General features: G+C 36.9%; 1 protein-coding gene and 1 long non-coding RNA gene across 2 annotated transcripts; one reads left to right on the forward strand and one right to left on the reverse strand.

The window, feature by feature from the left end:
- Positions 1-19,352: 19,352 nt before the first annotated feature.
- LOC149792861 (uncharacterized) lies at positions 19,353-30,177 on the forward strand. The gene is made up of 3 exons (XR_016422529.1): positions 19,353-19,483; positions 27,926-28,155; positions 29,633-30,177. It is a non-coding gene; the product is annotated as an uncharacterized LOC149792861 (long non-coding RNA).
- A 2,685-nt stretch (positions 30,178-32,862) lies between these two features.
- Positions 32,863-72,324, reverse strand: LOC149792862 (uncharacterized). Its single transcript, XM_089966243.1, has 14 exons — positions 72,196-72,324; positions 71,767-71,907; positions 65,570-65,866; positions 63,219-63,353; positions 61,000-61,296; positions 58,674-58,823; positions 57,828-57,977; positions 53,919-54,215; positions 51,022-51,432; positions 49,326-49,622; positions 44,250-44,390; positions 37,908-38,039; positions 34,610-34,927; positions 32,863-33,595 (listed from the first exon to the last, which is right to left on the reverse strand). The coding sequence occupies exons 1-14, from the start codon at positions 72,263-72,265 to the stop codon at positions 33,231-33,233; spliced, it is 3,201 nt and encodes a 1,066-aa protein (XP_089822369.1). The 5' UTR covers positions 72,266-72,324; the 3' UTR covers positions 32,863-33,230.
- Positions 72,325-144,179: the final 71,855 nt, after the last annotated feature.

The raw sequence follows: 144,179 nt of genomic DNA on the forward strand, positions 1-144,179 counted from the left end.
ACTGACTACGGGCAAATATGTATTGACCGAGTTAATAAACTCACATTCCTGCCGAGTGTGTCCGCTACAAAATTTTGTTATGTTCTTTTGTACCTATTCACAGCAGTCAACGTTGCATATTGATAAGCTGATTGTTTTCATTTTTGAGTTTCTTTATATATATATATATATATATATATATATATATATGAAGAAAATATTTCACTACAAACAGATTTTTGAATACTGAACTCTTATCAATGCACTGACGTACAAGCGCATTGAAATTAGAGTGGATTAGAATCGAAGCGAAATGACGAGCCAGCAATAGGTAATTAAACTATTTTAACTTATTTACAGTTGATCTAAGTCATCATTCTGCTTTGATTAACGGATCATACAATTATTTTTCTCCCTCTCTCTCTCTCATTTTGCCTACACACCATTACTATGACTGCATTTATTATTTACGAATTCATTTAATATTAAACAAAGTTATATTCTTAAGTTTTAAAACATATCAAAACTCGTGATTCTTTATGGGAATAAATCTATGGATCATAAATTGAACCTGGGCTATAATTCTAACTACGAAACATTCAGTCGATACAATTCATGAGGCGTTAAGCATAAAAATTCATCTCACTTGCTCGTGAGGTATAATATTCATGCAATATTCAGCTCGACAAATCTCGATGCATTAGGCATGATACATTCAGTTCAATTGATCGGTAGGGATGAGGCGTGTACAGTTCAGTTCAATTAGTCGCGAGTATTTGACATGATACATTCAGTTCAATTCCTTGCGAGGCATTAGACACACAATTCAGTTCGCTTGAACACGAGGCAATGGACACGTAAAATGCTGTTCATTTGATCGCAAGGCATTTTGCATGCCAAATATTGTTTGCTTGACTGCGATGCAATAGACATGTAAAGTTAAGTTCAACTGATCGCGATGCAATAGACATGTAAAGTTAAGTTCAACTGATCGCGAGGCATCAGACATGTAAAAGTTAAATTGATATTTGGACACTGAACATGTTAAATTAAGCTCGATTGATCGCGAGTCATTATGTACATAAAATTCAGACATTAGCTAAGTACACTTCAGTTCATTTTGAGGCACTAGGCATTTGTAGTTTAGTTCAATTGATCTGTAACATTTAGTTTAATTAATTGCAATGAATATTGAATGTAAAATTCAGTCAATTGATTGTGTAGCATTTATCAGGTAAAATTCACTTCGACTAATTGCGATGATCTCGATGCAATTGCCATTTAAGATTCAGTTCAATGCATCGCGATACCTAAGGCATATCAAATTAGGTTCAACTGATCGCGAGGCATCATAGATGTAATATTTTGTTCAGTTGATCTTGAGGCATTGGATATGTAATGCTAAGTTCAACTGACGCGAACTGTTAGATATTAAAATTTTGTTCAATTGATCGTGAAGCATTATGCATGTACAACTGATCCGTTCAGTTGATCTTCGGACATCAGACATGTGCAATTTAGTTCAGTTGATCGTGAGGTATTAGATATATGAAAGTCAGTTCAATTGACGACTATTGATACAGGATGCAAAATTCAGTCCAATTGGTAGGGAATCATTAAGGATGTAAAAATCAGTTCCTTTAGTCGCGACCCATTAAAAATGTCAACTTCAGTTCAGTTAAACCCGAGGCATTACACATGTACAACTGAGTTTAATCTCGAGGAATTGCAGTGGCGTCGCTAGGGGGGTGCGGGGGGTGCGGACCGCACCGGGTGACACCATCTCAGAGGGGTGACACCAAAATGACACCAAAATGAAAAATTGCAAATTTTACAGAGCACACACTGCTCGGTCTAGTCGGATTTCATAAGCGGATAACCGATCATAGTTAAATACATGACTAGCAGACACAGCAGTGGCGTCGCTAGGGGGATGCGGGGGGTGCGGACTGCACCGGGTGACACCATCAGAGGGGGTAACACCAAAATGACATTACTAAGGATTCTGTATGGTCTGTTACGGAAGGAGGACCATGGGGGTGACACCATGAACTACCGCACTGGGTGACACCAACACGAGTGACGCCACTGAGGAATTGGCATGCAAAATTTAATTCAATTGATCGCAATGCACAAGGCATGTAAAATTCAGTTCAATTAATTTCGAAGCATTAGATATATGTAGAATTCTGTCTATTGATGGCAAGGCACCAGATATCTAAGATTCATTTCGATTGAAAACGAGGCATTTGACTTGTAAAACTCAGGTCAATCGATAGCTAGGAATTATGTACGTAATATTCAGTTTAAATGTTCTCGAAGCAATACATGTAGACAAGGAAATTCAAGTCGAATGATCGTGAGGTACAAGACATGTAAAATACAGTTCAACTGTACAATTTAATTCAATTGATCTCGAGGCATTGGTCATGTAAAATTCAGTTCAATTCATCTCGAGGCATTGGCCAAGTAAAGTTCAGTTCAGTTGATCTCGAGGCATCTGGCATGTACAATTCAGTTTAATTGATCTCGAGACAGTGGGTATGTAAAAGTAGACTCAATTGATCGCGAGTATTTAATTATCTAAAATTCAGTTCGTTTGGATATATATGTGAAATGGACATTTAATTTAAGACAGCAGTAACATGTCCAGCCGGTACATATGTCTGTGTCCGCAGCATATACCAATGATCTCGATCGAGTGAAACGCGGCAAGGTCACTCTCTGTATCACTTTTAGTAGTCTTTTTAAGTTTTCTTCCGAAAGTAAAAAGCACATACCTACCCAACAGTTACAAATAATATTTCTGCTATAAATACATCACTCGATCTATTTCTACACACTGCCACTTACATTTTACAAAGGTTTCTCTCTTCAAAAAGCAAAGGATGAATTAGATATGTCTTCTGGATAGTTGATACGTGTGATATACATTACCATATATGACTGAATGAGAGAATATTAGTGTCAACGTTTAGCATGCATTCTTGTCTTGCACATCTTAATATTTTAAACCATGCTTGAACTTGGTTTTATTCCAGTTTAATTTATAACGGCAAAATAACAAATAAATTAGTGGGACTGTCGACATAATTGTAGAAAGACCGTTTAAAAACTTGTATGTCATGATTCCTTTAACATAAAGAATACGTTTTTGTATAGGTAGCCATTTCAAACGTGAAAACAAAACATTTGAGGGAGTCATAACAGGAAGTTTCAGTATTATTCGGGCTGCCCTTTTCAGGAGTCTATCAATTCTGGACAGATTATATTTTGATGTGTTTCCCCATATTGTACAGCCGTAATCTATCAGTGGTAGCATATAACCCGAAAAATAAATTTCAAGTGATTGTGGAGGTAGAAATTTTGAAAGCAATGTTAACAGAGTTATTCTTTTGACTACCATTGCACATAAGTGATCGATATGCGTTTTCCAGCTGAGGTGTTGATCAATGTAGATACCAAGAAGTTTTTGATTTTTGACAATAGATACGTCTAAGCCATTTTGAGTTAGAAGTAAATCCATGTTAATAGATAGACGCTGCCTTGTTCCAATTGTCATACATTTCGTTTTAGAGATGTTAATATGCATGTTGTTTTGATGACACCAAACTGATATATTGTTGAGGTCGATTTGAAGTTTATTTTTAATGGAGTCTAGAGATTTATCAGATAAATGCAATATCGAATCGTCAGCGAAAAGATCTGTGTTACAAGGCTAAGTCATTGATAAATAGTAGCAAAAGAAGAGGCCCTAATATAGATCCTTGAGGAACACCACTTAAGATATGACTTGGTCCGGATATATGTTTACCCGTGCAAACAACCTGGTGTCTGTTTGTGAGATACGACGTGAACCAGGCAACTGAGTTTGGAGAAAACTTGTTGGCTGAAAGTTTTTTAATGAGCACCGAATGGTCAACCAAATCGAATGCTTTTTTAAAATCAATGAAGATTGCACCAGTAAGTTCACCTGATTCTACTGCCAGTAGCCATTGGTCTATAAGTTTTGTCATTTCAGTCTGACATGAATGATTCTTTCGAAAACCTGATTGTGATCTTTGGGGGAGTTGGTACTTGTCAAGATATCTGAAAATATGCTTGCTGACATGTTTTTCCATAATTTTTGAAAGTACGGATAGAACAGATATGGGTCGATAGTTGGATGGGTCATTCTTTTCATTTCCGTTATAAATTGCGAATACTTTTGCTAACTTCAATGACTCCGGGAATTTATTGGAAGTGATACTACAGTTAATTATTTCTTTCAACGACTCTGAGATTGATAAAGCCGACATTTTCAGAGTTTTGGGGTGAATTCCATCTAGACCAGCTGATTTGTTTGTGTCAAGTTTATTTATAATATCAAAAGTGTCATTTATTGTTATTAAGGGAATGTTGAAACTAACATGATCGGGTACCCTTTCATTCACGAATTTAGTAAGATTGTCTAAATTAGGCTCTGTATTCTTAGACCTGTCAAGCGTTTGGGAGATATTAGTAAAAAAAAATGGTTCAGCTGGTTTGCAATGTCGAGCTCATCAATATATTTAGTGCCATCAACTATAATTTCACATGGAGCTAGAGGCCCAGGTTTCGTTGAAGTTAGATTTCGTAAGTGATTCCAGATGGATCTGTTGTCGGAGTTTGATGTGATGGCTTCTTTGAAAAAGGAGCGTTTGTGTTTTACAATGATTGATTTGACTTTGTTTCGCCATAAACGATAGTTTGTGATGTCTTTATGTTTATGGTAGTAGTTTCGTTTGCATTGTGCCTCTGCGACTTCATTAGTATACAATTCCGGTTTTTTTGATCGTCTGGGGGCATGTTTATTTAGCATAGTAAGAAAACAGTGATTCCAGTTAGACAAGTCATAATCTGGGTCTATGTTAGGGAAATATATTGCGTTAATGTTTTGTGATAGTTCGGAGAGAAATTCATTTTCAGAAAAGTTTTTGACACAAATGTATTGCATGTAGGAATGTAAGTTGTTTTTCTTTGCGCTCTGTTGCTTACGAGTTGCACATATAGGATAGTGATCACTAATAGCGAAACATGGTACGTTTATCTTGTAGAGATTGGTTTGATGGGTAGTATAGATGTGGTCCATCAGATTAGAAGTACAGGCTGTTACTCTTGTTGGAGCATATATTACCTGTGTAAGGTCGTGCAGTTGTATCATATGTAGCCATTTAGTGTTAGTATCAGAGATGAGGTCAATATTAAAGTCTCCCATGATAATTACTTCATTGTTGGAAGATAAAGCAGCCTCTAACTCGTGTTCAAATTGGTCAGTCCATGAGGAGAGGGAGCTTGGGGGCCGGTATGCTGAGCAGATATAGAGTGATTTACTGTTGAGGAAACTTAACCCGATCCATATTGATTCGATAGTAGAATTTTCAAAATCTGTTTTTCTTTTGTATGTTAAGTTATTTGAAACGTACATGACTATCCCTCCTCCTATGCCTTGTGGTCGATCTCGTCTTTCCAAAGAAAAGTTGCTAATAGAGATAGCACTGTCAGGTACATTACAATCTAGAAACGTTTCGCATAGTCCAATTATTGCAAGGTTGGGTTCATTTTGTATCGTTAGTCTTAGTTCATCTATCTTTGGTAAGATGTGTCTTACATTGATATTGATAAGTTGCAAACATTTCTTTTTCAGACCAAAGGATGTACAGTTTAAATTTTTCTCAGTCGTTATAGGAATGAAGACAGATTTATTAGTTATTCCCAAGTCCGTGGGAGAGACCTCATAACCTTGGCATGTACAATTAGAATTTGTACTTTGGACAGAGATGCAGTCGGAACAAATATCTCAGAAAACATGATATTTATTATTGGTTGAGGTGTATGTATAATAACCATTGTATCTAGATGGACATACCTAATGGTTATAATTATAGTTTGGTACGCCACGTCTGTCATGTGCGTACTGTTGTATGATCGAAGTGTCACTTTTCCAAGGCCTTGTATAACGTTCGAGTCTGCCTCGATAACCATGCCATGTATTCTGTGTATTATGTTGATAATCTGCGTAGTTAAGCATCAACGACGTCTGATTGGTAGATGCAATAAATTGATGAATGTTTCGATGGAGCTAAAGACACTGGCATGTACAGATGATGAGAGAGTTCCTTGAGGGTCTAATACGTAGTTCAAAAGTTATATAAATAAATTGATGAATGTTTCGATGGAGCTAAAGACACTGGCATGTACAGATGATGAGAGAGTTCCTTGAGGGTCTAATACGTAGTTCAAAAGTTATATAAATAAATTGATGAATGTTTCGATGGAGCTAAAGACACTGGCATGTACAGATGATGAGAGAGTTCCTTGAGGGTCTAATACGTAGTTCAAAAGTTATACAAATAAATTGATGAATGTTTCGATGGAGCTAAAGACACTGGCATGTACAGATGATGAGAGAGTTCCTTGAGGGTCTAATACGTTTGAGTTATTTACCATTGCTCGTGGATACAGTGTGCTTTCGAGATTGGACTGATGTTAGTTATTTCAGTGCCTGAAGCAGTGACGTTCGTTTGTAGATAGGAAGGTTTCCTGCATGTCAAGTTAAGTGAGTCAGACTGCAAAAATAGAAACCATATTTGGTGTCTTTACCCCGATAATCCGTATACTTGAAACCTTTGAGAGACGAAATGGAGAAAAGAGAATGAAATATGGCCCTAAACTTTACAGTTAAATCCATTATCTAAAAACTCTAAGCTTAAACAAAAAATAATAAATATAACTATATATATAACTATATATATAACTATATATATATATATATATATATTCAAATGTTCCGTGCTAGGCGTTATTTCGCCTAAATTATCCCATATATGCCACTTTATATATATATATATATATATATATATATATATATATATATATATATATATATATATATATATATATATGATCAAATATAATGATAGAAAAATGTGGGTGACACATTGATTCATAGGAAACGAGAATAGATATGCAGGAAGAGGTAGAATTACAGGGATCATAAAACAGCTGTCTGATGAATCGCTTGATCAATTCAGTTATATTTTTTGAAGAACAAAAGTTGGATTTATATAATTGATCTAGATTATCTTCAATATTTACTAAATATACGCAATAAATAATCGTGTCAGATATGTAAATATTTTCATTTCATGTTATATAAAATATTATATTTTGACTGGGTATTAATAAAGAATTGTTCTTGTGTCTCATCTCGTCATTTGGCATGTGCAGCCAAAAGGCAGTTATGTAATTCTCTACTTAGGGGTGGGTCAGTTGGATCTCACTCAGTGCTAGGGTGGGACAGGTAAATCTCACTTTGTGTAAGGGTGGGGCAGTTGGATCTCACTCTGTGTTAGGGTGTGCAGTTGGATCTCACTTTGTGTAACGGTGGGGCAGTTGGATCTCACTTTGTGTAATGGTGGGGCAGTTGGATTTCACTCTGTGTTAGGGTGGGTCAGTTGGATTTCACTATGTGTAAGGGTGGGGCAGATGGATTTCACTCTGTGTAAGGGTGGGGCAGTTGGATCTCAATCTGTGTTGGGCAGAAGCAGTAGAATCTCACTCTGCGTAGGGGCATGGGAAGCTTAATCTCACTCTAAATAAGGGCATGGGCAGCTGAATCTCACTTTGTGTAAGGGCAGGGGCAGTTGAATCGCACTCTGTCTAATGACATGGGGTGCTAACTATCACTCTACTTAAGGACAGGGGCAGTCGAATCTCATTCTTCTTAAGGGCATGGCCAGTTGAACCTCGCACTGCGTAAGGGCATGGGCAGTCGACTCGCACTCTGTAAGGTCATGAGCAGTTTTGATCTCACTCTCAATAGGAGCATGGGCAGATGAATCTCACTTTGTGTAACGGCAGAGGCAGCTGAATCTCACTCTAAATAAAGGCATGGGCAGCTGAATCTCACTCTTTGTAATTAAATGGCCAGTTGGATCTCACTCTGCGTAGGGCGGGGGCAGCTGAATCTTACTTCGTGTAAGGGCAGGGGCAGCTAAACCTCACTCTGCTTAAGGGCAGGGGCAGTTTAATATCACTCTACTTAAGGGCACGGGCAGTTAAATCTCACATTGCGTAAGATCATGGGCAGTTGAATCTCACTCTGCTTAAAGCGAGGGGTAGCAGAATCTCACTTTGTGTAAGGGCATGGACAGTTTATTCTCACTCTGCTTAAGGCAGGAGTAGCTGAATCTCAGTCGAAGGGACCTCTAATTTAGCAATACTCGCCCTAAAATTTAAAATAAGACTTTGTGGTTGCGAACTCAGAAGGGTCTCATGAAGCGTTGGTATGAACAAAATGGAGGACATAAGTGTAAAAATTTGCCTTTTCTGTGCTCGATTATATTCCCTTCACCCTTCTGTCTTTCTATATAGAAATTGTCCGTGTTTTTTCGCAGTCTCTCTCATGTCATTTGAGTGCATTCGGAAACCGGTTTTTCATTCTGGATGAAAAATACTGTGCACGTGCATATCTAACAAAGCTCAATAAATGGAATTTTTCTCAAAGTCTTTGTTTAGCACCGGCATAAGCAAAGAGAAAAAACGTTGTAGCTTTCAAAGTCTGAATCATTCTTTTTTGTTTCGTTTAGTACATAAAATATATAACTAATGCCAGGTCCATACTTTTGTAAATGAACAGCTAATAATTTATTGCTTTACCTAATAAACAGACTGCGTGTAAATAAATGATGCACATAGTTATATATATATATATATATATATATATATATATATATATATATATATATATATATATATATATATATATATATATATAATTTATTTTGTGTGTTTGATCTTTGTCCGTGACTGAGAGTGGAATACTCTAGGGCCTACTTGACTTTTATAAATTTGTTTAAAAAGGTTTTGTTTTCCTGGTAGCTGAGTTTACAAAATTTAGAATGTTCTGGAAGCGAATTACTGACTCACAATCTAGTCATATAATTATGTCTGAATTTTTTTATACAATTTTCCGATAAACATCATTATTCATTCGTATCTTAACATCAGTCTCTGAAATCTTTTTGGAATTACCTAGTGTGCATTGATGTTTTAAATTAAATCACTATTTTGTAATTATTGTTAAAAATTCAAGGACATTCTGGATTATATCGTTGGGATACATCGATACTACTTACACTTTAGTTTATTCAAGACTATAGGTAAATCAGCACACTTAATATTTTGATTGATTAGGGACACTATACTTTTAGACTTGAGATAAAACTTTCAGGATTATTTGGGATTTAATTCACAAGAAACGACATAAGTTAAAAAAGGATGAAACGTTGTCAATCGAGGGAAAAAGAAAATAGGAAGGACACACACAGTGAATGAATGAATGAATGAATGAATGAATGAATGAATGAATCAAACAATATATCTATCTATCTATCTATATATCTATTTATCTATCTACCTACATACCTACCTACCAACCTATCTATCTATCTATCTATCTATCTATCTATCTATCTATATATCTATCCATCTATCTATCTATCTAAAATTTGATTAGTACACTCCAGTTGCTAGTTAAAACGGAAACGGAGAGATATAGAGCACTTGCCACAGACAATATTTTATTATTATTTATTATAAGAGTGATACTATAACTGGTATCATCCGGGTATCATCCGGGTATCATCCAGGTATCATCCAGGTAAAGTCAATCAAATATTATACATGTAGGTATACAGATAATCACCATATAACAAACTGAACTTGAAATCATACGAAGTACATTGTCTCAAAAGACTAAACGAGAGAACAATCTCTAATCAAGACCTTAAGGAGGCAGGGGCCAGTTTTTATGTACAAATTTAATGCCGCAATCAGCGACCTTGTATAAACAAAATCATAAAAAAATCAAATACACAATTGAGATAAAAAAAAACTATATTTTTGGATACCTATATTACAACAAAGCATAAGAATATTATCCACTTGACCAGAGAAGTCAATGTCAGTTCATCGCAGAAGAAGTTTATGCACCCCAACCCCAAATTTATACCTGCAATTGTCATGTCCGAAGGTCATTTTTAACTCAATGTGATGTTCACAGTGCAAACACAAGCCCTTTTCCTAGATGAAAATTCTGCAAAACAGTGTGTACTAAATAGGCTGACGCGATTGAAAATAGTTGTCATCCAAGCCATTTTTGAGATAATCTACATGCCCCAGACCCATGTGTTTACAGTTATGGGAGGCTAGCTCTTCTTTCTAGCCGACCATTGGTATTTCACTATCAACGTACTGCAGAGTCACTATGGAATGTGTACATGCCTGACATCAATTTCAAGAACAGCACAACCCCGAAACATCTAATTCACAAATACATCCATATCTTAAACTAGTAAACAATAATAGCTGAAACAATCACACCATAGCCTTAAGTTAAGAAATTATCCAGGGGCCAATTTACGAAACTGGACCACGCCAGATAAGTTGTCTCGCGGGTCCATTTCTTTTCGCTTCGTAATACAATGCATGTTATCATCAGGCCTCCAGAATATCTATCGAATGCATTAGTAAAACAAGTATGTTATCTGCACCAGACAACACCTGCCTCAAGGATATTAGTCAATATACACTGAATCGTATTCATTATTAAAGATATGGGAATATATATGTATAATTACACTATAATAAAAGCCCTGGGTGACCGAGCGGCCATAACGGACTCGACTTTACCGATCACTGCCATCTCATTTCTGTCTTCATGGGTTCGAGCCTAGGGCTCAGCCAATGTAAGAGTTTGTTTAGGTGTTTTTGGATTTTTAACGTAGCTTTACCAGTTGGAGTAATATCGCTACGATGGGTGATGTGTGACAGTTTATAGTGATGTCTACCACATGGGGCAACATGCCGCAAACATGTAGCATCACGTCCTACCCAGTCACATTATCCTGACACCAGGTCGACCAGTCCTAACATTGACTTCTTAATGCTGAACCCGAGCGAGGCAGCTGATAGTGTTTATTTTGTTGTTTTATTTTGGGAATTCCATTTTAATGATTATTCGAATTATTTGGATTGAAAAAGATTGGTTCTTTTTCCTGGAAATGTATGAGCGCACATACAGAATTCTTGGACAAAGACATGTCATTAATTCAAAAATTGGATTTATTGTTTGTGAATAGCAAATAACTGTAGACCTTACAACACCACAAAGGATACAATATACGTTATCGCCTTCCATCTTGGATTCTTCGTCGGCACTCGAACTTGAATTCATTAGAACAGTTCATTAGGACTTCTAAAATTTAATTCATGGATTATTATTGAATGATAATTCTTAAAACCGTAAGTTCTTATTTTTTTCCGTTTAACGGTATTTTTCAGTGAAATAAATAATTTTTTAATTTATTTTCAAAACTTGTTGTTTTCAGTCTTTCTTTCGTTACTGTTTATTCGAGCCTTAACACGTAACATAATACATCATTACAATACAATCATTTGGAATAACTCTTGGAACTTATTCTGATGCTCGATACTTTTGGAATTGATAGAACATTAAAGATTTCAGGAATTCATCCATCATACTGTAAGTTATTTTTATTCTTTTACTTTGTATTTTAGAGAAATAAATTATATTTTCAATTGTGCAAAACCTGTTGGTTATAGCTCTTTATTGTTACTGTTGAGACCTTAGAGCAGTAACACACTAGCAGTAACACACTAGCAGTAACACAATAGCAGTAACACACTAGCAGTAACACACTAAAAGCAAATGCACTGACAATGTCACCTTTTAGTCGTATTATCGTTTCTAGGAGGAGTACAAATGCTAGACAGGCTTCCTGAATGAATACAGTCTGGTTCGTGAAAGCTTTAAAGCAGTTTTTTTTTATTCAGCAAATAAAAAAGAAACAGAATGGGATTGATACTTCTACTTTGTCAATCTAACATATGTATCCCCTCCTTATAGCTTGACCAATAACCAGTAGGAATTCCACAAACATTTGTCCAGCGTATCTTATTTCACATTATTACGTAACATTGCTTAACATGTGGAAGTAATTAATAGAATGTCTCACACAGAAGACGAAATTATGGAAACATATGTATCACTGAGATATGACGACTCGAGAAGGCATTGATTGGATTCACGTCTAATTTAGTAAATAGATTGTCGGTAAATGAGAGAAATAAATCAATGAAATTTGTAAGGGATTTACATAATTAGAAAGAGATTACCGAAATGCAATGGATGGTCGACTTATCTTACATGAAACAATGGAACTATGATTATCCTATTCTACTTTTGATGCAGGAGTGTACTTTCAAAACGCAATATTGACGCAGGAGTGTAATTTCAAAACGCAATATTGACGTAGGATTGTAATTTCAAAACTCAGTATTGACGCAGGAGTGTAATTTCAAAACGCAACATTGACGCAGAAGTGTAATTTCAAACACAATATTTACCCAGGATTGTAATTTCAAAAAGCAATATTGACGCAGGATTGTAATTTCAAAATGCAATATTGACGCAGGATTGTAATTTCAAAACGTAATATTGGCGCAGGAGTGTAATTTCTAAACGCATAATTGACGCTGGAGTGTAATTTCAAACGTAATATTGATGCAGGAGTGTAATTTCAAGAAACATTATTGACGCAGGAGTGTAACTTCACACGCATTCGTGATGTAGATGTGTAATTTCGAAGCGCTTTTGCTAAAGGTGTTATTTTCTTAATGCAGTGCGTGCGGAAATTTAGAACTCAGATACCGTTTGTGTTAGGACAAATGGACTCTCAAATGCCATCTGCCTCTGTCATTGTCTCTCTATGGGAGTAAAGGTGCTGGAGTCTTGTGATGAATACATTTAGTTCTCAAATGTACGCTTGACACGTGCATGTGCCTTTATGACTCCATCTCAGACATAAAAACTAGATCGGTCTTTATCCGTCGTACCATTCATCCAAGGAACACCTTGGATGCAGTACACAATGTTACATTTGCATTCACTTTTTGGGTCATTTAATGGTTCGTCATTTATTGATTAACTTGTTTTCAGTCCGCAAGTCGGGGTGGGTGGGTGGGCAGGGACCAGTTTTTATGTACAAATTTAACTGCAAAACAGTGTGTACTAAACAGGCTGATGCAATTGAAAATAGTTGTCATCCAAGCCGTTTTTGAGATATTCTACTTGCCCCAAGCCCATGTGTTTACTGTTATGTGAGGCTAGTTCGTCTTCCTAGCCGCCTACTGGTATTTCACTATCAACATACTGCAGAGTAGCTATGGACGGTGTACATCAATTTCAAGAACAACATAAGCCCTATACACTAGTTAACAAATATATCCATATCTTTAAATAGTAAACAATACTAGCTGACAAAGTCACGCTATAGCCTTAAGTTGAGAAATTTGCCAGGGGCCAATTTACGAAACTGGACCCTGCCACCCTGAGAGTTCATCAATCAAACCAGTCTATTTGGGATAACAAAACGAGTGGCCATTTTGCCACATGATATCGTATCCTGTCATGTGTTTGTTAATGTGTTCCTATTTAAGATCTGGACTTTTATGAAGACAATATTTGTATGTGACTAGATTTGCTAAGCTTACAAACATCACACGTTACCTCTGACGCAAACAACTTTCTCCTGAGAGTAAAAAGCCCTAAAAACAATTTACTCGTATCTTCACAATAGCACTGTACTGGACAAAGCAAAAGTGCTCTGACATTTTGGAGTGATGTGCACAATATGAGCGAACAACGCAATGCTTTTTGTACTAGTACTTTACAAGTTGTGAAAGATAGCGAAAGGTCAACATGCGTACATATGTGTGAATTATTCCCTCCATTAACTGATACACGAAAAACCAGAAAGGATCCTTTTATTAGATGGTTTGCTTCTGTTAACGATGCAATACTCTGCCCTAACCATTATGAACACGAGCTGTCATGCAACAATTATGATATAACCAGATTGCCGTTTGGGTTTGATATTTGGAAACAAAAGGTATCAGAGACGTTAAGAAACATAAATGCCTTGTGATATGTCATGAAAGTCAATAATAATGTAAAGCATATCATATCAATCATGATCTGAAAGATATGGTGGTGGGAGGTTGTGGGTTTTTTGTTTGTTTGTTTGTTTTTCCTTTTTTGCATGTAATAACGTCAGCGATTATGCTGATGTCAAGCATTCATAAGAGCCCTTCTACTTTATAAAGTCTCAACGTTTAAATAAATGTGTTGTATTCTGTTTCCATATATTTGCTGCAATTGTGAGTGTACTGGCATATTTATAAAAAGATCGGAATATATGAGAGATATTTAAAACGAAATAAACTCCATGTTGTAGTAATGCATTTTATCACCGGAATGAATATGATATTTCTGTTGGAATTATCTGTGAGTTAAGTAGTTACAGACAATCGAAACATTTACTACCATAATAAAAACAAATAAGTCTTCAAGTGTTGCGTCCATATGATGACAGTCTCAGTGTTAAACAAAACATTACGAAACAGGAACATAAACTATCTAAATTAGTATAAAAATAAAACCTATTATTTACTGCAATCAGATGCGAGGAAAACGGATTAAGAATACAGAAAGCCACGAGGGACAAGGGGTTTTTCTTTTTGATTTATCGACTTTAAAAAATATAAAGTCATCACATTTAAAACTTCCAAACATTATGAATAAATTGATTTTGCAAAGTGGTATACACAACTGTCCTAGCCATCTCCAACCAGTCTGCATGTATTTACAACTGTTGTTCTGCCGTATGTTAGACAAATATCAAAGGTGCAGACTCTGTGTAGCACCTGCGGTCACGTTCAGAGCGCATACTCGGCTGAAAGTTGTAGCAAAAACGCAGTCCACTATCCACAAAAATCTTTGGCGAAGTAAATTTGAGATGGAGATCAACATCAACCCTACATAACAAGAAGAAGCGTTACTTTTGACAAACCTGGGACTGTGAACTCAAATCCCAGTATATACATGTAAAAGTTAAGCGTTACACGCGCCAAGGTGAATCTCACCCTTGATTGGCACTATGGTTACTAGTAGGAGTACAACCACACAGGGCCGCTCTGGTGTCTTAAGTGGTTACAGCGCCCACCTCGAGTGAGACAGGTCGCGGGTTGGACCCCTTACGAATAATGCCAAAGACTTATAAAAAGTGGTACTAACAGCAGTCTCACTTGCCGCTCAGCATTAAGAAGTTAGTGTTAGGACTGGTCGGCCTGGTGTCAGGATAATGCGACTGGGTGGGACATCATGCTGCATGTCAGCGGCATGATGTTCCAGTGCTAGACATCACTATAAACTGACACATTGCTGACATCGTAGCCATATGACTGGACAATTGTTAAAGCTACTTTAAAAATCCAAATCTCAGACACACATACACATACACAGTACATTAGCTCTTCGTAAATTTATACAATCTGAATTCTAAATGCTCGCCACTACATTTGATCAATCAAAATAAACATATTAGTAGATCCACCACGTCAATCAATCTTATTTGACGCCTCCTTATTCTTAATACTGACACATCTTTACCAGTAACCAGTAGCATGGCCATATGCTGTTTTCCAGCGTGAGTGATCTCCGTAGACTTTCAACACTTATGATCAAGTGGAAGCAATTCAGACATTGGTCTCAAACTCAAGCCACCCTAAGGTCCGCATAATGGCATTTTCGATGGCCCAAGGGCCGCACAACATTTGTTATCTCACATGACACCTTGCAACGTCAATCATGTTGCGGGCCACAATATACGGCTAGGCTGGCCGCATGCGGCCCGAGTGCCGCGCGTTCGCGACCCTGATCTACGAGAATGTCCCACATAATGGACGTCATTACAGAGAATGATTAGTAACGTTCAGCTGTGATAACTCGAGAAGGAATTGATTGCATTCAGATATAATTTAGAAATGAGTCTGTCTGTACAAGAGAGAAACGTGAAATTGTAAAATATTAGGATAATCCTTAAAGAGCATCCTATGCAAATGATGATAGTGGTTTGTCAAATAGTGAAAATATACAACGCCCCTTTCCGTGTTTGACACTTTCATATAATTTCGGGGCCCCGAGTGGCCGAGTGGTCTAAAGCGCTCACCGTTCCGGATCACTGCCATCTCACCTCTGTCTGCGTATGTTCGAGTCCAAGGCTCGGCTAGCGTGGGTACGTGGGAGAGCCTGCCAGTAGCTTCTCGTGGGTCGGTGGTTCTTTCCTGGGTTTTCCAGGGTTCTTCCTCCACCAGTTATACTGGCCGCCATATATGGCCTATCTTGTGCTGAAAATGGCGTTAAACCCCAGAACAACAACAACAACAACAACATATAATTTCAAAACACAACACAACGTCGTCATCGTGCTAATGTAATATTTTCATACGTGCGTCCATATACCGTCAATATATATATATATATATATATATATATATATATATATATATATATATATATATATATATATATATAAAACTAATATGCCGTTTGTTTTGTAAAAAACTGACTCTCTCTCTCTCTCTCTCTCTCTGCCAGTAAAGGTGATATAAAGGAGAGGTACGGTGACAGGCACAGAATGCACACAGTTCTGAAATATGCACTTGTAAAGATACTAACATTTCATCTCAAACTTTAAAAAAAAAAGAAACAAAAAACAAAACAAAAAAAAAAACTAAATAGCCCATTATTTATGAACCATACAATTCATATAAAGGACACTGATTTCTGCACTCAAGTCCACTATATGAGCTAAATAGTTAAATTGTTTGTACACTGCTAATTCCTTCTTTGTATAAGACGTATTTATTCGATTTCCTTACTCCATTAATCACACATTTGAAAACCAGACTGTATTCGTTGTGTACACAATTCGCCTGTACGAAGTATTTTGTCCCCCACCTCCGAAGCTTCTTCAGTTGTAATACAGTTAATATGCCGAGGACAGAGTATCCATGGCATTTGACTTTTGAACAAACTAACAACCTTTCGGAAATTAAGCCAGTTGTACTATGTCCTGAAAATTAATGAGCGAAAGATTGAGATATAAAAAATAAACAGTGTCCCAAATGGATATTTTGCTGGAACATCTAAGAAACTGGACGCCTAGATAAGTATTGATAACGTTTGTTTTTCTACTTCATATGGACTTACGCTTTATTTATAAGAACTTACACTTGATTACGCTTTCAAGAACAACTAGTATACTTCGTCTGTACACGAAGTGCAAATGACAGTAAAAGTTCAGTGGATAAGAGAAATTCAGCTCGATATAGCAGATGACATGTGGGATTGTCTTGTTTTGTTTGTTGTTTTTGTTTTAATAACGTGTTCTAGCAACAGAATACATAAAACAAGAGCTACTGGTATTAGGTGGTTGTTAGACTTTCGACTTTTAAAATGTTTACCACCAATAGGCACGAGCAGATCTGGAAGGACTGATCAAGTTTCATAACGCGTTTAGAGTAAACAAACTAATTAAACAAGCACGTACTATTTATCAAGCACGTGCTATTTATGAAGCATGTGTAACGCGTTTAAAGAGAGAACCTTGCATTCGAATATGAAAATACAGGGGAAGGGAAATTATTGATGAATATTACTAACTGCAGCCTCATACGTGATAAAGCAAAGTTCAAAAGATAAATGTTAAAAAGAAATCAGATAATACTTGTCGACCATTTAACTTCGATCAGGAAAGGCAATAAGTAGTTTCCTTAACATTCACAAAGTTTGTTATTTACTACTGATACGTTATTGCTTCGTATATAAATATTAAAGGTGGAGACTGTTTAGCACCAGGAACCATTTTCAGAGGGAATACCCCCGCTGAAATAAGTGTTAAAAAGGAGTTCCGATCGCCAACAATTTCACACGGGTAAAGTTAGGATCACAATCCACAACAAAACTATAAAATACGAACAAACCTTGTTTCTAATAAATATGTAGCTATGTAGTTCTAATTGTAATGTCTAGACCTACAAAGGTTGTGCCTTGCATTGCATGCATGGTTTCATAATTTCCACTGTAAGTGATATCATGTTCCCGTGATGGGTAAAACTTCGCAGCACAGTAACAAAAGCTTGAAGGCACTCAATCTGATTGGTTCAAACGTAACATTATGTTTCACCGTTGATCATCAAAGAAAAACAAGCATGGGCAAAAATATTTACCATGTGAAACAACATTGTTTGTTTATCAATACCCATTAAGACGATCACCAGATGTTTTCTAGCATGGGTGTTAAAATAACATATATGAACATATGGGGGTGGGGTGGGATTTTACTATAATGCATCTCGTATTATAAACAAATCAGCTTTGACAGAAACAAGTCTAGAATTTTAGTAAAGGCTTTTTAAATGAAAATTATGGTTGATGGCACATACGGAAAATGGCTGATATGTTAATCGTGGCGTTCTGTTGTTTGACGCAGGAGTGTCATTTGAAAACGTAGAAATGAATGTCGTTATCGCATTAATGTAAGTAATATGGGTGTAGCTGTAAAACATAGATCCGGCTTGTAACATAATATCAACTTTACAAATACTACAATATCGGTCATCAATAATGTACCTTGGATGGAAAACACTACAATATGGGTCATCAACAATGTACCTTAACACTACAATTTCGGTCATCAATAATGTACCTTGGATGGAAAACACGACAATATCGGTCATCAATAATGTACCTTGGATGAAAAACACGTTAAAGTTGTATTTACTCATTTAACTCACTAGTTGATTGGACATTGACTTATTTTCCGCTATTCAGTCAGCCAGTTTGTCAGTCAATACGTCAGTCAGTGCGTGGATGACGATAGGTCTTTTGTTGTTGTTGAGTTTAATTATAGTGCCGTGCTCATAACTGTGCATGTGCCACTTTTTCTGACTGCACCGCAGCCTGCTAATTGTTCCTGGGGAAGGGAATGGTGCCACCTCCCCCAAACGTTTATGGGTTCAAGGAACCCTGATAGTTTGGCCTCAGTCTGTGGGTCCATAAAGGTCCCTTACAGTTGAAAGGTTGGCTGTCATTAGTGGGAAGGAGAGCTCGGGAACGGTCCTGGTTGCTTTACATCGCTGGTTTCTTGCTGCATTTGCCTGGTGTTTCTTGCGATTTTTTAAAATATTTTTTTCTTCAAAATATTCTAAAAAGGGGGGTGGGGAATTTTATCCTGTTTATAGAGGTTGTTAGTACAAATCATGTATGAAGAGAGATTTTCAAGGTTATTACGGTATTACTAGTCGACATGTTTATGGTGTGCTTCCAACGTTATGTTATTTATAGGTTTTTAGATTTGACCTCTTCAAGTTATTTATTTATTAATGTTTTTAGAGATTGAATATTATTTATACTTTATTTAGCAAGAGACCAGAGTCCTAGTCGTTTACACGGTTCGTTAAGGACATCTAGAACTGGAGTCCTAGCTGATTACTCGGTTCGCTAAGGACATGTAGGACATCCGATTTTGCGGTTTCCTTAGTTTTTGATAGGTGCTTCGTAAGTGAATTATTTATTAATAATTTTATAAAATTGAATGATATGTTATGGGTTTATATGGGGTGGTTTCTAAATTGATTTAGCTAGTTACTGGGTCTTTTGGTTTTGTTGGGGATAGTAATTATATTTTGTTCCTGAGTCCTGCTGAGTCTATGAATTTATTTATATTTTTATATGCTGATTGTTTATTTTTATTAGAGTCCATAAGTAACTCTGGGTATGTGTGTGGTGATCCAATCTCTTTTTGGTTTTTGATAAATATTTTCCGAGCGGATTGACATTTTGGGCATATATTGAATACATGGTGTAGATCTTCGGTGGTGTGGCAGTTAAAGCAGTTAATTGTTGCTGGTTTGGGTCCTATAAACCTTCCAAAACTGCTTGCTAGTTTAAGTTTTCCAGTTATTATCCTGTTTATGGTTTTCTGTTCTAAATAGGTACCCTTAGGTAGCTGTAAGTTCCTATCTACGTTTTTTTTTTTTTTGGGGGGGGGTTCATGATGCTTTTTCCTTTTTGTGGAGGAGTTCCAAAAATCTTGCCTTGTTTGGTCTATATATGTTTGTGCGAAGCTTAGTGCTTCTGTAGAGCTGTAGTTAAGCTTGATAGAGTTTTGATCTCCTAGTTTGGTTTGTGCAACTTTGTCTGCTGTTTCGTTGCCAGAAATTCAAATGTGCGACGGTATCCACATGAGCTCGACTAATTGATGTGCTGTGGTGATATCGTCGATTAATTTGCATGCTCTGTCGAGGAATTGTTCCATAGAGTGTGTATTGCGATTTTGGATCGATTTGATAACACTTAGGGAATCGCTTATAATGACTGCTTTAGGTATTTGGTTGTCTTTGATCCATTGTAGTGATTCAAGTATAGCCCAGAATTCAGGGGTATAAATGGAGCAATAGTCAGGTAATCTGGATCCCGTTTGTATACTGAATTCAGGGATGACTATTGCTGCTGCTGTTCTTGGTGGGTTGTTTGTTTTTGATCCATCGGTATATATTTTAACATAATACGGGTATATTTGGTTGATTTCGTTTACCAGTGTAGGTTTTAGCAAGTTTTCTTGTCCTTCTTTATTGCCTAATTTGGTAGCTTCAGTGTTAATCCTTGGTGGTTTTTATAACCATGGTGATTTGTTCTGGTCTGTATTGTTTGTTATCTGTTTTTTAAGTAGAGGTATCTTTTCTCTTAGTTCAAGGATTACTTTGCCACTTGGTGTGGTGGGTATGATTTTGTGTTTGAAGACAACTTTACACTTATTTATATCTATTTTGGTGGGATGGTTGTCTGGTGGGTATCTAATCGAATGGAGTATCGGAGGAGCAGTTCTTGCCTACGTAATTTTAAGGGTAGTTCTCCTGTTAGTGTTTGTAGTTCTTCTAATGATGTTGACGGGAGTGTTCCTGCGCATAATAGTAAGGCTTTTCTCTGGATAGTGTCAAGTTTTTGTAGTACAGGTTGCTTAGCCGAGTTATAAGCTTGGCAACCGTAATCCAGTTTTGATCTAATTTGGGTTTCATATATCGTGAGGAGGGTTTCCTGATTGGATCCCCAGTCAGTCACTGTGATGTTCAAGAGTAAATTTAGATCTTTGTTACAATTCTGGGTGAGTTGTTCAATGTGCTGTTTCCATGTGAGGTGGTTGTCAAAGAACATTCCAAGGAATTTTACTACTGTTACATATTTGATTAATTGATTTTGTATATAGATGTTTGGATAGATTAGGTTGTTACTTCGTTTGGGGGTGAATATGACTGCCACCGTTTTTTCATGAGATATACGTCTGATGATTTTCTGAAATAATGAAATGATTATACGTAAAATACATAAAAGCCGCCGTTAGTTGAATTAGGGATTAGTTTATTAAAGTACAATTGATTTTAGCAAACATGTTTAATGTCACTGCAATGAGATAACAGAATGAAATATAGAATTTATAAAACAAGCACGAAATAGTGTTAAAAATATTACAAACAGCGAAATAAAACGCATCAAGTATAAACTGCGCTCGAGATGTAAAAACAAAAACACGCAGAGAAAGTGCTGCGATCTTATTTTTATAAACGGTCTACTAAAAGTCAAAAGTTTTTAAAATAAAGTCAAAAATGTTGTAATTATGCAAATATTGTTAAAGTATTTGCATATTAATTTACTTTACAATTTTCTTCCAATCTGTAAATCAGCCCAATAATCATTGGATTATATTACATAACTGAGAAATGCAGATTTATGACAATTATTATGGAAAATATGGGAAAAGGAAATGTTAATCGAGAAGCATGCTATGATTATAAGAATAGAATTAATCGATAAGTTGTAAACAGTTAATGTGTGTCAAAATAGGGTTCCAAATGAGCTTCCAACAAATGTTCGACTATTACATTATTTAATTATATTTTAATACATTTGTATATGATATTTTAAGCAGTGGTATATTCCTAAAACCTTGTCAAGTGGGGTACGTCAGACCCAACAATACTAGTTTGATTAATGGTGTTGAGAATGATTGTTGAAGCATCGTTTGAAGTTTGGAAAGAAAACGTTTAGCTCATAATCTTAAATGAACGAGCAGAGCCAAATTTATTTTAAAAAAACGAGTCGCATATTCTCTCTCTCTCTCTCTCTCTAACAAAATACAAAATTAATGAAGTTATTAATATCAAATATGCCTTATATTTCTGCAATCGTACGTCAATGTAATCAAAACTAACTTTATTGCAAGTTCATAAAATATCACATGATATACTAACAATGAATTTAATGAAAACAACATTGCCAGAATAACGGTTGAAAATTTGTTCAAAGCTGTAACTATGATTTTATGTAACTTTGTAAGTACTCTGGTATGCCTACGTTCCAAATGGGCAATTAGGTCTGCATCAAACACCTCTTTCAGCAATGGGTATGGACGTATTATCAGGTTTACATTTGGTTGCGATTGACCCCGACTCCTTATTGGCGTTAGTGTCAGTTAGGATTGTTGTTATAGGAGAATGTAACCTTATGTGCAGTTATGATCAGACACTTGTAAATTGTACACGTTCACTATGAATGATAGATTTGCATATGTTTAGCAAGTAAAGACAGATATAGCATACTATTCTGTAAAGTCAGGGGTAGTCGTAAGTAACAAAATATTCTCTAAGTTCAGGGGTAGTCGTAAGTAAGAAAATATACTGTAAAGTCAGGGGTAGTCGTAAGTAACAATATTTTTTAAAGTCAGCGGTAGTCGTAAGTAACATAATACTCTGTAAAGTCACAGGTAGTCGTAAATAACATAATACTCTGTAAAGTCAGAGGTAGTCGTAAGTAACATAATACTCTGTAATGTCAGGGGCAGTCGTAAGTAACATAATACTCTGTAAAGTCAGGGGCAGTCGTAAGTAACATAATACTCTGTAAAGTCAGAGGTAGTCGTAAGTAACATAATACTCTGTAATGTCAGGGGCAGTCGTAAGTAACATAATACTCTGTAAAGTCAGGGGCAGTCGTAAGTAACATAATACTCTGTAAAGTCAGAGGTAGTCGTAAGTAACATAATACTCTGTAAAGTCAGGGGCAGTCGTAAGTAACATAATACTCTATAAAGTCAGCGGTAGTCGTAACATAATACTCTGTAAAGTCCGAGGTAGTCGTAAGTAACATAATACTCTATAAAGTCAGCGGTAGTCGTAACATAATACTCTGTAAAGTCCGAGGTAGTCGTAAGTAACATAATACTCTGTAAAGTCCGAGGTAGTCGTAAGTAACATAATACTCTGTAAAGTCAGCGGTAGTCGTAAGTAACATAATACTCTGTAAAGTCAGCGGTAGTCGTAAAATAATACTCTGTAAAGTCAGGGGCAGTCGTAAGTAACATAATACTCTGTAAAGTCAGAGGTAGTCGTAAGTAACATAATACTCTGTAAAGTCAGCGGTAGTCGTAACATAATACTCTGTAAAGTCAGAGGTAGTCGTAAGTAACATAATACTCTGTAAAGTCAGCGGTAGTCGTAAGTAACATAATACTCTATAAAGTCAGCGGTAGTCGCAAGTAACATAATACTCTATAAAGTCAGCGGTAGTCGTAACATAATACTCTGTAAAGTCAGAGGTAGTCGTAAGTAACATAATACTCTATAAAGTCAGCGGTAGTCGTAACATAATACTCTGTAAAGTCAGAGGTAGTCGTAAGTAACATAATACTCTGTAAAGTCAGCGGTAGTGGTAAGTAACATAATACTCTGTAAAGTCAGCGGTAGTCGTAACATAATACTCTGTAAAGTCAGAGGTAGTCGTAAGTAACATAATACTCTATAAAGTCAGCGGTAGTCGTAACATAATACTCTGTAAAGTCAGAGGTAGTCGTAAGTAACATAATACTCTGTAAAGTCAGCGGTAGTCGTAAGTAACATAATACTCTATAAAGTCAGCGGTAGTCGTAACATAATACTCTGTAAAGTCAGGGGCAGTCGTAAGTAACATAATACTCTGTAAAGTCAGGGGCAGTCGTAAGTAACATAATACTCTGTAAAGTCAGCGGTAGTCGTAAGTAACATAATACTCTATAAAGTCAGCGGTAGTCGTAACATAATACTCTATAAAGTCAGCGGTAGTCGCAAGTAACATAATACTCTGTAAAGTCAGGGATAGTCGTAATTAACATAATACTCTGTAAAGTCAGGGATAGTCGTAAGTAACATAATACTCTGTAAAGTCAGCGGCAGTCGTAAGTAACATAATACTCTGTAATGTCAGGGGCAGTCGTAAGTAACATAATACTCTGTAGAGTCAGGATGCTCGAAAGAAAATATCACGGTGTTCAGATGGGCATTGATATCCCACGTTATTTAGTTTTATCGGCGTTGTGGTAATGAGATATTGGTATATTGCGTTTGATATCCCACGTTATTTAGTTTTATCGGCGTTGTGGGGATGAGACATTGGTATATTGCGTTTGATATCCCACGTTATGTAGTTTCATCGGCGTTATGGGAATGCGATATTGGTATATTGCGTTTCAGCATATGTCCAGTACAGATCCCGCCCTAAATATGATTGGTAGTAATTTCCGGACCGATCTCGTGGCTTAAGTTGTTAGTGCGTCTGTCTCCAGTGCCGGAAGTCGCGGGTTCGAACCCCGGCCAAATTATTTCAAAGACATACAAAATGGTACTAACAGCTGCGTCATTAGAAGCTCAGCTTTATGAAATTAGCGTTAGAACTGTTCGGCCTGGTGTTGGGATAATGTGACTCGGTGGGACATTATGCTACATTGTAGTGACGTAACTGCAAAATTGTTAAAGCTTAAAATCCAAATCACACACACACACACACACATTTCCGATTTTAATGTATTGAACATAGGCGGAACTGGTGACATTGCATTTGCGTTTAACTTCTATACTGTAAAGGAAGAAAGGAATGGTTCAATTATCAGCCTTCTATTTATTGTACAAATAGATGGCATAGCCGAACATAGATCTTCAATAATCCAAAATTACATGTAAGAACTCTAAAACGAAAATAATCGAGTATATTTTAAATTCAGTAAACTCGAAAATTTGTAATAATGATGTATAGGCCAAAACGCCAGATTTTTCAATTTGTCTCTTCGTCCAGAGTTGTTAATCTTTTCATTTAACAAACCTAAGAAGACAAGGAAATGTATTTGAAAAGATATGTAAATTTTATTAGCTTTGATTTACTTTCCTCTGTTTATATTGGTTTATTTAAATTTATATCAAAGCGTTCGTAAGGTTTATATTTTTTTCTGTATATCTAAACAAGAAAAAGGAGAGAAATGTATTATTCTAGATTGAAAACATCCTCTAAGGCTAAATATTATACTGATATAAATACATTTTCTCCTATAAAGGTTGGCGTATTTGTGTTATGTTCAAATTTAAAATCCGAAATAATTCTAATGGAATTAATATGTATCTGGATATACTGCGCGAAAGGAGATCAGACTTGGAATAATAATTCCACGATAAGTCGACTATTAATTCCACGATAAGTCGACTGTTAATTCCACGATAAGACGACTATTAATTCCACGATAAGTCGACTATTAATTCCACGATAAGTCGACTATTAATTCCACGATAAGTCGACTATTAATTCCACGATAAGTCGACTATTAATTCCACGAAAAGGGGAATATTAATTCCATGATAAGTCGAATATTAATTCCACGAAAAGTCGAAATTGAAGTGTCTGATCTCTACAATGGGTTGGAAATATCTGGACATCAAATTTTGGATTTTAAAAGATACTGATAGTGAAGATGCTGGTGTCAAATATACAAGTATTAGAGAATGGTTTTCAAAGATACCCATTTGCAATAGGTGCCAATAATACCAAAGAAAAGTCCAAAACAGTCGTTAAATACATTCCCATCAGCTGATTTATAGCAAGTTTTGTATTTCTCTTGCGTTTGCTATGTCGTTTCACTGAATGTTTTCGTGTCAATATTATCTTAAAGATATAAAGACCCAATCGGCAATTTGAGATCCCTCTCTCGCTCTTCCCCCTCACCCCCTCACCCCCTCCAACCTCTCTACATTCTATTGTAACCCTGCTCAGGAGGGTGCTGAAGTTCTTATTAATGCGTTTCCATTGGCATGGCAACGTTTCTCATGAAATGAAATCATTGATAAAGCTATAAGCGCGGGGATGATTTCATTTATCCAGGGATTTATAAACGATAAATGTATTAAGCGAAACATTCATATAGAATGGTTCGCCTAACACCAAAATCAGACTATTTATATTATGTGATAATCGTGAATCATTTGATGTTACCGTTTTAAGTTTAATTCCCCTTCTCAGTGACGTTTAGACAGACTTTGGTCGCTTAGAGAAAAACAGGCTACATCCTCCTTTTGCTTTTGTATCATCACTCTGGGTTTGTTGGACTTTGTTCAATAATTAATATGCAATCATTTCCAAGTACTTATTTTGCCACACCTAGTATATCAATTAAAAACTCTGGTCTAGTATATATTTCGGTCTTTTTGGCCTTAATATCAGATAGTTTATCCGGTCCCAAAAATGTCGCGATTTTTCTTATCAGTTTGAATTCATACTTCCTCTATGATATTAACAAACACATGCAAATATTTTCTTCGGCAAATCTTGTAAAACATTTTGTTTTCTGGCTTTTTACATGTTGCATTCTGAAAGGACCAGGCTGGTGCAAAATCCTTTCTACATGTCCCACCAATCCACCTGGAATGTCATGAAAACCATTTTAGGATGTACATGACCGTTCCATGATCAAACATGGAAACGGCTTGCTTACTAACCAGTAAGACTATTCCGATTGATGGTTGTATCTTTAATGATGTAAATGGCATCCACTGTAGAAACGGGTATAGTCATCCGTGACTTATATATGGTTCTTTTTCGCTTGCAATCTTCGAAAAAGCACTCTGATTATTTTAAAATGTTATAAATTTCATCATCACATTTATTCAAATCTATATCATCATCATTTTTCAAGACATATTCTTTTTCCGTCAACATAGATCTTTTATTGCAAACCTTGGTGCACTTACCATGCTGCCTATAAGTTCCTTGATATTAGTTTGGCATTCTTCTCCAGACTTTTCATTCATCCAAGACATATTGCCATTCTGGCATGATTCACCTTACTTAACGTTATGCTCAGTTTATAATTTGGTTTTATCGTCTACCAGGCCCTATACGGTAGGGTTTGGGTTATGGTTATGGTTAGGTAAATATGTGTTGATATGTGTGATATTTCCAAAGTGACATGCACATGTTTGTTGTACATACAAGGGCGAATAACTCATGTGTATGATATCTATTGTTTTATTGATATGTGAGGTATATAGAATCTATGTTGGGGTTTGGACCGAGACAAGGAAATCTCAGTCAAGGGTTTATATTATTTGTCTCCCCACGAGGCTTGCCTGAGTGGGGAGACATATAATATAAACCCGTGACTGGGATCTCCTTGTCTCGGTCCAAACCCCAACGTATATTACTTTTCTCTCCCAATATTTTCCTTTAAAGTAAAAAGAATTCTGTACTAGTGTTCACGTCCAATGTTTACATGCGGCGCATTAATATAAATATGTTAATGAGGGCTGTGGTGTGACCGTTGCGTCCGAAGTACACAGTTTATACGCGTGAGCAAAGAAAAATAACAACATAAAACGTCGAATAATAATGAGGTATTATCGCATTTAATATATGGATGTTATATGAAATTGACAATAAATATTTAATATTTACTACAAGAAACTGTTTTATTTTCGTCAGTTCCAATTTTGAAAAGTTATATTGTAAATAATAAAACGATATTGGCTACTCAGCTCTACTGTAGTTGTACTTAGTACAATCTGTAACGAAGAGTAACATCTTTCTTTAGATTATTCGTGGGTAATTAGAGATCTGTGTCACTATTGTATATAGCTATTCTTTTCTTTGAAGGAGGTGAAACTGTGTTGACATACTTGTGTTGTCCTTAATATTGATTGTAAAATTACCCCTGTGTATAATAGACCCTCCAAAAACGGACTCTAGCGGATAACCATGTGCTAAACTTTCAAGTTCACGGATTCTTTGAACATTTATTTTTCTATCCTGGAAATTTGCCAAGTGATACATTGAAATCTGCTTATGGATTATGACATTGACGGATAAATGATTCCTTCTGGCTGGTAAGTGCATTATTTGTCTTTAAATATTGTAGTTATATTTTTTATTCAACCGGGGCACAATGGAGATGATTAACAAAATTAGAATAACGCATGTTTTATATAACACATTTCTAGCTGTTACTAAGTGTTCCGTGGTTGTTAAGAGAGTTGGGAGGCTATGAAATGTATAGGTCTTTAGAATTTTATCCTATCTGTAGCACAGACATTTTTCAGGTCAGCGTCATTAAATGTAGCTAACAGTATATAATTTGTTTCACACAAAGTATTTAAAACTAGGCAGGTAGCTTTAGCTACATTTAATGACGCTGACCTGAGAAATGTACTGAGCTAGGCGTGTATATAGGATAAAATTGACTATGCTGTGTGGAACGAAATAGCATAATACCAAAAAGTTCAACATCGTGTGCGTTTGCATCTTTGTCTCATGAAATATAAAATTAAGAAACCCATCAAGCGTATCGCCTTTGTGTTAACTTTAGACCCGATGCCCAAAACCCACACCAGATCATAAGCAACCATTTACATCATACTGAATCGTCCAAACCTCTCAAGGGAATATTTGAAAAAGTTCCTATCGTTTCATATCGTGCACCTAAAAGCCAAGGACCATCTGGTACGTGCCGTGGTAACTCAGAACACTGGTACGTGCCATGGTAACTCAAAACAAGACCTCAGATTCACGTACATACCGTTGCGAAGAAAATCGTTGTCTAATTTGCAAACTTATGCCCGAGACCAAATCTTTTTAGAAGTTCGACAACAGGGGTTAACTACACTATCAGTCAGAAGTTAGTATGCCGCTTAATAATATATTCTACAATCTGACATGCTAGATCTGTGCTATTCAATATGTTGGCAAAATCCATTAAATTTAGAAAGAGAATGAATGATTACAAAAGCCACATTCGCCGCAAAATCAACGCGAATGTCGCTAACCACTACCAACTGAAGCTATCTTGTGGTGGACAGACATAGAACACACACGCAAAGGCACGATACTGGCTGCAACAACTGAAAAATATTGGAGAGTTTGGCCTGAATGAAAAAATCTAACCTACCTGTTGCAGTCTTATCAAAATTACAATGATCTGTTTTGACCCGACGCAAAATGTGGGGTAATATCTACGGAATTAATTAATTTTGTATCATTTAATTATTATTATTATTATTATTATTATTATTATTATTATTATTATTATTATTTACATTCTCACAGATGGTAATATTCTAGTCTTTACGATAATTGACGACAGTTCGTGAAACGCTATAATCCACGACGTATAAATCACCACAATCTTTTGCTAAAGAAATCGCGTAATCATTAGCTGAGAATAATTCTGTCCTTATAAAACACTGATTCAATTCTATAAATACGACCATTTGATGCATTTATGTATTTTTAAATATCACTTTCTTGAACTGAATCTCTCAATCTCAACTGCTGTTCATTAATCGGGCGAACATAATTTTCTTGCAGATACCAGACCAAACTTCAGGTACGAGTCAAGACGCCGATCAAGGGGCACAACTCTTTTAATATTGGAAACAGTTACAGGCCAAGTTGTCTTTCTTGAGTTGATGAGCTCCTAGTAACTACAGTTATCAGGATCTGCAAAAATAACAATAAAGCCGTCTTTTGCCCAAGATTGTATTTAACACGAATCAAGAGAATCTTCTCAATAGTCCCCCACACTTTCATCAAAGATAAACTGAGTAGGACTCAAGTCAGAAATATACAGAAAGTTGGTGGTATTTCGCATGTACACCAATGACGTTAAGAAGTTTTTACAACGACCGTGGAATAAAATAACCGATGTCAGACCCAAACTCAAAGTTCACATCTCTAACACCGTGAAGTATTTCCGCGATTGTTGATTTTTAAAATTATTGCTGTATATTTTATTTAAATTTTTGCATCTTGAACAAACGTGTATAGCATGGATTACAAAGGTCTGACTCTGCCATCTTTTGATCCCGTTTATTTCGTAAGGTGTCTTTAATGAATAAAGTGTCCGTATCGTCTGAGGTTGTTGCATTAAAAGTTTTTTTTTTGACTCGATAACTCCAACTCCCTATATAGTTGTCTGTAGAATATGTATTTTTTGCTAAACAGATTGTGTTGTGGTGTATTGGTCTGTTGTTATCAACTGACAATTCAAGTTTATGCTTGCTCTCGATGCAAGTGCGTGTAGCTAATGTGTTTTAAATTGTGACGTAGAACAACTTTACGCCAATGATTGCAGACGGGACTGTCTTGACATGACCGTATCCATCCAACCATTTCATTGTCTCTATTTCCGTTCTTCCATAGTACTGCTCTATATGATGGTTGTTTTCATATTTTAATCGAAGCTGCTCAATCCGAAGCGATGCACAAATCATCCGGACCAAACCGATTAGCATACGACCCTGTCTTACTCCGGTTTCCACAGATTTGTTTCGTTTAATGAGCACAGTATGATCTGAACACAATACGTAAGGAACATTTGTATATGCAGGCAACACAAAGTATGCACACACTAATAAGAATCTGTTATTCGTGCTGTAATTGGAACATCTATAAATTTAACGTTTTTTATGCATACGTGCATGTCGTAGCAGGATTTTAAGGTCATTAGCACAATTTAGTGATTAAGAACTTGCTAACATCGGGAATGAGATTCGTTGTATAGCATTTTATTCGGTCAAAATTTCTATTGGAAATACGCCTAATATTTTACGTTCTCCTCTGCCGAGGTGGGTAGGTGTGTATGAGCAGCGGTAGTTTAGTAAAATACATACAATGACTCATCCAATCCATGCTGACTTCTGCATATATTTTATGACAATAATGTATAATACTATCATTGTAAAGAATATACACTGAGTTATTAGTATCTTGAAAACTGAGTGAGTAAGTTTCTTGAAAATCAAAAGAGTGATAAAACAATGAATAATATACATTCAAACTTGAGTTGATGATTTAAGCACGCATTCGTTGACAGAGTACTTTAGGAAAGTCTGACATTATACGAAATTTAACTTGGCTGGAATTGTAAGAAACGAATGCATTTCAGTCAAAGATCTTGACCTTAAAATAGCTACAAAAACTACATAAGATTGGGAGAAGGGTTGATATTATAAGACTGGTGCATCGTAGTCTTGTGCTGTGTGTGTGTGTGTGTGTGTGTGTGTGTGTGAGAGAGAGAGAGAGAGAGAGAGAGAGAGAGAGAGAGAGAGAGTGAAGTATATATAGATAGATAATGTGCTGCCAGCAACATTGCCTATACGGCCGGTACGGATATATGCCCCTACAACAAATCAACATCGTTCATCTTGTGCTGTATAGCTCAATTACCACGGACTCCTGATGTCCTAATGGTCTAAGAAGTTCACTTCTACAGATCACTCATGCATCTCACCTCTATCTGCGCGTGTTCGAATCTCGGTTCGACCGACGTCGGTACGTGAGAAAGACTGCAGGTAATTTCCTATGGGACGTTTGTTCTTCCCGGGTTCTACCTCAGCCAAAATACTTGTGCTTAAGTAAAAATGGCATTCATTCACACAAAACTGAAGTATAAACGGTCATAACGCACTCTCTTGCTTTGTGGAACCTTGTCTGAAAGTAATTGAATGAACACCATTCAACCAGCGATATTTAGAGCTCTTGCTGCGACATTTTGGTATCAGTGAGCATAAAACTGCATTAGATGGCTTTTAAAAATACTGCTGGCTACATGTATTAGGATCACATGAAACATTTGTCAAAACATTAGTTTTGTATTTAATTATGAATCATCAGACATAGATAGGAAGTCTACATTATTCTTTCATCATAAGTGAACCAGAATTGTGGAGCAAGTGTGTACCAAATTATGACTGAGATGACACTGAAGACTGTTTCATTCTCCATAAACTGGGTAAAGATGAACAGACAAAAAGAATCATAGCTAATGCAAGTATCCATGACTTGACACTAAATTGGCCAAATATTAACTGCGATCTCAAGCTCACACCTCCGGAAATTAGATGCACTGATCCAATATCTTTCTTGTGAAGAGACCGCTACGGTGGCCAAGTGGTTAGAACGTCCGCCTCAGATGCGGGCTGTCGTGGGTTTGATCCATGGCCGAGTCATACCAAAGACTTACAAAAATGGTACTAACAGCTGCCTCGCTTGGCGCTCAGCATTACGAGGTTAGTGTTAGGACTGGTTTGCCTGGTGTCAGGATAATGTGACTGGGTGGGACATCACGCTACATGTCTGCGACATGATGCTCCAGTGCTAGACATCACTAAAAACTGTCACACTGCAGACATCTTAGCGACATGACTGAAAAACTGTTAAAGCTACGTTAAAAATCCAAATCACTCACTCACTCACTCACTATTGCGAAGGTAAACAATGGAGGGAGAAGAAAAACTTAATAATAAAATCCTATAAAGGGAAAAAAGATATAATTAAAAACAAAAAGAAAGAAGATGTAATTCAAATACAATCAACGAGATCAGGAAGAAACGCTGTAGTCGATGCATATCTAATATGGTGAAACCTCACGTGCTGATGAAAGCCACTCCAAACCCCCAAACAAACACACAGAAAAGCAAGAAAGGAATTAGAATGAATAGAAGAAAGAACTATTCTCGAAATTTCTCATATGAACGACTACTTATATAGGACGAAACAAAACATAATAATAACAAACGTAAAGTGAATCTCAGAAGTATTAAGAACAGCTTTTTATATAGATATGGCAAATTAATGTCAAGGCATGTGTTACAATCAACAATATGCACGATAATTGAATTTGCCGCAAGCAGTCTAACGGCTTTAAATGCTACGCAATTATCAATATAAAAGTAACGCAAATCAGTTTGTGCGAGGAGTAAAATGTAATGCAAAGCAGTTTGTGCGAGAAGTAAATGTAATGCTAAGCAGTTTGTACGAGGGATAAAATGTAATGGCAGCAGTTTGTGCTAAAGGTAAAATGTACTGCAAGGACATTGTGCTAAAGGTAAAATCATTCAAGCCATTATTATTAAAACTCATTTCCATTAGTGTTCCTCGTTAGTCTGCTAGTGATTCCGGTCTTTTACGTTTTCCATGGGCAGGCCCAACTTACGACAACGCCGCAAACACCGCTTCCGTCCCCTAAATAGGAGCTGCGAATAATGCGATTCAGACCAATGTATATGTCTTCGTTCACGGTACCCTGTGAATCAGATTGTCCATTCAGTGCAAACAAACAATCTGAACACAGCTCATAAGCGTCCCCGAGGGGGGTGGAAACCCTGATAAATTCGTTGCCTATGTAGACGGTGACCCAATGCGCACTGGTGTTGGGAAGACTGAAAAGAAGCTGGGACATATTCAAGCATTTGTCAGTGCCGTATAGCCGTTGTTCATAGTTGTAAAAGTGAAACTCGGCATCGTTCTCCTGTGTATTGTTGTCACCACCTAAAATAGATTTGATGTGAGATGGTTAATAAATATTGATTTAATAAATGTGTATACACCACAGTCCAAATACGTCACTAATGATATGCAACAAACCGAATGTAATAACTTGACCGCATATCATAAGTTGGTGTGTACGGTGGCCGTATTGCTTTTGGCTTGCAACAATGTTACCGCATGCACATTTTTGTCTCGATGTCCGTAATATGCAAAGAAGTAGAACTGCTTTTATTTTCCTTCCGCTTTTAAAGAAAACGATCATCGAGAGATGATGTAGCGCAGATTTCGTAATGAATTTTAACTTATTCGTACGGATGATGTGTTTTGTAAAATAAAATATGTGCATGGTGTAAACTTAAATGATATGTGTATCTTATAATGACATCAGTTGTTACTCACGTGCATCAGATAAAATTTACGACGTAAGCTTGACTAGGAGGGTCAAAGATCTTCAATATACACAAATATAATCAATTTTTAAATTCTCATTTAGCTAACATTTTTATACAAACAATTTGTTGGATAATTCTTGAACCCGTACTATTTTTCGTAATGAGCCTGGAAATATTTTTCAACTCAGAGTAACTAAACAATATGCGTATGAACATACTCAGAGTAACTAAACAATATGCGTATGAACATACTCAGAGTAACTAAACAATATGCGTATGAACCTATACATTTTTGGGTGATTTTAGGTCTCTTGGACGCTGATCTTTGAAAAATGGTTGTATGTTCCAACATGTAAAAACAAAATATCACACCTAAAGGAAAATGGATACTGATTCATTATGAGTGTTCAGCACTCGCATCATGCGCGTTAGTCAGTCTTCTTTACAGTTAAGGGCAAGCCCTGATGTAACACTCAATGATCAGTTAAAATTTCTTTTAAAACATGGACATCAATTCCAATAACAAAATCAGAAGCAAGAACAAGATATTGAATGTGATCTAAACAGCCAAACAGCCAAACAAAAGTTTTCGGCCTATTTCTATCAATTTGGCTATACTCACCATATCCGTCGTTGGTTATGCTGTCACCGGCATGAAAAGAAAATCCATTTTTATGCGGGGACATCCACAAGTCAATTTTCAGCATCTGATTTCCACATTGGGGAACGCTGGTGCAGCTATTACACGGGGCCGTTTGATTACTCCTCCTGAAGGTAGCCTTCAATAATACCTTTGCGTCGCAAACAGCAATATCCGTGCCGTTCGTTTGCTCAAGAATGGAAACAAAAGGGACGTAACCATTCACAATTGGAACATTGTGTTGAAGCATAATAACCATGTTTTCGTTGAAGCAACAGTTATTGGATTGCTCCGGAATTCCTATATGGCACAGAAAGGAAAATATTTAACATAGAGTCGACAATAGTCTATGCATGTGTGCATTTATCTTTGAAACAAAGCAGGCAAATGTATTTAATAACAAAAAAGTCAATAATGCTTTCCACCCCAATAAACATTTTAAGTACTAGTTTCAATCTGATGTTGCTCTTTGCAGGTCATTTCCACCTAATAAATCTGCGAATATTTCCCATCGGCTGTTTGGTGTTTGGGCTACTCAAATGTCGTGGACTCAAATAACTATTGATTACACTCAATTCTTTTATTTTCGAAACCTATACTCTCTTTCTCTCGGTTGAAGGCATGTACAGCGTAGTAACACTCTTTTGCTTTAATGCATGTACTCGTTTCCCTAGGTTAAAGGCATACACTGTTTACAGGACTTTCTTTCTCTAAGTTAAAGGCATACTCTGTTTACAGGACTTTCTTTCCCTAGGTTAAAGGCATACACTGTTCACAGGAATTTCTTTCCCTAGGTTAAAGGCATACACTGTTCACAGGACTTTCTGTCCCTAGGTTAAAGGCATACACTGTTTACTGGACTTTCTGTCCCTAGGTTAAAGGCATACACTGTTTACTGGACTTTCTGTCCCTAGGTTAAAGGCATACACTATTTACAGGACTTTCTTTCCCTAGGTTAAAGGCATGTACTGTTTGCAGAGACTCTCTTTCCCCAGGTTGAAGAGACGCACTGGAATCAGACACCCTCTTTCACTAGATTAAATGATGTGCTGTTTACAGAAATTCCATTTCCATACGTCAGAGACATGTAATGTGTACAGAGACATTGTTTTATAGCTTAAATGTATTTTCTATGTACAGAGACTCTCTTTCCCCAGATTGAAACCATTCATGTGCACAGAGATTCCCTTTCCATAGATGGAATGTATATACTGTTTAGAGTGACTTTCTATTGTCTCTGTCTCTTTCCTTTAGTCGACTGCATATCAGACCTATAATAGCTGGTTGGAAACTGCGCCTTGACCTGTTGTGATAAGCGTTTAGTTTCACGTCAGCTTGGTGTCGACTGAGAAGAAAGCTCGCATATTCCGTTGTTTCACTAAAGCTAGAATGATGGTAAACTATAACCTCACGAGCACCAGAAATGTAACAGTTGTAAAAGTCATCTATTATTCGAAAGTAACACTGGGATTGTTCTGAACTTAGTTTTGCAACATACAAGGTGTTTTTTTAGGTAGGATGTTGTATGATGCATGTCTCATACCGACCAAACACGTATTTACGCTCTAATCTTTTTGGGTAGGCTGTTGTATGATGCATGTCTCATACTCACCACACTTGTTGTTGTTGTTGTAGGGTTTAACGCCATTTTTCAGCACAAGATAGGCTATACATGGCGGCCAGTATAATTGGTGGAGGAAGAACCCTGGAAAACCCAGGGAAGAACCACCGACCCACGAGAAGCTACTGGCAGGCTTTCTCACGTACCAACGTTAGCCGAGGCTGAGACTCGAACTCACGCAGACAGAGGTGAGATGGCAGTGATCCGTAACGGCAAGCGCTTGAGACCACTCGGTCACTCGGGGCCCCTCTCACCACACTCGTATTTACGCTCTAATCTTTTTGGGTAGGATGTTGTATGATGCATGTCTCATACTCACCACACTCGTATTTACGCTCTAAGCTTTTTGGGTAGGATGTTGTCTGATGCATGTCTCATACTCACCACACTCGTATTTACGCTCTAATCCTTTTGGGTAGGATGTTGTATGATGCATGTCTCATACTCACCACACTCGTATTTACGCTCTAATCTTTTTGGGTAGGATGTTGTATGATGCATGTCTCATACTCACCACACTCGTATTTACGCTCTAATCTTTGCAAATTCATCAGTAATAGAGTGATAGGCGAATTAATAACATCACCTTAAGTTACTGTTCTTTGCAAGGGAATGCAGCATACGTGGTATGAGATACATTGTCTGTAGGTACAAACCCAGCGGCATATTAGAAGTATTACTGCCACCTCCATCATAAGAAATTATGTCGTTCCGCATCATCCTTTTCTTGCCAGTTGGACATATCGGGGCACTTCGCCCCCAAGATATATATTAAAAATATGGTTTCTCTCCCCTTAGTTTATCAGTTTAGGAGGCTTCGTTTTCGTCATTGGGAGCATGCCACCAATAGTTGATTTAAGGAACGATGTATGATTCTAATTGTTCGTATTGACTGTTTTGTTTGGGTTGGAGAGAATTGTATGTGTAAGTTCATAAGTGCTTATGTTAGTTGTAATGTTGCATGATCAATATGATAGGGGTAAATGTTGCATGATCGATATGTTAGCGTTATGTTGCATGATCGATATTTTAGGGGTAATGTTGCATGATCGACATTTTAGGGGTAATGTTGCATGATCAATATGTTAGGATAATGTTGCATGATCGATATGTTAGGGATAATGTTGCCAAATCGGTATTTTAGGGGTAATGTTGCATGATCTATATGTTAGCGGTAATATTGCATGATCGATATTCTAGAGATAATGTTGCATGATTTATATTTTAGGGGTATGTTGCATGATCGATATTTTAATGGTAATGTTGAGTGATCGATATTTTAATGGTAATGTTGCATGATCGAATAATTATAGACATTGTCTTGCTATGGTCATCCGATTATTTGTTCTTGCTTGTGCATTGGTATTCCCATACTGTCTAGGATAACCAATTAGGTCCTGGTCTATATATTTATCAAGCTGTAGGGTTCGAAAAAGACGAATCACATTACAGAAATAGAACAAGCCGTACCAAAATCGCTCTCTTGCATTAATGGAAAATATGAAGTTGCATGCATAGGCAATCCTTTAAATATTAACTTTACTTTATATTGGAATGATGTAAAGATTTTCCCAGTCGTTAGGAATCTCATTTAACTCTATATATGCTAAACACTAGTCATGCAACAGAAAGTTAACTGTTCCTAAGATGATCCCATACCTGTCGTTGATCTTGTTTCTTGCTTTGTTGTTCTTATTGGGAGTGGTGTCGTAGAATTCATCGATGTTGTTGATATTTGTTCTGCCGCTGCTATATTATGGGGTGTTGTTGCCATTGCTGGTAAAGTTATGCCTAAATTATAAATTAAACTGCATCTTATTACTGACTATAGAGAAATATATATCGTCCGGCATTGTCCGGTATAGCATAGTATTAACAAAAACCTAAAATGAGCGAAAAAAACTATAACATGGAAAGGGAGCAAAATGTTCGGTTAGTTTCAAAGGTTGGATGGAGTACTCCTAACGTCGATTAACTTTCAATAGAGCTTCAGCATTCAAAACAAGATATCATACTAGGTCTGATCATTTTGATACATTTTGTACGAAACTATAAGTTCGCCTTCAGTGCAATATTCCTTAAGTCGAATGTGGGTGTTCGTTATATAAGCGAATTTGTGAAAGCAAGAATTGTAATAAGCAACGCTTACTGCATTTCGAATCTATTCGCAGACATTGACAAATATAAGAAGATTTATAACCATTTTGTATCATTTGAGGAAACGCTTTCTTCCTTAATCATGATTTAAGAACTATTAAGTAAGAATTAAGACTAAAACATCATAACTATTAGATAGGAATTAAGACTATAACACCATAACTATTAGATAGGAATTAAGACTAAAACATCATAACTGTTAGACAGGAATTAAGACAAACATCATCACTATTAGATAGGAATTAAGACTAAAACATCATAAATATTAAATAGAAATTAATACCAAAACATCCAAACTATTAGATAGGAATTAAGACTAAACGTCATAACTATTATATAGGAATTAAGACTGCAAAACATCATAACTATTCGATAGGAATCAAGATTTAAACATCATAACTATTATATAGGAATTAAGACTAAAACATCATAACTATTAGATAGGAATTAAGAATAAAACGTCATACCTATTAGATAGGAATTAAGACTAAAACATCATAACTGTTAGACAGGAATTAAGACAAACATCATCACTATTAGATAGGAATTAAGACTAAAACATCATAAATATTAAATAGAAATTAATACCAAAACATCCAAACTATTAGATAGGAATTAAGACTAAACGTCATAACTATTATATAGGAATTAAGACTGCAAAACATCATAACTATTCGATAGGAATCAAGATTTAAACATCATAACTATTATATAGGAATTAAGACTAAACATCATAATTATTAGATAGGAATTAAGACTAAAACGTCATACCTATTAGATAGGAATTACGATTTAAACATCATAACTATTAGATAGAAATTATTACTAAAACATCATAACTATTAGATAGGAATTAAGATTAAACCATCATAACTATTAGATAGTAATTATTACCAAAACATCATAAGTATTAGATAGGAATTAAGATTTAAACATTATAACTATTAGATAGAAATTATTACTAAAACATCATAACCATTAGATAGGAATTAAGCCTGCAACATCATAACTATTAGATAGGAATTAAGACTAAAACATCATAACTGTTAGACAGGAATTAAGACAAACATCATAACCATTAGATAGGAATTAAGCCTGCAACATCATAACTATTAGATAGGAATTAAGACTAAAACATCATAACTGTTAGACAGGAATTAAGACAAACATCATCACTATTAGATAGGAATTAAGACTAAAACATCATAAATATTAAATAGAAATTAATACCAAAACATCCAAACTATTAGATAGGAATTAAGACTAAACGTCATAACTATTATATAGGAATTAAGACTGCAAAACATCATAACTATTCGATAGGAATCAAGATTTAAACATCATAACTATTATATAGGAATTAAGACTAAAACATCATAACTATTAGATAGGAATTAAGACTAAACATCATAATTATTAGATAGGAATTAAGAATAAAACGTCATAACTATTAGATAGGAATTACGATTTAAACATCATAACTATTAGATAGAAATTATTACTAAAACATCATAACCATTAGATAGGAATTAAGATTAAACCATCATAACTATTACATAGGAATTATTACCAAAACATCATAAGTATTAGATAGGAATTAAGATTTAAACATCATAACTATTAGATAGAAATTATTACTAAAACATCATAACCATTAGATAGGAATTAAGATTAAACCATCATAACTATTACATAGGAATTATTACCAAAACATCATAAGTATTAGATAGGAATTAAGATTTAAACATCATAACTATTAGATAGAAATTATTACTAAAACATCATAACCATTAGATAGGAATTAAGCCTGCAACATCATAACTATTAGATAGGAATTAAGACTGCAACATCATAACTATTAGACAGGAATTAGGACTGCAACATCATAACTATTAAATAGGAATTAAGACTAAAACAACATAACTATTAGATAGGAATTAAGAGTAAAACATGATAACTATTAGATAGGAATTAGGACTGCAACATTATAACTATTAGATAGGAATTAAGACTGCAACATCATAACTATTAGATAGGAATTAAGACTGCAACATCATAACTATTAGATAGGAATTAAGACTGCAACATCATAACTATTAGACAGGAATTAGGACTGCAACATCATAACTATTAAATAGGAATTAAGACTAAAACAACATAACTATTAGATAGGAATTAAGAGTAAAACATGATAACTATTAGATAGGAATTAGGACTGCAACATTATAACTATTAGATAGGAATTAAGACTGCAACATCATAACTATTTAGATAGGAATTAAGACTAAAACAACATAACTATTAGATAGAAATTAAGAGTAAAACATCATAACTATTAGATAGCAATTAGGACTGCAACATTATAACTATTAGACAGGAATTAAGACTACAACATCATAACTATTAGATAGGAATTAAGACTGCAACATCATAACTATTAGACAGGAATTAGGACTGCAACATCATAACTATCAGATAGGAATTAAGACTAAAACAACATAACTATTAGATAGAAATTAAGACTGCAACATCATAACTATTAGATAGGAATTAAGACTGCAACATCATAACTATTAGATAGGAATTAAGACTGCAACATCGTAACTATTAGATAGGAATTAAGACTGCAACATCATAGCTATTAGACAGGAATTAGGACTGCAACATCATAACTATTTAGATAGGAATTAAGACTAAAACAACATAACTATTAGACAGGAATTAAGAGTAAAACATGATAACTATTAGATAGGAATTAGGACTGCAACATTATAACTATTAGATAGGAATTAAGACTGCAACATCTTAACTATTAGACAGGAATTAGGACTGCAACATCATAACTATTTAGATAGGAATTAAGACTAAAACAACATAACTATTAGATAGAAATTAAGAGTAAAACATGATAACTATTAGATAGGAATTAGGACTGCAACATTATAACCATTAGATAGGAATTAAGACTGCAACATGATAACTATTAGATAGGAATTAAGACTGCAACATCATAACTATTAGATAGGAATTAAGACTGCAACATCATAACTATTAGATAGGAATTAAGACTGCAACATCATAACTATTAGACAGGAATTAGGACTGCAACATCATAACTATTAAATAGGAATTAAGACTAAAACAACATAACTATTAGATAGGAATTAAGAGTAAAACATGATAACTATTAGATAGGAATTAGGACTGCAACATTATAACTATTAGATAGGAATTAAGACTGCAACATCTTAACTATTAGACATGAATTAGGACTGCAACATCATAACTATTAGATAGGAATTAAGACTAAAACAACATAACTATTAGATAGAAATTAAGAGTAAAACATCATAACTATTAGATAGCAATTAGGACTGCAACATTATAACTATTAGACAGGAATTAAGACTACAACATCATGACTATTAGATAGGAATTAAGACTGCAACATCATAACTATTAGACCGGAATTAGGACTGCAACATCATAACTATCAGATAGGAATTAAGACTAAAACAACATAACTATTAGATAGAAATTAAGAGTAAAACATCATAACTATTAAATAGGAATTAGGACTGCAACATCATAACTATTAGACAGGAATTAAGACTAAAACATCAGAACTATTAGATAGGAATTAAGACTAAAACAACATAACTATTAGATCGGAATTAGGACTGCAACATCATAACTATTAGATAGGAATTAAGACTAAAACAACATATCTATTAGATAGGAATTAAGACTAAAACAAAATAACTATTAGATAGGAATTAGGACTGCAACATAATAACTATTAGACAGGAATTAAGACTACAACAACATATCTATTAGATAGGAATTAAGACTAAAACAACATAACTATTAGATAGGAATTAAGACTACAACAATATATCTATTAGATAGGAATTAAGACTGCAACATCATAACTATTAGACAGGAATTAAGACTAAAACTATTAGAAAAGCTAACACTTCAGATTATGTGATATAGTCCATCTTCGTGATCGTTTGGAAATTTTCCATGTCAACACTTGGTAAGACCCAAAAAGTTAAATTCGAACTACAAAGGTAGTAGGGATGAACAATTAAATAGGACATCGATTGTCCATCAGTCTTAATTTCCCCATATTAAGGCCCCTCTTCCATAATCACAATTTCCAAACGGCATATAATAATTATGATTGCATCGCGACAAACATTTTGAACTAAACCTCGTTCTTCACATTCTGTTTGGATCCCATTTTCACTTCCGGTTATGAGTCAATAAAACCAAAGCGAGATTTAACGAGATTCTCATAATCGCTTGAAACTTTGTTCCATGGAATGGCTTGATATTTTAAATTTTAACAACAAAGTTTTCTTTTATCTGCTTATAAATCACCAAAAGGGATGTTACTTTTCATAAAATGGTGTTCTGTGATCTTTTTTGTTATTAATTGCTGGTTTGTTAATATTTTTAGATTATATTGATTGTTCTTAAATGGAGTTTTAAAAGGCGTTAATTAATGTTATTGTTAGTGCATGTTTTATGGACGGGTCTTTCTCGAGGATATCAGAGGTCACTTTCACAAACATCGGATAAAGGGTACGACTATAAAGGTACACCAGTTTTGAATTTAATGATCATGACAAAATGGTGTCACTAAAAACGTACATCAGTTTTTAATTTGATGATCATAACAAAATTGTGTCACTACAAAGGTACAGCCGATTTGAATTGATGAGTATGACAAAATTGTGTCACTACAAAGGTACGTCAGTTTTAAATTTCAGATTCATGGCAAGGCTATCAATTAAAATGAACATAAATTATTACAAATTATGTGTGAGTGACATACGATTCCTGCAAATCATGTTTCAACGCAGTTGAAGATTTGACGTTATCAGAAAAGTAATTTTGTTGTTACATTGAAATTATGGTATGAAATAAGTCTACATTAGTATGCATGATACGCAATCTTAAATTTACTAAAAACGTATGTTAATACAAACAGTTAAGATGACGGCGTACGACAATGCATTGCGTGTGATGATACATTTTAGAAACGTTTGACACGTTTTGGGGGCATTTATTGGGTGCTGGTAAGTACACGTAGACCCCAACAGGAGTTTTGTTATGCAACATGCCGTTGCATCAGTATAATATTTACTGTGTTAAATTAAGTATTTATATTAGACCAGTCTATGCAAACATTATTACACTACTTTTCTTTAAACGGAGTTGTATTCAGGGCCGGCGCTACCATATAGGCAAACTAGGCAGCCGCCTAAAGCGCTGATTTCAGGGGGCGCATTTTTTATTTATTTTATTGTTTATAAATTTTGAAATTGATATTTTCCGGGGGCGGGGACGCCAGAATCTAACCTTGCATAGGGCGCCAGATAGTCTGACCGGGTCTGGCGCCGGCCCTGGTTGTATTCAATAAAAAAAATTCTTAAACAATAGAAATACATTTTATTTCTAATAAATAGGGGTACATGCTAAATAAATGATATTCTTTGCAGTTTTGGATACTTAGATATCTCCCGATGGAAATATAATTTTCCTAGCTCGCCCCAGATTGCTCTGGTTTCTTCCACCATGTCCAACGGTACAGATACTATAGCTTATGGTTATAATTGTAATCTAGGGAACGTTGATAGCCAGCTAACATTTTTTTTGACACTGTATAAGGAACAGTTATGCCGTTAAAATAGAAGAGCAGGCAGCTTCCATCGTACTATTCAGCATCAGAAAAATCATACAAGTTAAAATAAAGCAACTCTATAGATTGTAACAGTATCCTTTGAACACGAACACTAAAATATTAAGTGAACCATTCGGACAATGAGCATATACCTGTTGATGCATCTAATCCTCTGATAGGTGTTGATGTGTTTGTTAGCCCTGAAGCTGTCATATCTTGTGTTGAGTTTGACATTAAAGGCGATGGCGTGGTCACATTGTGCAGTAAGGACGTCCTTTCTGGCTGTGTCTGTCCTGCAGTACAAACAAGACGCGGTCTTATTAACATATATTTAATATATCTTGACCCATGGTATATATAGATTGTTACTCAGGTAGTGAAAACCGTCACGAGCAGAAACACAAAACAAAGTAAACCATTATGCACTACATACGTAAACAATTGCAAGAATAAATTATCCTTCTTTGAATAAACTTGACTCCGTATGCTGAAAACCTCTGAAGGCTATAATACTCGTTCAGAAAACTTCAGCGTCTTCTAAGGAATATATCACAGTGGATCTAACATTGGTGATAATTTCACAGTGGATGTAAACGTGGGATATACAAAGGTATTATGATGCAATTAAATATTAAAATAGTATGCACGATGTTTGAAATATTCTATGTACACTACTTCATCAACTGGACACACGACACTTTAGCAGATTTAAAAATATCTAAATCAATTTAAGGGTGGATGTGTATCACGCATTTTGTTATGGTTTTTTTTTTAAATAACTAAGTAAGGGGATCGTATTTTTAACAGATTATATATGGAAACAAAAATCATCCTTATTGTTAAATAAGACTGATACTGATGGCTGCGTTGGTTCAAATTATTTAGTTTTTGTTCTTCAAATGTTCATGAAAGAATCAATCGAACCGTTTGAGAATATTTCAATTTTATTTCATTCACCAGTAGCTATGGTCTGACCGAAATTTGTTACCATTATCGCTCGTCAGTTAAGAACATTTTCTTTCCTTTAATTAGATTTTGCACTTTGAGAACCTAACTTGGCCAAATGAGTGACAAATTCATGAATGTCAAAATAAGTATGTCGTATTTTTTCTCCGTCTTTGTCTCCTTTAAATTCGATAGAAAACATGAAATTTGGTGCACACTACTCATCTTAAGGTTACTTTTTAGCGTAATACCAATTTTCACTCAAGTTTATAAGCACAGATCGGAACATTGGTTCATTTCTCGTAGACTTTTATGCCCTAAACGTAATACCTAACGATTAAGAAAAATAAATATAATTTATGCATTTTACTGGTACATAAAATGCATGTGATTCCATTCTTTAGAGAAAAGGAGTTCATTTCATCCCTAAAACACACAATTAAAACAAAATTCCAAAAGAAGATATGAACATATTTACCATAGAGACACACGATATAACATCCCTTATTTGGCTTGGAGCATTGAATCATTCTCTATAGAACTCAATGCTAGAATGTTAGAAAATAAAATTAAATAATTTCTGCATTAAACTGGTATAGAAAAAACAATTTATCCAATCATTAGATTAAGAATAAATATTTTCATCCTTAAATTGCAGGTGTTGTGATACCTGAACTAGTGATTTAGAGTTTCATTTCTCTTCTAGTGCGTTTGTGTGGCAGCTTAAAGGTCACCGGCCATATACCAACATTTTTCTTTTTACATCATATTGGCATTACATGATTAAAAGTACAGAAGGAACAAACAAAAATGATCAAGTGTAAAAAAAGAAATAATAATTTAATTACTCGAAAAAGAAGTATACAATTCTGTTACTTCCCTTTCGCAACGACCTCCCACCGATAGAAGACGCCAACCGAAAATGACGTACATTTATTCCCACAAGAGGAAGTAAATGTTTCTTGTTGTTGAAAACTGAAACACTATGCACTATGTATGGGGAATATTTAGATGAAACTAATGTAAACTAATTTACTGTTTAGCCTTATATCGCCATTGTGTCGCTTTCGAAACTGTTCCATTGTTTCAATTTATTTTGAAAATTCCCGTTAATACATGTCGAAAGGAATCAATGCTGGCCTCCCTATGTCGGCCGACCTTATAAAAAAAAAAGAAGTCGGCACACTTAAAAGATTCCAAAGGAACCAGACTTGGCTTTCTTATGTCCGCCGACTCCATAAGAAAAAATCGGCACACTTAAAAGATACCAAAGTCATTTTACGCGGTTGGTTTGCTTTGAATAACCTTTGTATTTGATATAGTGTCGGTAAGTTTAAACAATGAATTTATTGTTCGCTGCCAGTTGTGTTTATTTATCACCCGGGCTTCAATTTGTTTGCCATATGTAAACATAATTGATGTTTGCAGGGAAATAGTATGCACAGCAATAACTTGCTTTAATAATACTTTTGTAATCCATGCTACAGAAAAGATTATCATTCGCACTCACAATGAATGTATTTGAAAATAATGATGTTTTATTTGCTAGATACCGTTGTATAGTTAACCTCGATACTATGCAGTCTTGGTCAGTATGCACCTTGTAATCTTTCATGCCTGAATGGCCAATGCCTTCAAGCAATCAGGTGATATTTTCCTCTCTTTTGCGATTTTTTTTATTTGACATATAGATAAGGAATTAATGATAACGATGCAAATTTATTTTATTTTATTTTATTTTCAAGTAAGTGTTTTTTTATCAATATTATTGTACTGTGCGGGGGGCGGGGGCACCTATTCAACACAAAATTATTTCCTTTCTTATTAGTATGGAATAATGGAGCAACTATAATTGACGATATTGACCAGTAATGACAAGCTTTCAATTTACGCGCGCACACACTAAGACAACTTGAAAATAAAAACAAACAATAAAATTAACTGATAAGACCTTCATATTGCAGCAATTAGACAAAATGCTCAACGTTATTCTTTCATTTGTAATAGAGTGTGTATTATATTCAGAAGACTATAATTAAGTATATTTGTTATAATATCACTAGTACGCTACCCTTAGAAAAATGTATACGTATGCTATAGAATATTATCTGTTAAGTATTATTGTTTTATAAATCATTATTGATAATTTGACCGGAAGACTTAAATTGAGAGTGTCGTTGTGCAGATGTATATGTTTTTTAGTATAACAAAATATATATAAATATTTTAATTAGAACGAGCAAGATACGTCTGTTTGTATTTTCTCTCAGTACTTTGTTATTGTTGTTGTTGTGGGGTTTAACGCCATTTTTCAGCACACAATAGGCTATACATGGCGGCCAGTTTTAATGATGGAGGAAGAACCCGGGAAAACCCAGGAAAGAACCACCGACCCACGAGAAGCTACTGGCAAGTTTTCTCACATACCCACATTGGCTGAATCCGATAGTCGAACCGGCGCAGACAGAGGTGAGATGACAGTGATCCGTAACGGAGAGCGCTTTAAACCACTCGGCCATCACGTATATGTACGTTACAAAGTATGATTATTTTCTTTTCAAGAAAATCAAGATAGTTTAATTTGTTTAAATTTAATTTTTTCCCTAAAACCTATTTCTAACACCAATCTTACATAGTCTCTATTTGTTTTGGAAGAAACAGAACTTGTTCAAACTATTATTAAGTTGGACCGAATTGTATTTGGTCCAAATTGACAATATTCCGCATAAATGATACAACATTTTCATCCCTCGCCCTATTCGATCCCACAGCTTCAATACATTTTTTTTGGTCTGGTAAATACGGTCTTTCGGAAAACGAAAGAACCCTTTTGACCCATCATTACTCTTAGTTACATCCAAATGCAACACAGTGCACCATATTTGCTGTACAAAAGCACGATAGTAAGATATATCACATCGATATTTAGGTTGGGAAATTAAACACTTGAATGGCCAGGTTGAATAGAAGGGATAAATGTACGTCATATCCGTTTTTGGCACACGAAAACTACCGATTTATTACGGAGATTGCCGAATAATTTTTTCGTTTAAAAAAAGCGGATATTTTTAGTCTTATTAAACATTTTTATAGTGTGCATACATAACAAATATTTTTTGTCTATGACTATAATAATAGCACACGTTCTTACAATATAGGTGGTCAGTGACTTTTAAGTTAGAAATGTTGTAATTAAAACGAAATGCAGATACCACTAATAGGAGTTTGTCTTATATATTATGTTCGAAGATTGATGTGGCGATGTCTGTTGTGGGAGATATGAAGTGTATTCATATTTTTCTGCACTGTCCAAAATACATTTATTTCGCCCTGCTTTTATGGACCTAACGCAAATCCTACCTAGAGAAGCCGAGTTACATATGGACCTAACGCAGATCCTACCTAGAGAAGCCAAGTTATATATGGACCTAACGCAAATCCTACCTAGAGAAGCCAAGTTACATATGGACCTAACGCAGATCCTACCTAGAGAAGCCAAGTTACATATGGACCTAACGCAAATACTACCTAGAGAAGCCAAGTTACATATGCAAAACCAAGACACATTTTTGAGCCACGAAATAGATGTGAAACTACGTTGTATTACTCATCACGGTAAAAATGCATAGCGAGATGAATTACTCCACTTGAAAAATTATATAATCACGTGAAACTTAACATAAATTAATTGGCCGCGACATGTGGGTCACTGTCAGCTAATTTTTGCTGCATAAAGTATTCCCTCGCGCATCTACATACCGCATTACGCAGCATAACAAGTAATCCTGTCTGAGAATACGACTTAAACATAAACCGTAACCTAGATAAAACGAGTAAAGGTTAAAGGTTATGCAGTTTGAATCGACCATGGAATATAAATGACAGTTGCTTAGTTTTCACCTATGGCTGTAGGTACCGTTCATGAAATTACGCATTATGTTCTGCAAATCCAAAGACAAGACTATCTGAAAATTGTTTTTATCTAAATGCAAACCACAAACTGAATGTTAACACAAGATGGTCTGACTCTGTGTCATATTACAAAACTATTTAATGCCATAAATTCAATGACATCCCCAAAGAACATTGCCATACAACAATGAAGTTAACGGATCCCAGTTATGGGAGACATACTGTCTGAAACTTGCATGCATTAAATGTTTGAAAACTTGTTGCATAGTACGAACCTACAGTCGAAACAAGCAGATTGTATCGTAGGATATTATTCAACACTGTTCATATTTTCAAGAAAGAAAAATATTTAATAAAGGTCTTCTTGTTACCATGTACTGTGAGAGTTATGGAGTCCTGCGCTGTGGATCCGGATCCATCTGTTGCTCGACAAATGTACGATCCGCTGTCAGTCGTGGTTACGGCAAAAATAGTGAGAGTGCTTTTCCTAGTGTTGATGTTGTACGGAGTCACGGTATACTTTGTGTTGTTTGTTAATGTATTAAATTTTGGTCCAATCCAAACAACGGTTATGGCCCCAGATCCGGAAGCAGAGCATGTAATTGTTGCATCACTGCCTACTTGTATAGACATTGTTTCTCCATTATCAATGGAGACCGTTAATGGAACTGAGGAAAGAAACAGTATAATGACACAAAATACTGTCTTTATTTCATATTTGTAAAATTAGGCAACTTTTGTTTTATTGTGTCAAACAAAGTGAGAATTTTGGAGAAAAAAATCACACACACACACACACACACACACACACACACACACACACACACACATATATATATATATATATATATATATATATATATATATATATATATATATATATATATATATATATATATATATAACTCAGTCTAACTGCTTTATGATATAGCTCACGCTTTCCAGCATGTAATTGAAGCTGTTTCTTACTCTCAGTTGTTATTAATCCAATGGGAATTTATTGTTGCCACTATTATTATTATTTTATTTTTCGGATTATTATTATTATTATTATTATTATTATTATTATTATTTCTGTTGGTGTTAGTAGTAGTAGTATAGATATCATTGTGATTATAGTATTAGTAATGTGATAATGATTATTATTTTTATTATTATTATTATTATTATTACAATGATTATGATTATGATTTTGATTATTATTATTATTATTATTGTTCTTGTTATTGTTATTGTTGTAGTAGTAGTAATAGTAGTAGTAATAATATAGCTATCATTGTGATTAGTAGCATTAGTAGTGTGATTATTATTATTATTATTATTATTATTATTATTATTGACACGTTATTCAAGCATATACCATATCATAATCTAATGTCCATATTATGTTATTACTATTATGATGATAAAGTAATTGTTAAGGTTGGAAAACTCCAACACAACTACAGTTAATCACACAATATAATTCTCCCATTTTTGATTGTTCTGTATGTAATTATTAGAAAGGAACGCTTGCCTGACGGCATTATTGGCGAATGAGGCTCGGCTCACACACACTCAAAGTAACACATTTGAGCGATAAAAGGGTGCTGCACCGTGTTAAACCGAAAACCAAAATATCCCCCAAAGAAAATAGTAACGCTATAAATTATACAACGGGAGAGGAAGAGAAATGTTCATAATTTAGGTTTGAAGATTCCCCAAAAACAGATCTTAAAGGAATCCTAAAAATATAATTTACCTATTATATCTTTTATATTTTCATTCAATGTCAATTTAAGTCATGCATACATACAACCTCTTCTTCGAAGTATGAATATGTGTGGAAGTACGCAGTACAAATTTAATTAGGAATTCAATGCTGAACCAGCCTGTCTTCTTTAACTTTTCTGAAGTAGTTTACATTTCCTTGGGAATTATTGTAAAGACATGTAACGTTTTTTTTTCTTCTTCATGTCTTGTAGTTGATCTCTGCCAACTGTTTTCGTATACTGCTTTGTCATGGATTACAATCGTATTCCCAACTCTACTTACTCCACCTCTAAGATAGTCAAATTAGAACATTACCTGTCGTTGATACTAGTCTTGGAATTGCCGTCTGGTTACTCGACATTGTGGGTACCATACTGTGTGTTGCTGCTGATGCTTCCGGTGTTGTCGTTGATACTAGTCTTGGAATTGCTGTCTGGTTGCTCGGCATTGTGGGTACCATACTGTGTGTTACTGCTGATGCTTCCGGTGTTGTCGTTGATACTAGTCTTGGAATTGCTGTCTGGTTGCTCGGCATTGTGGGTACCATACTGTGTGTTACTGCTGATGCTTCCGGTGTTGTCGTTGATACTAGTCTTGGAATTGCTGTCTGGTTGCTCGGCATTGTGGGTACCATACTGTGTGTTGCTGCTGATGCTTCTGGTGTTGTCGTTATATTCTGCTTCGACGTTCTCATTCCTGGTGTCACACCTGCTCCTGTTGTTCCTACTGTACAAACAGTACTCATTCTAATTAACAACGATAAGTGACAGCTGTGAAATTTGATACTTATACAGTCTTTACTTTTGTTCATTCAGTTAAGAATATTCTAATTAGCATGCATATGACACTAAATTTTGAAACAAGTGATTAAAACTTGGTTTCATCTAACACAAGGTTGACATGAGTGTCATTTTTTATTACTATAGCTACAGATCCACAACTTAGCAATTATACTCTCTACTTAAATAACGTTTGTTGTGAAGGTTTTTGTTTATTTTCAAAATCATACTCAATGGTATTGTTTGCCCTACTTTCAGATCGACGCAACAGCTCCATCAGTTCTGTGGCGGAAGTAGTTAAAACATAATATGACCTCAATAATTTATTTTCAGATTTGAACTGAACGGAATTTATACTTTTTATTTGATCAGTTTTTCTATCGGGCACACATTCTTACAAATCGAGAAAATTTAGTGAGAGCAAACGCATGGTGAACAACACATATTCGAGATCGCTTTGGAAGCATACCGAGGTTCTCCCTTGCATATGTTTCCGTTTAGAAGATAAGATATTGGTTTATGTGTCAAAATGTTATTGCCCTCCTGTCTCCATTTTCCATCTTTCTCCGTCTCTCATTTCCTCTCCTTTCCATTTCCACATTATAAACATTGTGATTGAAACAATGTTTAGTTTAACATTTTCCAATATTTTGTAAATTAAATCAACTGATTTACTCTGCTCACATGGGCTGCAATGTTTGATAGGCTGCCTTTTGGATTTTATTAAACTAAACATTAGGTTGCAATTTATTTTTAACTATAATAAATCTATGACTCCTCTGAAAATTGGTACCAATACACGTGACACAGGAAATAACGGCTTCTGAAACAAGGACCTAAACGCAAAACATTACTTTCCGAAATTCGGCTAGATATAGAAGTTAGCTGAAACCACCGGGAAATTAAATATAGATCATTATGATCTGGTATTCACTGAATGCTTTATAATCCCTAACCATTCATTTACATCACAAGCGTTATGGTTCCGTAAACATAGTTAACAATAAAAAAATCTGCAGATACCAAAGTTTGGTAAAAACAATGAACCGTGAAATAAAGATAACAGCGACATGATTTTGATTGTAGAGTTATCTGACTTTGTTCACTTTAATTGATACCAAAATACGAGTAACATGTTCTAAAAAAAACACATAACGAAACGCACAGATTAATCAACCTAACAGATTAACACACAGATATACATTATCATTTTATAGATCAGAATCGTTTCAAAATCAGTGCTAAAATGATAGAATCGTTTTCCCTTATAATTACTGAATAAAGCGATAGAACTTTGTCTCAATTTGGGTTCCGGATTTCCCTTGTATTCTGCGAAATATCTGGAATTCAGGATTTAAGTAAAATTCATATTATGATATGTCAACCACAGCTTATTAAGAGTCACAATAATATTCTAGATTGTTAGAAGTGTGTTCTGGAGACATTATATCGATTCACATAAATTAATACCTCATATGACCGATCACTTCGCTATACGTTCTTACTGGTTAAACGACTAGGCCTTGCATCATACCATCCTTCCTTGAATAAGGAATCATGGTATGACATTCCAATATTTCGCATGTTGATTTAGTTAGACGTCTTGTGAGACTTACAAGAAAGCTGCACAAAGCTGTTAAAATGGGTTATCTAATAAAACAATTAGTGACTTTTGGTATAATTCAGTAAAACTTTTAGGAACCTAATCAATAGTCAAGAAATTTATTGCAGCCACCATCAAAAGTATCAACATTAGGCATGACAATATGAAATTCTCTTTTCTTTCAAGTATGGTAACGTCACCAAATGTATTGCTAATTAAATATATTATTTCTGTAATTATATTTTATTTCACTCATGTGTGTTTCACTATTTGTATCCATTATTAAAGGTAATATAGAGAAATAGAGACACACGATATCGTTATTATTCCATCATTCCCAGGTTTATTATATCATCCATTAAAACTGAGATGGCTCATATAAAACCCACTCTGTAAATATTATAAAATCACATGATATCATGTAACACACTTGCTGGCATTGTAACCTTAATATTAAAAGTCATCACCCACTGGCATATTACACATATATTTTATGTGGACACCCATTGCTATATTACTTAAATCTTTTATGTCACACACTCAATCGCGTATTACTTAAATAATTTATGTCACACGTTCAATTGCGTATTATTTAAATATTTTATGTCACACATTCAATGCCGTATTACTTAAATAACTTACGCAGAGCAATATCGTTTATGTTTTGACAAATAGAATCAACATCTTGCATTCATTAAATACACACATTTACAAGTCTGTTTAATAACACAACATGTCTGTCGCATCAAGTAGATAGTAGCGTAGAATATTATCTCAATCGATTCAAAATTTTATATAACGCAAACATTTGTTCAAGATCCTCTTGTTACCATTTACTGTGAGTATGATGGAGTCGTACGCAGTAGATCTAGATCCATCCGTTGCAAGACAAACATATGATCCGCTGTCGGTCGTGGATAAGTCGAAAATGGTAAGAGTGCTTTTCCCAGTGGTGGTATTGTACAAAGTAAGAGAATACTTTGCGTTACTTGTCAATGTATTCCATGCAGGGCCAATCCAAACTAAGGTTATGTCTCCAACTCCAGAAGCTGAGCATGTAATAGTTGTATCACTACCAAGTTGTCTAAACATTGTTTCACCGTCATCAATGGAGACTGTTAATGGAACTGGGGAAAAACAATATAAATATTGACCGAATTTCAATCTTTTTTATATTTGTAAGAGTCTTTTACTTTTGTGTCGTTGTAGAACAAGAATGAAAATTATTGAATGAATAGAATACTGAGCTTGTATACCCACCTCGGTCTAAATGCGTCAGTATCTAACATGAGCTTGATGGCATCCGATGTATACAAAAAAGTTCAGCGATTTTATACACGCAGACTGTATTAAACCTATGAAAATGTGTTGTTGTCGTTATTATGTTTTTAGTATTATTAAAGATCACTGCATTGAAACACACACCTGAACGTAATATTATACCCACGCAAACATATATTGTTTTTGTCGTTGAAAAACCTCAAAATTGAATTGCAAAATCCAATACAACTTATGTGATTTACCCACTATAGTTTGCTCAGTGTGTCATTGGTCTGTATGTAGGTACTAGTATGTCAAGTGTGAATTGACAAATTGGACTATATATAATTACAGTAAAAGACTAATGTGACTCGATATAACAACATCCGATGACCAAAGAAACTCGATATAACAAGAAATAAAAACACAGTTGGAGATAAAAATTTGATAGAGGATGATAAAGCTAGCAACTAAAACTGTATAAACAACGAAATAAATTAAAACAACGATTAAAAGGAAACATGTGCATGATTTAGCTTTCGAAATTCAATAAAAAAGTTCTTAAATCAAGCCTAATAATATCATATAGTATTCTTTGCAGATAATTCTTTTTTTTATTTCCATTCGCTTTCGAAACAAATTTACGTTACTCTTTTATATCAAACCATATTTATAACTGTAAATGCATGCAAATCGACGTATGAGTATATGGGAGAGTAGGCAGCACACATTAAATCAGAGATTCAATGGTAAGTTAGTAAATAATTTGTTTTCCTTTTTTTCCATGAGTTTACACCCACGTCGTAATTACTGTTTAAACATATGACTCATTTTCAAATATTACAGCAGATATTTGCAAACTGACGACCTATATTTTTCCTCTCATTGTTAGAAATGTATGCCAGCATCTACTTGGCCATGTGTGTGATTCTGTGTACACTGGTCTCTCATTGTTAGAAATGTATGCCAGCATCTACTTGACCATGTGTGTGTTTCTGTGTGTACTGGTCTCACACAATATTGTCTTATTCGTCACTGTTAAAAATCTACATTACGGGTGAAATGTATGAGCAAACCTTCCGATCTAGGTCAATTAACGCGTTTTGATAATACATGCTAGGCACGATACTGTTCATAGAATACAATTGTTTCTACAACACAGACTAGTTTTAAATAATAACATATATTTATACGAGATGTAAAAAGAAATCTATTGTCAGTGCCGAGGAATGGGATAGTTCTGCAAGCTATATTTAAAGAACAACATAAGTTAAGCATTTATAGCAATCAATAAAAGGACGAAAGTCAGGTATATGAATAAAAATTATCGATAAACTAACATCAATTATTTTCTTGAAAATGTCAGCGAATATGCTAAACACGAAGCACACATACACACGAAATGTTAAAGTAAATTTATTTTCTCCTAGATTATTTCGCCGATCACATTATATAAGCCTTATTTCTTATAGCTGCCTACAGGTGGCGCCAGTTTAAAGCTGAGCGGAACATAAAAAAAACAGGGAGGGTATCAAAGTAATTTCAACGGTTTTTATTCTAGGAGAAACATAATTTGCTAGAAGAATTTCCTTTCCCCTTTGCATATGTCTCTGTATCACATTAACTTTAAGAGAACATGTACTAGGTGGAATTAATGTAGCGCACCCAACTTATAGCCATATAACCTCTAAAGGGAGACTATTTTGTTACCGATATGACCGTTAACCTACTCTTCTAATTGCACGCAACACACCAGGATGCAACGTGAATTGCTTTTGGAAAGAAGAAATAATGGGATTTTCTTATCACATAAAATTATCTGGCAAATCAAGCGAATGCTGCTCAAGGTGTTCGACTGCAGGTTGTGCAGATGTCACTTGGGTGTGGTAGCTGCTTGTGCGACTAAGAATGAGTCTACCAGATCAAGAGTATTTCGTTGTGTAGTCAAGTCTCGAAGCTAAAACTCAAGAAGATTGACTGTGCATGACCCGACAATATCTTTGACAAATGCATTGCGGTCAAAGGCAAGGCCATCACTTATCGCTCTTATTCCGTTATAGATTTGTCCTAGAGGAGAGGGAAAATCAAAATCATTTTGCATTTCTGGCCTCTCGATTTCTATAAAACCTTCAAAACTAAGATCGTTTGGGGATAGGGAAAGGCCCTCAAACCGTTCCAGCTGAGAGAAAGAGCGTCGACGGACCAAGCCAAGGGATCTAGTACTGGGGGAAACGAAAGTGGGCAGTTTGTAATCCACTTGTTTGCAAAAACAAAAATTCGATCGCATGCTAACCTAACTTGCGAATTTGATCGAAGGCCAACAGCCATTCTGTAGGGACAATCTCTCCTTCCCCTGAAAAGATTATATTTTGGTTTCATGTCCGTATTTGGTGATATAATGTTTTATGTATTGGATCTTTCAGAAAGTAGTCTAAATGATACAGGGTCTGACCTATGTGACATGGCTCCATGCTATCAGACTGACTACACTCTGTTTCAAATAAGACATTTTAATAGCTAAATTGACAAATTGAATTCAAATTCTATATTGCATGCATTATATAAAAAGTAATGTTCTTATAATTCGGTGAGATTTAAGCTTTTAGGACACACCTTTATGTACGAATATGATTATCATAATTATGACTACAAACAGCTTTTAAGATGAATGGATTTAATGTGCAACGAATCCGATTCGTCTACTTACATGTGTAATGTGTATTATTGTAGTTGGGTTTAACTTTGTTTTGTGTACTATACGGCGCAGTCACTGCGTTCTTAGCTGCTTTGACAGGGAGTCGTAGAACACAGTGGGATTACTTCCAACACAGATCATGTGACCACTGATGACGTTAGTTCCTGGGACCGTACTGGTTTACCCGCAGTGAACGATGAAAAACATCGGAACCATTGTATCTAAAGGAAATAATGAGGGCCTCGAGGGATTTTGGCGCAGACGGGGAGGGGAGGGTTATCAGTGTCTGTTCCTTGACCATTCGATGAGATTTATGGAACCGAAAATATCCAATATTTTTAACTGCACTCCACAATATACTCAATTCTGTTTTTGAATCGATATTATACAATATCACTATGTGAGTCAATTCAACTGTTCAGTATCGATATACGAGTGAAAATCAGTCACACACACACACACACACACACACATATATATATATATATATATATATATATACACACACACACACACACACACATATATATATATATATAAGTTTGTACGTTTCATAAATTTTCGTCTTGATTACTCGTTGAAGTGACATGTTCTGGGAAGTCCATTCTTAGTTCAATTACAATATAAGTAAACGTCCATTTCCCGAAATTGCTTTCAGTGTCATCGCTAAATGAAACCCCAACCCAGCCTCATAGTGTTATCCTGTCAAACCATGTGAAAGTTGTGTAAGGATAAAAACACCAAGCACTTGGACGCAAATAACATAGCCAAATTAGAATTTTACCTGTCGTTGATTCTAGTCTTGGAATTACTTTCTGGTTATTTGGCGTTGTTGGTACCATATTGTGTGTTGATGTTGCTGTTGCTGTTGTTATCGTTATCATATTCTGCTTTGATGTGGTCATCTCTAGAGCCATACCTGATCCTGTTGTGCCTGCAGTACAAATTTATTCAGTCAGTGATAGAGTAATCTGTGAAATTCGATACTGATGTTTTCTTGACATTTATTCATCATGTTGATGTGTGATGTGATTTGGATTTTTAACGTAACTTTAACAATTTTTCAGCCATATCGCTGCGATGTCTGCAGTGTGGCAGCTTATAGTGATGTCTAGCACTGGGGCATCATGCCGCAGACATGTAGCATGATGTCCCACCCAGTCACATTATCCTGACACCAGGCCGACCAGTCCTAACACTAACCTCTTAATGCTGATAGCCAAGCCAGGCAGCTGTAAATACCATTTTTGTAAGTCTTTGGTATGACTCGGCCGGGGATCGAACCCACGACCTCCCGCATCTGCGGCGGACGCTCTAACCACTAGGCCACCTGAGCGGTCCATCCCAGCTGAAATAATTTGTCTGTTGCTTCGTTATTATTATTATTATTATTATTATTATTATTATTATTATTATTATTATTATTATTAAGTTTCAGGTAATTCCTTAATAATCATATTTAGTTCAATTGCATTATACATAAACCTTATAATCATGAAATTGCTTAGGTTCATCAGTATATGTAGTTTCATCCCAGTTACGTCCTGGCACTCATTCGTAACTGCTAAAGCCTTGTTAAAATAGTGACAAGAACTCTGACGCGAATAAAGTAGGCTCATTAGAATTTTACCTGTCGTTGATTCTAGTCTTTGAATGACTGTCTGATTATTTGGCGTTGTGGGTACCATATTGTGCGTGGACATTGCTGTTGCTGGTGTTATCGTTATCATATTCTGCTTAAATGTCGTCACATCTGGTGTCATACCTGATCCTGTTGTTCCTGTTGTACAAATAGTATTCGGTCTTATTAACAGTTAGAGTAAAAATTGTTATATTTGATAATAGTGTAATGTTTACTTTTGTTCATTCCGGTAGAATCAATTTGTCTGTTGCATTATTCATATTATGCATATGACGTGTCACAACAAGTAACTATGTCTAGGACAATACCATAAAGGAAAACCCTAGACTATAAGAACTCGTCTTAATAACTAATATCACTGGGAAATGAGATAGAAATGATACTAATTTGATATTGACTAATGATATTGACTAAATGATGTAGTAGTCATTACCATACAATTATGAGCCACATATTATATTGCCCAATATAATAGTTGATGAGAAAATCAGCAAACAGCAAAATTTGACACATAAAGAATAAAACGTGAAATAAGTTTGACACATAAAGAATAAACCGTGAAATAAGTTTGACACATAAAGAATAAAGCGTGAAAAATGTTTGACACATAAAGAATAAAACGTGAAATAAGTTTGACACATAAAGAATAAACCGTGAAATAAGTTTGACACATAAAGAATAAAGCGTGAAAAATGTTTGACACATAAAGAATAAACCGTGAAATAAGTTTGACACATAAAGAATAAAGCGTGAAATAAGTTTGACACATAAAGAATAAACCGTGAAATACAAGTAACAGTGAAATAAGTTTGAGAGAAAGATCAAAGGATGCCACAATACGAGCAATTATGTCTGAGTAAATGCCCCAAACATTAACATTAAACAAGAAATACAGAGCACAGCGCCAAGGTTAATCGAATTACATTAAATATAGGTCAAAGCGACAGATGAGCTACGGCTAATGAGCTAGACATGAGAAAATTATATACCAATATGTGTGACCCCATAGGCAACAGTGTCTTAGAAAAGGACTTAGAAATGCAGTGCAGACTCTAATCTATGTATTGATTCGAGACAGACGGACTGTCGGACAGGCAGACATCACTTTATAAATCAGATTGTTCCAATATTAGTAGTAAAGAAGTATGGTAACGTGTTTTCTCGAGCAATTATTGTATAGGGCAATACATGATGCTTCAGTAGCTATACTATACGACAATTTCTTTTCACAAAAGTAAAGCAAATAAACTATGTGAACATGTATGGAATGTGCAAAGGGCCAAAAAATGTTGAGCTTATAATTGCTGTAGCATTCTTGAAAAAAAAACAAAAACAATTCAAATTCACAATTTATGTAACATGCTTATCATGAACTGTCCAAGAAACCTTGTGTTGCTGTGACATAGTTCAGAATTTTGTGATCTGGATAATAGCAGAAATGTAAAAGTGAAACAATATTATGGAAAAATTATATCGCTTCACAGAGGCTAATTAAAGAAAGCAAACATGTTCTGCAAAAAGCTACTACAAAATGAAGATGTATTTATTAAGCAAAACAATTAGTGACAGTTGTGTAGGGATTCAAGTTGTGATAGTTGTGTAGGGGATTCAAGTTGTGACAGTTGCGTAGGGATTCAAGGTTTTATTAACATAATCAATAGTCAACAAATTTATTTCAGCATAAGAACCATCAAAACCCATAATGCTAAGAATGACAAACCGAAATTCGTATTTCATTTAAGCATGATATGGCCATCAAGTGTGATGCTAATTAAATATATTACTTCTATGATTATGGCTTTAGTTCACTCATTGATCTGTCAAAAACAAAGGTCAGACTTTACAACAGCAGCGTAAAGTGTAGTACAAAAATGAAGACTGACTTTGGCAACACTATATTGCATCCCTACAGGGATTATTATATAATATTAGACTATCGTCTGGTTTATGATGATAAAAACCTTATTTGACCTTGATAAAAACCTCATCTGACCTTGATAGATGATATGGTGCATATAATACCAACTCTATTAGCATTATGAAATCACATGATCAATATATAACACATTTAAATCTTACATAGATATTTTAGTGTTACTCATGGCGTATTACATAAATATTGTGAACAGAGCAATGCCGTTAACGAATTCCATTTTGTGGAAAACAGAATAAAAATTTTGCGTTAATTAAACATAGTAGCTTGTTTAAAAGCATTAAATGCCTGTCGCAGCAACCAGATCGAATCATAGAACTTTATCTACAAGATTCAAAAATTTCAAATAAGGCAAACACTTATGTAAGGTCCTCTAGTTACCATATGCTGTGAGTGTGATGGAGTCCTCCGCTGTGGATCCAAATCCATCCGTTGCACGACACTTGTACAATCCACTGTCGGTCATTGATAAGGCGAAAATAGTGAGAGTGCTTTTCCTAGTGCTGATGTTGTACGGAATTATGGTATACTTTGTGTTATTTGTTAAGGCGTTCCCAAAGGGTCCAATCCAAACTACATTGATTGCCCCAGATCCGGAAGCAGAGCACGTAATTGTTGCGTCACTACCTAATGGTCTCAAAAGTGTTTCTCCATTACCAACTGAGACTGTTAAAGGAACTGATGAAAGAAACAGTATAAATAATGAAACAATTTGCAGTCTTGATTCCATAATTGTAAAACTATTTTAGTTTGTTTGAGTTTCGAACAGAACTGAACATCACTCAGTAAGAATGGTATCGAACTCGCACACCAACTCAATTTAACTGCGTTAGAATATAACATTCGTGTGACAGCATATGTAATATGCAAATTATTTCCACCGGTTTAATACATTCAAAACGTTATTAAACGAAAGCAGTTTGCGGTTGTCGCTATTATTAATTTATTTTAAGAATTTTAATATTATTATCATTAGTAAAAAATATTAGTAATGATAATAATAATGCGAATAACAATAAGATGGTAATAATAATAATAATAATAATAATAATAATAACAATAATAATAATGATAATAATAATAATGGTAATAATTATTATTTTTAATATTATTATTATTAGTAGTAGTAGCTCTAGTACTAATAGTAGCAGTAGCAATAGTAGTCATGGTAGTAGAAGTAGTATTGTATACAAATACATACCGCAACTAAATCTAAGGCCTATACTTATGTTATTCCAATAGGATGATGCACAAACTGAAATAATATTCAAGATTAGAAAAAACCGAACAAGGAATGCAGTGAAGGACATATTATAATGTTCCCTGTTTTAATTATTATGAATTTCGGTACCAGTAGAGGATGCTCGATTGACCGATGACATTGTATGCACAATCAAGACAACATAGTCGAGACTTATAGGATGCTGCGACATTTGAAAATGAACACTATAAATAAAGAAAAGGTCAACATATAAAGAACGCAAGGGAACAAATTTAGAAATGTGCATGAATTATCTTTAAAGGTTTGCCCTAAACAATTCTGAAAGGAAATAAAAGGTTATTTTGTACTTTTGCCTAATAATTTTGTTTTTGTTCTTCATTCTTTTTTCGGATCCTAATCATTTTACTTCTTTGTATTGTTACCTACTCCTGTTGTAACATTATCTAAGTCCACGTAGGAACATATGTGCTAGTATGCAGCATAGATATAATCCTGCATTCAGTGGTGAATTAGATCATGTTCTTTATTATTTTCTGCAATATTTTACAATTCCGTAGTTACATAGTATGCCTTTTTTCAAATAATACATGTGATCGCTATAAACTAATGACCTATACTCTCCTGCTATAGATTAGAAATGTAGTTCCACCTCTACTTACACGAACTGGCATCCCTATGTGCTCTGGTCTTATAAAATAATGTCATTTTCTTCAATATAACTAGTTTCATTGATGGTACAATTTACTAGCAAACCGTGGTACGGAGGTTAATTAGTGCGTTTATAAAATTAATAATAAGCTCAGTAATGTTCATATAGTGTTAAGTGTACAATTTTGTCTTCTTCACATCTTAGTTTTAAATAATGAATCGATATATACAACAAATAATGAATCGATATATACAACAAATAATGAATCGATATATACAACATGTAAGATTCTGCGTATTGTACCTCTTTGTCCAATGAACACCCTTTTTTTAAACAAAACAATGGCATGAAAATATAAAAGAAAAAATAAAAGTTCGCTTTACAAAAACCTAAATCTCTTGTCCGAATATAAGAAAGGGATCTTTTTGAATTCTCTGCTTAAAGAAGGACTTGAGTTAAGCATTTAGAGCATATTGTAAAGAGAAGAGAATCCGGTACACTACTAAAAATTAATTTGTAATAAAAGTGTTTCTTGTGCTTGATTCAATAAAGAGTTCAATTATATAGGGGATAAGTTTATGTGTATTTTTCTGAGTATCAGACAAAGAACTGTATGATGTGCAGGAAACACAATGTTAATTAATTGCTTTTTAGCGAAAATGTGAAAGCCATATCAAAACAGAAAGAACAAGTATTCGGAGGCAAATAACAGGAAAATTAGAATTCTACCTGCCGTTGACAACAGTCTTTGAGATACGGTCTGGTTATTCGGCATTGTGGCGTTTTTGTGTGTTGCTGTTGCTGTTGCTGGTGTTGTCGTTTCGATATTCTGCTCTGACGTTGTCATACCTGATCCTTTTGTTCCTGCCATACAAATAGCACCGTCTTATTACCAGTGATAATGAAAGCTGTGAAATTCGATACTTAATTTACTCTTTACTCATGTTCATTCCAATAAAAATACTTTTCCTTTGCATCGATTTTATTATGAATATCAAACTTAAATTTCAGCAATTATCTAAACATAGCTTTCTTATGAAACACAGTTTACATTGGTGTCATTACATTATAGCTACATCTCCAAGACTGAACTATGATGCTATCTACTTTGATGAACCTTGATGTGAATGTTTTTGTTTATTTCGTAATTATATTCAATCGTATGCAACCTTCACCTGTTCTTGTCAACTCGACCTCTCCGGTGACCAGATGGTTATAGCGCCACGGAAGCGTGAGGTCGCTGGTTCTAATCCCGGCCGAGTCATACTAAACACTTTTAAAATGGTACTAACAGTTGCCTCGCTAGGCGCTTAGCATTAATAGGTTAGTGTTAGGACTGGTCGGCCTGGTGTCAGGATAATGTGACTGGGTGGGACATCATGCTACATGTCTGCGGCATGATGCCCCAGTGCTAGACATCACTATAAACTGCAACACATCACACGTAGCGATATGACTGAAAAATTGTTAAAGCTACGTTAAAAATCCAAATGATACACAAGGACACACACTCACTCTCTCTTTCTCTCTTCTCACCTCCTTGCGTATCAACACGACAGAATCTGCATTTGACACTGAATTCCATGTGACACAATTAGATGCCAAATATGTAACATCATAGGCAAATAGATGGTAAATGACTTAGAAATTCAATCTCTAATCTAGGTGCCGACGCGCGACAGACAGATTGTCAGACGGACATACATCAATTTACATATCAGAATGTTTTCGAAACCAGTACTATGAAGGCATTCGGATAAAGTGTTTTCTCTGGCAAGTATCTGATAAAGCGAAACATTAAGTTTCACTTGCTATTCTGCAACCATTGTGTTTCATTTTTACAAATTTAACAAAAGCACACTATGTGAAATAATGGAGAATATATGAATAGCATAAACGTTGTAGAATTTTCGGTTAAGTGTTTCCCGTGTATTCGTTAACCAAAAATCTAATTTGCAATTTATGAAGGATGCACACAATCCATCAAACCATCTTTTGCAGTCAAGAAATAGTTTAGATTTCTTGGAATGCGATAACAGCAAAAGAGTATCAGTAAAACATTATTTTATAATCATTCTATAGGTTCACTAAATAACTGCATTTCTGCTAATTTTTATATATATTCTTATTGTTGACATAACCATACATTGTCGTTTCTTAAACACTATACATTAGAGTAACTTCCCTTGCGTATGCAATGTTGATATGAGATTCTAGATGGTTGTATGTTGATTAAATTACAGGTAACTTTTTTTCAATACGAATCCATACGTGGCATGTGTATAGTTGTTTAGAATGGAGAAGATTCAGACATTTCATAAAACAATTTGTGACAGTGGCATAGGGAGACAGAAGGTTTGTAAAACCTAAACAATGGTCAACACGTTTATTGCGGAATACAAATCATCTGAATCATACACATTAAGTATTACAAAATGAAACTCATCATTCTGTCATGTATTATATGATCATTAAATGTATTGCTAAATTAATATATTATTTATACAATCAAATTTTAATTTACTCACTGATCCTTCACTATTTTCATCAATGAATAAACGTAATCGAAAAACACAACAACATATTACAACCCCATCGGTCTTATGACATATAATTAGACCATCATCGTCCGGTTTATGCTGCCATCAACCTCATGTGTCCTTTATAGATGAGATTGCTCATGCAATGCCCACTCTATTAGCATTATAAAATCTCACGATGAATATATAAATATTTAATACACCCGCTGGTTGGTTAACTAAATAGTTTGCCTCATTAGCCAATAAGATTCTCTCTAAATATTTTATATCAACACCCAATGAGACATGCACGTAAATATTTGATGTTACACATTCAATGGCGAATTACCTACATAATATAAACATAGCTGTATTGACAAAAAAAGGTGAGTTTTGGGAAAAACAGATTCAAAACGTTATACTAATTAAATACGTAATGTTACAAGCCCATTTAAAAACACGAAATACCACAAACAGCAAAACAGATCGTATCGTAAAATATTGTCTAACATAATTCAAATTTTATATAAGGCAAACACTTATGTAAGGTTCTCTAGTTACCGTGTACTGTGAGTGTGATGGAGTCCTCCGCTGTGGATCCGGATCCATCTGTTGCTCGACAAATGTACGTACCGTTGTCAGTCGTGGATAAGGCAAAAATAGTGAGAGTGCTTTTCCCAGTGTTGGTGTTGTACGATGTCACAGTATACTTTGTGTTATTTGTTAATGTATTCCTTGCAGGTCCAATCCAAACTACGTTGATGGTCCCAGATCCGGAAGCAGAGCATGTAAGTGTTGCGTCACTACCTAATGGTCTCAGCATTGTTTTTCCATTGTCAATGGAGGCTGATAGTGGAACTGAAGCAAAATAAAACAGCAGTAATAATGACACAACCTACAATCTTGATTTTATCTTTGTAAAACTAACTTGATTTTGTTTCTTTGTTGAATATACCTGAAAGGTGTGCAGTCAAAATAGCGTTCGACTAGTTTATCTACCTGAGTGTAATTGCTTTTGTCAATGAATCACGAAACTGGCACGTCTGTGTGCGGGTCCATGTGTCTGAAGGAGGCGTGATATATACAAATATTCTCAGAGGTTATCATTTTTTGATAATTAAACACGCTAAACTATTTATTAATGACTCCTGAATGGGAAGGAAATCATTACAAAATTAGATTTGTCACTTTAATTTACCTCTGAGAGATTACGAGATTTCAATCATTTCTAACTGAAACTGTAATTTAACTTAACTAATTACCGGTAAAATATAGAAAACCAAAATAAAACGTTATTTTTAAAATCCATTTGAAGGAAACAAAATCGTATTCGATTATAAAGCAGACTATATTCCACCGCCTAATGATCTACTGTCAGTAAAATCAATGCTTCATAGGGTACTAGATCTACTCACATATCGATTGAATTTAAAGAAAAATATATTGCTAGCAGGAAAGCTTTTAGTTTCCAAGAGTACGCATGCTCCTTCCAGATGTCATGTTAAGGAGTCTGGCGTAAGTTTAAAAAAGAAAAGAAAACCAAAGAAAACATTCAGCTATTCCAAACTATCTAAACGAGCGCCGCTACTACTCGAAAATCTCTATTCATAAACGGAATGGATCCTACGAATTAGCAAATCAAATTCTCGATAGAACCATAGTTTCCTCTGATTTCCAAGGACCTCAGTAGACATCAACAGACCTCAATAGACATCAATAGACCTCAATAGATAAGTAGCTGTCAACTGAATGGTTCAAAAACGATTAAATACTAAACATAATTTTTTCTCATATCACCTAATGACCAAACATCAGATGACCCGAATTTCACACTTGCATGGATCTTACGTGCTCCACATTCGCAAGACGCATAAGCCTGTCGCTCCAAGCTAAGATCAAAACCTCAAGACATGCACCACGTGACATGACCGAAGTTCGCAATATAAAGAAGCGTTCAATTCTCAAATTATAAACAAGTATGGATTACAACATCCCGAAAGCAATTTATGTTAAAAAATTAGAGAGGGATAATTTTACGAAATTAGTCCGTGCTGCCGAAACATCTCGTTAATACAGTATATTATTGGATCTGCATTTAGTAATTACTTTGATTGAGAAATATCACCCTGACACTGACTACCCGTAATCAACAAATGATCACTAAAATCTAAGAAATCTATAAATGGGGACGTAATTACACATATCACATACTGCATGTTTTATATCTTCTAGGTGACATATCGAGTGCTTGTGATAGGGATCTCCGATGTCGATCCAGATCCATCCGTTGATCGATACGTGTACGATTCGCTGTCCGTAAAATTAGTAAGAATGCTTTTTCCAGTGTTGACGTTGTAGGAAGTCGCAGTATACGTATTATGTGCTCATGTATTCCATATAGGTCCAATCCAAACTAGGATTTTGGTTCCAGATCCGGATTGGTTCCAGATCCGGAATCAGAGCATGCTATGTTTGCATCACTGCTTGATGAACTAAAAAAGGTTTCTCTAACAAAAACTATTAATCGAACTGGGGAAAATAGTATGAATAATGACACAATGTATATCTTTCTAATTTGCAAAATTATTTCCCTTTGTTTAATTGTAGAACAAAAGTGAACAATACTCAATAATTATTGAAATGTTTTATACCATCTTTATTCTAACATCTCTATTATAGTTATGGCCCTTTTCATTAAAAGCAGTGTGCAAATGATTTCAATTACATTAAATAGACTCAACGTTATTAAACCGATGAAAAGTTGTTGTCACTATAGTTAGTAATATTATTATCAGACAAACACATAACTCAGTACTATGCCTTCACTTGTACCATTCCTTTATGGTGCTGCACAACCTAAATCAATCAACAGGGTTGGCATAATCCAACAGGGATACATTGACCAATATATTTTACTTTATACACTGTTGGAGTTTACGAATATCGTGCACCATGTTAAATCTATCAGAGCAAGCAGAAAGAGACACATAAATAACTGAAACTAGGTGAGAGGTACAAAAACGTGGATTAAGCAGCTTTCAAGATTCACCAAATATCCTTTAGTAAGGAAAGACTAGCAAGCTAGTGCATTAATTTTGCTAAATATTCAATATTTTCCAGCGTTCTCGTCACGCAGTGACGTTACATTCTTGTATCAATCCCTACTTACTGATTTAAACGTATGAAATTCGACATTTGATGACCGAAAGCGGAATACAAATGGAGGCAGAGATTAAGTAGCAAACTCGGGTCTATTGTTTTTGTTGTTGTTGGTTTTTTGTTTTGGTTTATTTGTTTGTTTTTTCAATTGATTTACAATTCAGTACAAGTTTCAATTAAACATAATACTGATTTTCCAATACTGCATTATCATAATGATTTCAAAGCGTTTCCAAAGTTATTTGGATCGGGTTCATTTTAGTGGTGCCTGTTATAAGACGGAGGGGCAAAGAAAATCTCCACTATGTCTGGACTTGAGACCAAAGCGTGAATTGATTAACATGCTCAGTGTTAAATTATCCATTTGCATTTGTAATACTGACAAGCAACCTTTGTAGCAGGCAAAGACTTGATTAAAATGCTATCACTAATGAATACTGATTGATTTTAAAACAAAATAAGGAGGAAAGAGGAAATATGACAGACGTGGTGGTATCTGGAAACGAATTACCACATAAAACTCAAGCCTCCTACTAAATAAATACATTCTGATTTAAAGCGTGGTTGAAATGGAGAGACATGCTAATAATTTAGAGTTAGGCCTATCATGGGATGCCCTTAAAATTGTACAATCATGTCCTGGCCTGGGCTAAATTCTAATGAAAGACCACAAATAAGACCAGTACAAGAATAATGTACAGCGTTTAATCTAGCAATCGAAAAAAAACAACAACCACAAAACGGAAAGGGAAACCATGATTACAACATAAACGAAGCCCCGAGAAAAAAAACATTAAACGTCAAGGAGTCTCCTATGTTCAGCAACAATAGTTCTTAAGGGAAGACTCGCAGTATGATATGGTAATTTTACCTCATCGTGCTCTTTTTCTTTTGATTATCTCTCAAGTGTACTTTTTCTATAAATCCCTAAGCAAGGCTGTAAATATATGGAGATCGACATTTGAACAGATGGTCATGAGCCCAACATAAAAGTTAATCAAAGTTTCAATAGTTAGGTAAGGTATGTTCTTTTGTTTTTCTCTCCTATAGATTAAGATTTCATTGAAAACATTGTTCAACCGTATGACTATTTTCAAATATTACAACAGATCGTTGCAAATTCACGACCTAAGTTCTTCCTGTCTAGATTATAAATGTACGCCCATCTGTACGTATACATTTATGCACCCGTGAACTCAAATTTAATTTCGTATGTTTCAAATACAGCTATATTGCGTGTGTAATTTACACGTAAACCTTCAGCTTTATGTTAATCAAGAGAAATTGATAATAAATAACACGCAAAGTAATATTCATGGAAAGTTTATTGTTCAATGTCGAATGTCGTCTGCAGTGTATGCTACTTATAAATAATGAATCGATATGATCTAAAGAATTTGTTAAAATAAAGAGACAGACCAATAAATAGAGATTGCCAGTCTGCAATCTCGATTTGTCGCCACGACTTGAATTTTTATAGAAATAATCAGGCTATATTTTCGCATATCAATACATCCGGTTCGTATTTAACTCCCCAATGTTATCGTCGTTTATTTCTATTTACTCCCTACTAAAATTAATTTCAGAATTTTTTTTTATTAATCACAAAACAACTTCAACTGATATTTTGGACTACATTTTTGATTGGCAAGGACATATTCCACATTTAAAGGGGTTGGGAGTCGGCTAAAATGGTTATTCGAAAGTCTATAAGAAACTAATTATTTAATTTGCGGTGTTAATTGATCAGATTGTGTACTTTCCTATATTATGACAATTATTATTTCATGGAACACCTATAAGTCTACTTGCCTATACGAACGACGAATAGCACTTATTTAGTACCGCCTTTATTATTCGTCACAAAGTGACCATATCAGGTAATTTTCACGTAATAAAATGTACATATACTAACTTAAACATTTCTAAGAGGAGAACAATGTGTGTTATGTGGAATGCCATGTCTCCCCATCTCATATTCTTCCCTCTCTGTGCATATTGAAACATGTTGATTGTACGGTTTATATTTAAATTTTTATTTTACCATGTTTTATTAGGTATCGTCTTTCACATCCGTTACCTTACAATGTACACCGGAGTTGCAATATTATGCACTCGCGGTTGATTCAATTAGACATTAATGTGGGATTGGTCTAAAAGTCAGAATTAGTGAACAGGGACAAATGAAATGAAATATTTTTGGTTCCTATTGGCTTCAGGCAAAATAATACAAAAGGGCATGGCCAATCAGATTATTGGAAGTGGTAATTACAACGGAGGAATTTAATTTAACCAATTGGACTATGTTTTGCTACTGATTACAGTGAAACCTGGCAAATACAATGCCTGTGTATAATTTACTTTTGCTCATTGCAGCCGCAAACACTTTTTGCTCATTAATATGCATATAACACATCATTTTTAACTAACTGCAAATTTAGAGCCTCCGTCCAGTTTGTTTAACACGATGTTACTATGGCTATATCATCGGACCTTAACAGGAATACTTCCAATAAAAGTTGGCCTGAATTTTTTATGCCATCATAATATCAAACATTAAAAGATATTTTTGTATCTTTTGGTTCCATTCTCTTTGTTACACTGCAACATATTGAAGAAATTTAATTTAATATAATTTATTTTGAAATCCTTACTAACTCTTTAATGAGTTTGTCTAGATATCATAACGCGATTGAAATATATTGCAATTGAAGTTTTGTAATATTTTAGTTAAACTATTATTTGGCTAGATATCATAACGCGATTGAAATATATTGCAATTGAAGTTTTGTAATATTGTAGTTGAACTATTATTTGGCTAGATATCATAACGCGATTGAAATATATTGCAATTGAAGTTTTGTAATATTGTAGTTGAACTTTTATTTGGCTTTGACCTTGACTGTGTTACTTTTATGATAATCATTTGGTAAACGTGCAGAAATTTTGATTAAAATTTTTCTCACACGCGAGGAATGTAAATGAAATGTTTGAAAACGCTTTATCAAAGGTTACGCTGAACTAGAAGCATGATGCGCTTCTATAATTTGTCAAGAACAATAACGTTTTGTGTAATTTTTCCAATTTTCCAGACAAGATGGATATGAAAATGGGTTTTTGAGACGATAATTGATTTTATTAAACCTGTGTCTAGCAAAACATATTGTTTGTGTACATCATTAGTAAAAGGCGCTGCAAGCATGTTTTACAAAGCAGCACATTCTGTCAATCTAAATTAATTAGTAAACCATTTGCATATCGCCTGATGTATGTACCCCAACATTTGTATACACAATATATACTTAGATGTCTCAAGATTAAAATATATGCTTGACATAATCGTTTACTTTAATATTGTTATTGAAAGACTTAGCACTGGATGACGTCATGATTCTTGTACTCGGCACAAGGACTTATGTTAATAATAATAATAATAATAATGATAATAATAATAATAATAATAATAATAATAATAATAATATTATTATTATTATCATTATTATTTAATCCTGCCACATCATAAAAGTCCATATAACTCAAAGCAATGTACCAGCTACCATTTGCTTGCAAAATGTAAACTTTCTGAAATAGTCACATACCTGTCTTTGACTCCATTTTTCCTGTTGTTGCTGTTAAGAGTTTTGTTGCTATTGTTGTGATATTGTCAGCTGATGTTGACATTCTTGATGCTGAAGCTAATATACTTGGCGATGTTGTCACCGCTGTTGTTGGTACTGTTTCTACAATACAAATTAAGTTACCTTATTACTAGATACATAAAGTTTTTCTAATATCTGTCCTGAAAATTTCTAATCTATATAAACATTAGTAAACTTAATGCTATACGATAAATATTTTCATGTATCACACAAAAATGAAACTATCGTCTAAAATTAGAAACACCTGCGAGGAAACATGCAATAAACTATTTGAATTGCATTTTGACTTTGAAAGCATTTTAATTTTTGAGACATCAAAATTTAAAATTTATTGCAATTATTCATCCTTCTGGAGACAAAGAAACTTACGCAATGTCGCGTAGTTGATGGTAGATAGTACGACCACAATGACCACAAATCCGGATAGCAATGGTTCCATCTCAATAGGCTGTCGGCTCCCACGTCATCTATGTTCAGGGAATTTTGCAACGCTTTTCGAGAAGCTGCTTCTTTTTATAGGAGCTTGAAAACTTTGTCTGGCTTCAATGCTTGCATAATTAGAGAATTTAAATGAGGCGAAATTGAGCTTTTATCAAACGGTTTAAAATCTGCAGGTGTATCATGACTGAAGTTGGCTGTTTAACCATTATCTGCGTTGTAGGACTCTATGATTAAATCGTTTAATATTAAAGATAAGAGTGTTTTTTAATATCGATATATTCATACGTGCTTGATGGCCCGAAAAGAACGATCGGGCAGAATAGTTTAAATACATACTTTTTTTCTAAAGTGTTGCGGGATAAACATTCACTAGGTTTAACATTAAAGAATAAAAAATAAAGTAGTCATAAATTAAAACAATTGAATGCAGATATCTACTATAAAACTGCTTCCGGCTCGGGTATCAACTAAAATTTGATCACATGCTCTGGGTCAAGAAAGAGGAGACATCTGATGCTAAAAGCTATACATCTATTTCTTAAAGTTAATCTGCTAATGGAAAAACGTACATATGATTCACTCTAATTTTCCCTCGAGGTATATTAGTAAACTTCTATCGAGTGACATTAAACGACTTTTTAAACTTTATGTTGTAAATCAACGTTCTACATACCATGTAGAAACATGTTGATATGAATCTGTACATTAACCTGTTCATTAAGGCAATTACCCGCAAACAAAAACAATGGCAATGATGCGTGAACTTAGTGGTTGCACTTCAATATGTGAAAGCATCATGGATATTATATACGATATCAGATGAAACTGACACTTCAATATGTGAAAGCATCATGGATATTATATACGATATCAGATGAAACTGACAGGAGAAAATTGAGATTTGTTCAAATCCTTTGTTCAATTCCAAATCATGATATAATTTAGCAATTGTTTCTTCTGAGACTTTTCAAGTGCATACACAAGAAATCTATAATCCAAATTAAATGTAACAATCACGATTCATGCAATATACCGTTAAAAGAGAAAAGTGATTAACGTCTAAGAGATTTATCTAGAAATTTGCAGCTACCAGACTAAATAAAATTGAAACAGACTGTTTCTCGTACAGTAACAACAAGGAAGCGGTCAAGATTACATGACCGTTTACAAACATAGCAAGATTTTATTTTTTATTCCGACAAATGCATGGCATACCTTATATGCTAATATTGTGGAAAATACAAGTTACAAAGGGAGACGATTGTTAGTCAGCACTCTGACCTCGACCCCTCTGCTAGATAACAAGTGTTGCAAACGCGTTCAACAGCGTATTACAGCCTTCCACTAAACATCATGACATGATACGTCGAGTTACGAGCGATAGCAGGGACGGCTTCTGGTTTCATGTAATACTCATTTGTAACAGTACTCATTTTGCCAAACTCTGTGACAAGCAAGATGAACGCATAGAGAATTATATAAGGGTTTTCAGATTTTGTACAGTACAAACGTATTGCTTTGGCTGACGTGATATTCATTTATTACTCTCATAAATTATATCACGACTGCATTACCAAGATGCTAAAACGTTGAATTATATATAATACATTCTTCATTACAAATTTAGCATTAAATTTGGATTGTCTGTTACCATGGATAATCATGCGTTTAAAAACACAGGAACAGATTTGCAAAGCGAAGCTTGAATAAGCTACAGGTGTAGTTTCTACTACTCCAGCGTATGTCAACTTAGTCACGTTGGTTCATTTACGGCATTTAAATAAAACATGAAATGTTGTTCTAAAATTGATTATCAATATAGTTTGAACAAATTCAATTCATCCCCATTGCTGAAAATTAACATTGCACAGGTTCTAGACGGAAATAAATGATTGCCATAGACGTTTACAATAGCGGCCTGGTACAGGACCAAGTCGAGAGACGATGATGTAGAGTCTGCAGGTTAACAATGTATGGTATTACAAATGGTTTCGAACAAGTGGCGCTTTCCGTTTGATATCATAGCAAGACAATCACTCTGGTTTGTACGGGATCAAACATCTTGCTTGACATCGTACGTTCAACATTTATTTGGCCTTATGGATTTCGTTCCGTATTATATTATGATGCAATATTCCGAGCAATATTGATCGAAGAAGAACGAAATAAACCGAATAATGTTTATTTAAAGTGTAAACCGAATAATAGAAATGACACCAATGGCTGAAATAGTAAGTACCGAATGCCACAATGACAAGTGTGACTTGTATTTTAGTATCGGCTGGATTCAAGGGGGATTTAAAGACCTAACTAAGTAAGTATATATTTAAGGCAATGTTTAGTGTTAGGAATTTTTGTAAAGGTGATATTTATATTAATTTAGTGAGAGCTCTACCTGGTCACATTTGCACTATCCCTAACAAGGAAGACTGTCACGGTTTGCGAACGGCTGGCACCATTCCTAACGAGTTGACCTTAATACTAATACTAACAAAAATCTAATTAAAGAAACTGACATACAGTACAAAATTTCGACTACAACCTATTCTGTAATCGACAGATCATGTTATATGCCATCGTACTCAATACGCAATAAATATTACGTTCACTTACAGTTACATGTTTCTTTTACCTATGAAACAGAAAGAAACTAAGTTTAAAATAACCATGTTACCTTTGACTGACAAGAGCCCATCTGCTTTACTATGCATACCGTATATCTGAATACAGTACACGCAGTGTTTGGTAACACGGGTCAGACAGAGCACAGTTTTGTCCCAAACTTCTCAAACTTTTCAATAGCTATTTGCGGTCCGTTAGTTTTACCTCTAACAACGTCTCAGTTTGTTTAAAAATGTTTCAGAATATGAATTAACGATTGTACATTTGTAGCATAAAAAAAACTCGTTCTGTTGATTTACTTCATTCTTATTACTTTTCGTGTGCATTATGAATATAAGTTTATACATTGAACCATCACTAACTATGCCGAATGAAATAGTTCCTTAGGTCTAAACGTCATTATGATGGTTAAGTCACACTGCTTTGTTGGTTTTGTGGTGATAAGGTCCAAATGGCATGGGTAATACACGTTGCAGTCCGAGAGACCACAAATATGCAACGCACCACTTGACGCTAGCTTGAAATGTAGTTAGAGCACTCTCTCTCTTACCTTGATAACATTAAGGAGTCTTCCTAAAGCTAAAATAAAGACCTACTCAGCATTTACAGCAACACTTTGACATTTGATAAATTGCTTGAACCATTTCTACACACCGTCGCTTCAGTTTTCGAAAGATAATGCGTGAGTAGTAAGGGGGGTAGGATTAGCCTCAATGGGAATTAGCATTACAAACACCCTTGGGTCCGATTAGCCTCAAAGGAAATTTAACATGGAGAAAAATCGTGGGTCGGATTAGCCTCAAGGGAAATTAACATGGAGAAAATTGTGGGTCAGATTAGCCTCAAGGGAAATTTAACATGAAGAAAAATCTTGGGTCTGATTAGCGTCAAGGGAAATTAACATGGGATTTTTTTTTTTTTTAAAAAAAAAGGGGTAGGCAATGGAAAGGCTATCTCTTTTCGAGATATATGGCTGGCCCTGAAAAGGGCCTTTGGGTTTTCTTCTTCTTCTAATTTCTTCTTTTCCTCCACCAACTTCTTATTTTATCTCCAACACTCTTTTTCTTCTTTTTTTTCTCCTCCTCTTCTTTCTTCTCTTCCTCCTCTTCTTTCTTCCTCTTCTCATTTTCTTCTTCTTTTTCAATTTTTTTGTTCCATGTTCTTATTCTTATCTTTTCCTCTTCATCCTCCTTCTCCTCCTTTATTTCCTTCATCACACCACTAATCTTGTCCTTTGCTTTTCTTAAGTTGTTAATTTCCATCTTTACACGATGGGGACTATAGGAATAATGGTCTTCAACGAGTCTTATTAGCATCTGTTCCATTATTCCTAAGTTGTCTAAAACGTCTTGTAAGGTTTGTATTTTGTCCATTTGGTTTGACGCCATCTTCTTTTTATTCTTTGCAGAATGGTTTGAACAACTAACACTGTGGGTTCTTATAGTGAAAGGGCGAACGTGAAGGAAAACATCCCCTAAAAACATAAAATTGATCTTACCTAGATCATGACCCAACAACGTGCGGACGTGAAGGAAAACATCCCCCTACTTTCTCATTTCATATAATAAAACCCTAACTATACTCTTCACATACGCTAAGAAACCCATAATCTACTATTCACACAAACATACCTGAGCTCTTACAAACACAAACACACAAACACACAAACACATACCCTCACATTTTTTTAATAAAGAGTTAGTGTTTATTTTCACACTACTCTACCTACACACATTGGCAAATCGATCGTTATTTCTTTTCTAGAGTATTGGGTAGCCCTGAAAAGGGCTGTTTCTTTTGGAACTTCAGAGGCACCTGGCTAATGGTGGCACCTTCCAGGTCTTGCGCCTCATACACATCTTGCCCCCCAGTTACTTTTTACCTTTTGGGGGGAGAGAGCAGAGGCAGGATATGTTGGTTCAGAATCCCAATTTTCGCTCTCTGGGATTCTGAAATTTTTTCTTCTTCTCTCCTTTTCCTCCTCTTCTTTGTATCTTCTCTCCTCCTCTTTGTATCTTCTTTCCTCTTCTTCTTCTTTATATCTTCTCTCCTCCTCTTCTTTATTTCTTCTTTCCTCCTCCTCTCTTATCCTTCCCTCCTCGACAATGGCTTCCGAGGCCAGTTCATTTAATATGCGCCTGGCATATTCCAGATGCACATGAAGTTCCAACAGTTTCTCCAGTCTCGTGTTCATTTTTGGTGTTGATCAATCAACAAGGGTAGCTGGACTGCCGAACGAGTTTCAATTTATACTGAAAGCGCGGACGTGATGGAAAACATCCCCCTAAAAACATAAAATGGATCTTACCTAGATCATGACCAAAAAAGCAACAACAACGCGCGGACCTAAAAGAAACACTCACTCACTTTTTTATGCTACCCATCACTATTGTAAATTTTTTTATAAATCACTTCAATAGACTATCCACATACGCAAAGCAATCCAATCTAACCCCAAATATACACCTCAAACACCAAAAAACATCATCTTAATCTACTATCCATACCAACGTACTTGAGCACTTACAAACACACAAACACATACCCTCACATTTTTTATAAAAGAGTTAGTGTTTATTTTCACACTACTCTACCTACACACATTGGCAAATCGATCGTTATTTCTTTTCTAGAGTATTGGGTAGCCCTGAAAAGGGCTGTTTTTGTTTTTTGCTATGGCATTCTTTTTTAGTTTCTAAGAATGCGATGTCCTCTGAGGATAGACTTTCTGGCGATAGGTCTGCTTCTTCGGAAAGAGAAGAAGAACTCTTTGGTGTCGATACGGCAATCGACAAAGCCTCTGTCAGGTTCAGGTTGCTGCTGTTGTTGTTGTTGCTGTTGTTGCTGCTGTTGCTGCTGTCTCTGAAGTCTGTACTTCTCTGTCCATTCTTCTTTTTCCTGGTTCATTTCTTCTCTGAAGAGCTCTTCTATCAGGTCTTCAGTGATTTTTAACATTTTCACATTCTCTATTTCTTCTGGCTTCGGTATCAGACTGTGTCTGACCCTATGCAAATTCACGTAGGCTTCGTTGAGCTTAGCTAGTTTGGAGCACATCTTCTTAAGAGGATGAGTCGACAATGGATGGTTAGACTGGAAACAACCCCAGTTCTTAAAGTCAATGCGCGGACGTGAAGGAAAACATCCCCCACACGGTTTTCGAGCCGCAACGTTTAGTGAGTGTCATGAGAGGGATAGTAAGAAATCAAAGAGCATCAATCCAACATTCTTCTAGCTAAACAAAAGCCAAAGACATTTTTTCAAAACACAACATTTTTTATTCAAAAATCACTTAACACTAAACAACAACTCTAACATTTTTTAACAATAATCCAACACTATAACATGAAACAATTTTTTTCAAATCACAAACATTTTTTCTCAATAGACAATCTACTTTGAACAGGGCTGACAACGTTGTGAATGAAATTGTGATTTCCACTGTTGGAAATCATTAGGCCATTGATGGACACTACGTTTCCTAGCTTGAGACAAAAGATAAGCATAATGGTCACAAAACCATCGATCTACTTTCACATCGTTTCTAGCAGAAGACGAGGATCTAAATGAGTCACTAAATGTTCTAAGGAATAGCCCAGGCTGCGATGATGCAGAAAATACACACAGTACTGTCCACACACCAAGGAATCTGTGCCTTGTAATTTCACATTATTGAATCGGGTGGTTTGAGCATTTCTTCTCATAAAGTCGATGATATCGTCTTCCAAAGGGGGCAATCCGTACGAATCGAAATATTCCACACATCCTTCTTGAGGAAAGTAGACGGCTACCCAGTGGGTTCCTGGGAGATGACTGTCGTCCGTGTTGATCACGTAAGCTTGATGGTCTTTAGGTTTGCGATGAGGGAGTTCATCTTTAGCACAGACGACGGGATTCCAAGAAGCCGTATACGAACTGTGGTTCAAAAGGTAATAAAGTTCCCAGGTATCCATTTGTGTGGTTTTTTTCTTCTTCACAGGTAATAATAAGTCGTCAATTCGATCCTGACTTTTTGCTTGAAAATGTCTGACGAATAAACGGTTATTCGTTCTGTTTCCTCACTCTGATTCAGGAGAGCTTCGATACGATGGATCTCTTGAGTGGTTAATGGTGGACAAGAATGTTCACGCAAGTCTTTATACCACTGGTGCAACACGTCTTTGTTCGAGATGAGACTCCAAGCTTCGTCCAGATACTCGTCCAATTTTTCTTGTTGACTTAACAAAAGGCATTTATCTTGTTGAATTTGACTGGGATGATCGTTTTGACATCCATAGCAATTTTTCTTGATCAATTCCGTCATTTTGTCGACCAAGTGTTTGGCAAAACAGGAGACTAAATGGGCTTCTTGTTCTGGCCATCTCGATTTCATCATGATCACTTCTTCTTCTTTTTCCAGGGTCTCCTCACATTCCATCTCCTAAGTTTCTCCACTAGGAAAAGAGGGATAACAGTCTTCCATGGTTTCTAGTAATCTAGAATGACTTCTCTCAAACTGTTGATTTCTATGGTATTGTCAAATTCCGCATACAGGACGACGTTCACTGTCTCTGTCAGATGACTTGCAAACTGAAGTTCCACACGAATCTGGCCAGATTTTATAGGGTGGAAATGTCCCTCGTCGCTGCCTTGGTCAGGAGTGAAATCGAAAGCCCACAAAGCGTAGCCTCCTGCGTAATCGTCGTACGTAATGCCGTGACTGGTGTTGGTTCCTAACTGGCCAGTGGCTTCGTACAGGGACAAGTACGATCTCAAGTAATTCTTCTTCTCAAAGTTAGGTTCGAAAGGTCGGGTACACAAGGTCTTGCCATCTCGACTGACTTCGATTTTCTTCACCTTGAAGTGTTGAAAGTTGAAAGGATTTTTTTCGGCAGCTCCGTTGAAGGCTTTATTCTCGACGATACCAAGGATCAAACGTTTGGGTAACTGTCCTTGGAACAGATGATCTTCGATCATGGAATGCTGTCCAGCGGGAATGGTGAACGTTTTTACTTCCACGCGACGTATGGGATACTTGGCGGTCGTTCTGCTCAATGTTTGACTGATGTCGTTACCCACTTTAGGTAACACTTCCACGCGTCGTACGTAGAGCCTGGCTTCCTCAATGACAGTTTTGCAAGCGTCAGTACCTATCAAATGGAAAGCGGCACTGCTACGATTCAGTCTCAGGCGGACATTCACCCCGTTCAGCAAATATTTCTCTTGTAACCACATGTCCAAATGCAAACGATCCATTAGTTCCAAACTCTGTCCATCTTTGATTCTGTTTCTTCGTTCTGTAAATCCCTCATTGTATGGTTTATCTTTTTTAGTTGTATCAATTTCGAAATTTTCAAACTCGTTAGCATCGTCAGCTTCCCATAGCACACAGGCATTGAGATGAGTGTTCTTGGCGTCTATTCCGTACGTCAAGAGATTTTCCAGGTACGCTCGATAAGGGTAAGTATCCATGCTGCTGCTAACCAGTTTGTTGTTCAAGTACAAGTCCACTCCACTAAACAAGGAATGCATGAAATTGTTGACGGGAGCTGTTACCTCAGTACCTTCTAGGGGCGTATTATCCTCATCGATAACTTTGACTTTCAGGTACAAGTAACTGCTATTCAGATCGATGTAATCTTCGGGCTGTCCTTTGATTTCAAACTCAATAGGAGCTGAGGCTGTCAATGAGGAAACGGGGTGAAATTCCACCCATTGGGATTCTTGCATCGTCATCATCGTGGGGGGCATGGCAAACAGATCCAGTTCCGTCTTGGAACAGGCGCAAGACTCTCGGTGCATCATTTTTTTTGTCTCTGTTCTCAATAATCGAAAACGTCTAAGTCTCGAACGGTTCTTCTTTTCTTGGCCTTTCTAGCTTGAAGTCTGGTGAAAGGGTGTTTTCTTCTTCGTCTCTTTCTGCCTTGTCCTTGCTGAATGCCTGACTCAGTAGCGTGCAGGGCATTTATAGGTGTCTCTCGTCGGCCTAAAATGTCTTTACCCGTTTGCAGCAAGACATTTTTGCCTGCCCTCATGAAGGCTTCTTTAGGGTTTTGTTTGTCGATGATAACATTTTGGAGAAATTCTTTGCCTTGCGTCAGTGCCGCATCTTTCAAGGCGTGCAATCCGCGTGTCACCATCGGTTTCAACACCGGGGCCACCGAACGAAAGGCCGATTTTAACATATCTCCTAAACCGTGTCCTCGCTGTCGTGCCACCCCTCGGTACACTGGATACATGACTTACTTACGAGTCGTGAGAGAACCGTTTTCGAAAATGGAGTTTCACCGTGACTTTTCCTTTGGTGAATGGAATATTTTGTCCCAAATCTCCTTTTATAGTAATGTTGACCGTGTCCAAATACGACTTGCTGACAGGCAAATAGTGAGGATGGACAAATTCGCGGTGGACGTGGTAAGTGTTTCCACCTTCCTCGTCAGCGTTTGCGGCAGAATCCACTTTGAAAGGAATGACACGCAGTAACGGCACGGAGGTGTGTCCCACCACGTTGTATTCCACCACATCAGAGTACACGAAGATCAAATTCAGTCCCTGGTTCAGTTCTACCGGGAAACGAAAATACTTGGCAAAAGTCTCGTTGTCAGAAATGACTAGTAATTCGCCTTTTTGTTGTTCTACTATCTTCTTCAGGTTCATGTCACCGCCCAACATGTCAAACAATTCTGGACAAAATAAGAAAGACATGATTTTAGACCCCTCAGGAAATTTCATCAGGAAGCGACGAGCTGTTTTGTGGTACTCCAGGGTGACACTTTTTTTGGTACTTTCCAAAGCTTTCAGAAACACACCATTAAACCTGGTGGCTATGGTGTTGACCAAATGTTGATCACTAAAATAATAACCTGGGGGAATGAACAAGTGATAGTCGGTCCAGTTTGAATTTTCTTTGTTACGGGTTTTCTTGTCATATTTGCTATGGGTATCCATCCACTGTTGCACTTGCTCGTCATGAACTTGCACCGTAAAAAAATTTTGATTGGCAATGACATTGTGGACTTGGGTCGGGTGAATCATTTCTACCAAAACCACTTCCCAATGGGCTTCGTGATCTAAGGGGATGGCTTGAGGTAATTTGGCCGTGTAACAGCACAATGTGTTATTGGGAAACACCTCCATGGAACTGTCACTGGGTAAGGTCAAGTAAAATTGGTTTTGGTGACTCATAATTCCAGAGTTCTGTGGCTGTCCGAGGAGATATTACTGGACGTCAGAGGCGTGTCTCCGCCCAAAATGGGGTTCTGATTGTGGTTGGACTGGTGACTGGCACTGGCACTGGACACAAGGTTCCCGTTCGAGGAGAATTTCAGGGAGGGATTAGGAAGCAGGTAACCGATGCAACTGCTCAATAAAATGGTCCACAATTGTTTTTCTCCTTGTTGCAAACTCAAATTGGCAATGGCTGCCCCGATGACACAATACACCACGAAGATTTGGCAGAAAAAGACGATTTGCGTTTTAGGCACACGTTCTCCACACCACACCCACAAGGGTTGTTTTTGTAAATCTTGCACAGAAGAACTAGGGGAAGAAGGAGTGGTCGACGTAGCTGCGTCTGCTGTGTGAAAGGGCATGATGGTCACTTCTTCTTTTTATAGTCGATGACTTGCGAAGCGTCGATCCAAGAATCGAAACTGGGTGGATATCCTTTCCAACGTACTTTGACTTCTTTGACACGTCGTTTGCCCACTTTACGGGTTCTGCGTTCGAGAATGCTTTCGATGTCGTACACGTCGTCTTCTTTTTTGGTGACACGTTGTAACTCGGGCAAATAAAACGTTCCTTTGAGTACTTCTCCGTTCATGTCTTCCAATTTATAGACGGCAGGATGACGGCCATGCACTCGTCCAGTGACGCGAAACAATTCGGTCGTCCAGTTAGGTAAGTAACCTTTGTCGAAAGTGCGTTTGGTTTTGCCAATGTGCACCCAATCTCCTACGGCCAACTCTCCACTTTTCTTGGGGACAGCCCTCGTCGGGGACGTACCAAACAGACGCTCAAACACCAACACTTCGTTGTCGGGAGTCACGTCTTGCGGAGCACGTCCGATGCTTCGATGGTAAGATTGGTTGTATGCTTGCACCAGGTGCGGTAAGATGTCGATGTACTTCAGAGTGTGGTGATGCGTAAAATATTTCCACATGCGTTCTTTCAAAGTGCGTTGAAAACGTTCCAAGATGCTGGCTTTGGTTTCGGGATTCTCGGTGGTAAAAAAATGAATGTCACGTTTCTTTAATTCTTTTTGGAAAGCTTGGTTCAGAAATTCGGTGCCTTTGTCCGTTTGCCATCGAAGAGGGTGACGACCGCTTTGTTTCAACACCCGTTGCAGGGCTCGCACTAACTCGCTGATCGATTTGGAAGTCAAGGGCACGACCCAAGCAAATTTGGAAAAGACGTCGATGACACAAAACAAATATTTGTAGCCACGATTGTAGCTGGTCAAATGAGAGACATCGGCTAAATTGGCTTGCCATTGATGATCGATGCCTTCCACTCGGGTGCGACTTCTGGCAAACTTGCGTCGAATGGGTTTGTGTAAAGTGTAGGTAGCTTGTTCTTGTAACCATCGTTGCACTTGAGGTAAACGGAGACTTTTCAGTCGCGTTTTGGCAGCACGATACAATTTTTGAACTCCTGCGTAACCTGCAGGATGGGAGGGATCGTAGTAAATGCTGGCTAAGACTTTTTCCATTTTTTTTGTGTTGGTTGGTGTGTTAATAAGACACCCACTCTTGGAGGATGCTACTCTTTTTCTCTTGGGGTATTTTCTTGGATTGCAAGGCTTTGCGTGTGCGGCCGGCAATAGGTGTCGAAGAGGAGGAGGAGGATGTCTGAGCGGGGGATATCGGTTCTTGTTTCACTTCTGTCTTCACTTCTGTCTTCACTTTCTTTTTCTCTTGTGAGGAAGAAGGGGTGGCCATCATCTTTTTAATCCATCCAATTCTGGAGGTAGGTGGTGTTGTTAACTTGCGTACTTTTTCTGGTGGAGTTTGAAACCCTTCCTCTTCTTCTCCTTTTTCTGTCTTGGTCACGGGTACTGGTGGTACTGGTACTGGTACTGGTACTGGTGATGGTGCTGGACTTTTCATCAAGGTCTTAAAATCTTTTAGAGTGGGTAAAGCTGTTTCGTCTAAAGCTTTCTGGTGAGAGAGTTGCAGTCTTTGCAAGAGTTGACCGCACTTTTGCGATTTTTCTGTTTCGGACAAATCTTGGCGATCCATCAAGGATTGCAATTCGTGTTGTAACTGGGACATCTCGCTCAAATTGGGATTGGGAGGTAAATGCGGGGTGCGTTGTTCTTGCCACCGATGGTATTCCATCCATCGTTTGTAAGGCACTAAAGCTAGTTTTCGTCCTTCCATGGGGTTGTCAGGGGTCGATTCTGAGATCTTTGGACTTCCGAGGGCCTTTTTATCTTGCTCCCACCAGTCCTCCCAACATGGTTCCCAAGACTCCTTTCAGTATGGGGCCTAACAAGAGAGGTAAAATACCTCCAAGTTGGACCAACATCTTCTTTTTTTGACGAATGGGAATTTTCTTTTGAACCATTTGGCGAAGAACGTGACGATGTTTGCCTAAGCATTGTTTCTGGTGTTTGGACAAAGGGATCGTGCCTTTCAAAACGTTCAAACAACATTCGCACACGGTATCGATGACCTCTTTGGAGGCCGTTTGAATGAGTTTTTTTCGTAGGGGTGGAGAAGCTTTGGACAGGACAGATAACAGGTCCCCATGTTTGGCTAAACGTGGTGGCAGTCCTTTCCTTTTCTTTCCTTGGGGTTTTCTGGAGGGTGACATCTTTGAGTCTTTAGGAGCACCTAAAAACACTGATACCCTACTCGGTCACAGGCCTTTTTTATACTGGAACGCGTCGCCATTGATTGTCTTTACGTCGTATCAGTTTGAGGACAGGCATGACACGTCGTGCAGGGGTACGTAACGGACTAAATCGAGCCAGTTCTTGCTTGGACAAATCCAGTAAACTTTGTAACATGCCCGATCTTTCATGGACTTTGATTTTGGGAGAAGGTACTTTGTGAGCAGCAGCCGCTGCCGCTAAATTGGAAGGTCCTGCCACTGGGGAAGTTCTTTTGGGGGTCATCAACGGAGAAGTTCTTGGTGTGGTCAACGTCTCCAAGTACTCTTCAGTTCCTGGTGACATCAACGGAGAAGTGGACAAACGTGAGGCTGCCGGAGACGCAGTCACCGCTGTGGCAGGTCGTGGTTTGCGAGTGTAAGGTTGCGTCCTGGCTGAAGTGCCTCTCTTGCGACTGGTTTTCTTCTGTGGACTTTTCTTTTTCTGAGGACTTTTTCTCTGTTTCTTTTTCTGGGGACTTCTTCTCTTTTTCCGGGGTGGTGTCTGGTAAGAGGAGGGTCCTGCCACTGGAGAAGTTATTCTTCTTGGGGACCTGGTCTTTTTCTTTTTCTTCTTGGGGCTTCGTTAGACTTTTGTCTTGGGGAGAACTTTGGGGGCATTAGGATCCCATCTCAAGAGTGAGCGAATGATGACCCCTCCTAGAGTACCGCTCCCTCCAGGTTTCAAAATGATTTGTTTTTTTTTTTGAGTGTCGATGCGGGGATCGGCCAGTTGGACCAAAGCGACTTTGTTTCGATCGAAAAAGCGTTTGGTTTGATGAGGAATCTGAATGATTCCTTGGAGTAATTGACATGCCGTCACCGTGAACCATCGTAAGACTTCTTTGAGACTAGCTTCTAAGACACGAGCTCGTGTTTGTGGATCTTTTTCTCGACTGATGCCATACAAGGCACGAATCAATTTGACGGGAAGATGCGACTGAAGGGACGTCATGTTCACACTGTGTGAGACAGACGAAAAAGGGTCTGAGGTTTTTATAGATTTTTTTTCATGGGGAGTGAAATGAAGTCGAGGACGGAGACGTGTACAGGACAGGCCCTCCGTCTTGGCACCAGTGGTGAAACAAGTGGGTACGAAATCGCAAATCCTCGGGAGTCGTATGTTTCAAATCGACGAGTAAATAGGCGTGTGGCGTTTGAGTGGCATCGTCGTACGCCTGAGTCAGCCAAGGCGTTCCTAACTGTTTGGCTAAGACTTGCACTTGCGATTTATCTCGAGGGCTTTTAAACATGACCACGTAATGCGCATTGAGACTGATGGTGCGATGGGCTTTACTTTGTTGAAACAAATTTTGGGTGATGTAAACGACACTGGCATTACGGTGATGCCCTTTGCGCGTGAACCACAATTTAATTTCTTCTTCGTCTTCTCCTAACATGTCGTCGAAAATGACCAAATGGGTTTGACGGGAGTCAGAGACGATGCCGTCGTCTTCTTTAGGAATGCCTTCCACAAACACGATGGAATCGCCTTGACTTTCTCGCAAGAGGCTGTACGCCGATTGCCACTCTTTGTAACACCACACGATCCGTTGAGGGGGCCGATCGATCAAATGATGTTTATGTTCGATCAAACGTTTGACGAATTCGGTTTTGCCAGAACCGCTAGGTCCAGCAATGAGCATGTTAAAGGGATGGCGAAGATACAAAGCCTCCCAACTGGCACGATCTAAGTGTTCGTCGATGACTTTGACAGTAGAGGAAGAGGGAGCAGAGACAGTAGAGGTAGCCATGGTGTGAGAAATGTCACTTGTGACACGAAAAACAAACAAGACAAGAGTTTATATACTTTTTCAGAACACGTTTATTCAATGTTTTTTTTTCAAACATGAATACGAAAGACAAAAATACATAAAAGCCAAAGGCTTAAGTACAAGGATAAAAGGCACATGATAACGATGAACGTGGAATAAACACAAGTGTCTGTACAACAATCACATGTTTTGGGTAATGTTCTAACCAGTTCTATAGTAGGGGGTAAGGTCACACAAGTGTCCTCCCGAAAGGGTCTTTCAGGCCTGTCCACGACAGTCCTGTCCTGGGTGACGGGTTCTTCTGGCACCGTCACTAACACGGGTTGAAAAGTAACTTTTTTCCTTGAACAACTCTCGTGCATACTGGGCCACTTCTTGGGTCCAAGCCTCAAAACCCCATTCTTTCCAGGCACGGACATCTGTCCAATGGGGATGTAAGTCACAAGCTACACACACATCGTCATACACGTCTTGGGTAGCTAAAAGTTGACGAATCTTTTTTTCCTGTTGAGGTCGAGAAGTATCCAGATGAAAACGCAAGGCTTTGAGCAAAAGGAGTTTTTCGTGACCATTTAAAGCCATGGGGGTTTGGTAAGTACTGATCGTAAAGAGTCCACAAAGAATCGGCTGGTAAACGAAATCCCAGAAAACAAGTCACTAAGACACACACCACTTGTCGTCCCAAATTGAATGGATACAGTTGTTGTAAAAATTGATGGTAATGATCCACGGTTTGAATATGGTCATTGAGTTCCTTCCACGGAATCTGTTGGATGACATGTGACATAAACCGTGGCATGGCAGCCTGTTTTTATATTCTCTTTTTTTTGGATGCAATACACGTACTTTCTAGCCAGAGATCTTCGTTCTCCAGTAGGGAATCTAAATCTTGCATACTGTAACCGAAACGTCAGAGTTCGTTTAGAAGTTTCCTCTTCCGCTAAGTAGATTTCACGTAACAAATGTTGGTAATCCTTTACCTTGTCTTCCTCAATGTATTGCTGTAGGTGAATCTCGAAGTAACCATAATCATGAACATGTCGATACGGTGATCCTATTCGTGTTCCCACATTTCCACCACTTGGTATCCTTGCTGTTCTATCTTCAAGCGTCGCTGACAAGTGTCCTGGTACAGGTCTTCCATGGTCCGTTGTAAAAACTGATTTTTAGTGTCACGGTCAGGGTAACAGACGGGACATCCGTGAAATAAGCAACCGTTAAACTCGTACACGATCTTGGGGTTTTCTAAGTCCCAGCCATCGACCGAATACGTTCCGATGGTCCTTTCGCCCCCTCCGTTGCGGGCACGCTGAATCCACTTGTTTTCCTTGTCGCACAAGTAATGTAACCAACGTAGGGCTTTGACCGAGTATTGACGTTTGACATAGTGGGTCGTTTGAGGACTGATGACAGCCACGGTCTTTTCAGGCATGAATCGTTGGCGGTACACTAAGGAACACGCTTTGGCAATGGTGCAAGCTTCTTTCAAAGGATCGACCCCTCCGTGTTCCATGAACAGTTCTCGAAATTTTCCACAGCAACGCCGTAAAATGTCCACGTCGGAACGACAATACTTTAGCATTTCTTCCTGAAAGTCGAAAGGGTCCGAGACGTGAGCCTGGTACCAAGCGTAGAAAGCTTCTCGTTGTTCGGTACGCATGTTGTCGGGGTCGTAATAGTGAGCCTCTGGTAAATGGGGTAGAACGGCATGTTGGTTGGCTTCGGTATTGAAAAAGTGTGGAAAGTACCCTTTAGCCATTTCTGTCATTCCAAACGTTTTAGGCATTCGACTCAAAGGCATGGCCAAATAGCTCATCGAATCTTTAAACTGTACTTGTCCCACTTGCATGAAAATGATTTTGGCTCCGTTCAAAGTCACTTTAGGACGCTCGGTGCCTTGTTCCGTATAGTACCTCAAAAGAAACTGTCCATCGTATCCGGAGAAATTGTGAGCCATCACTGTGGCATGACGATGACAATCTCGGTAACGTTCGATGTCCTCTTGGCTCCACGTCTTGTCGACGGGGTCTAAGACCCATTGGGCAAAATCGGCTAACGTGTTCGGTCCTCGAAAGACTTTTTCACGCCCTCCGGGAATCTTGCTGCAGTGAGGGCAATAACTGAAGATAGGTTCTTGAATGCACTTCTCGCACGCTCGATGAGCCACGCAGAAATTAGGAATGTGAATGCCAGTCTCTTGCATGCATTCGAAATCAAAAAAGATGAAATTGCCTTTCTTCTTGTGACCGTCCTCTTTCTCTGGTGGGGGTTGGTATTTTTGCACGTAACATTCGTGTTCCAAGTCCACGATGTGGTGACAAATGTGACATTTTTTCTTTCCTGAACATACGTGTGCCTTGACACTATTGGTACGTATGCCTTGTCCACACGCGGGGCACAATCTCAGCAGTTGACAAGCGCATTTCTTCTGTGAACCTTGCGTCTTCAAATGTTGTTGGTAACAGGTAGGGCTGACAAACGTGCGCAAACAAGTTGAACAAGGCACTGGTTCTTCGCTCAGACAGGGTGGAGAGGCCAAACATCCTCGGCATTTCGATCCACAATGTTTGTGTTGCTCTCGATTATTATAACCGCCGTCACATTTCTCACAATAATATACATATCCCAGGAATCCAGTGATACTGGTAATGGTATCGAAATGTTCATCGTGATAATAGACATGAATGTATTTTCCGTCCTTAAAGTCTTGGCCTCGAAACAACAGAGGTCCGCGCACTTCTTGAGGGTGCACTTTCAAGGTGTAGCGTGGAGCTAGGACATCTTGCAATTTTTGCATTTCAGGAATGCCACAGGGTGCGTCTTTGGACAGGCCAGCTTGTTGCAACAGGAGTTCTGCTTCGTTTCGTTGTTTGGCTCGGTCCGATTGTCGAATAGTTTTCCAGGCTCTTTTCCATTCTACCGTGTCGTTCTTGTTGGCATAGGTTCGTTCCACCACGATGGCACGGGCTAAACACATCTGGTCTTGAGGGTTGTGAATTTGGACGAGGCTCTTTTGGTACTGCGAAGTTCGTTCACCAATAACACCTTATTGCGTTGTCCAGTCCCTTGAGGAAGAGAGACGTGAGCCATTTTCAGTGTGGCTTTACCATCGGTGATGTCAAACTGGTCATTAGATTGTTGTACGTGTTGAATCTTGTCCATGATTTTGGAAGGGGTTAGTTCTGCGGGTCTGCTAAACTCGATCCAAACAGGGGATTTCAAACCGTCGTGATCTATGGATAGTGTCAAGCGATCGTCTTCTTTGGGTTGACATTGTCGCTTGAGTGAAGTGAGCAAAGAATCCCACATCTCGGTGATGAACCCTTCTGCTTTCTCCAACGGTACGTCGGCCTTGAAATCTTTAAACTTCACCGTGTAGGTGTAAGCCGTGGTTCTAAATTTTCTAGAGGAGCGCTTTTCCGTCTCTCGAATGGAATAGTATTTTTCAGGGTTGAGTAAGGGTGACGAACTTGGTTTAGAGGGTTCGGATTCTGGTTCACTCATGTCCTCTTCAAAATCACTGGCATGAATTTGTGCCAAGATTTCAGCCCTGGTACGAGGCGATAGATCACGTTTCTGCCTCTTACTTTCTTTTTCTTTCCTCTCAAATGAATAGGATCGTTTCATCTTGAGTGAAAAACGTCAAATGACTCAAGTTCAAACACCAAAGACTAATTTATAGTCATGGCAGACTAGCGTATATAAAAGGGTGTGTGTCTTGTTCTTTCACTATTCATTTCACTCTCAAGCCGAGCACAACGATGGAAGAGACTAACCAAATCGAACGTTTCGTCAGATCTTTGCGAGAGGTCATTAGAAAATTCTCTTCAGACCAGCCTACGGACTACTCTCCTTCCTTTCGAGATAAAAGTCAGGATACTTGCTATATCTGTCAGAAGAAAGGGCATTGGTCTTCAGAATGTCCTGACCGTCAAAAAAGAAAAAAACAGGGGATAAAAAAGACAAAAGTCAAGATACCTGTTATCATTGTAAAGAAAAAGGACATTGGTCTCCAGATTGCCCAAAAAAGAAACAAGAGGAGTCAGAAGAAAAGAGGAATTCTTCAGAAGAAGAGAAGGATTCTTCAAAGGAAGAGAGGGATTCTTCAGAGGAAGAAGAGGAAGAAAAAAGACAATTCTATTTAAATGAGGCAAAGAAACACGAGAAGAAAAGAAGAAGGGAAGAAAATGAGAAGAAAGAAGAGGGAATGACGGTGAAGAAATTGAAAAAACAGAGAAACTAAAGAAGGAGAAAAGAAGAAGTCAATGAACTTTTAATTAAAGTGTTGTGTTATGAATTGTGAATTGGATTGTAACAATGGAGAAAAGAATAAATTAGGTATAAAAAGGTAAGTGTCTTTGAGTTATGATTTTAAAATAAGAACGTACACTCACGCACTCATACACAGACACGTACTATAAGTGTGAAATGGGCTGTTGAATATTTTTTTGAGTTATTGGCAATTTGAAATTGTATATCTTTTCGAGAAATGTGGCTGGCCCTGAAAAGGGCCTTTTTTTATTTGGTGCAGGGGTGAGTTTAACCAATCAACTTTAACTGCCTTATGCCTTTGCCACGGCCAAGGCCTACTTCTGGACTGCGTAATGTTGATGATTGGGTTGAAATCACTAAGGGTGGTACGGTAGGCTTAGTCACAGGGTTAACGTGTTTAGCTCGGGAAGGTCGTATTCTCTTCGGTCGTGATAAAGAAGTCTGATACATTTGTTTCAGACTTCTTAACTCCGCTAAAATGTCCAACAGTACCGTGACCGTTTGATTTTCACCCTCTTGTTTCTTTGCTGCTACTTCTTCTTGCTGTTGCTGCTGTTGTTTTTTTCTTACCTCTTCTTCTTGCTGCTGTTGCTGTAGGAGAAAAACTTGTTCCGCTTCCTTTTGTCGTTGTATAAATTTCTCCAATTCTTCTTTCTGTCTCTGTCTAAAATTCTCCACTTGCGGTAATGAAGAAGGTAACACAGGTTCCGGAACAAATTCTTGCGAGGAGAGAAAATCCACAAAATCCCAATTCACCTCTTCTGAAAGTAAGTCCGGGTTCCCTTGGGCGGTCTCCCCTGCTGGTGCACCCCATTGGATCGTTTTCTGAGTTTCCGTCATGTTGAATCACTGTCGCATAGATTGACTGCACACAAGCGCTAGCGAATCTATATTGACTACGTGACGTCACAGACTGCTCTCTTCGGATTGGATGCGGGCTGACTGAATTCTGTAACGCGTGTTCGGATTGGTGAATGAACTCAATCCGTTTCAATCCTTTCTGTCCCTATAAATAAGCGCAGTTCACTGCATTGATTCACCTATTCTCGGAGCCTCAACATGTCGACCGACGTTGAATCTTCAACCCTTGTGTCAACAATGATGTTCAGGACGGACATGCTCATGTATGTCCGATCCAAGTGGACCGTTGTCCACAGGACCAGCAGCAGCCTGTGGATAAGAAGAGTCTATATAGAGAGACAAGGTTGCCTCAAGAGGACTCTGATGTATGGCCCTGCTGTAAGACGAAGTTTGAGGAGAAGAAGATGTCGCAAATGCCCTTTATGTTAAGGGCATATTAACATAAACCAAAGGCCCTTTTCAGGGCCAGCCATATATCTCGAAAAGAGATAGCCTTTCCATTGCCTACCCCTTTTTTTTTAAAAAAAAAAAAATCCCATGTTAATTTCCCTTGACGCTAATCAGACCCAAGATTTTTCTTCATGTTAAATTTCCCTTGAGGCTAATCTGACCCACAATTTTCTCCATGTTAATTTCCCTTGAGGCTAATCCGACCCACGATTTTTCTCCATGTTAAATTTCCTTTGAGGCTAATCGGACCCAAGGGTGTTTGTAATGCTAATTCCCATTGAGGCTAATCCTACCCCTCTTACTACTTGCGTGTAACAAATCCTACTGAAAGAGAGAAAATAACTATCAAAGCTTAGATTACATCTTTGTCTAGCACATCTCTATATTTAGATCCATGGCTTAGCCGGAGGAACTTCCAGTCACTTTTAACAGTAAAATAAACAATATCCCGTAATCAAATAAAATGGGGGGCTGTCCATCAGTTGAAATAACAAACGAAAAAGAACAAAGAACCACAAAAGCAACTGACAATACCAAAGGAGAAACATCTACAGTGTTGCACATTCAGCCTCATAAACGGTTCTGATTTCTCTGTGTGTCACTATAAGAGATCTAATGACGCATTGATAGCATTCAAAAGTCACCTGCAACAACATATACAAACATACACACATTAATCACATATCAACAGTAACCCTCAGTAGTAGCACTCTTATTTTTAGAGACCTGTATGGTCCATAAATAAGGTCTTTGGGTTTTCTTAACCAGAGGGGGTTAACATAGGTTGCACCTCTTCACTCTTATTTGAAGTAAACATTTTCTCACTCCTGTTAAAGAGTACAGCCCTCTTGAGGAAACCTTGCCTCTGCACAAAATCCTTCGCATCCGCGAGGATGTCTCGGTAGGTTTCTAGATGGGCAACGTAGCCTTACATAAGCTAGATACTCTGGGTTAAATATCATACTGCTAACAATGGCGGACGATTCAACACTTGCAAATAGTTTGCTGGGTTGTCTTTATATATATATATATATATATATATATATATATATATATATATATATATATATATATATATATATATATATGGCTAAAAGGATTGAAATACCCCACCAACGAGAACGTGTGGGACACAATTCAATTGACACAAAAGCCTTTTAGCTAGGTTATTACGTAAACTTTTGCGTTTGGCTAACGTCAACATACAGCCGAAGTGGGTTTTAACCCTCTAACCATCCTTTGGCTTTCACTATTAGGAATGTAGCTATGGAAAAGCAGCCAGGCATAGACAATAAAAATGAATCATAGTCGCCGACTGCCACTGACGATGGGGTATTGGCAATGTTTGCAAAGCATGTTGACGTCGAAAAGGAATACAAACTATTTATGGAAGAGAATAGCCGCGAATTTGAGCTTGACACGCACAGATTCAGATTGGGATGGAACAAACATGGAACACAAGTACATATTGACTACTTGAGAGCACCTAGAGCATGATATGCCAACCAATGCCCAGCAAGTCAGCATTCACAGTCAGCACAGTAGCCAAGAGAACTGCCTTTCTAGTTGACCGACAACGTTTCCTTCAAAGTAGGTAACGCTATCTATTACCCATTTCATGGGCATCCCTACCACTTCCTCAAATAGCTTGATATTAGAAATTATATTTTGTCACGTTACTGCAATCGACTTGAAAAATAATTGCTAAGCCGTCAGATAGGAAGATATTATACGTGACTCATAAATTGGAGGGCGTTTTGAAGACACCAAACAAAGAGACAACTTCTTTTTGCATCGTGGTCTTCCTACCTGTGCAAGCTCGGCAGTCGGTTTGAGAAAGGTGACTGCAATGGAGTTAAAGCAATTAAACTTACATATTATTCTTCTCATTGAGAAAGAAATATCTTTGATTCAGATACAGATTCTTAAAAATGTAGTAAATTGTTGGCCCGCGCATATAATTCTCAAGAGTCGATACATAAGTACCAGGAAATGCTCGGAAAATAAGATAAGGTACTTCGGGACGGTCTGTATATGATCCCAAGTGACATTGGGCCTACATTTGGCTCTTGCGAGGGAGCAACGGCTAATGTCTTATAACGGAAGACAACATGGCGATAGGCTCCAATGTCTCCATTATCTCAAGAAAGATGCCGACGCAATGCCCTTCCCCTCAATCGCAGGCTAGTTCGTGGCTACCATGGGCGATGGTATGGCTACGTCGGCTTTGACCCGTCACTCCCCTCCTCTGCTAGAACAACGGACACTACTGGTTCCATGTTTCAACAGAAGCTACATTCACACCTACCCAATAAAACAGAACCTGACTTTGGTGGGCATATCGATTGAAATGTATGCAGTTTCGTTACTGCGATGAAAGCCAATCTTTCTTTACGCAAGTAATAGTAGAAACAATAAAGAAAGTGACCTCTTTCGTTATGGCAAGCACGACGAAGATTCCAGCCTTTATCCAATGGTATTACCATATTTCCTCAACGAGAACAATACAATTGGCTAGGTAATTCTACCACTGCTGTTTACGTCAGCTTTCTGAGCATTCTAGATTCATCTCTACCCATTCGTTTACGCCGCTGCAGTCTGGTTACGGCCTTGGTCCTGGAGGTCTCGATGCTCCCCAATCGTCACTCGCAGAACTGCAAGCATAGTTGTGCATATGGTGATATCAGTGATAACCCAGGATTCTGTGATTCTATGTTCCTGCAATAGTGTTATGGTGAGGGTTGCATCGGCGTGGATAATCTGACTATACTGGATACGAAAGGCTTCCCAGTTGATCATAAGGGCCTCTAGTCTTTGTACTTTAAAATTTTACTGCGATATCTAATCCCCTGGTTGGTTGGTTTAGTTTCCTTTCTCGACAGATTATCCAGTTTTCTATCTTGATCAGCTTGTCCTTTTCTCTGATGTGGTAACGAAACAGAAAATGCTTCGAAAGGAGAATGATTAGTCGATACATTTTTTTTTGGTGTCCCTTGTCGAGGCCTAGGGTCTGTCGCATTGGGTCGCTGTGCGGTACTTTCCTGAAGATCATTTAAACGTTGTGTCCGTCTGAGATCCTTGTTATCTTGATTCGGATCTCTATGTACATTTAACGGTTTTTGTGTGGATTTTTGCTTACCATTGGCGAGTGCTTTATGAATAATTATTTTCATACAAGTCTCAATCGTTATGGAGGTATGTAGGTCAAAGTGCAGCTAGGGCGCATCAGTCACGCAAGCGAATGAACGATACAAATGAAAAAGATACCCAGACGGCAAGCACGTTAAATATGAACGTATACATGATTTTATGCGCTAGGCTCAGCGTACAAAATGGCCAGTGTGTGTTAGCCAACTACTAGTCTCAAACAAGACTGCACAACACCATCTTTTGGGTAGCCTGCACGTGTGATTGCACGAATTGTTTGCTAACTTTCAGAAGCACTGCCCTTGATTGTCGACAGCCACAGCTGCGGAAAGAGAGTCATATTTCGTTAAATTCTGGAATTGACATTTACGAACCACCTAGGTTTTCACATTATCATCATCTGTACTACTATACGCCTCAACAAGACATACAACCAGACCGTGAGTCTGCTAGAAAAGGACCCGGATATAATTCTGGTCAACCCTAAGGGCTATGATCATGACGCAATGATTTATGTGCTTGCTAAATTATTTGAGGAACCTACCATATCTTTGTATAATGAAAGCCTATGAATTTCATAAAGAAATTAAAATACTTTGTCAAGCCTTCTCTGCGCACATGACTACCAGTTTTCTACCATTTTTATTGCTCGTTAGTGAACTGCGGGAGTGCGTGACATGTTGCTTAATGCAGCAGCTTTATATTTTATGAGCCACCTGACACCAAATTTTAGTCTGGTACTTCTTAGGCGCTGGGGAATAAGGCTTGGTTGCAATTACGTGCTTATCTTTGTAACCACGTAAGCTGCGTATCCCACGTTGTAGCAGAATATGCCAAAGGTGCACTACCTATTTGAGTTCCAATGGGAACTCAGGCTGTATGACTTAGCTTTACTTGAATTCCTGTCTTGCTTCGTCTCTCTCTCTCTCTCTCTCTCTCTCTCTCTCTCTCTCTCTGTGTCTCTGTCTCTACTCTTCACCTCTATTGGGGTACTGGTGTATGGGTATGAGAATCCCGATAGTGTCAAAAACTCAGTTTCATGTCATAGACAAGGTCGTTCTCTGATATGCTCAAATATATACCACGCAACACATTACCCACACAAAAAATATATTTGCTATTGCACTGCAGCCTGGCCTTAGTTTCCTTATGTTGCAGCCTAGTTACTGCCACACACCCGACACAGCCATACCTCAGCATGTGTAGTCTTTCCGCATGAAGGTAGCGCGAAAAGGCATGGAGTTCAAGAGACCCAACAGAGGAGTCTCAGAGTGATATATAAATATATAACAACACTTGATTCAAACTTCACATGAAATAATTTTTAGACATATCCCACAAACTGCTTGAGTTGATTTACAGTTTGCAAAATATTTCATACCCCTAGCTCATTTTTGAGACGTAAACATATCAGTGCTAACTGATACTATTACTGGGTGTTATTAATCAGAGTTATGGTGTAGGATTAGTTGACATAACACTCGTACGTTTGTTCACAGATTTCACAACAAAACGTATTTGGACAGCATATCATTTAGTAATATTCAAACGAAAATTAGTGCCATTAGCTCATTAATACAACAAAAGCATTGTGTCACTCTTCATGATAAACTTTGCGATGCAAAATTGCCGTCAATTAACAAATAAATTCTTTTCGTCACTTATGTAAAGCAATTAATAAATGTCCTCCATTTAGAGTGCCGAATCCAAACTATCAAATAAACAGAGAGAGAGAGAGAGGGGGGGGGGGGGAGGGAAAGAGAAATATTTTGACGGATTGGGGGCGGGGTATGTACTGCAAGCTACTAAGAAGACATACATTAGGACGTGTTACATCCAAAGACAAAGAGTTAGGAAGAGAGTCAAAGGAATTGTTGACGCGAGCAACAATTGGGGTTCTTAAAATATATTATGATTTTTTTGAATGGTTATATTAAATAAGTATCAAACATATTTCTGTAATATTTAGCAGATTTGACACTGTTAACTTAGGACAATGTGTTAAGAGCTGACCTTACCTACCTGTGCGCTGCTATTTTATAAGCAGTAAACAAGATGTTTGTTTCTTTTTGAAGAAAATGTAAAAGAAGTTTTCAACATAATACAGAATTTTAGGAAATTTCATAAATTAGCATCAGATGATGAAGTTGTTGCCTAATGTATTGAACAATTTCCTTAAAAAAAATTATGCAAACAGTGGTTGCTATCGTACCTGTTATGTATACTTTCTAACCTTTACCTGTTGTGTGTACTTTCCAACCTAAACGTCTTTGTTAACCATATCAGATTATGGTATATGAATGATTCAGTCATCCTTGGGGCATAGAGACATTGGCTTCTAAATTATCTTTAAATAATACAGCTCTAATCTGATTAAACATTATGTGATTGCATTTCTCAATAACATTGTCCTGACATACTTGGATTGCTTATTCAATGTGTCACTATTTCTTGCGGCAATGCGGCTATTCTTTCTTCATGTAAATGTGTCAATGAAATAATGTAGATGACTTTGCTTATATATATATATATATATATATATATATATATATATATATATATATATATATATATATAGAGAGAGAGAGAGAGAGAGAGAGAGAGAGAGAGATATTATGATACAAATAAGAGGCGTTTCAACCCAAGCCATTTCGTCTTTGCTTCATAAATATTATACCACACATGCCTAATACGACAATGAATGACTGATATATACAAGTCGTAGCAAATTAATTAAATAAGTCGGACGATTGCCCCATGAATAGATATTGTACCATAATAATGTAAAAGTCAAAGTTATATGCTGATACAAAACATGAATGGGTACTTGTTGCAAAGTTTATTTATCTGTACATCATACAGTATTGTCTTAAGGATTTGTGTCGTGCTGTTGTGAGTGTCAATGAAATAATACTCTCAATGTAAATTACATTTACATTTTCAAGATGGACACTCATTTAATGCATATGTGTATAGGAGATGTTTGTTAATTACATTTAAAATATTTGAATGTGTGAGAAATGCGAGTTTTTGAAGTCCACAAGTGCATGTTAAAGATTGGCCAAATACATGCAAAAGTTCAATATTTGATAGCACACCTTACAACGTACAGGAATTTATATATTCTACAAAACAATATAACGTAATACATTAACAATAAATGACTAAATGTTATCAGTAATGGGACATAGGTACTCTGACTTCACGTAATATTTGCTACTCAGTCCTCAATAATAGATTGTAATGTTGCTGGGAACTATCTGAGCCAAACTCCCCAAAATTATATCCCTGTCAAGAGGCTCACTTACACCGGTATCATTACCATTGCGACTTTATGCCAATCATAGGTATAATGTTTCAGTAAATAACCACCACCACCACCCAAAAGAAACAAGAGTAAGATAACATCTTTGATTTAAATCAACAGTTGCTACGGAACCACAATGATTAATGATCGAAGGAAGTAAAGATATGATTTGCTCAACTTGCAAGGATTCAGAAGAAAAGGAGGTGTTAATTACTCAACGATCTCCCAGCTCTGACGTCAGGCTCACTTTGGAATAGCATTACCTAGTTCGAAGTTATTCATAGTCAATTTTAGTTTCTAAATATTTCATTTTCAAATATGCAACAGTTATTTTAATTTTTAAGGGTTAATCATTTTGCTTCCAACTTCCCCCACCCCTTTCCAAGCGAAACATTCAGTGGTTCGATATTTTTCTCAATAGCAGTTGTTGTGCTGCTACATTGAAGAATTGTCTGGATTCTGTCTGTCTGTCTGTCTGTCTAGGAACCTAAGTAGATGTAGATTAGAAAAACTATGCTGCCCCAACGGATTGGCATTTCCTTACTGCAAGAAGCTAAGGCCGTACCGTACAATTATGATAATGTACTTTATCCAATGACCTCCTAAATAAAATAAACACTCCAGTGTTTTGACATCTTATACATTTATTGATGTACTAATAATTTTCTCATACAATGATCTAGACGATAACCATCATGTTAGAGAGATGGAAAATGAATTGTTTACCGCCTATATCTATCAGAGCAAATTTGATCAAGATATTTTCAGCAGCTCTGCATTTGTAGTGATGCTAAGCCTCTACTTAAAATCTAACCTTTTTAAATGTACCAATTCTTGTACATTTTCAATATACAAATGCATAAATTGCGAGACTGCAGAAAGTAATCACACATGTTGCAAGTATATATTTAATTAAAATAATATAGCACTTTAGCAAATTTGAACGGAATGAGTTTTTTTCTTTCAAATTCTGAAAGACGTACCCGATAAAAAAGATTATATTTGCTGAAAATATTGTTTCGTATTTAAATAAAATATGGCATAAAGAATCAAATTGTAACGAGAATTTAAACTTTTGGATGATATTGCTTCCTATGTAATTCATTCTTGAGTAATTTTTATATTTTCCATGATTTTCCATGATTTTCCATGATTTTAGTTAAGTCTTCAGTTCTTCAGTAATTATTTTTGCGCGATTTCTTACAGTCCTATATTGCGAGTTGAGGTTGCGTTGTAAAATGTTTATACATTATGAAACACAATGATATTGTATTGGAGAAGAGAAATGTGTACCTTGAAACTGATTCTTGCCACAAATTAGCAACTTTTCTAAACTGCACAATTAGTTTTTGATATAAACATGCTTCCTCTATTTCATTTTTGTATGATAATGTCCAAATAACTATATAACCTTTGTCAGGTACGTCTTTGAGCAAAGTTTAAGGTGACAGTAGCTAATTTCCTAAATTAACCTCTATAAAATTTCTTTTCAGCTGTTATTGTTCAGTGATAAAAGACAGGGAATTAAGTACTTTTGTCCTTTGTTGTTCTTGAAATAGATGTGCAGCATGTATATCTCCCATAGTTACGGCATGTATATCTCCCATAGTTACGGCATGTATATCTTCCATAGTTACGGCATGACTATCTCCCATAGTTAATTCGCATTATTTGAATCCCATCAAGCTGTTCTGTATATTCAATGTTTCGCAAAATTATCAATTAGGGAAAGGGCTCTGAACAGAACTTTGTATGAACGATAACTTCCCGACGCGAATAATGCATGAAAATTATTTGGCTTCAGCTATTATTGTAGCTAACGAAGAATGCACCTTTATGACCTCGGTTGTTTTTGGTGACTTTTTATTTTACGCAGGTGAATGCGGCATTACATCTGTGCATAAAAACTGCCCTGTACGCACTCACCTGAGGTCTACTTGTAGATAATCGTATTTGATGTATTCTAATACCTGCAATCTGGTAGTATTGATCCTTTGGGGAGTGAAGTTGTTTTAAATCACGCCTAATTAGTATTCAGCTTTGAGGAGGTCTCACACATCTTTACACTGTAGAAGTACAGAATAATACTGTAATGGGCTACATCTGTCCATTGGCAATTACTAGTAAAGGGAAAGAAAGGGTTCGGTTGTTGAACTCTTAATAATGTCTTATATATTGGAATATTATACCTTTTGTGTTTACGATTGCATACATACATTTTCCAACTGTTTTCTGCTATTCTGAAGTGAGCATCACCTAAGACGTGATGTCATAGCGTAATTAACATCTGTTTGACGGCAAGTTCTTGCGCTGCAAGTATTTAATAATGTATGTGCTGATACAATCCTTTAATAAGTGTGTCTAATATGAACTGTGGATTTAAATCGATGAAACTGTACTGTATTTTCTTTAAATGAAGTCATTTTACTTATAATTGGCTGACACATTTGATTTTGACTTGTTTAGTACTGTTTAAGCGTAGCCAGGTTTGGATAAAGTTGACTTGTTTAGGACTGTTAACACGTAGCCTAGTTTGGACAAAGTTGACTTGTTAATGTTTGTTAACGATTGGCCTTGTGTGTATAACGCTCTGACCAATCAAGGTTTACCGAAATTGTTGGCTATGTTCTGGAGACTGAAGGCTTGGTCAGATTTTGAATAACGGTTAGGAAAATCAAGCCAAATCAAATTTTGGTTAGACTGCTTGGCTATCGAATTTTAGGCACAGTTTGGCTTCGATTCTGGACTACGTTGCCTAATTATGAGTATGGTAATGAACTACGAATTTTCAAAGCTTAACTATCATTTGCCTAATCCAACTTAGCTCAGTTCAGATGTTGTTGGCAGATAGGTACAGAACTTATGTTTTGTTGTCCTTAACAGATATCGTGCAAATCTCGGTATAATACAGAAATACCAATTCAGATGTCTGATATAAATCAATGGAAAAAAATCTTCGATGAAATATGAATTTGTTAATTATGCTGTTGATACAGTTTGCCCACTAGAATATGCTGCAAATGCAGTGCAAGTTTGATACAATAACAAATTCACCGTCAGTCGTATGACATATCGGAATGTTGTCAGTACCGTTTATCGTCTTGATTTTAGCGGGAATTTTTTATGGCAAGAAAAAAGAGACATTTGTCCTTATGACGTCACTATAATTTTTATGTTGTGATTATAAATGTAGCAGCGATGCTTGTGTGTGAGAATTAAATGCTTTTTCCCCTTAGAATGCAATTAGTGCAAAATTCCCAGTTTTTGCTTGTTGTCTAGCTTATGCACTGAATTTACTTTTGTTTGTGACAACCATATGTGCTTCATTACGTGTATATCTGTCTGTTTATCTGATCTTATATGGATGTGCATGGTACTTACTGCATGCCTTAACATCCGAAGCAAATTTTATCTTTCTCTGCTATGACAATAAAGCAATACATATGTTTGCATATAGATTCGTATACATTAGGGCTTCATTTTTTTTTACAAAACTATACAAAAAACGGATCGTGCTTGTTGGCAGAAAGGTACATAACTTATGTTTTGTTGTACTTAAAATATATCGCGCAAATCTCGGTATTATACAGAAATACCATGTAACCTGTCACTTTAATTAGGCTCAAATATCGGCCTACTATCAAACACGAAGTGTTTCTGTTGAACGAACTACGTCGGTAATGCCTTGCGTGACTACGCATGCACCAGAACAGTATCACATCTTTTATTGCTTTGTTGGTGCCCACTGTGTGTACTTTGTCTTTTGATGTTTTATTTTAGAGTGCACTAGTGATAAAAGAAAATATAAATTTTCGTTTTCTGATTTTAGTTTCGTCGTTTCTGAAAGAACATGGCATTTCTACATACGACGGGTAAATGGTGTCAACTATTCAAATTATCAATGTATTAAATCTGCGTTTTTTATGTCATAATCTATACGAAGTCTGTTGGTGAGTCAGTTACCAAATTGTGCTCAGGTTATTTTTCTCAAACACTCTGCTTGCAGAATCAAATAAGTTTGCTTGTTAACGTTTCAGGAGGAGTGTTGACCCTTTTTAAAAACCAAACCGGATCAGCTTGAATAAAGGTTACTTTAAATTATATTACCTGGACCGGTTATGTGCATTAACATTTGAATTTAGTTCTCTGCCTCTCTTACATAGATACTCATATTACTTACAGTTAAATTTATCGCAAGAAACATTGCACCCTTCAGGCAAACTTTGTAAAAAAAATGTACATGTTACAGAAAAACAGTATACGATCGCTACAACATGTAGACAATCATATTTGTGCCAATTGGACATAGCGTATTTGGCAGTTTTTCTTTAAAATGAATATACATATGCTTGTAAAGGGATACTTCCCTGAACCATTATTGTTAATATATAAGACGACATAAAACCGTGCGCCTACTGTGTTTATCTGCACATATTTGTGTTTGTACCTTTTTCAGTAGTCACATTACCTCATGTCTTGTGGGCATTTATATCCTTGCGTCTGTGGATTCATCTATGCTTCCTTCAGACAATAAAATAATGAAATCTTATTTGCCATGTTGTTTCATGACTATAAATACATACCATACATGATTTGAAAATTCATGTGTATCTCCTTGTAATCATCTTCATACATTGCCGTTATACAAGTACGGTCAACTCTCGTTACAAGGAGCACTATCGTTTCCATCCCGTGTGTGTGTGTGTTGCCGTTATACAAGTACGGTCAACTCTCGTTACAAGGAGCACTATCGTGTCCATCCCTTGTGTGTGTGTGTGTGTGTGTGTGTGTGTGTGGGTGTGTGCCTGAGTGTAATAAAGGTTAATTTTCACGTCACATAACTATTTTTTTCTAATTAAACCTTGAGGTGTTTTTTCCTTGGAACAAAGCCGCTTACATTTTCTCTGATACGCTCGCATTAATAGAAAATTGTAAGAATATGATATTGTCCTTGTAAAGTGAAAGACGTGTAACTTTGCCACAGAGAAATCTCCAGTGGAGTAGGAAACCCAATATTTAGTTATAAAAGTATATTTACTAATGAACGCGTTTGCATTTTCTGCGGCAATCATTTATTTAGTTTTAGTGAATATCTTTTTAGATTTTATCATTGAAAGTGAGGAGGAGAGGACCTGGAAAATAGATAATATTCACGTTTCTTTATCTCACAACAGGCCAAAATTAAGATAACGGTTTTCATGTTAATGTTAGCCAACATGTTGCATTGCTTAGAAGGCGTTTAAAATGAATGTTATATAAATAGGATTATTAGAATAATGACGCAAATGCAAGTGAATGAAGTTCGCATTATTAGACGTATTACATTTAATGAACGTGTGGAGCTAAACATTGATATATCATATACATTGTTTAATTAACTTTGTACTGACCTGAACTAATAAACATAACAGACTTATTAAAGAAATTCATGACAAAAATATTTTCTTGAAAGATTTATGATTTGTGTCTCGGTGTGTTCCTTTTGTGTAAAGCTAAAAAAAAGTAGGAGTGTTCATATAAACCGATAATGCTTACATGCATACAATGTAACATTACTCGTCCTAATATATTTAAAATCTCAGATTATCCTTAATAATGTAATTGAAACAAAAAATAATAGATAGCTGTTGTGGTAGAGTGTATAATAACGATGTGACGCTCATCCTTCTTATTATTTCAATCACCATTCAACTGCATTATCATTATGAGATAACAGGAAAATATTTGTGTTACTCTAATTTAATGAAGATACGTTGAAAAGAACCAGATGAAATTGCCCTAAATTGGCTGGTTTCCTCTCTAACTGTAGTATAAGAACTTGTATTTCCATTGTTTGTTCGTGTGTCTGTTTTAGTTTTTACGTATGAGTTACTTTGAACATAATAATTTAAAAGGTATCTCTCTGATTACGATGTATATACTTATTTCAAATCATTTTGCAGCTCAAAAGAATGCACAGAAGTATACACAAATGCGCTAAATAATAATAATAATATTAAATAACAGTAATAATAACAATAACCATAATTGTTATTATTATTATTTAAAGGTCTGTGTTATTATTATTATTATTATTATTATTATTATCATCAGCGATAACCACGATGTATATGAAGTTAATTAGCAAGCAACATACTGTTCCTGTGTATTGGAGTTTATTCTAGTTGCATATGCTTAGAACATTCATATGTCACTTCTACTTTGATATTGATTGTACCCGTATGTTGATTGGCAATGTGAGTAGTGAAGGGGGATACTCTACGGACAATGGGAATTAGCATTACAGAACCCCTTGGGACACTCTACGGACAATGGAAATTTAACATGGCGAAAAATCGTGGGACACTCTACGGACAAGGGGAATTAACATGGGAATAAATCGTGGGACACTCTACGGACAAGGGGAATTTAACATGGGAATAAATCGTGGGACAATCTACGGACAAGGGGAATTTAACATGGGATTTTTTTTTTAAAAATTTTTTTAAAAAAAGGGGTAGGCAATGGAAAGGCTATCTCTTTTCGAGAAATATGGGGGGGGGGGGCCCTGAAAAGGGCCTTTGGGTTTTCTTCTGCTTCTAATTTCTTCTTTTCCTCCACCAACTTCTTATTTTATCTCCAACACTCTTTCTCTTCTTTTTTTTCTCCTTCTCTTCCTCCTCTTCTTCTTTCTTCCTCTTCTCATTTTCTTCTTCTTTTTCAATTTTTTCGTTCCATGTTCTTATTCTTATCTTTTCGTCTTCATCCTCCTTCTCCTCCTTTATTTCCTTCATCACACCACTAATCTTGTCCTTTGCTTTTCTTAAGTTGTTAATTTCCATCTTTACACGATGGGGACTATAGGAATAATGGTCTTCAACGAGTCTTATTAGCATCTGTTCCATTATTCCTAAGTTGTCTAAAATGTCTTGCAAGGTTTGTATTTTGTCCATTTGGTTTGACGCCATCTTCTTTTTATTTTTTGCAGAATGGTTTGAACGACGAACACTGTGGGTTCTTATAGTGAAAGCGCGAACGTGAAGGAAAACATCCCCCTAAAAAACATAAAATGGATCTTACCTAGATCATGACCCAACAACGCGCGGACGTGAAGGAAAACATCCCCACATTCTCATTTCATATAATAAAACCCTAACTATACTCTTCACATACGCTAAGAAACCCATAATCTACTATTCACACAAACATACCTCAGCTCTTACAAACACAAACACACAAACACATACCCTCACATTTTTTAAGAAAGAGTTAGTGTTTATTTTCACACTACTCTACCTACACACATTGGCAAATGGATCGTTTTTTCTTTTCTAGAGTATTGGGTAGCCCTGAAAAGGGCTGTTTTTTGAACTCCTGATGCACCTATCTAATGGTTGCACCTTCCTGGCCTGGCGCCGCACACGCATCTTCTTCCCCAGTCTTCTTTCACCTTTCTTTTGGGGAGCGCAGAGGGAGGATGATTCGCTTCAACACCCCAATCCTCTGTTTCGGGAATATTGAATGACATCCTCTCTTCTCTTTTCTTTTCCTCTTCTTCCCTCTCTCTTCTCTCCTCCTCTTCTTTCTTCATTCTTGCTTCTTCTATGATAGCCTCCGCTGATAGTTCGTTTACTATGCGCCTGGCATATTCCAGGTGCATCTGGAGTTCTAACAGTTTCACTATTCTGCTATTCATTCTTCTGGCTGTGTTGATCAATCAACAAGGGTAGCTAGACTGCCCAGCGAGTTTCAATTTATAGTGAAAGCGCAAACGTGATGGAAAACATCCCCCTAATAACATAAAATTGATCTTACCTAGATCATGACCCAAAACAACGCGCGGACCTAAAAGAAACACTCGCTCACTTTTTTATGCTACCCATCACTTCAATGGACAATCCACATACGCAAAGCAATCCAATCTAACCCCAAATATACACCTCTAACAGCCAAAAGAACAAACATCATTTTAATCTACTATCCATACCAACTTACTTAACCACTTACTAACACAAACACATACACTTCCACTATTAATAAAGAGTTAGTGTTTATTTTCACACTACTCTACCTACACACATTGGCAAATCGATCGTTATTTCTTTTCTAGAGTATTGGGTAGCCCTGAAAAGGGCTGTTTTGCTATGGCATTCTTTTTTTTAGTTTCTAAGAATGCGATGTCCTCTGAGGATAGACTTTCTGGCAATAGGTCTGCTTCTTCGGAAAGAGAAGAAGAACTCTTTGGTGTCGATAGGGCAATCGACAAAGCCTCTGTCAGGTTCAGGTTGCTGCTGCTGCTGTTGCTGTTGTTGCTGCTGTTGCTGCTGTCTCTGAAGTCTGTACTTCTCTGTCCATTCTTCTTTCTCCCTGTTCATTTCTTCTCTGAAGAGCTCTTCTATCAGGTCTTCAGTGATTTTTAACATTCTCACATTCTCTATTTCTTCTGGCTTCGGTATCAGACTGTGTCTGACCCTATGCAGATTCACGTAGGCTTCGTTGAGCTTAGCTAGTTTGGAGCACATCTTCTTAGGAGGATGAGTCGACAATGGATGGCTAGACTGGGAGCAACCCGGTTGTTAAAGTCAAAGCGCGGACGTGAAGGAAAACATCCCACACGGTTTTCGAGCCGCAACGTTCATGAGAGGGATAGTAAGAAATGAAAGAGCATCAATCCAACATTCTTATAGCTAAACAAACCACAAAGGCATTTTTTTTTTCAAAACACAACATTTTTATTCAAAAATCACTTAACACTAAACAACAACTCTAACATTTTTTAACAATAATATAACACTATAACATCAAACAAATTTTTTCAAATCACAAACATTTTTTTCTCAATGCACAATCTACTTTAAACAGGGCTGACAACGTTGTGAATGAAATTGTGATTTCCACTGTTGGAAATCATTAGGCCATTGATGGACACTACGTTTCCTAGCTTGAGACAAAAGATAAGCATAATGGTCACAGAACCATCGATCTACTTTCACATCGTTTCTAGCAGAAGAACGAGGATCAAAATGAGTCACTAAATGTTCTAAGGAATAGCCCAGGCTGCGATGATGCAGAAAATACACACAGTACTGTCCACACACCAAGGAATCTGTGCCTTGTAATTTCACATTATTAAATCGGGTGGTTTGAGCATTTCTTCTCATAAAGTCGATGATATCGTCTTCCAAAGGGGGCAATCCGTACGAATCTAAATATTCCACACAGCCTTCTTGAGGAAAGTAGACGGCTACCCAGTGGGTTCCTGGGAGATGTCGTCCGTGTTGATTACGTAAGCTTGATGGTCTTTAGGTTTGCGATGAGGGAGTTCATCTTTAGCACAGACGACGGGATTCCAAGAAGCCGTATACGAACTGTGGTTCAAAAGGTAATAAAGTTCCCAGGTATCCATTGATTTGTGTTTTTTTTCTTCTTCACAGGTAATAATAAGTCGTCAATTCGATCCTGACTTTTTGCTTGAAAATGTCTGACGAATAAACGGTTATTCGTTCTGTTTCCTCACTCTGATTCAGGAGAGCTTCGATGCGATGGATCTCTTGAGTGGTTAATGGTGGACAAGAATGTTCACGCAAGTCTTTATACCACTGGTGCAACACGTCTTTGTTCGAAATGAGACTCCAAGCTTCGTCCAGATACTCGTCCAATTTTTCTTCTTGACTCAACATCAGGCATTTATCGTGTTGAATTTGACTGGGATGATCGTTTTGACATCCATAACAATTTTTCTTAATCAATTCCGTCATTTTGTCGACCAAGTGTTTGGCAAAACAGCAGACTAAATGGGCTTCTTGTTCTGGCCATCTCGACTTCATTATGATATCTTCTTCGTCTTTGTCTTGAGATTCTTCTTTTTCCACGGTCTCCTCACATTTCATCTCCAAAGTCTCTCCACTAGGTAAAGAGGGATAACAGTCTTCCATGGCTTTCTAATAATCTAGAATGACTTCTCTCAAACTGTTGATTTCTATCGTATTATCGAATTCTGCATACAGGATGACGTTCACTGTTGCTGGCAGAGGATTTGCAAACTGAAGTTCCACACGAATCTGGCCAGATTTTATAGGGTGGAAATGTCCCTCGTCGCTGCCTTGGTCTGGAGTGAAATCGAAAGCCCACAAAGCATAGCCTCCGTCATAATCGTCGTACTCAATGCCGTGACTGGTGTTGGTTCCTAACTGGCCGGTGGCTTCGTACAGGGACAAGTACGATCTCAAGTAATTTTTGTTGGCAAAGTCAGGTTCGAAAGGTCGGGTACACAAGGTCTTGCCATCGCGACTGATTTCGATTTTCTTCACGTTGAAGTGTTGAAAGTTGAAAGGATTTTTTTTGATGGCTCCGTTGAAGGCTGAATTCAGGACCATACCAAGGATTAAACGCTTGGGTAGCTGTCCTTGAAACAGATGATCTTCGGTTATGGAATGCTGGTTAGCGGGAATGGTGAACGTTTTCACTTCCACACGTCGTATGGGATACTTGGCGCTTGTTCTGCTCAACGTTTGACTGATGTCGTTACCCACTTTGGGTAACACTTCTACGCGTCGTACGTAGAGTTTGGCTTCTTGGATTATGCTTTTAGGAGCCTTATCAAGATTAGCAGCCTGCAAATGGAAAGTGGCACTGCTGCGATTCAGTCTCAAGCGGACATTGACCCCGTTCAGCAAATATTTCTCTTGCAACCACATGTCCAAATGCAAACGATCCATCAGTTCTAAACTCTTTTTACCTAGGATTTTGTTTTCTCTTGCCTCAAAGCCGGAATTGCTTGGATCTATTGTGTCGAACTTGTCCGGTGTGTCATCTACCCACAGCACACAGGCATTGAGATGACTTGTCTTGGCATCTGTTCCGTACGTCAAGAGATTTTCCAGGTAGGCACGGTAAGGGTAAGTATCCATGCTGCTGCTGACCAGTTTGTTATTCAAGTACAAATCCACTGAGCTGAACAAGGAATGCATGAAATTGTTGACGGGAGCTATATCGTCATCGTCTTCTACTCCTTTATCATCTTTTTTTAGAACTTGGACTTTCAAGTACAAGTAACTGCTATTCAGATCGATGTAATCTTCGGGCTGTCCTTTGATTTCAAACTCGATGGGAGCGGAATCGGTCAATGAGGAGACGGGATGAAATTCCACCCATTGGGATTCTTGCATGGTCATCATGGTGGGGGGCATGGCAAACAGATCCAGTTCCGTCTTGGAACAAGCGCAAGACTCTCGGTGCATCATTTTGTTCTGTGTTTCAATAATCGAAAACGTCTAAGTCTCGAACGGTTCTTCTTTTCTTGGCCTTTCTCGCTTGAAGTCTGGTGAAAGGGTGTTTTCTTCTTCGTCGTCTCTTTCTGCCTTGTCCTTGCTGAATGCTTGACTCGGTAGCGTGCAGGGCATTTATAGGTGTCTCTCGTCGGCCCAAAATGTCTTTGCCCGTTTGCAGCAAGACATTTTTGCCTGCCCTCATGAAGGCTTCTTTAGGGTTTTGTTTGTCGATGATGACATTTTGGAGAAATTCTTTGCCTTGTGTCAGTGCCGCATCTTTCAAGGCGTGCAATCCGCGTGTCACCATCGGTTTCAACACCGGGGCCACCGAACGAAAGGCCGATTTTAACATGTCTCCTAAACCGTGTCCTCGCTGTCGAGCCACCCCTTGGTACACTGGATACATGACTTACTTACGAATCGTGAGAGAACCGTTTTCGAAAATGGAGTTTCACCGTGACTTTTCCTTTGGTGAATGGAATATTTTGTCCCAAATCTCCTTTTATAGTAATGTTGACCGTGTCCAAATACGACTTGCTGACCGGCAAATAGTGAGGATGGACAAATTCGCGGTGGACGTGATAAGTGTTTCCACCTTCCTCGTCAGCGTTTGTGGCAGAATCCACTTTGAAAGGAATGACACGCAGTAACGGCACGGAGGTGTGTCCCACCACGTTGTATTCCACCACATCGGAGTACACGAAGATCAAATTCAGTCCCTGGTTCAGTTCTACCGGGAAACGAAAATACCTCGCAAAAGAGTCGTTGTCATGAATGACTGGTAATTCGGGGCTTTTTTTTTGTTCTCCTATCTTCCTCATCTCCGTGTCACCGCCCAATATGTCAAACAATTCAGGACAAAATAAGAAAGACATGAATTTTTTGGACCCCTCAGAAAATTTCATCAGAAAGCGACGAGCTATTTTGTGGTATTCCAGGGTGACACTTTTTTGGACATTCCCCAAAGCTTTATGGAACACGCCATTAAACTTGGAGGCTATGGCGCTGACCAAATGATGACCACTGAAATAATAGCCTGGGGGAATCAACAAGTTGTAGGTGGTCGTTTTAGTTTTGTCATCATAGGTTTTATTGGTATATGTGCCAATCTTATCCAACTCATCTTGCAATTGTTTGTCATGAACTTCCACCTTAAACCAATTTTGCTGGGCAATGACATTGTGGACTTGGGTTGGGTGAATCATTTCTACTAAAGCCACTTCCCAATGGGCTTCGTGATCTAAGGGGATGGCTTGAGGTAATTTGGCTGTGTAACAGCACAACGTGTTATTGGGAAACACCTCCATGGAACTGTCACTGGGTAAGGTTAAGTAAAATTGGTTTTGGTGACTCATAATTCCAGAGTTCTGTGGCTGTCCGAGGGGATATTACTGGATGTCAGAGGCGTGTCTCCGCCCAAAATGGGGTTCTGGTTGTGGTTGTTGGAGTGGTGACTGGCACTGGCACTGGACACAAGGTTCCCGTTCGAGGAGAATTTCAGGGAGGGATTGGGAAGCAGGTAACCGATGCAAATGCTCAATAAAATGGTCCACAATTGTTTGTCTCCTTGTTGCAAACTCAAATTGGCGATGGCTGCCCCGAAGATTTGGCAGAAAAAGACGATTTGCGTTTTAGGCACACGTTCTCCACACCACACCCACAAGGGTTGTTTTTGTAAATCTTGCACAGAAGAACTAGGGGAAGAAGGAGTGGTCGACGTAGCTGCGTCTGCTGCTGTGTGAAAGGGCATGATGGTCACTTCTTCTTTTTATAGTCGATGACTTGCGAAGCGTCGATCCAAGAATCGAAACTGGGTGGATATCCTTTCCAACGTACTTTGACTTCTTTGACACGTCGTTTGCCCACTTTACGGGTTCTGCGTTCGAGAATGCTTTCGATGTCGTACACGTCGTCTTCTTTTTTGGTGACACGTTGTAACTCGGGCAAATAAAACGTTCCTTTGAGCACTTCTCCGTTTATGTCTTCCAATTTATAGACGGCAGGATGACGGCCATGTACTCGTCCAGTGACGCGAAACAGTTCGGTCGTCCAGTTAGGTAAGTAACCTTTGTCGAAAGTGCGTTTGGTTTTGCCAATGCGCACCCAATCTCCTACGGCCAACTCTCCACTTTTCTTGGGGACAGCCCTCGTCGGGGACGTACCAAACAGACGCTCGAACACCAACACTTCGTTGTCGGGAGTCACGTCTTGCGGGGCACGTCCGATGCTTCGATGGTAAGATTGGTTGTACGCTTGCACCAGGTGCGGTAAGATGTCGATGTACTTCAGAGTGTGGTGATGCGTAAAATATTTCCACATGCGTTCTTTCAAAGTGCGTTGAAAACGTTCCACGATGCTGGCTTTGGTTTCGGGATTCTCGGTGGTAAAAAATTGAATGTCACGTTTCTTTAATTCTTTTTGGAAAGCTTGGTTCAGAAATTCGGTGCCTTTGTCCGTTTGCCATCGAAGAGGGCGACGACCGCTTTGTTTCAACACCCGTTGCAGGGCTCGCACTAACTCGCTGCTCGATTTGGAAGTCAAGGGCACGACCCAGGCAAATTTGGAAAAGACGTCGATGACACAAAACAAATATTTGTAGCCGCGATTGTAGCTGACCAAATGAGAGACATCGGCTAAATCGGCTTGCCATTGATGATCGATGCCTTCCACTCGGGTGCGACTTCTGGCAAACTTGCGTCGAATGGGTTTGTGTAAAGTGTAGGTAGCTTGTTCTTGTAACCATCGTTGTACTTGAGGTAAACGGAGACTTTTCAGTCGCGTTTTGGCAGCACGATACAATTTTTGAACTCCTGCGTAACCTGCAGGATGCGAGGGATCGTAGTAAATGCTAGCTAAGACTTTTTCCATTTTTTTTTGTTGATTGGTGTCTTATTAAGGCACCCACTCTTGGAACAGGCTACTCTTTTTCTCTTGGGGTATTTTCTTGGATTGTAATGCTTTGCGTGTGCGGCCAGCAATAGGTGTCGAAGAGGAGGAGGAGGATGTCTGAGCGGGGGATATCGGTTCTTGTTTCACTTCTGTCTTCACTTCTGTCTTCACTTTCTTTTTCTCTTGTGAGGAAGAAGGGGTGGCCATCATCTTTTTAATCCATCCAATTCTGGAGGTAGGTGGTGTTGTTAACTTGCGTACTTTTTCTGGTGGAGTTTGAAACCCTTCTTCTTCTTCTTTTCCTTTTTCTGTCTTGGTCACGGGTACTGGTGGTACTGGTACTGGTACTGGTACTGGTGATGGTGCTGGACTTTTCATCAAGGTCTTAAAATCTTTCAAAGTGGGTAGAGCTGTTTCGTCTAAAGCTTTCTGGTGAAAGAGTTGTAGTCGTTGCAAGAGTTGACCGTACTTTTGCGATTTTTCTGTTTCGGACAAATCTTGGCGATCCATCAAGGATTGCAATTCGTGTTGTAACTGGGACATCTCGCTCAAATTGGGATTGGGAGGTAAATGCGGGGTGCGTTGTTCTTGCCACCGATGGTATTCCATCCATCGTTTGTAAGGCACTAAAGCTAGTTTTCGTCCTTCCATGGGGTTGTCAAGGGTGAATTCTGAGATCTTGGGACTTCCGAAGGCCTTTTTATCTTGCTCCCACCAGTCCTCCCAACATGGTTCCCAAGACTCCTTTCAGTATGGGGCCTAACAAGAGAGGTAAAATGCCTCCACGTTGGACCAACATCTTCTTTTTTTGACGAATGGGAATTTTCTTTTGAACCATTTTCCGAAGAACGTGACGATGTTTGCCTAAGCATTGTTTCTGGTGTTTGGACAAAGGGATCGTGCCTTTCAAAACGTTCAAACAACATTCGCACACGGTATCGATGACCTCTTTGGAGGCCGTTTGAATGAGTTTTTTTCGTAGGGGTGGAGAAACTTTGGACAGGACAGATAACAGGTCCCCATGTTTGGCTAAACGTGGTGGTAGTCCTTTCCTTTTCTTTCCTTGGGGTTTTCTGGAGGGTGACATCTTTGCTTGTGGGTTCCGGGACATTCACCGAACAGACACTAATGTCGATGACTTAACACACACCCTTTTATCTTTTTTTTGGGACTATCGCTTTGTCATAAAGGTAACAATGTTTTTCCCAAAATCGCCAAGGAATCCTCTACTTTGTTGACGCCTCTTTTTCTTGGAACGACTGTGTCTTTTCTTAGGGTAACGTCGATGCTTGGCTAAGCGCTTTGTCGGATGACGCGTCTGCCTTTGTCTCTTTCTTTTGTGGCTTCTTGGAGGTGACATCTTTTTACAAGTTCACTGATACCCCGACTTGGTCACAGGTCTTTTTATACTGGAACGCGTCGCCACCGATTGTCTTTACGTTTTATCAGTTTGAGGACAGGCATGACACGTCGTGCAGGGGTACGCAACGGACTAAATCGAGCCAGTTCTTGCTTGGACAAATCCAGTAAACTTTGTAACATGCCCGATCTTTCATGGACTTTGATTTTGGGAGAAGGTACTTTGTGAGCAGCAGCCACTGCCGCTAAATTGGAAGGTCCTGCCAATAGGGAAGTTCTTTTGGGGGTCATCAACGGAGAAGTTCTTGGTGTGATCAACGTCTCCAAGTACTCTTCAGTTCCTGGTGACATCAACGGAGAAGTGGACAAACGTGAGGCTGCCGGAGACGCTGTGGCAGGTCGTGGTTTGCGAGTGTAAGGTTGCGTCCTGGCCGAAGTGCCTCTCTTGCGACTAGTTTTCTTCTGTGGACTTTTCTTTTTCTGAGGACTTTTTCTCTGTTTCTTTTTCTGGGGGCTTCTTTTCTTTTTCCGGGGTGGTGTCTGGTAAGAGGAGGGTCCTGCCACTGGAGAAGTTATTCTTCTTGGGGACTTGGTCTTTTTCTTTTTCTTCTTGGGGCTTCGTTGAACTTTTGTCTTGGGGATAACTTTGGGGGCATTAGGATCCCATCTTAAGAGTGAGCGAATGATGACCCCTCCTAGAGTACCGCTCCCTCCAGGTTTCAAAATGATTTGTTTTTTGGTTTGAGTGTCAATGCGGGGATCGGCCAGTTGGACCAAAGCGACTTTGTTTCGATCGAAAAAGCGTTGGGTTTGATGAGGAATCTGAATGATTCCTTGGAGTAATTGACGTGCCGTCACCGTGAACCATCGTAAGACTTCTTTGAGACTAGCTTCTAAGACACGGGCTCGTGTTTGTGGATCTTTTTCTCGACTGATGCCATACAAGGCACGAATCAATTTGACGGGAAGATGCGACTGAAGGGACGTCATGTTCACACTGTGTGAGACAGACGAAAAAGGGTCTGAGGTTTTTATAGATTTTTTTTATGGGGAGTGAAATGAAGTCGAGGACGGAGACGTGTACAGGACAGGCCCTCCGTCTTGGCACCAGTGGTGAAACAAGTGGGTACGAAATCGCAAATCCTCGGGAGTCGTAGGTTTCAAATCGACGAGTAAATAGGCGTGTGGCGTTTGAGTGGCATCGTCGTACGCCTGAGTCAGCCAAGGCGTTCCTAACTGTTTGGCTAAGACTTGCACTTGCGATTTATCTCGAGGGCTTTTAAACAAGACCACGTAATGCGCATTGAGACTGATGGTGCGATGGGCTTTACTTTGTTGAAACAAATTTTGGGTGATGTAAACGACACTGGCATTACGGTGATGCCCTTTGCGCGTAAACCACAATTTAATTTCTTCTTCGTCTTCTCCTAACATGTCGTCGAAAATGACCAAATGGGTTAGACGGGAGTCAGAGACGATGCCATCGTCTTCTTTAGGAATGCCTTCCACAAACACGATGGAATCGCCTTGACTTTCTCGCAAGAGGCTGTACGCCGATTGCCACTCTTTGTAACACCACACGATCCGTTGAGGGGGTCGATCGATCAAATGATGTTTATGTTCGATCAAACGTTTGACGAATTCGGTTTTGCCTGAACCGCTAGGTCCAGCAATGAGCATGTTAAAGGGATGGCGAAGATACAAAGCCTCCCAACTGGCACGATCTAAGTGTTCGTCGATGACTTTGACAGTAGAGGAAGAGGGAACAGAGACAGCAGAGGTAGCCATGGTGTGAGAAATGTCACTTGTGACACGAAAAACAAACAAGACAAGAGTTTATATACTTTTTTCAGAACACGTTTATTGAATGTTTTTTTTTCAAACATGAATACGAAAGACAAAAATACATAAAAGCCAAAGGCTTAAGTACAAGGATAAAAGGCACATGATAACGATGAACGTGGAATAAACACAAGTGTCTGTACAACAATCACATGTTTTGGGTAATGTTCTAACCAGTTCTATAGTAGGGGGTAAGGTCACACAAGTGTCCTCCCGAAAGGGTCTTTCAGGTCTGTCCACGACAGTCCTGTCCTGGGTGACGGGTTCTTCTGGCACCGTCACTAACACGGGTTGAAAATTAACTTTTTTCCTTGAACAACTCTCGTGCATACTGGGCCACTTCTTGGGTCCAAGCCTCAAAATCCCATTCTTTCCAGGCACGGACATCTGTCCAATGGGGATGTAAGTCACAAGCTACACACACATCGTCATACACGTCTTGGGTAGCTAAATGTTGATGAATCTTTTTTTCCCGTAGAGGTCGAGAAGTATCCAGATGAAAACGCAAGGCTTTGAGCAAAAGAAGTTTTTCGTGACCATTTAAGGCCATGGAGGTGGTAAGTACTGATCGTAAAGAGTCCACAAGGAATCGGCTGGTAAACGAAATCCCAGAAAACAAGTCACTAAGACACACACCACTTGTCGTCCCAAATTGAATGGATACAGTTCTTGTAATAATTGATGGTAATGATCCACGGTTTGAATATGGTCATTGAGTTCCTTCCACGGAATCTGTTGGATTACATACGACATAAGTCGTGGCATAGCAGCCTGTTTTTATAGTCTCTTTGTTTCGAAAAGAATACACGTACTTTCTAGCCAGTGATGTTCGTTTTCCAGTTGGGAATGTAAATCTTGCATACTGTAACCGAAACGTCAGAGTTCGATTAGAAGTTTCCTCTTCCGCTAAGTAGATTCCACGTAACAAATGTTGGTAATCCTTTACCTCGTCTTCCTCAATGGGTTGCTCTAGGTGAATCTCGAAGTAACCAAAATGATCAACACGTGAATCATCGGGGGCCTGGAAGTATTGAACAAGGTCTGACCACTGAAACAATTTCTGACGAATCAGATCTCTTATACCATTCAGGTACCAGTGGTTAAAGATCTGGTGACGTAACGGATGCAATTGTTCTTTACGTTTCACTTGTATTTTCACCAGCTCTCGGTAAATGCGTTCTCTCAACTCCACAGGCAAAGCACGAATGTTCTCTTGTAAAGTATCCATGAATAGGTCATACTAAATCCTCTTTGGTCTGACACAAGAAATGTACTCTTTGCACAAACATGGTTTCACTTCAGTGTCGAATTTAAATCGTTGAGTCACTAATCTACACATTACAATTCGTTCAGAAGTTTCTTCTTTCACCAAGTTGACATTGTGTTCAAGATGTTGGTAATTCGTTAACTCTTCCTCTGGAATTCGATGCAGTACGTTTACAATGATGTAGGTAGAATCGTCCATACCAAACCAATCCTTTTTAAAACTAGAGGATCGTTCATCAATGTCTGTCCAATGGAACACTTTCAATTGAATCAATCCTTGTATAGCCTTCAGGTACCAGTGGTTCAAACACCGGTGACGTAACGGATGCAATTGTTCTTTACGTTTCACTTGTATTTTGACCAGCTCTCGGTAAATGCGTTCTCTCAACTCCACAGGCAAAGCACGAATGTTCTCTTGTAAAGTATCCATGAACAGATTATTATGGTAAGAAGTTACTTCAATGTCTCGGTCCCACTAAGGGTAAGTAATGACAATTCGGTGACCATCGAGCATGTTCTACGTAGGCCGAATCTTGCGGTTCCCAGTGGTGAAGTAACACACCGCAACTGAAGCACTTGACTTTATCTCCTTCGCCCAAGTAGAAAAATCCGGCTCTGGCTAATTCTTCGGGGGTCGGTCCTCCCAGATACTTTGGCCATTTTCCTTTGAACGATTGAAGACGATTTTCAAAGTCGCAGTATTCCGACAAACGCACGGGGAACGAATATTCGTCTTTCACAGGTTCGTTTCGATGAGGGCTGGGTGACAGGAACAGGAGTTTGCTCAGGGCTAGATGACATCCGTAGGGAGGTAAACGTGAAGGTCGACATTCCCCTTTAAACCCGGTAAAATGTCTAAGAGGACGAGCGGCATCGCTTTCGCATCCCTCAGGTTTGACACGCACAGCATCACTTTCCATGATAGGGGCAGTGAGAACAAAGTTCCCATGATGCTTTACGGCATCGCTCAGGTCACAAGGTACAGCATCGTATCCATCGCAAGGCTCACAATCGCACTCGTCTGCAAACTCCGTTACGCAATTACAATGGTAACCACATGGACAATCGCAGTTTCCTTCCGGACATTTTCCGTCGCAATGTCTGGGTCTTATCCATCCAGTATTAGTCACATTAGAGGAAGATACAACTTTTTTACAATCCCCAAACTGGAACGATGTCTCTTTCAAAGCATTCATCTTGTTCGCTCGGTCTTGGTAGTCACAATGAACTATCGATCTTGACCATAGCCCCTTTTTTATACTAGTCGCAATGCAGTCTCCAGCTTATACATCTTTCCTTTTTTACGTTTTTTATGTCCTGTTCTGGAAGGTACCGTCTCTAAGGTACCGTCAACATTGTACCGTAGTGTGATGGGTGGAAAGGCCATAGAAAGGTAAGGGCAATGCGGAGACCATCGAGTATGCTCCAGAATAGCTGAATCTTTATAGATACATAGATCCATTCGTAACTTCAGTCCGCAAGCGAAACACTGTACCTCGTATCCCAATCCTGACTCAGGTCCCAAGTAGACAAATCCTGTTCTAGCTAAAACATGCGAAGAAGGTAATCCTTCCCTATCCGTAGGCCATTTCTGAAACGTGTCCAATCGACGGGCACAATCACAATAGTCAGGTAAGAAGACTGGAAAATGGTAGGGTTTGAACTTGGAGTTCTCATCGGGTTTCTCACTCGATTCTTGCTGTGGCGAAGTCATCTTTCTGGTGGGTGGCTATCCTCTTACAACCAATGTTTTATACCAACGTGTCCATACGGTAAGGTGAAATGATTTGGAAGTCGAACTCGCTTCTGGTACACGATTTGATAAACTTTTTCCAAAGGTCGACTGACGATGTGGTGAGTGGGTAAACGTACAATCTTGTTCGGTTGGTAAGTGGTCACTTTAAAGTTTCCATCCTCTCCCGATTGCAAGGCTTCTTTCAATACCCCAAAGTTGACCACTCGACTGGTACGATAATTCAGAGTCAGTCCTTTCACTTTGCACGTCGTGTGCACTTCTCCTTGTTTGTCACGGTATTCGTAGCCGTAATTTTTGGGACCGCCACTGACGAAACTTAGAATCTTGTCGTCGGGATGCTCGTCTGTCCAGGCTCCTAAACGGTCTCCTTCGATGTTAGGGTGATGTTGAATCGGGTGATGGATGTAAATGCAACTGTCCGTGTCAAAGTACAGGACGCGTTCTTCTAACAGTTCTAAAGCTTCGTACAATTTTAAGCGAGCATGGGCTGTCACGTAAGCCGCAATGATGACATTTCCAAAAGGGTCGACTTGTACAAAGTCCAGATCTTCTTCGTAATTGACCAAGATCAAATTCTCTCGAACGACGTCCACGTGTTTCATGTATTTGGTTTTGTCGTGAATCATCTGGAAGTAGCGGGAAGGTTCTGTCAAATATTCCGTCTTGGGTAAACACGGTCGTTGTGCCATTTTACCCCACAAGCAATTTAACATCACTTTGGCAAACGATCTCCTACCTTCGTTTTTCTCGATGTGGTCTAAAGTGATGCCTTCTTGTTCGTAGTATTTCTCTTTGAATTGTATTTGGTCTTCGGGAGTGTGGCACCAGGAAGGCTAGCCGCTGGCTTCTTGCTTCAGTTTGAAAAAGGCATCCACGTAGTCTGCGAAAATGCCTTTCTGACTGGGATCACCCTTGCGGTACTGTTGTGTCTTGGGAAAGTGGCAAATTTCGTACACTTCTAACAGTTGGTATCCCATGTCCAAAGCTTTGAACAATTCTACGCTGACCCAGGTTCCCGTCAAGGCCCGTTCTTCCTGGCTGTGATGACAAGGCTGGTCTTGGTTGCACGTTTCGGCACAAGTACGGCACAAGGGAAACATCAGTTTGCCTTGACAATGGTGAGGTAAGACGGGATGGTATAGGTTCGTGGGAGGCAAAACTTTACACTTGATCAAGCCTTCGTATTGTCGAATGTTTTTCAGGTCGATGTGTTCCGTTAACAATTGCGGGTGCCCTACAGGAAAGCGACAATATTTGCACACGTAGGGATACAGCGAACACACGTCCAAGTATTTGATTTCTTCTCCTTTCTCTTCGTCGGCTTGGTACAGCAAACAGGTGGCATTGGTCCTTCCTCCGTACAAACTATCCCTCGGGTTCAGCGGGTCCATGAACTGGTAACTTTCCACGGCACGTTTAAACTCGGGATCGGTTTTCAAACGGTGATCGTACTCGTGTTCCCACATTTCCACCACTTGGTATCCTTGCCGTTCTAACTTTAGGCGTCGCTGACAAGTGTCCTGGTACAAGTCTTCCATGGTTCGTTGCAAAAACTGATTTTTAGTGCCACGGTCAGGGTAACAAACGGGACATCCGTGAAATAAGCAACCGTTAAACTCGTACACGATCTTGGGGTTTTCTAAGTCCCAGCCATCGACCGAATACGTCCCGATGGTCTTTTCGCCCCCTCCGTTGCGGGCATGCTGAATCCACTTGTCTTCCTTGTCGCACAAGTAATGTAACCAGCGTAAGGCTTTGACGGAGTATTGACGTTTGACAAAGTGGGTCGTTTGAGGGCTGATGACAGCCACGGTGTTTTCAGGCATGAATCGTTGGCGGTACACTAAGGAACACGCTTTGGCAATGGTGCAAGCTTCTTTCAAAGGATCGACCCCTCCGTGTTCCATGAACAGTTCTCGAAATTTTCCACAGCAACGCCGTAAAATGTCCACGTCGGAACGACAATACTTTAGCATTTCTTCCTGAAAGTCGAAAGGGTCCGAGGCGTGAGCCTGGTACCAAGCGTAGAAAGCTTCTCGTTGTTCGGTACGCATGTTGTCGGGGTCGTAATAGTGAGCCTCAGGTAAATGGGGTAGAACGGCGTGTTGATTGGCTTCCGTATTGAAAAAGTGTGGAAAGTACCCTTTAGCCATTTCTGTCATTCCAAACGTTTTAGGCATGGCCAAATAGCTCATCGAATCTTTAAACTGTACTTGTCCCACTTGCATGAAAATGATTTTGGCTCCGTTCAAAGTCACTTTAGGACGCTCGGTGCCTTGTTCCGTATAGTACCTCAAAAGAAACTGTCCATCGTATCCGGAGAAATTGTGAGCCATCACCGTGGCATGACGATGACAATCTCCGTAACGTTCGATGTCCTCTTGGCTCCACGTCTTGTCGATGGGGTCTAAGACCCATTGGGCAAAATCGGCTAACGTGTTTGGTCCCCGAAAGATTTTTTCACGCCCTCCGGGAATCTTGCTGCAGTGAGGGCAATGACTGAAGATAGGTTCTTGAATGCACTTCTCGCACGCTCGATGAGCCACGCAGAAATTAGGAATGTGAATGCCAGTCTCTTGCATGCATTCGAAATCGAAAAAGATGAAATTGCCTTTCTTCTTGTGACCGTCCTCTTTCTCTGGTTGGGGTTGGTATTTTTGCACGTAACATTCGTGTTCCAAGTCCACGATGTGGTGACAAATGTGACATTGTTTCTTTCCTGAACATACGTGTGCCTTGGTATTATTGGTACGTATGACTTGTTCACACGTAGAGCACAATCTCAGGAGTTGACAAGCGCATTTTTTCTGTGAACCTTGCGTCTTCAAATGTTGTTGGTAACAGGTAGGGCTGACAAACGTGCGCAGACAAGTTGAACAAGGCACTGGTTCTTCGCTCAGACAGGGTGAAGAGGCCAAACATCCTGTGCATTTCGATCCACAATGCTTGTGTTGCTCTCGATTGTTATAACCATGGTCACATTTCTCACAGTAATTACCGTATACTAGGAATCCGGTGATACTGGTAATGGTATCGAAATGGTCATCGTGATGATAAACATGAATGTATTTTCCGTCCTTAAAATCTTGGTCTCGAAACAATAGAGGTCCGCGCATTTCTTGAGGGTGCACTTTCAAGGTGTATCGTGGAGCTAGGACATCTTGCAATTTTTGCATCTCAGGAATGCCGCAGGGTGTGTCTTTGGGCAGTCCGGCTTGTTGTAACAGGAGTTCTGCTTCGTTTCGTTGTTTGGCTCGGTCGGAACGTTGAATAGTGTCCCAGGTTCTTTTCCATTCTACCGTGTCGTTCTTGTTGGCATAGGTTCGTCCCACCACGATGGCACGGGCTAAACACATCTGGTCATGAGGGTTGTTAATTCGGACGAGACTCGTTTTGGTGTTGCGAAGGTCGTCCACCAATAACATCTTTTTGCGTCCTGTCCCTTGAGGAGGAGAGACGTGGGTCATGTCCAGTGTGGCTTTACCATCGGTGATGTCAAACTGATCATTAGATTGTTGTACGTGTTGAATCTTGTCCATGACTTTGGAAGCAGTCAATTCTGCAGGGGTGCTAAACTCGATCCAAACAGGGGATTTCAAACCGTCGTGTTGTATGGAAAGTCTCAAGCGATCGTCTTCTTTGGGTTGACATTGTCGCTTGAGTGCAGTGAGCAAAGAATCCCACACCTCGGTGATGAACACTTCTGCTTTCTCTAACGGCACTTCAGCCTTGAAATCTTTAAACTTCACCGTGTATTTGTAAGCCGTGGTTCTAAATTTTCTAGAGGAGCGCTTTTCCGTCTCTCGAATGGAATAGTACTTTTCAGGGTTGACAAAGGGTGGTGGACTTGGTTTAGAGGGTTCGGATTCTGGTTCACTCATGTCCTCTTCAAAATCACTGGCATGAATTTGTGCCAAGATTTCAGCCCTGGTACGAGGCGATAGATCACGTTTCTGCCTCTTACTTTCTTCTTCTTTCTTCTCGAATGAATGGGATCGTTTCATCTTGAAAGCAAAAAGTCAAATGACTCAAGTTCAAACACCATAAACTACTTTATAGTCATAGTAGACCAGCATATATAAAAGGGTGTGTGTCTTGTCCTTTCACTATTCATTTCACTCTCAAGCCGAGCACAACGATGGAAGAGACTAACCAGATGGAACGTTTCGTCAGAGCTTTGCGAGGGGTCATTAGAAAATTCTCTTCAGACCAGCCTACGGACTACTCTCCTTCCTTTAGAGATAAAAGTCAAGATACTTGCTATATCTGTCAGAAGAAAGGGCATTGGTCTTCAGAGTGTCCAGACCGTCAAAAAAGAACAAAAACAGGGACTAAAAAAGACAAAAGTCAAGATACCTGTTATTATTGTCAAGAAAAAGGACATTGGTCTCCAGATTGCCCAAAAAAGAAACAAGAGGAGTCAGAAGAAAAGAGGAATTCTTCAGAAGAAGAGAGGGATTCTTCAGAGGAAGAGAAGGATTCTTCTGAGGAAGAAGAGGAAGAAAAAAGACAATTCTATTTACAAGAGGCAAAGAAACAGGAGAAGAAGAAAAGAAGAAGGGAAGAAAATGAGGAAAAGACGGTGAAGAAATTTAAAAAACAGAGAGAGTAAACAAGGAGAAAGAAGAAGTCAATGAACTTTTTATTAAAGTGTTGTGTTGTGAATTGGATTGTAAAAAAATGGAGAAAAGAATAAATGAATGATAAAAGGTAAGTGTCTTTGAGTTGTGATTTTAAAATAAGAAGCTACACTCACGCACTCATACACAGACACGTACTATAAGGGTAAAATGGGTGGTTTTTTTTGAGTTATTGGCAAATTGAAATTGTATTTCTTTTCGAGAAATGTGGGTGGCCCTGAAAAGGGCCTTTTTCTTCATGGTGAAGGGATGAGTTTAAGCAATCAACTTTGACTGCCTTATGCCTTTGCCACGGCCAAGGCCTACTTCTGGACTGCGTAATGTTGATGATGATTGGGTTGAAATCACTAAGGGTGGTACGGTAGGCTTAGTCACAGGGTTGACGTGTTTAGCTCGGGAAGGTCGTATTCTCTTCGGTCGTGATAAAGAAGTCTGATACATTTGTTTCAGACTTCTTAACTCCGCTAAAATGTCCAACAGTACCGTGACCGTTTGATTTTCACCCTCTTGTTTCTTTGCTGCTACTTCTTCTTGCTGTTGTTGCTGTTGTTTTTTTCTTACCTCTTCTTCTTGTTGCTGTTGCTGTAGGAGAAAAGCCTGTTCCGCTTCCTTTTGTCGTTGTATAAATTTCTCCAATTCTTCTTTCTGTCTCTGTCTAAAATTCTCCACTTGCGGTAATGAAGAAGGTAACGAAGGTTCCGGAACAAATTCTTGCGAGGAGAGAAAATCCACAAAATCCCAATTCACCTCTTCTGAAAGTAAGTCCGAGTTCCCTTGGGCAGTCTCCCCTGCTGGTGCACCCCAATGGATCGTTTTCTGAGTTTCCGTCATGTTGAATCACTGTCGCATAAATTGACTGCACACAAGCGCTAGCGAATCTATATAGACTACGTGACGTCACAGACTGCACTCTTCAGATTGGATGCGGGCTGACTGAATTCTGTAACGCGTGTTCGGATTGGTGAATGAACTCAATCCGTTTCAATCCTTCCTGTCCCTATAAATAAGCGCCGTTCACTGCATTGATTCACCTATTCTCGGAGCCTCAACATGTGGACAGACGTTGAATCTTCAACCCTTGTGTCAACAATGATGTTCAGGACGGACATGCTCATGTATGTCCGATTCAAGTGGACCGTTGTCCACAGGACCAACAGCAGCCTGTGGATAAGAAGAGTCTATATAGAGAGACAAGGTTGCCTCAAGAGGACTCTGATGTATGGCCCTGCTGTAAGACGAAGTTTGAGGAAAAGAAGATGTCGCAAATGCCCTTTATGTTAAGGGCATATTAACATAAACCAAAGGCCCTTTTCAGGGCCCCCCATATTTCTCGAAAAGAGATAGCCTTTCCATTGCCTACCCCTTTTTTTAAAAATTTTAAAAAAAAAATCCCATGTTAAATTCCCCTTGTCCGTAGATTGTCCCACGATTTATTCCCATGTTAAATTCCCCTTGTCCGTAGAGTGTCCCACGATTTATTCCCATGTTAATTCCCCTTGTCCGTAGAGTGTCCCACGATTTTTCGCCATGTTAAATTTCCATTGTCCGTAGAGTGTCCCAAGGGGTTCTGTAATGCTAATTCCCATTGTCCGTAGAGTATCCCCCTTCACTACTAATGTGTTCCAAGTCTTTAGAGAAACTGCCATCTCTTTTCCTTAAACATCCGGATGATTCTGTTCACTGCTACCTTAACAAAAACATGATCTGCTCTATCCTTTTATTTGAAAGGGAATCTGGTGATGCAAACTAAATACGATTTACCAGTGGTCGGTATAATACCAGTTGTCTTTCTAATGTTGTGGAGGTTGGATATATATAAGGAGCGGTTTTCTGTTTAACTTGGTATTCTAATTATTCAGATCAGTAAGAAAATTATGCACTCATATAAAATACAAACATTCTTTATTATGATGATCTAATATAATTCTAATTAAGGGGATCAAATATATTTAGCTACAATTAATGTTTTCCATATATTTAATAGCAGTTATGTTTTCTGTAAATTTAATAACGATTTTGTCTTTGCATGTATTAATAAAAGAAAACCAGTTCAAAGCAGCCTCATTTCATGACCTAGTTTAAGGATCATTATATTGTAAGGATTATATGGTTTTATTATTAATAACCAACTAATGAAATAAATATTCTGCACAGGTGTAAGCATTATTAATGCAAGTTGAGTTCATCCACATGGCAATCGGGATATATAAGGATACAAAGTAAATTTTTAAATGAATGATTCAGTCTTTATTAATCGATACTTCAGGCGCACCTGCTGTTTAGCACAGATAACATGCCATTAACTCATGCATTCGATAGGTAGGGCTAAGCTCAACTGATAACATGTATTTTTTAACAAAGCGTAAAGAAATTAACCCGCGAGAAAACTTAGGTGGCGCTCACCAGATAATATGTACTTTTGAGAGAGTGACGTATGTAAGGTGAAGTAGTTTGCATTTAAAACATGCACTTTGGAGAGAATGTTTGCATACCTCTATGCTACATTAATGTAATGTGGATGATATTTCTTTTGGATACTGTACTTTTGGAAATTTTACATGATTTAAGCATACTGCTAACTAAAATGACTACTCCCTTGTGTTAAAAAATCAGTCTGAATTAGTCTAAAGTACACTATACATAGCAGCTATTAAAATAGGGAAAATGAATTTTGCCAGACTAGACAATACCAGCTTCTGAAAGTGCAATGAATAAATTACCAAATATATAAAATGTCAAAAAAGTTATCGGCTCTTTTTTATACAATTTACCTCTGAAGTTCAGGAAGTGAAAATGACCAAGTAGAGCTAGCACTTTTTTGAAAGGTGCACATTTGAAGTAAGGCCAAGCTGTATACTCTATAACCCATAGTACACCCATCAATCATACACCAAAATAAAGGGAATTAAAGGTTCTTTGCTTTATACCTAAGATATACAAGGTCTTTTTTAAATAGCCAGTATAACCAGTGAGGAAAGCCGGGGACATTCTTTTTCTTTAAAATCCTAACCCTATGCAAAATGCGAAACTGTATAGCGCCACCTTAAGAACTGAAATAGACATTACTTTCTCTCGTTCAAACTTTTCAAAACACTACACATCATTTAGTCTATATTTTTTATTTCATGATGATTATAGACATCTGAATCGTGCTAATTTGGCACTGCGGATTAATGGCTAACCTTTGAAAATTCGTCGTTCAGTCCTTTAGCCCTAATTAGACTAAGTAGTCCAGAATCGAAACCTAAATGTGCCTAAAATCCAAAATGTGGCCTCGGGTCAATTTTCCAAACCTTTAGCCAAAAGCTGACCAACCCTTCATAGTCCTGGATTTTTGTCAAGATTGATGGTAAACCTTGATCGAACAGAACTTTATTCAAGCCTGGGCAAAGCGTCGACAGTCTATAACAAGATTAAATTTAAACTGTCAGATAATCGTAAGTATACATACCTCACTAAAACAAAACTTAACAGTGTTGTTTCATTGCTTTAAATCCACAGTTCAAATCAGACACACGGAATAATGGATTTGACGAAGACAGGCAATATTCTATATTTGAAACTCAATGACTTGCAGTCAAAGAGGTGATAATTACCTTATGGCATCGCATGTCTTTATTAAGGCTCACTTCAGAACAACGGTAACAGTTGGCAAATGCAATCGTTGCTTCTAAACATACTATGGAAGCCATTACTTACAGATCAAAGCCAAACACCTCCAACACCAACACCAACACCAATTCCATTATGAGAAATTTTCAATGGACAGACGTTGTTTACTGTAGCAGTATTCTATACTTTTAGAGTGTAAGGTGTGAGCTATGGCTTGTCTGCGCTTCACACATTAAGATACTAATTAGGATTTAGAACAAAATCTTTTCACCAAAAGAGCAATGCCACCATAATAGATCATTATCAACAAGTAGATATTCGCTTAGTGTAAATGCATGTAGGGGGTAGTTTTTTCTGTAGAGATGTATTGCCCCACTGACCAGTATACTATATAACTTTATTCAAGTCAATAAACAAGCTAGGTCAAAAATGTATATTTATAGAAAACAGTTAAAAAGTACGTAGCAAAATAAGTTATGCAACTCAACTCTCAAATTATCCATGCATTATTCATGTTGGAAAGTTATCTTTTATAAAACGTTATGTTTACAGTGCAAACACTAGCCCTCTCGATAGATGATATTGAGACAGGTTGTATACTAAACAGCTAGATAGGACTCACATAACTGGAAATGCAGCACATTCTTGATATATTCTAAGTGCCCTGAATCCACGTATCTTTTGTTACGCTTGACTAGCTCTACTTCTTAGCCAGCTATTAGTATTTATTTCACTGTCTATATTAATTATAAAACCAGCACAAAGCATAAACACCTAGTCACAAACATATCCATATATTTTATTTTTGAACAGTAATGACTTAAAAAGTAAAATCATTGCCTTAAATTAAAAAAAATGTGACAGAGCTTATTGTACGAAACTATTCACTGTCACCGTAATCGTTTGCTCAGAGCGGTTTCTGTCAAAGGTTGTGTACATATTAAGACATTATCTATCAAAATGGTATGGACGGATAATGTTATTACTCTTTTGTCATGCTGATAGAAAACACTTTACTTCAAAACAACCTTGCATTGTGTTTATTGTGATTTATGACTGCATACGTTTGTTCAAAGATTTAAAATTGTGTGTAACCTCAGATGCGTCTTGTATTTTTGTTACCAATAAAGCATCAGCGCAAACGAAAAGCTCCTTTACTATATTACTTAAGTGCCAGGAAGGGATTTGGAGCTCAAGATTTTTGAGTGAATGAAACATATTTCTAATTAGTTTTCAGAGATAAAAGTGAAATATGTTGTTTAAAGTGTTCTTGCTAAATTAACAGAAAGCCATCATACAGTAAGTAAATAATGTACATTGTTTTTACAGAAGTAATTGTGTGGGTGTGGGAGAGGAGTCACCACAGTCTAGTCAATTAGGAGAAATATCGAAGTTCAATCAACAAAAAATATCCCATGCTGGAACATCGGTATATGGTGGTGTGGGACCCTGCTAAATTTATAAATTGCCACTGAAATTGGTCACATCTATATACATGCTCCATACAATTTAACAGGTAACGTTCTCCTCAGATCTTCATTGACTTATTCCTGACATTGATGATTTTGGAGCTTACAAAAATTATCGTAAGTAAATAGTTGTTGTTGTTGTTGTAGGGTTTAACGTCATTTTTCAGCACACAATAGGCTATACATGGCGGCCAGTATTAATGGTGGAGGAAGAACCCAGGAAAACCCCGGAAAGAACCACCGACCCACGAGAAGCTATGGGCAAGCTTTCTCACATATCCACATTAGCCAAATCGAGACTCGAACCCACGCAGACATAGGTGAGATGGCAGTGATCCGTAACGAAGAGCGCTTTAGACCACTCGGCCACTCGGGGCCCCTTAGTAAATAGTAAGATAAGGTACAGTACAAAGACAAGAATAAGACATTTCATTTCAAGAGAAGAAGTAGTTCAATAACTGGCCTCTAATGAATGCATACCAAAAGACAAGACTTTTGTGAAAGCTAAGTCCATAAGTTAATATTTTGTGCATTTACATTTACTCGATTATATTGAAGCTGGTGTTTTCTATAACCATGAAAAAGCAACTAGATATAAAATATTACCATACAAACTGAGAACAATAAATGATACTGGTGTTTTAAATCAGCATGACAAATAAACTGGATATAAAATATTGTCATACAAGCTGAGATCAATAAATTATAATGGTGTTTTAAATCAGCGTGACAAATAAACTGGATATAAAGTATTACCATACAAACTGAGAACAATAAATGATACTGGTGTTTTAAATCAGCATGACAAATAAACTGGATATAAAATATTGTCATACAAACTGAGATCAATAAATTATAATGGCGTTTTAAATCAGCATGACAAATAAACTGGATATAAAGTATTACCATACAAACTGAGAACAATAAATGATACTGGTGTTTTAAATCAGCATGACAAATCAACTGGATATAAAATATTGTCATACAAACTGAGATCAATAAATTATAATGGTGTTTTAAATCAGCGTGACAAATCAACTGGGTATAATAAATGATACTGGTGTTTTACATCAGCATGACAAATAAACTGGATATAAAGTATTACCATACAAACTGAGATTAATTTATTATAATGGTGTCTTAAATCAGCGGGACAAATCAACTGTATCTTAAACATTGCCATACAAACTGAGATTAATAAATTATAATGGGGTCTTAAATCAGCGTGAGAAATCAACTGGATATAAAATATTACCATACAAGCTGAGATTAAAATAGTATAATGGTGTCTTAAATCAGCGGGACAAATCTACTGTATCTAAAACATTACCATACAAACTGAGATTAATAAATTATAATGGGGTCTTAAATCAGCGTGAGAAATCAACTGGATATTAAATATTACCATACAAAATGAGATTAATAAATTATAATGGTCTTTTAAATCAGCATGACAAATCAACTGAACCTAAAATATTACCCTACAAACTATGATTAATAAATGCTTCTGGTCTTCTAAATCAGCGTGACAAATCAACTGGGTATCAAATATTACCATACAAACTGAGATTAATAAATTATAACGGTGTTTTAAATCAGCGTGACAAATCAACTGGATATAAAATATTACCATATAAACTGAGATTAATAAATTATGCTGGTGTTTTAAATCAGCATGAAAAATCAACTGAACCTAAAATATTATCATGCAAACTGAGATTAATAAACTATATTGGAGTTTTAAATCAGTATGACAAATCAACTGGATATAAAATATTATCATAAAAACTGAGATTAATAAATTATAATGGTATTCTTAATCAGAGTGACAAGTCAACTGAACCTAAAATATTACCATACAAACTGAGATTAATAAATTATAATGGTGTCTTAAATCAGCGTGACAAATCAACTGGATATAAACTGTTACCATACGAACTGCAATTAATAAATTATAATGCGATACGTTTAATCATCGACGAAACAACTCGATTTCGAAAAGAAACACTCTGTTGTTAAATCTAAGCAAACTTTCTGGACTATTTACAATGTTTCTATCCCATAAATGTAAAACTGTTTTTCCTGTTGTGAAGATTCATAAAAGACATTTAGTTGATGAAGGCAGAGTAACTCTGAATATGGGTAGGGGAGTCAGCATGCCAGAAAGAAAGAATAATCAGCACTTTGGACAATGTTCCACTATCTAAAGAATTAATGATACACTGCTTTGAAGAAGTTAAGCTATTGGTGAAAAGAAAAGGTGGTATAGCAGTCTGTAGTAGCATAGTTAACATCGAATTATATGCACGCTATTGTTATGGCAATGATGAACCGTGAAAAAGCAATGAACATACATACGGCATAAACCCAACAGACTATTTACCTCATATAAAATATTAGACTCATCCAATACACCCAACACATTCATCGCTTAGTTTCAACCTTTTTCCGCTTTGACAACTGACCGTAGAATTTCAAAATAGATGAATGACATTTAGACATTTCTTAATAATTCTTAGAGTCATGCATTGTAGAAACTAAGTCGTTGCGCTAAAACTTTTAAGCTCTCTGACCCCCCAACCACAACACCAGCCCCCGTAATAAAATGTACCACACGATGTCATATCCATCATTATTTGTAAGGTTGTTCAATTGGTGGCATTCACCAATAATACAATTATTCTCATTTGTGTTTACTATTTATCGCATATTTTCCTGTGGAGTTACATTACCATACAATTTGTATTTGGGGTATCTGTACCGAAATATTTATATTTTTAATTAAGATAAGAATACAGAGCAACACACCTACAGTACAAAGAAGGAAAATACAATATAATCCGCATTATTATACCAAATTTTATATATTAATCTAAAATATCCTACTTTGTCTTCCCGAAACTAATAACATTTAGTGAAGATGTTTGTTGGGAAAACCTTCGGAAAAATTAATGTCTCTAAAAAAGTAGCATCTCATACGTTTCTTACAAAAGAACACTCCTGCCCTTTTATATTCTTACATTATTGTTTACATTGTCAAACTACAATGAAAGTATTTTTTTGTTTTCAAATTTCTTAAAAATAATTAATCATTATGTGGAAACAGTATTAACGAATTCAAATGCTTTGTTGACATGTTGAATTGTTATGGATACAATCATATTTTAGTTACAGATTCCTAAATTCATTATAATTCATAACGTATATGAGCTTTTAAATTACAACCTTTATTCTCAAAACAGGACTTTAAGAACTCAAGGAAAAAAAGTTACTGAAGAACTGAAGAGATTAATAAAACCAAAGAAATAATAATTACTGAATAATGGATTAACTCTTTTAAATTTAATATATTAATTTTAGCAATTGGTGTCACAGGAAACACTATCTGCTATAATTGTAATATGTTAGTAATATTTGAATCTTCATGACAGTTATATTTACATAACTTAGTTAGAAGCAATATTTTCGATAAATATAATATACTTCTTTTTTCAGTAGGTATGAATTTCAACACTTTACAAAAGTACTATCGTAAACAACTCTAATTTACTAAGCTACTAACTTGTTCTAATTAACCAAACAATTGAAATAGATGTGCATGAAAATATTATCTTTCCATCTGCCTCACATTCAGTGGTGGATTGATTATTCAAGCATGGCACATGCTATCTCTTCCCCCAGTTTTATCGGCAATGGAATATGCAGACATTCTGATATGATACGTCTTTAAACAACTAAGGAAAAGCGAAATAATGATAAAATTATTTTACCCTAAAGTATGTCAATGTGTAACGACAAAAGCGTTTTTTTTTTTTTTTCATTAACATGCATTTATCTACTAAATTTGCCAATGCATGACTCATTAGAATATCTTAAAATAAACCAACATGCAAATGGATAGGATCTCTAAGAGTCAGTCATTATCGGCTCTTATCCAGATCCAGAGAAATCTGATATAGACAAAATCTTTCTCTTCATTGTTGTGGAACCTATATTAGTGGATTATAAATGTGTAGATCCCATCAAGCATTTTGGCGATGAATATTTATCTTAACCTTGCATTTGAGCACAATATGCATAATAGTCGAAGACAGACTTATAAAACTTTTTTTGATTTTGAAACTCTATAAAATATGTATATATTTCCATCAGGTTTGGTTGATTAATTCTGACACATATTTTAGTTTTCATTTAAAGCATTTTGCGGATGGAAATGTTTACGGCTGGCGTTCTGTCGTATTCGTGCCAGAATCGCCCATGAAAATGCAGATGTTTAATCTAATGATCATTTTTACATATTATGGAGGAAATAAGCTTTGTACATTAACAATGGTCTAATGTTGATACTGTGCATAGAGATGAACTAAAAATGTTCAAAATGTAATCGGCGAAAGCTGTTTTGTTTATGCTTCGTTTTGGGGAAAGGATTAGTTTATAAATAAACATTCCGACAAAAATATTGCTTATGATAATGATTAATCATACCATTGATATACTTATATCACTTTAACAACCCCGGAAATGTTTTGATTCATTTATTGTCAATACGATCAGTGAACTGTTGATAGATTCTTATAGTATATCAAATGGGTTTCTGGAACGGAAATGAAAGAACAAATATGACAGTAAGACAGAGTAATACAAATATCTTTGATCCAGTTCGCAATGCTTTCACTGCCAATTGTCATCACCAACATCATTACTGTGACATAACTAATTATAACTCAACATCATCTAAGTGTTTTAAATACATAGTATGTTTTTCGTTAAGCTCTTGTATATTTAGTCGTTATTATAAATAGGCAGCTGCTCTAGATTTCCTTTTTGTAAAACATAGTGCCATGTTATAGCATTTATGTTCCATAAGAATTGACATTTTACTTAAATGACCTATATAATATGGATCGTACATTATAAACACACAGATATATACCACAACATTTTTTCTTTATGAAACTTGTTCCCGTAGCCATCTACTTAAATAGACTATTTTATATGGCACTGAGCTTCAAGCTGATCTTGTGACCTTTGTCTTCTTTTAAGCATGTAGCTCTGAAAAGACCTAATCCTCAAATTATTTATATATTGTAGTATGTTGCAACATGATCAATTATTACTAAATGTCCTGTTATTCAATTTTTATACGTAGAGAAACAAATCTTGACACTGCCTCATGTACCCTATCTTGTATACATCCTTCTTCGATAACTACACCGGAATTTTTATAGTGTTTCTATTTCAGTGTCAGCTGGAGACCGTGTTTAGTCTTCAGGAGAGTATACTGTGAGGATCTGTACTGAAGTAGTTCACCAAAGAAACGATACTTTTTATTATTCTTTATGGCATCATGTCAGTGTCTATTAGACCCCATTAGTTCATTAATATGTAAGCTGTTGTTGTTTTTGTTGTCATGGTAGATTGGCGTCCGTCATGCCCTCTTTTAAATTTAAATTAACATTATTCCAAATTTAAGGGAACTAAACTGTTACATAACATGATTATAAAATGGAGAGAAAAAATACAAACGACAGGCGGTATTTGAATTCCAATTTTGTTTATTGAAGGAAGAAAAAAAAACGATTTTTTGGTACTTTGTACTTGAATTGTATTTCCCATATAACGAGGGACGAACGAGGTGAGCAAAAATCACCGTTTGCCTAAAAAAATATTCTTTTAGGAGTGGAAATGAGAATACGTTTCAAATTAGCATACGATTTAGATTTTTTGTTAAAGTATTTTGTGTCAAAAAAAACATGCTCTCAGTTGTGCAGGTTGTGAAGTCTTTTGACGATGAATAAAATATGGCGAAGGATGCGGGTTGTGACGAACATAAGAACTAAATTTAATCTTAAATGTATAATATTACTATACCATATATATTGTAATAATGTTCCAGTGAATATAGAATCATTTTGTTATATTTAAAAATTATTGGATGCTTTCGTCGTAGCAGAAAGGTCAGTCTAGATGTAATGAATACTCATCCATTGTAGAAAATGAAAGGTACCAATGAAACAATCGCACACAATTTTCATCACTTTCGCATCGCTTAAATGTCCAAATTCGAATTGTAAACACCTGCCCATGACGTCATATCAAATTATTTGTAAAACGCATGTAATATATTAAGTTTTTCAAATTGTGATACATTTTTGCCATTTTATCATCGGCTCAAAAATGTTTTTAAAAATTTGAAAACGTTTGTGCGAAATAGATACCTATCCCTTTATGCTTGAGTTTTCACAAGGTATACGATTACTTTCAAATAAAACATCACTTTTGAACGTCACATTACTAATTATTCCTGCAAAATAATCAGAATGACTAAAAGCCTGCTTAGAGAGGATTTTATCAATTACGTACACCTATGTAACTAAAATATTTAGCCAAGTGTTCTGACTCAAACACCACTATTCACGTGGCGATAACAGCCATTGTCTTTAAGTAACACACTATAAAACGATGGAGAACACACGAATGATTCGCAATTTATAATTGTTTAACGTAAGAATTCAAAGATGAAATAAAGTTATTAACTTGATATTTTATGGTGTCTCAAAAACACCTCATTCCATTGAAAATTTGTCACACATTCTTGTCTATTAAAACAACAACAAAAATAATTCCGAAGAGAAAATCTGTCATCCTTTTGACGTTATAAGATATATAATCCGCCATTTCAGCTTCAATCTTGAAGGTATAATGAATTACAAACGATTATACCGCATTAATGTTAATTAGCTTTTATCGATTCGTCACATTTAAATTATGAGAACGTGTAAAGCTCATTGGTTACGCCAAATTGATGTTGAAATACAAAATAACCCAGTAAGAAAATTATTCATATCTCACTTAACTAGGTAAAATAAGGCCTTCGTCTGCATGCAACACACATCTATCCTGATTTAACATCAAGACGGAAAGTAAATTTTGATGAATGATGGTAACTGAACTTATTCATAAATAACATAACTGCCCTGTAGCTTTATAAATTTGCTATTTTACGTATTCCGTCAATTTTTACCACTGGTAATAGTGTTATAAAAACAGGAATAAGTATATTAAAGAAATTTGTAAGAGCTTATATACATATATATATATATATATATATATATATATATATATATATATATATATATATATATATATATATATATATATATATATATATATATATGTGTGTGTGTATGTGTGTATGTGTGTGTGTGTGTGTGTGTGTGTATGCGAGACGGAGTTTGCTTAAGGTTTTATATCAGATGGGCTTGACCCATGATAGGCATCTACCAGAAGATAACTATCTCTTTATGGCTATATTTTAGTACTTGACCTTCTAGAGAATTGTAAACAATAACTAATTGTCTATCTATTTATCTATCTTCAAAAAACTTTTAAAAGGTCATCTTTTTCTGCATTTTTAGGAGGGAAATGGGAGCCAGAAGAATTGGTAAAACCGTTTTTCAAAAGTATTCTAATATCCTGTATAATGAATAGGATCAAACGTAACATAGTATGTTTTAGATATGATAAAGAAACATGAACTGAATAAACATAATATTCCTCAGAAATTATTTTTACTGACTCATATATAACTGATGTATAACTCATTTATAACTCATGTATACCCTTCTGTATAACTCATGTATAACCTTCTGTATAATTCATGTATAACTCGTGTATACCTCATGTATAACTCAGGTATAACTCGTGTATAACCTTCTTTATAACTCATGTATGACTCAAGTATAACTCATGTATAGCTGATGTATAACCTTCTTTATAACTCATGTATGACTCATTTATAAGTCATGTATAACACATGTATAACTCATGTAAAACATTATAACTCATGTATGACTCGTGTATAACTCATGTACGATTCGTGTGTAATTCATGTATGACTCATGTATAACTCATGTAGAACTCATATATAACTGATGTATAAGTAATGTATATCACATGTATAACTCATGTATAACCTTTATAACTCATGTATAACTCATGTATATCTCATGTATAAGTCAAGTATAACTCATACATAACTCGTGTATAACTCATGCATAAGTCATGTATTAGTCATGTATAAGTCATGTATAACTCATGTATAAGTCATGTATAACTCATGTATAAGTCATGTATAACTCATGTATAAGTCATGTATAACTCATGTATAACTCATGTATAAGTCATGTATAACTCATGTATAAGTCATGTATAAGTCATGTATAACTCATGTATAAGTCATGTATAACCTTCTGTTCAGTAAAAGATAATACCATGAAGTTTACTTTAGTAAATACTTAAATTCCTAATAGAAAAGATTCCTTAAACACGGTTAGTCATTATTATTAAACTAAATTCAGAAGAATAATCCCTGTAGTCTACAAAAGTTATTTTTTCCCTGATTTATTAAAGTCTTGTATTACGAATAAGTTTGTACTTTACATTTTTTGTACACTATGAATCATAACAATATCATGTAGTGAAAGGCTGGATTATTTACTAACAAGATGACTATTTTTTTAAAACTCCATTAGTAATATGCATAAACCGTATGATGCTTAAAGGAACTGGAAGAACATTGCACAGCTGCAGCATCATAATAGGGTGACAAAATATCCAATAACTGTCTACAATTTGAAGAGGGCTTGAGTGTTTATTTTACTAAGGAGGTCATGGATTAAGTACTGTATCCTGATCGCATTCTATGGTATTAGCTCGTCGTAATAATGAAATGGCAATCCTTAGGGGAAGTAGAGTTAATCTCTAATCCACATTTAATCCACATCTAATCTAACTAGGATAATGAATCAAGCTAATTAGGATCAAGTGGACAAACCAGGCAGAATCCACATAACTTTGCAATATAGCAGTGCAACTACTGCTATTGTGAGAAACATCTATCCACTGGGCCGTTTCTCTTTGATAGGCAGTGGAGGTGGAAACAACAAAATAGACCTTTACAATTGCAATAGGGTGTTATATATTTGAAAAGTTTACATTTACAAGCTAGATTTGGATATGGATATCGCCGAGCTATTTGCACCTCTTAGACTGCCGAGTCCCTGGATTCCAAAGAAAGCGAGAACTAACTTTATTTATCATGATCAATAGTTTGTGTGTTTAAGTGCGAACTGTTCATTTAAATCAAAAAAAGAATATACTGTGTTGTTTTAAACATTTCGCATTCCTCACAAAACGTTCTAACACTCGAACACTAATTAACAGGCATGTATGGGAGACATGTAATAGAGACATGTGTTAGAGACATGTGTGTCCAGCTAGATATCTTCATAATGGATCTGTAAACGTTTCAAATGTAAATTTAAATTATTAACTCACGGACACTTACAAGAAGACAAGAACCTTTACGAAAAGACCGTATATATTTTTTGCAATGTGTATACAAAATATACATATCGCATCGCTTTCTACATTCACACATTAATGTTTTATATCAGCAATATAACCTTGAATTTTATAAACTTATGTTTACAACACCGAGTGTTGGGGCAATTGTCCAATCCATCATGGCTGGAAAAAAAGTATATGATTTACTATTCAACGTATGCATTAGTCATTATTAATAAGTATATAATTTACTATTCAACGTATGCATCAGTCATTATTAATAAGTATATAATTTACTATTCAACGTACTCATCAGTCATTATTAAAAAGTATATGATTTACTATTCAACGTATGCATCAGTAATTGTTAATAAATACATGCTTTACTATTCAACGTATGCATCAGTCATTATTAATAAGTATATCATTTACTATTTAACGTATGCATCAGTCATTATTGATAAGTATTAGGCATGGATGATACAATATTTTCGAAGTACACTTCTTGTGCTAGAACGGTTCTTGTTCGCTTTTGTAATTTATTAGAACAATGCAATCTACCTTGATTGACATGTACATGACGAGTGCTTGGCCGAATTGCCACAAGAACTGGTGACACATTGAATAATCAGTCCAAGTATGTCAGGACAATGTTATTCAGAAATGCAATCACATAATGTTTAGTCAGATCAAAGCTGTATTATTTAAAGATAATTTAGAAGCCAATGTCTCTATGCCCCAAGGAAGACTGAATCATTCATTTGCCATAATCTGATAGTGCGAACAAAGACGTTTAGGTCGAAACGTACACACAACAGGCAAGAGGGCTACCGCTGTTTATGCTAGAATTTATCACGAATGTGTTCAGTTTATAAGAAATGAGTTCATTGTATGATGCAAATTGATGATCTTTAGCCACAATTTAATATTATCTTGGAAACTTCTTTCCTAGCTTAAAAACGAAAACAACAAAATTAATCTCGTTTGATACTTCTTGACAAGCACTGTACATGAAGGGAAGAACAGCTCTTAGTACAGTTTCAGTGTCTCAAGTTGGCTGTATCAAAGCGATTAAATATTATATATGATCTTCGTAAATGATTTATTATAACCGTGGAAAACATTAAATTCATAATATACTTTCAGGCACTTGAATTGCGGCACTTGTCATAAATTCATTTACATCTCTTTTTATTTTTTGTCTTTGCTTTGGACATGTGGTTATATATCTATTATTTGCAGCTTGAAGTACCTACCGTCAGTCCATCTCTCTCTCTCTCTCTCTCTCTCTCTCTCTCTCTCTCCTGCTTTTAGATAGTTAGGATTCACTTTTGTTTGACAAGTTTTTCTTTTAACATTGAAACTTTTGTTATTTTATTCAAAAGAAATATTTAATTTTTCCAGTTAAATAGCATCCTAATTCATTTGATTTTTTTTTAAAAAGGAAGAAAAATATTTTCAACGAGCTCTTAGCACACCTCTCTAATCTTAAAAGAAAGCCACATATTAAAGAACACACATTCCATGCACGTATCAAAATGCTTTAATCGATAATTTTAGCAAGCTTAATATTTATACCTCGGTGGCTGTGCGGCAATCCTTCGGATGGTATAATCTTGCGTAAATTTATACCTCTGGGTAGTATATTTATGTTCTATCTTATAACTAGCTTCGATTGACATTTATCAAAATAAACTTATAGTCTTTTTCACAGAGTTACGAGGAGTCAAATATTTATATTTTATTGAGGTTTATAGCTCTTCTTCAGGGTTAAACTAAACTAATTTTCTGAAGGGAATACAAAATTTAGAGTCAATATTAAAGTATTAACAGAAATTTAAAATTGAGGAAGATGTCTGCATGACAATACGACTTGTCTAAGGCAAAGGCAATAATGCAAAGGTGTGCAATATATGACATTAATGCAGGGGTGTGCAATATATGACATTAATGCAGGGGTGTGCAATATATGAGACTAAAGCCGGGTTCGACCTGTAATCTGGTTTTATCCTTTAATTTACATCATTTAACTTTGGTTTTTTGCTGATTTTCCACGCAGGTATATACAGAAGCCATCGATATCTTTCTTATCTCTTGTCAATTCAACATATACAATCGGATACAATAAGCATATACATGATATAAAAGGTTTAATACAGATTTAAAAAAAAAAAAAAAACAACAATGTTACTCTGCTTTAGCATGCAAAGTCCATGTTGATGAAGGCTGATCTTCGGTCCAACCATTTACATGTATTGTATTTAAGGCACATTCTTTTCAACAAAAATAAACACTCATATCTGACACAGTTATGAGGAAGAATACAAAATATTTAATCGAAATAAATTTTAGCCGGAAGCTCTTTCTTACAGTCTACCAATCTTTGCAGCTTCGTGGAATACGTAACTTTTTTAAACTATCAAACGATATGGGTTAAACGGTTTTTCCAATGGTGTGTTTTTTTTTTGTTTTTTTTTTTGTTTTATCGTTAACATTTATATTTCTTAAACTCTACAATATTAGAAGAATGAAAGAGTTACTGATGATTGCTGCAATGAAAGATTTATGTTGTACTTGCACGGGATATGATGTCTCATCGTCGTTTTTTATTATTGCATTTGATGCAGATTATGGTCATGCTTTCAATGTGTCAATCATATAAGCAATACCAGTAAATAATCAAATGGTTGATATACACAATTTTACAAGCAATTTGTTTTCCCTTTTCCCAAAACATTCACACTCTTTCTCAATCTCCTTCGTAGATGTTGTCTCTCTACAACGCATCGTAATGAAGCTGTAAACCACAGGTACCACATATCTGGCAAGGTTGTGTTATTCATTCTAGTCTGTTCCAGACAGTCATCAATTTGTTCCAGACAGTCATGAATTTGTTCCAGACGGTCATCAATTGGTTCCAGGTAATCATCTATTTGTTCCAGACAATGATCTATTTGCTACAGGTAATTATCTGCTTGTTACAGGTTATCATCTATTTAAAACAGGTAATTATCTTTTGATCTAGCTCTTCATTCACCATCTCTCGTCGTATACGTGAGCTGCTTGCTGTTTCTTTGTTTTATTTATTTTTCTTTCTATTTTCTCAAGCTGGTTTAACAAACAATTTTTGTCTCTGCTGGTTTTAGTTCCTCTGATGGTAACCTGAATGTTTCCTTTGCTGTTCTTACTTTGCAAAATTTAGCCAGGCGTCCCCAGTTTGTTCTCTTATGATCGCTGAATTATTGTCTTCTAACAGGATGCCTAGCTTTAATCGATGCGATGGCTTGCCCCTGAGTGTATCAAACTCCTCCATCCATTTAGTGTGCTTGACTTTTTAATATGTGTTATATCATACAAGTCTCTGTTTAATGTGTATAACAGGATCACAGTTTAGGCACGACTATCTAGCATTAGTTACTATGATAACTGTTTTTAAATGTCACTACCTGATCATTGCAAACATTTATCAATTGCTATGAAGATCAATGAATTTATCTAAGTCACAGAAGGTCATCCACAGAATATCCTAAAACCTGATCAAATGAATGTCATTCTTTGATATCTCAGAACGTGATTGACTGAAGGCCATTTACTGAACATCCCAAAACGTGATTAATTGAATGTCATTCATTGAACATCATGATCAATTTCATGTGATTCAATGAATTGCACAGAACGTGATTAATTCAATGGTTCATAACGTCACACACATCATCATCAATGTAGTCTTTACTCCCTTAATGTACAGCTCCACAGTAAAGTAAGTTTTGGGAGTCGTGATCACTGTACGGTGCCATCTGTGTAGATGGCCTTAAACATTCGTTGTATCAGGACCTTAATGGAACATCATTACAATCTTGCATTATGTGTATTATAGGCGTCCTTGTCCGACATATCCGGTAATTTGTTTCCTGTTAATAAATATTCCAAGTGGTATGTTGGCTGTACCTTGTTCTTTTATTCTCAAAAAGTGTCCCTTTTTGAATGGATTATAGCTCTCAAACCTTTTTGACAATGTTTGTGTCTTGTTTTCTTCTGGCTCGCCCTTTACACATCCACAACACACATACACATGAGCACGCACACACACACACGCACACACACGCACACACAGAGTTATAATTAGTTCCAAGGAGCAATCGAACAGATAGATAGACAGATATCTCTGATGAACGAAGAGATTATAGGTTTTTGACTGAATAGAAACGAGACCTGTTCGGGATGTCAATGAAAGACATAATAAAGATACGTCACACAACATGCGATTATACTGTTTATACCAAATGCAAATACTTCTAAATACATTTCTATTGAAGTTAATAGTAACACCAACTAGTGTACTTAATGGGTCTTCGATATCACTGGAAACTCCGAATGATGATATATACATGGAGGTTTGATTCTATTAAATGGAATGTTATTTTTGAAAACTGTTGAATTCGTGATATTTGGCGCAATTACATTTACAGTCGGTAAATTGCTTCTGTAATACTATAGTAGCCATCTATCATCTTTATGTCCTACTGAGCAAGGTGATGCCTTGTCACCGTCCCTCTTTAGAATTCATATTGAGCTTAACACGTGACCAATACATTATCGAAATTAAAACTCATAACTCAGAATATCTAATTAGGTAAATAGCTGATGAATTAAATTCTAATCTTGCGTGATGCTGAACATTCCCAGACTACTCACATGAGCTTAATTTAATTTATTTGTGTCATTTTCTATATTCAATGATACTTTTCAAAATAATTCTAAAAAAGCGACTAGTGCAAAAAGCGGCTTGGACGAAGAAAAGCGCAGTTATAAGACGACAAAATGGAATCATGAAGGTATTTTCTAATTCTTAAGCCTAACACCGTTAGACACGATAATTTCAAAAATATATATCTATCTTGAGAAAATTCTTTTGATTAAAAAGCTTTTTGGCAATTTGTCTTTTCCAAGTTTATCGTTAATTGGAAAGATATATGTAATCGAAACAGTAACTTTAGTTACCCTTGCTCATTTGTTAGTCTGTTCACCAGAACAACCTGATAATATTGGTCGACAAATAAAACCTAATTTCTATTTGTACTTTTTATGTAATTAATTTTGAGCGGAAAAGGAGATAAAATTAGGAGGAATCTTTGATGAACCTAATAGATAGTTCCGGTCTTAATTGTAATATATTTAATTTGCACTGTTTGTTAGATTTTTTCTAATTTCTTTTATTTAATGATATTCTGCGGGTTATTTGGAATTATATATGTGTAGCTGACCTTGTACAAAATCAGTGGCAGTTTTGCTACCAACATTGATTACTTTTTTTCTGACGGAATGATAAATGTTAAGATTATTTTCTGGCCTGAGTCAAGGACATTGTGTTTGCCATGTTCTTTATCATAATTTTAGTAACAGACCTTCGAATTATAGTCAAACATTGTAAATATGGGGAACATTATGGAATAAAAAAATTCATTAAATAAAAGTTTTGTAAATGCTTATTATGACTTAGATCAGAATGTTAGGTGAGTACACCCTTTTCAAAACAAAAAGTAGTTAATATTTCCATCATTTTGAAACAAAATTGCTGAAATTTGAAATGGCCATGTAAGCATTTCACGCTGTTATTACAAAGTGCACTTTTGGCAAAACTCGTGACACCTACACTTCGCTGTCATTACAGAACATAAGTACTAACTAACATCTGTTAAGTAACGTATCTTGAAAGGTTATGAATTGGTACCTGAGGCTTAACGACAAATGTTTAGGAGCTATACAAATGAAGCTGCACAAATCCACGCCTAATTTGCAAGAGAGAAAAGAGCCAGTATATGATAGGTGATTGAAGGTGCTTGGCCAAGAAAGGTGGTCGAAATTACAAACCTCTCAAACACCTCATATCAGTTAAAGAGTTAAAATGGTCCGTCCATAGTGATGCTTAGATCTCTTAATTAGCACAAGGTCTAAATTTCAGAAATTTATGTTCGAACAGCTAATGCCGATTCCTTAGCTCATAAAATTTATTTTGTGAGTAAGTTTTCCACTAAGCAGTCTTCTGGTAAAAACAAAATATTTTAGTCTCCTATGAGCACTTGCAAATCTCAAATTGGAACAACTTTTAAAAATCAAGTTCCCGATAAGATTGATCGAAAACCCTTATCTCTTCCAAAGTGTGTTAATTACAAGAGGAAAGGCCATGTGATTTCTGATT

This window comes from Sinohyriopsis cumingii, chromosome 8, assembly GCF_028554795.1.
Source record: "Sinohyriopsis cumingii isolate HCF-2022 chromosome 8, ASM2855479v2, whole genome shotgun sequence".
NCBI lineage: Eukaryota > Metazoa > Mollusca > Bivalvia > Unionida > Unionidae > Sinohyriopsis > Sinohyriopsis cumingii.

What these genes read in the sequence shown, in the direction of transcription:
- LOC149792862 (XM_089966243.1), bottom strand. Translation starts at nt 72,265, where the DNA reads ATGGAACCATTGCTATCCGGATTTGTGGTCATTGTGGTCGTACTATCT. An exon ending in CATCAACTACGCGACATTGC is followed by an intron (nt 71,908 to 72,195) that starts GTAAGTTTCTTT and finishes TTTGTATTGTAG; the next exon opens with AAACAGTACCAACAACAGCG. An exon ending in AGGATTAGATGCATCAACAG is followed by an intron (nt 38,040 to 44,249) that starts GTATATGCTCAT and finishes TTTATAATTTAG; the next exon opens with GCATAACTTTACCAGCAATG.